We start from the raw sequence: 144,179 nt of genomic DNA on the forward strand, positions 1-144,179 counted from the left end.
AGAGTAGATTATCAGTATTCTTTCCAAGTAGACCAGATAATTAGAAAAAGAAGTGGGCGGGGGGCGGGGGGGAATCCAGCAGAAGTAAGATTTAATTTTATATGTAATCAGAAGAAATATTCTGAGTAATTCATCACTAATTCCAAGAGCCAAGAGAAATCTAGGGGAAGTCCCAGGAGACGTAATCGGCTGAAAGGCAGAGGCTGGAACATTCGCAAAACGTCCCAGTTACAAACTGTAGTGTTACAAACTGTAGCTTTAGACGTAATCAGCTGTGCAGAGGCTGGAACATTCGCAAAAGGTCACAGTTACAGATCGTAGCTTTAGACATAATCAGCTATGCAGAGGCTGGAACGTTCGCAAAACGTCCCAGTTACAAACTGTAGCTTTAGACGTTATCAGCTATGCAGAGGTTGGAACGTTCGCAAAACGTCACAGTTACAGATTGTAGCTTTTCCCCTCATGAGACCTGAATACTGTTTCATCAACAAATCTCAAAAGAATTTTCAGGAAGTCTCAACAAGAAAGCCTCGCACTTAATTTTCACCTAAACAGAGGAGTCTGGCTTTGGAAGGTTTGCTTCTTATTCTTCGGAAAGCTTTCCGGAAGTGTGCCCCTTAAACTTTCTGGGCTTCACTTCCTCTTTACGAAAAATGGGGGAACCATGCCTGTCACCAGTTCACCCCCACGGGCGCCGCAGAGTGACTGGAGTCCATCTCCTCTCAGTCCTGCGCTGTGAGAGGGCTCAGTCAGCGTCAGGGGCCAGTTGGTTCTGGGCTCCGCTTCCGTGGCCTCGGCGTGAGGCCTCCTGCACAGGACCGGGGGCAGCACTCAGCGGGACTGACCCTGGGTCAGGGTGACCAGCCTTACAGGTGCCCTCAGAGACGGGATGTGGGACGAGCCCCGGTGAGAGATGAGCGCATCCCCCGAGAGGAGGCTCTGTGGAGGGGCTGATGGGGGGCCTGCTGAGGGCGGCCTGTCATCCCGGGGGCGGCGGGCACGGACCCCCTCTGTGGCCAAGGCTGTCCCTCTGGGGGGGTCACCTGGCTTCTCGGGCCTTCGGCCCCCCAGTCTGCTGGTGGGGTGATGGCAGTGTGGACTCATGAGTCATTTGCTCAGAACAGGGCAGAAAGGGGTCTCGAGGAGAGTCCACGGAACGCCATTGGCGGGGGCGGGGGGGCTCACAGCCGCTGTTTCCCGCAGCTCTCGGTCCGAGATCCAGAGAGCAACCCGAGCAGGCCTGCAGCAGCGCCCGGGCCGGGCCTGGGTGGCGGCTCCTCCAGTTTCCGGAGTCTCGGAGGGAACAGGCTCCAGAGGATTGTGACTGGCCCACTCCAGGCCCGGCCCAGCACCCCGCTGAGTCCTGCGTCCGGCCCCTAGGAGGCAGCCGGGACAGACCGCAGCAAGCGTGGTCCAGGCCGCCATCAGGGAGAAGTGGGGGTGGAAGGGGACACGGGGCAGCCTGTGTACGTGGAATCCACACCAGCCTTGACGTCCTCCTGTTCCTATTTGGAAGCAGTCTGTTGTTCCATGTCCAGTTCTAACTGTTGCTTCCTGACCTGCAGTCAGATTCCTCAAGAAGCAAGTCAGGTGGTCTGGTATTCCCATGTCTCTCAGAATGTTCCACAGTTGATTGTGATCCACACAGTCAAAGGCTTTGGCATAGTCAATAAAGCAGAAATAGATGTTTTTCTGGAACGCTCTTGCTTTTTCCATGATCCAGCAGATGTTGGCAGTTTGATCTCTGGTAACTCCTGCTACAGGTGGGGATTGGAGAGTTGTGAACAAGGACATGCCTACTAAAGGAGGTTTCAGATATTGCTGCAGGTGCTCTGGTCGTGTCCTGAGAATGCGGGGGCGGGGGCGGGGGCGTTACTCAGGCAGCAGGGCCCGTGGCTCTGGATGCTCTGTGCGGAGAGGAGCACAGAGACAGAGCTCCGCCTGCGACCTCCAGCCCACTCCCAGGTCGGCTCCGGAGCTGCCGACCAGCCCTGGAGGAAGGGGCGGGGCCTCAGGGCTCCTGGAGTGCCAGGCAGAAGGCGTGGCCCCCTAGTAGGCCTGGAGGAAGGGGCCACCTCGGGACCTGCTGGGAGGCTCCTGGGCTCAGCACAGGCTGGGTGCTCACTGCCGAGACGTGCCTCAGGGCGCAGTGGGGCTGCCGGGGTGGGCGGGGCCCTGAGCCGGTCACTCACCACCTTCCTGCCCCTCCTCCCTCGAGGGTGTCTGGGGGGTCTCTTCCCCCAGCAACCAAGGGCAGAGCCCTTACCCGTCCCCCCACGGAGCGCACTAGAGACTTGGCACCTGGCTGGGGGGTGGTCACGTGGTGCTGTCTGCCCGCACCCTCCAAAATGCCTGTGCCGAGCAGGAGAGCCAGCGCTCAGCATGAACCTCATGGTTGGTGCAGACGGCATAGGTGCAGGGGGCTGCCCATAATGGGCGGGAGGCTTTAGATCAGGGCAGGGAGCTGCCCACCAGCTGCTTGAGCTTCCTGGGCAGCAGCGACAAACGACCACACGGACGCTCTGAACAACAGAAGCCTGTCCTCTCTCAGTCTTGGAGACCAGACATCTGAGGTCAGGGTGTCCCAGCACCGAGCTCTCTCCAGACGCTCCAGCCAAGGGTCCTTCCTGCGTCTTCCAGTTTTTTCGGCTCCAGGCATCCCAGGAGCCAACACTGTTTCAATGTGTCCCAAGTGGTTTGTGAAGTTTTATGCTGGGGATTTCTCGCTGTAAGATGCTCTTCATTCGGGGAGACCTGTCAAAGTTGACCATGATCAAATAGAGACGTTAACAGAGAACAATCAGCTTTATACCGCGTAGGAGATAGATGACATGCTTGAAATACCCAACTCAAGTGCTGAAAATCATTAACTTGGTTAGATTAATCACTTCGATGTTTGGGCCTGCAGCTCTCCACCCTCAGGCCTCTGCTCCAAGAGTGTACCTTTCACAGGAGAGATTGATTTCCTGCTTCCAAGAAGACAGACGGGAGATGGAACCCTTAGCCTCACCCTTGAATTGTGCCCTTTAACATGCTGCTGGGGACAGGAGAAGGACCGGCCCGTCTCCAGGACCTGCAGTGGTCTGTTTTCTCCTTTACACTCTCACTGGCTTCGCCCGTTTACTAGGATGCGGGTCGGACTTGTTCTTTGTGTGTTCACAATTTACTCCCTTCGGAAGCCACGTGGAGCCATCAGAGAAACTGAATTTCAGAAGATATAGCTGATCAGAAACCCAACGTTCATTATTCAGAATTGTTTATGTTTTTCCTGGAGCAAATAGTTACTGGAACCACAAAGTAAATAATAAAGCTTATTCCCTCTACACTGTAACATTTACCATGGATTCATCTGAGCTTTATTTATTTACACCCCAAGGTGAGCATCTGAAAGGCCCCTAGGTGTGGGCAGCAAACCCTTTCAGTGAGCTCCCCGAGTTAAGTGAGAAATAGGAGTATTTTCTCTGCATTGAACACACAGCAGGCTGGGTATTAGGAATTCACAGATTTTGCGACTTTTGATTCTGAGTAATATGTGTTACCGAAGCAGGTTTGCGTTCCCCATGGTGCATGTGTGCTCACGTTTGCCTCTCTGTGACCCCCATGGACTGTGGTCCCACAGGCTGCTCTGTCAGGGGGATTTCCAGGCAAGAATGCTGGAGTGGGTTGCCGTTTCCTCTTCCAGGGGGTCTTCCCAACTCAGGGAACAGGACTTAGGACGTGTTCTGTGGATCAAGGGTAAGGGGGAAGAAGTAATGAAATACAAACCTTTGGGCGTTTGGTGTTTCTCCTGGCTCAGTTCAGTTCAGTTGCTCAGTCATGTCCGATTCTTTGCGACCCCATGGATTGCAGCACGCCAGGCCTCCCTGTTCATCACCAACTCCCGGAGTCCACCCAGATCCATGTCCATCGAGTCGCTGATGCCATCCAACCATCTCATCCTCTGTCGTCCTCTTCTCCTCCCACCTTCAGTCTTTTCCAGCATCAGGGTCTTTTCCAATGAGTCAGCTCTTCGCTTCAGGTGGCCAAATGTTCAGCTCTAACTGACAATCGGCGCAGGGTTCTGCCTGAGGCTCTGCTTGTCCAAGGAACCAGAGTTGCGCATTAGGGACTGCTGCCACCGTGTGGCTACATCCAGTAAAACCACTCTGAAGCCAGGTCTCAAGGAGTCTCTCTACTCGGAAGCCTGCGGTGGTTCTGCAGCTCCGTCCTGTCAGACTCTCCGTGACCCCGTGGACTGTAGCCCGCCAGGCTCCTCTGTCCATGGGATTCTCCAGGCAAGAGTCCTGGAGGGGGTTGTCATCTCCTTCCCCAGGGGATCTTCCCGACGCAGGGGTAGAACCCAGGTCTCCTGCACTGCAGACGGATTCTTTACTGACGAAGCCACCAGGGAAGGCTGACTTTGCTCCAAAGGCCTGAGAGGCTGTAAATGGCACCTGCCCTCCAAGTAGCGTCCCTGGGAAAACCATCAAAGAAGAAGTCAAAGCAGGGCCCAGTTTCTAGAGGTACATTGTGCCCACATGACTGCCTCCTAAAACGAGGCCAATCCCAAACCCACCATGAGGGATCGCCTCATACTACTCAGAAACACCAGTATCAAAAAGATCTACTGAAACCAAGTCCCATAGAGGGCTTAGAGAAAAAGGGAATCCTCCTTCCCTCTTTGCTGGGATGTAACTGGGTACAGGAAATATGCAAAGCAGCAAAGGAATTTCTTTAAAAACAAACAAAAAACCTAAGCATAGGAGAACCTCCTGTGAAATGAAAATACCTCTGGCCATATTAATAAAGAAGAAATGTCACAGCCATCAGCAATTTCCAGCCTTCAACTGTGAATGAGGGCTCCCCAAACTGCTGCACCCCTCAGGGTGATTGCTGAGGGGCTGGGGAATGCAAGAAGCAAGGTGAGCAAGGAAACAGGATTCACCCCAGACAGCTGAGGTGCATATGAAATAGGTGAGCCCAGAGGCTTGCATCTTCCCATACACAGGATGCCGAGCTCCTTAATTTGATGTTCTGATCTTTGATATTCAGACTGCCTGCTGCCTTCGTTGCAGATTTGCAAGTAGCCTGACTTTCCCTCTTGCCTCCTTGCAGCAGTTTTCTCAGAGCTCCTGATGCTGTCTCCTGGGCTTGGAGTCCGAAACATTCCCACCAAATAAAATAATCTCTCCTTCCAGGTTGTGACTGTAAATTCTAGTCAACACTTCTGATCAGGCTATCCTACTCTCCCACTCTTGGGCTTCGATCCAGAGAAAGTCGGAATTTGAGATGACAGGCAACTCCTGTTTTGTTTTCAGGGCAGCATGACTTACCAGAGCCAAGCCATCGGAATCAAACCAATTGTCTACAAACAGAAACTGAAGTCTAAGAAGCACCCCTCTCCACCAGTCACAAAGCAGCACAGAATGGTGCCAGCGGCCACAGCATGGATGGACCCAGAGACTGGAATACTAAGGGGAGCGTGTCAGAGAGAAAAAAAAGCATAAACCATCCGGTTTATGCTAAAATAAGATGACCTTGACCGGTGGAATCTAAAAAATCATACGAACAAATTCATGTACACAAGAGGAACAGTCTCACAAACTTATGAAACCAACTTACGATTCTCAAAAAGAAAACGTTGGGGCAGAGGAAGCAATTAAGAGGTTGGAACGAACCTCTTCACTTTAACAGATATCAAATGGAGAAGCCAAAAGGACCTACTGAATGCCGCAGGAAAGGCTAGAGAGCACACTGTGACCACCTCACAGGAGAAGAGGACCCAAAAGAGACCAGGTGAGCGTGTAGGTGGAACCGAGTCCAAAACACAGCAGCAGTGACGCTGCGGCAGAAAAACATCAGCGTGAGGCCTGAGGACACGCAGGCGCCTTCTGGTTTCCTGCCCGGAAACCACTTGCAAAGGTGCGAGATGTGCACTCCCCGTTCACAAGGCTGGCAGGACAGCCCTAGGAAACACCTCCCCTCACAGCGTGTCCCAGGGCTGGTCAGCGGAAAGAAAGTCAACGTGGGCAGAACTTCAAGAGGCCAGTTTCAACAGGCAAGTTTCGATCACACCGTTCTAAACAAGTCCCATGAAAAGCTGTCAGCATCACTAAGTGTCCGAGAAATGGAAATCCAAGGCACCACGAGGTGTCACCTCACACCAGCCAGAAAGGCCATTGTCAAAAACCGCACAGACAGTGAATTGTGGAGGAGGTGTGGACAAAAGGGAGCCGGCCCCACCGAGGCTGAGGATGGAACTTGGGAAGAGCCAGGACGGACGACAGTGCGGAGGTTCCTCCAGCGTGGAAGCTGGGATGAGACGCGAGGCTTGCTAACAGCATTCACCGAAAGAAACTCCAAGGAATATACAGTTCCTAGACGGAGGAGCCTGGAGGGCTGCAGTCCGTGGGTGGAGCCTGGTGGGCTGCAGTCCATGGGGTTGCTGAGGGTCGGACATGACTGAGCGACTTCACTTTCACTTTTCACTTTCAGGCATTGGAGAAGGAAATGGCAGCCCACTCCAGTACTCTTGCCTGGAAAATCCCAGGGACGGGGGAGCCTGGTGGGCTGCTGTCTATGGGGTCGCACAGAGTTGGACACGACTGAAGTGACTTAGCAGTAGCAGTGTAAGCACAGATCCTAGGAAATTATGAGGAATATTTCAGATGGACTCACTTTGCCATCAATGGCATCAAGCACTTTTTGCAAGCACTTCTTAGAATAATAGAAAATAAACCAGAAATGAGAAAACAGGACCTAATTAATCTCAACAGCATTTTCACAGCAAAGGAAACCCTAAAGGAAAAACAAAGACAATCCTCAGAATAAGAATATTGGCAGAGATACCCACAGTGAATTGGTCTGCAGTACACACAAACAGCTCCTGGCTCCATCAAAAATAGAAACAACCTCCCCATGGTGGGGGTGAGGGGGGTGGGGGCAGGAAGGTGAAGAGCTATTGTTCTGCTGAAAGTTTTCACTTTCGTTTTAGGTTCAAAGAATTTGTTAACTAAATAAGCCACCTGTTCTATACAAATAAACAATACCAATATTTATTAGATAATTATCTAGCTGACTTTCAATAAACCAACACTAAAAGGAAAGAGAAATAAAAACAGCAGAGGACACATCACCAAACTGGATTTTGACCAACATCCAGACTCACACAGTGCAGGGGAGCCCCAGGTCACAGCGCACCTGGAGTCCCAGCTGGGAGAAGATCTCAGGTAGGAGGGCCACTCTCTGGTTGGGAGTTCAAAGGCCAAAGTTCAGGGTTCCTGCTATTAATCCTGGGATACAAACTGGGACATCTTCATCAATCTGTGAGCAAATTTCAGCTCTGGCTTCATGCTAATGCTGTTTGTTTTGTCTTGTAAAACTTGGAATGTTGTTAAGCCTGGGGCTTAGTCAGCCAGCCCTCCTCCAAGGACTCAACAATCTCAAGATTTTTTCCCTATTTTATCTATTTTAAAAGATGCTTGCTCCTTGGAAGAAAAGCTATGATCAACCTAGATAGTATATTAAAAAGCAGAGACATTACTTTGCTGACAAAGGTCCATCTAGTCAAAGCTATGGTTTTTTCCAGTAGTCATGTATGGATGTGAGAGTTGGACTATAAAGAAAGCTGAGTGCAGAAGAATTGATGCTTTTGAACTGTGGTGTTTTAGAAGAGTCTTAAGAGTCCCCTTGGACTGGAAGATCAAACCAGTCAAACCTCAAGGAAATCAGTCCTGAATGTTCATTGAAAGGACTGGTGCTGTAGCTGAAACACCAATCCTTTGGCCACCTGATGCGAAGAACTGACTCATTGGAAAAGACCCTGTTGCTGGGAAAGATTGAGGGCAGGAAGAGAAGGGGGTGACAGAGGATGAGATGGTTGGATGGCATCACCGACTCAGTGGACATGAGTTTGAGTAAGCTCCGGGAGTTGGTGATGGACAGGGAGGCCTGGCGTGCTGCAGTCCGTGGGGTCGCAAAGAGTCGAACACAACTGAGCGACTGAACTGAACTGAACTGATCTGTGGTGCTGCACAGCAGGCGATCAGGGCACACACAGTCAGGGCAGAGTCCTGGCAGTTGGAAGTAAGGCCAGAGGCCTGCTCTGCTTTATCTCTGAAGCCTAAGCAGGGCTATTTCTTTAATTTCCCTAACAAGGACAGTGTGGAGCTTCCTTAAACGATGAAAATGACTATGAAATTAGAATAATCCCTAACTCCATACACAAAAAATAAACTTCAGTTTAAACATGTGAACTAAAGGTCAGATACTATAAAATTCCTAAGGCTGAACATGCTTTGACATAAATCGTAGCAAGGTGTTTTTCATCCACCATTTACAGTAATGAAAAAAAGAAATGAAATTAGACCTAATTAACCTTAACAGCATTTGCACAGCAAAGGAAAACCTAAATAAAAGAAAAAGGCAACCCCCAGAATGCGAAAAATTATTTGCAAGTGAAGATACTGTTGCAGAAGTTGGACTGTCGAGAAATCAGGCACCACACGTGGAGGGATGGAGAACTCAGGGTTAGTAAGCTGGCTGTCCCAGATGAGCTAACACTCCGAAGCTCTGGGGCCCAAGCTCAGGGCGAGCTTCACTCTCATAGGGTCAGTGGACACAGTTACTCTCCACACAGATTGATTGTTTACCCGGTTACTGTGGGCTACAGGCAGTCGCAGAGCATGGGAGCTGCTATGGCTCACATGCAGGGGGGTTCTAAACAGAAACTTATAGAAGCAGAAAGAGAACATTCCAGACTTCTCAGAACAGTTTACAGTTCTAACTGATCGCCATGCCAGCTTGTTCCTTTCTCGGCACAGCAAGCATATCTCACAGAAGCAGAATGAGTATGAAGCTACTCCTAGCTATCCGTTTTAAGTATTCCTCTTCAATACAAGGATCTTCATTTGGAGATCAAGATTTCATCTCCAAAACATACAAAGAGCTCGAATAGCTCAATATAAAAATAATAAAACAACACAAACAACTCAATTAAAAAAATGAACCAAAGACCTAGATGGATATTTTTCTAAATAAGGCATACACATGGCCGTTAAGGTTAATTCCCAGGTGGCTCAGTTGTTAAAGAGTCTGCCTGCCAATGCAGGAGATGCAAAGGACACAGGTTCAATCCCTGGGTTGGGAAGATCTCCTGGAGTAGGGAATGGCAAGCCACTCCAGTATTCTTGCCTGGAAAATTCCAAGGACAGAGGAAACTGGTAGGCTAAAGTCCACAGGGTCGCAAAGAGTCGGATACGACTGAGCACATACAACAACAAGAAAGGCCGTTAAACGTGAGAAGAGGCTCAACACCACCAGTTATTAGAGAAAGACAAGCAAAACCGCCAACAAAATGTCGCCTCACACCAGTCGGAGGGCCATTCAAGAAGTCTCCAGTGGTGAATGCTGGAGCCGCTGTGCAGAGAAGGGGACTCTCCTCCATTGCTGCTGGGAGCTGCATGAAGGTCCCTTACAGAACTAAGCAAACTAGCACCGCGCTGCGGCTCAGCTGCTCAGCGTCCTGCTCTCTGCCGCCCCGTGGACCGCAGCACACCAGGCTTTGCTGATCTTCACCGTCTCCCAGAGTTTGCACAAACTCATGTCCATTGAGTTGATTCTGTCCAACCATCTCATCCTCTGTCATCCCCTTCTCCTCCTGCCTTCAGTCTTTCCCAGCATCAGGGTCTTTTCTAATGAGTCAGTTCTTCCCATCAGGTGGCCAAAGTATTGGAGTTTCAGCTTCAGATTCAGTGCTTCTGATGAATATTCAGGGTTGATTTCCTTTAGGATTGATTGGTTTGATCTCCTTGCAGTCCAAGGGACTCTCAAATTCTTCCCCAACACCACAGTCCACAAGCACAAGAACCATGGAACCCTGCAATCTCATGCCTGGGTGTAGATCTGAAGAATACCAAAATTTTAAAAGACACTTGCACCCCTACAGTCACAGCCACACTAGATACAATAGCAAAGACACGAAAGCAACCTAAATGTAGAAGGACGGATGAATGGGTAAAAGCAAGGGGTTCACATGCACAGTGAGACATTGCTCAGCCGTCAAGAAGGACGTAATGACGCCATTGGCAGCCACAGAGAGCACAGCAGAGGTGATCGTGCTGAGTGAAGAAGAAGGACAAGGAAAGACTGAGGTCACATGACATCACCTCTAGGAAGGACCTGAAAATGGATACAGACCAACTTCTTTTCCAGTGAGAAACAGCCTCACAGATTTAGGGAAAAAGCTTATGGTTACCAAGAAAAGAAGCTGGGGAGCAGGGAGAAATTAGCTGGCTCAGGCTAACATACATACAGCACTATTTATAAAACAGTCCACAAGGACCCGCTGTGTGGCACGAGACACCTTACTCAACACTCTGTATACCCTATACAGGAAAAGAACCCCAAACATAAACGTCAATGTACACGTGAGTATAATTGCTGTATATCTAGCTGGCCAAGTCGCTTCAATTGTTTCTGACTGACTATGACCCCACGGACTATAGCCCACTAGGCTCCTCTGTCCATGGGATTCTCTAGGCAAGAATGCTGGAGGGGGGTTGCCATGCCCTTTTCCAGGGGATCTTCCCAACCCAGGGATCGAACCTGCATCTCTTATGTTTCCTGCATTGGCAGGTGGGTTCTTTACCACTATCACTGCCTGGGAAACCCCGTAGTTGCTGTATAGCAGGGGAAAACCCCCACAACATGTGGTGGTGCTTTACTCACTAAGCAATGTCTGACTCTGTGACCCCATGGAGTGTAGCCCACCAGGTTCCTCTGTCCATGGGATTTCCCAGGCAAGAATACTGGAGTGGGTGCCCATTTCCTTCTTTATGGGGTCTTCCTATCTTGGGTTCAAACCCACACCTCCTGGCTTTGCAAACAGATTCTTTACCACTGAGCCACCAGGGTGGCCCTCAAATCATATAGATATTACAATTCACATTATATCTTTAAACAATGAGGAGATGAAAAAGCTGTGTACAGAAACTAGAAGACATCAATGAAAGAAATCAAAGACAACATAAACAGATGGAGAGATATTCCCTGTTCCTGGGTTGGAAGAATCAATATTGTGAAAATGAGTATACTATCAAATGCAATCTAGAGATTCAAGACAATGCCTATCAAATTACCAAAGACATTTTTCACAGAACTAGAACAAAAATTTTCACAATTTGTATGGAAACCCAAAAAACCCCAAATGGCCAAAGCAGTCTTAAGAAAGAAGAATGGAACTGGAGGAATCAACTCTCCTGATTTCAGAATATACTACAAAGCCACAGTCATCAATATAGTATGGCACTGGCACAAAAATAGAAATAGAGACCAATGGGACAAGCTTGAAAGCCCAGAGATTAACCCACACACCCGTGGGCACCTTATTCTTGACAAAGGAGGCAAGAGTATACAATGGGGCAAAGATAGTCTCTTCAACAAGTGCTGATGGGAAAACTGGACAGCTATGTGTAAGGAATGAAATTAGAACACTTCATAACACCATACACAAAGATCAACTCAAAATGGGTTAAAGACTTCAGTGTAAGACCAGAAACTATGAAACTCTTAGAGAAAAACATAGGCAGAACACTATGGCATAAATTACAAGATCCTCTACGGTCCACCTCCTAGAGTAACGAAAATAAAATAAACAAGTGGGACCCAATTAACCTTAAAAGCTTTTGCACAGCAAAGGAAACTAGAAACAAGGCGAAAAGACAGCCTCAGGATGGGAGAAAAGAATAGCAAATGAAACAACTGGCAAAGGAGCAAATGTCGTTTGACCTGACGGCTGCAGTCACCATCTGCCCTGCGTCTGAAGTACACCTCTTTCTCAGGAAGTGATGGGACTGGATGCCATGATCTTAGTTCTTTGAATGCTGGATTCAGAAACCTGAATGTTGGGGACCAAAGGGAGTTAAAGCATCAGTGAATAGTGAGAAGTGTCTGAGCATAGAGAGAGGTAAGGTGTAAGGGCTGAGTGAGAGGCATTGTCAGGGCATAGAGAAGGAATGACATCTTGATGTAGTGAGTGGCAGTGTCCGAACATAAAGGAAAGGCATCAGGGAACATTAGAGGCAGTCTTAGGGCACAGCAAGGACTGGCATCAGGGCCACAGTGAGGACCAGCATCAGGGCCCATTGAGGACTGGGGTCAGGGCACAGTGAGGACCGGGGTCAGGGCACAGTGAGGACCGGGGTCAGGGCACAGTGAGGACCAGAGTCAGGGCCCATTGAGGACCGGGGTCAGGGCACAGTGAGGACCGGGGTCAGGGCACAGTGAGGACCAGTGTCAGGGTACAGTGAGGACCAGTGTCAGATGCAGTGAGGACCAGCGTCAGGGCACAGTGAGGACTAGCATCAGACACAGTGAGGACCAGCATCAGACACATTGAGGACCAGAATCAGGGAACTGTGAGGACCAGAGTAGGGCTCAGTGAGGACCAGTGTCAGAAACAGTGAGGACCAGATTCAAGGCCCAGTGAGGACCAGATTCAGGGCCCAGTGAGGACTGGAGTCAGGGCACAGTGAGGACAAGAGTTAGGGTCGAGTGAGGACCAGAGTCAGACACAGTGAGGACCAGCGTCAGGTTAAGGGGAGGACCAGAGTTAGGGCACAGTGAGGACCAGAGTCAGACAGTGAGGACCAGAGTCTGGGCCCATTGAGGACCAGAGTGAGGGCACAGTGAGGACCAGCCTCAGACACAGTGAGGACCATAGTCAGGTCACAGTGAGGACCAGAGTCAGGGCCCAGTGAGGACCAGTGTCAGACACAGTGAGGACCAGTGTCAGACACAGGGGGGACCAGAGTCAGGGCCCAGTGAGGACCAGTGTCAGACACAGAGGACCAGCATCAGGGCCCAGTGAGGACCACCATCAGACACAGTGAGGACCAGAGTCAGACAGTGAGGACCAGCATCAGGGCCCAGTGAGGACCAGAGTCAGACACAGTGAGGACAAGAGTCAGACACAATGAGGACCAGTGTCAGACACAGTGAGGACCAGTGTCAGGGCACAGTGAGGACCAGCGTCAGGGCACAGTGAGGACCAGTGTCAGGGCACAGTGTGGACCAGAGTCAGCCATAGAAAGAATTAGAATCAGGACCCAGTTAGGACCAGGCTTGAGACCCAGTGAGGGCCAGAGTCAGGGCCGAGTGAGGCAAAGAGTTAAGCAGTAGTGGGTCCAGAGTCATGTCATAGAGAGGACCATGGTCAGGTCATAGAGAGGACTAGAGTCAGGACACAGTGAGGACCGGAATCGGGACCCAGTGAGGCAGTCAGGCCCAGTGACGAGCAGAGTCGCTAGGAGGCGACCGCTGTTGCCGTGGAGAGGGCCAGTGTGAGAGCTCAGTGCAGACCAGACTCAGGGCCCAGGGAAGACCAGACAGTGCGCAGTGAGAAGCCCGTGAGAGCACATCGAGAAGCAGGGTCAGGAAACAGACAGCAAAAGAGTGAGGCTGTAGTGAGCACAGAGTGATCCACAGTGAAGACATAGTGATCTGTAGTGTGCACAGGGTGATCCGTAGTGAGCACAGAGTGATCTGTAGTGTGCACAGGGTGATCCGTAGTGAGCACAGAGTGATCCATAGTGAGCACAAGGGTCAGGTGCTTGTGAGGAGTCATAACATAGTGAGGACCAAAGTCAGGCCTTTGGGGACCAGAATCAGGGCCCTGTGAGGATCTCTGTCAGTCCCCAGTGAAGAAACAGTCAGGACCCAGTGAGGTAAATAGTCAGACCAAAGTGAGGCAAAGATTCAGGCAACTGTGAGGCAAAGAGTCAGGCCATTGATCAGAAAAGGTCAGTTCAAAGAGCAGACCAAAGTTAGACCATAGAGAGGACAAGGGCCAGGCTGTAGTGAGTGCCAGGGACAGGCTTACTGAGAACCAGGGTGAGACTGTAGTGAGAATCAGTGAGGCCACCGAGAGGACCAGAGTCAGTCCGCAGTGATGAGAGTCTGGCCCTAGTGAGGATGAGGGTCTGGCCCCAGTGAGGACCAGAGTCAGGGCCCAGTGAGGAGAGGGCTCAAGGCACAGACAGGACCAGAGTCAGCACCTAGAGAAGACGAGTGTTTGGCCCTAGTGAGGATGAGAATCAGGCCTTAGTGAGGAGACGAGTGTCAGGACATAGAAAGACAACAGTCAGGCTGTAGCGAGGACCTATATCAGGGCCCAGTGAGGACTAGAGGAGTTAGACCCTAGTGAGGAAAAATAACAGCTGTGGATGTGTCTGGTGTGGAAGTAGAATCCAATGCTGTAAAGAACAGTGTTGCACAGGAACCTGGAATGATACGTCCCTGAATCGAAGTAAGTTGGAAGTGCTTAAACAGGAGATGGCAAGAGTGAACACTGACATTTTAGGAATCAGTGAACTAAGACAGACTGGAATGGGTGAATTTAACTCAGATGACCATTATATCTACTACTGTGGGCAAGACTCCCTTAGGAAAAATGGAGTAACCCTCAGTCAACAAGAGTCTGAAATGCAGTACTTGGGTCAGTCTCAAAAACAACACAATGATCTCTGTTCGTTTCCAGGGCAAACTGTTCAACAAGACTATTACTGCTGATGAATGATTTAGGAACTCCTTCATGTGAGATAAAAATGGGGAAAATATGGAGGTATATGTGCTCGCTAGCTCACGGCGATCAGAAGCTCCAGTTTGCTCCATGGTTCCAAATCATCACTGCAAATCCAAGTCTAACCTCTGCAGGGGTCATTTTGAATAGTCTTGACTCCCTCCTGCACTCTGGGGTCTCCAGCGGTATCACTCTCCGATCTCTTTTAGCTTGTTTTTTTTTTTTTTTTGTAGATTCTCTTAGCAACCAAATGTCACCAGAATCTATTACATATAATTATTTCAATGACTTATTCAATGTTCAGTGACTTAAGTGGGAACAACAGCACCCACCTGCAAATTTACCTCTTAAAATCCACCGCGTCAGAGATTTCCCTGGTTATCCAGTGGTTAAGAACCCGCCTGCCAATGCAGGGAACATGGGTTTGATCCCTGGTCCGGGAACTAAGATCCCACATACCTCGGGGCAACTAAGTCCATGAGCCAGCAGCGACAAGAGAAGCCACCACACCGAGAGGCTTGCGCAGCAGAACAAGAGAGCAGCCCCCGCCGCCACAACTAGAGAGAGCCCTTCAGCAGCAACAAAGACCCAGCTCAGCGAAAAAGAGAAGACAAAATCCCCTGCACAAAAATGTAACATGGCTGTGAGTGAGGATGCTACAACCATGAGCTGTTTAGTCCCTAAGTCATGTCTGACTCTTTGCGACCCCATGGACTGCAGCACACCAGGCCTCCCTGTCCTTCACCAACTCCTGGAGCTTGCTCAAATTCATGTCCATTGAGTCAGTGATGCCATCCAACCATCTCATCCTCTGTCACCCCCTTCTCCTCTTGCTCTCAGTTTTTCCCAGCATCAGGGTTTTCTCCAATGAATCAGCTCTTCACAACCATAGGAGATAAAGTTAAAGACAAATAAAGGTAGAAAATGATGAAAGTTCAAATTGTAAGTACTTGCTTTGGTAGGAAAACAGAAGTTGGTAAGGCTTGTAAAGAGGAACCAGGGTGAAGCTGGCTGACTTCCAGGAAACTATCTTCCCTTGGGCTCACCTGGCGGCTCAGACAGTAAAGCGTCTGCCTGCAATGTGGGAGACCCGGATTCGATTCCTGGGTCGGGAAGATCCCCTGGAGAAGGAAACGGCAATCCACTCCAGCAGTCTTGCCTGGAAAATCCCATGGACGGAGGAACCTGATAGGCTACAGTCCATGGGGTCGCAAGGAGTCGGACACAACTGAGCGACTTCACTTTCACTTTCAAACACAGCTAAAGTGCCTGGACACGCCCTGATTACACAGATAATAAACCTGCTCAGGACTGTTCTTCACTGGAACACTTTGTTCAACTGGATTGGATTTATAAGAGGAAAGGGTTAAGTGTCTCAAACTGATGGAGAACAAACAGATAAAAACCATTTAGAAGGCTCATTTGAGAATAACATTCTTCATGGATTCACTCATACATACTTTGATTTTATTTTAGTTCAGTTGTATAAATTGTAACTTTTCATAAAACTGTGGCCTAAATGCCACCAACTTTAAAGTTGGATGGGGGAGAAGAGTCTGATTTCATTTAGGCAGAGTAACCATTATCTTTCCCTGTTGTTCAACAGATGCAACACAACAGGTAGAGCTGCTGAAACAGGGTGAGCAGCAGGAGAACAACGCTAAGACATCCTTACACCTCTCAGCACTTGGTCAGGGTTTACCTGCCCTTTCTCCCTATCTTTCTGAAACGCTAGAAACTGTTCCCGGACATCTGCAACATTCCAGGAACTTCTAATAAACCTTTGTGCTATCTGGGCACAATACAAGACATGGAAATCAGTAAAAATGATGGGTCCCTTGCAATCACCCCAGGGGTCCGGGCTCAAGAGCGTCCTGGAGCAAAGGCTTCGCGGCCTCCGCGGGCCCCCGGCAGAGCGGGCAGGTGAGGGACCGGCCCAGCCACTCGTTGATGCAGTCCAGGTGATAGACGTGCTTGCAGGGCAGAGGCCGGATGGGGTCCCCGGGCACCAAGTCGGTCAGACAGACCGCGCACTCGGCGCCCTTCGTTTCGCACCCTTCGCTTCTGTACACGCCTCGAGGCAGGCTCTGGATGAGGCGGATCCTCCGACGGAAGGTCAGCGGCGCTCCCGGCCGGGCCGCCCCCGCCCGGCGCCGCTCCGGACCCCGCGGTGCCCCCGCCCCCGGGCCGTGCCCGCCTCTCCGCTCGCGGAAGGGGGCCGGAAACCGAGGGACCAGGCGGTCGTCCCGGGTGCTGGAGGTGAGGCAGTTCCCCATCTTTCAGGCCTGGGGGTGAGGTCCCTGTCCCCCGCTGACAGCCGGCTCTGCAGGACACCTCCTGGTTCCCAGGTCTGGAGAAGAAGGACTCAAGTTACTTCGGTTTCTCCTTCCGGTGTCTCTAAACTGACAGGGAGAGAACTGTCGTCTGGACTCTAGCTAGACTGACGAGCTATCAGCTCCATTCTGTTGCTGTTTTAGTGGCTGTCTTCCGACTCCTTGCAACCCCATGAACTTTAACCCCCAGGCTCCTCTGTCCTTGGAATTCTCCCGGCAAGAATACTGGAGTGGGCTGCCATGCCCTCTTCCAGGGGATCTTCCCCACCCAGGGATCAAACCAGGTTTCCCGCATTGCAGGCAGATTCTTTACCATCTGAGCCACCAGGGAAGCCCGTGAATACTGGAGCGGGTAGCCTGTCCCTCCTCCAGGGGATCTTCCCACCCAGGGACTGAACCGCGGTCTCCCGCATTGCAGGCGGATTCTTTACCGTCTGAGCCACCAGGGAGTCTTGACTGCTCGCCAGGATCCAAATCTATAGAGAAGACGACAAAGCCAGTTCTCTGCTGGGGGTCACGGTCACCACGGAGTATCTCTCTAGAAACTAAGCCCCTTTCACACGGTGAGCTCTCCTTATATGCAGTTTAACCCCATCATTGATATAACCTCATCAGGTATGGAACCCCTTGGGTCACATAATCTCATCATGCAGGTAATCCAGGGCAGCCACCTGAGTACCCACCTGGATATCAGTCAGAACAAATCTAATCGACCCCACCTCTTTAATAACGTATTTCCCCCAGGCGCGGAACATGGCAATGATACAATTACGAGAAACGGGCGTTTCCTGGAATTCTGCTCCTTCAGCCTGCCAGACAGAGTGGCCTAACTGCTTTGTGAAGTTGCGTTGTCCTGATGCAGCTAGAGACTGTTACTAGTTCTTAGCAGCAGAACCGTCCGACTCCTCATTCCCAAGACAACAGCTAAGCTACCAGCATCCTCTGGCTCTGGAGCCCCCCATGTCGTACTCTGAGTCTGAGAAAACCATCCGGGGTGGGTCTCTTCAGGACACACTTAGCTGCTGTTCCTAAGGACCAGAATATTTTCCAAGCTTCAAAACGCTGCAGAATCCTGGAATAAATTATCTAGTTGTATAACTGATCTTCCTGTAATGTCATTTTTCAACTCATTTACTTTCCAATAATATTAAAAAATTTGGCAATCATAGGACACAGGTTAAATAATAAATCAAATTACCTTTGAAGAAAAATCAAGCTAGATCTTTTCATGTTCAGTTCAGTTCAGTTGCTCAGTCGTGTCCAACCTCACTCTTTGCGACTCCATGAACCGAAGCACGCCAGGTTTCCCTGTCCATCACCAACTCCCGGAGTCCACCCAAACCCATGTCCATTGAGTCGGTGATGCTATCCAACCATCTCATCCTCTGTCGTCCCCTTCTTCTCCTGCCCTCAATCTTTCCCAGCATCAGGGTCTTTTCCAATGAGTCAGCTCTTCGCATCAGGTGGCCAAAGTATTGGAGTTTCAGCTTCAACATCTGTCCTTCCAACTGGATCTCCTTGCAGTCCAAGGGACTCTCAAGAGTCTTCTCCAACACCACAGTTCAAAAGCATCAATTCTTCGGTGCTCAGCCTTCTTCACAGTCCAGATCTCACATCCATACATGACCATAGCCTTAACTAGATGGACCTTTGTTGGCAAAGTAATGTGTCTGCTTTTTAACATGCTGTCTAGGTTGGTCATAACTTTCTTTCCAAGGAGTAAGCGTCTTTTAATTTCATGGCTGCAGTCACCATCTGCAGTGATTTTGCAGCCCAGAAAAATAAAGTCTGACACTATTTCCACTGTTTCCCCATCTATTTCCCATGAAGTGATGGGACCAGATGCCATGATCTTCGTTTTCTGAATGTTGAGCTTTAAGCCAACTTTTTCACTCTCCTCTTTCACTTTCATCAAAAGGCTCTTTAGTTCCTCTTCACTTTCTGCCATAAGGGTGGTGTCATCTGCACATCTGAAGTTATTGATATTTCTCCTGGCAATCTTGATTCCAGCTTGTGCTTCTTCCAGCCCAGTGTTTCTCATGATGTACTCTGCATAGAAGTTAAATAAGCAGGGTGACAATATCCAGCCTTGATGTACTCTTTTTCCTATTTGGGACCAGTCTGTTGTTCCATATCCAATTCTAACTGTTTCTTCCTGACCTGCATATAGGTTTCTCAAGAGGCAGCTCAGGTGGTCTGGTATTCCCATCTCTTTCAGAATTTTCCACAAATTGTTGTGATCCACATAGTCAAAGGCTTTGGCATAGTCAATAAAGCAGAAATAGATGTTTTCTCTGGAATTCTCCCGCTTTTTTGATGATCCAGCAGATGTTGGCAATTTGATCTCTGGTTCTTCCGCCTTTTCTAAAACCAGCTTGAACATCTGGAAGTTCATGGTTCACATATTGCTGAAGCCTGGCTTGGAGAATTTGAAGTATTAATTTACTAGCCTGTGAGATGAGTGCAACTGTGCAGTAGTTTGAGCATTCTTCGGCATTGCCTTTCTTTGTGAGTGGAATGAAAACTGACCTTTTCCAGTCCTGTGACCACTGCTGAGTTTTCCAAATTTGCTGGCATATTGAGTGCAGCACTTTCACAGCATCACCTTTCAGGATTTGAAATAGCTCAACTGGAATGCCATCACCTCCACTAGCGTTGTTCATAGTGATGCTTCTTAAGACCCACTTGACTTCACAGTCCAGGATGTCTGGCTCTAGGTGAGTGATCACACCATCATGATTATCTGGGTCATGAAGCTCTTTTATTGTATAGTTCTTCTGTGTATTCTTGCCACCTCTTCTTAATATCTTCTGCTTCTGTTAGATTCATACCATTTCTGTCCTTTATTGAGCCCGTCTTTGCATGAAATGTTTCCTTGGTATCTCTAATTTTCTTGAAGAGATCTTTAGTCTTTCCCATTCTATTGTTTTCTTCTATTTCTTTGCATTGAACGCTGAAGAAGGCTTTCTTATATCTCTCCTTGCTAATCTTTGGAACTCTGCATTCAGATGCTTATATCTTTCCTTGCCTCCTTTGCTTTTCACTTCTCTTCTTTTCACAGCTATTTGTAAGGCCTCCCCAGACAGCCATTTTGCTCTTTTGCATTTCTTTTCCATGGGGATGGTCTTGATCCCTGTCTCCTGTACAATGTCATGAACCTCATTCCATAGTTCATCAGGCACTCTATCTATCAGATCTCGGCCCTTAAATCTATTTCTCACTTCCACTGTATAGTCATAAGGGATTTGATTTAGGTCATACCTGAATGGGCTAGTGCTTTTCCCTACTTTATTCAATTTAAGTCTGAATTTGGCAATAAGGAGTTCATGATCTGTGCCAGTCAGCTCCTGGTCTTGTTTTTGCTGACTAGAGCTTCTCCATCTTTGGCTGCAAAGAATATAATCAATCTGATTTCGGTGTTGACCATCTGGTGATGTCTATGTGTAGAGTCTTCTCTTGTGTTGTTGGAAGAGGCTGTTTGCTATGACCAATGTGTTCTCTTTCTCTTGCCATGCTTTATTCTGTACTCCAAGGCCAAATTTGCCTGTTACTCCAGGTGTTTCTTGACTTCCTACTTTTGCATTCCAGTTCCCTATAATGAAAAGGACATCTTTTGGGGGTGTTAGTTCTAGAAGGTCTTGTAGGTCTTCATAGATCTGTTCAACTTCAGGTTCTTCAGCATTACTGGTAGGGGCATAGACTTGGATTACTGTGATATTGAATGGTTTGCCTTGGAAATGAACAGAGATCATTTTGTGGTTTTTGAGACTGCATCCAAGTACTGCATTTTGGACTCTCTTGTTGACCATGATGGCTACTCCATTTCTTCTGAGGGATTCCTGCCCGCAGTAGTAGATATCATGATCATCTGAGTTAAATTCACCCATTCCAGTCCATTTTAGTTCACTGATTCCTAGAATGTCAACGTTCACCCTTGCCATCTCTTGTTTGACCACTTCCAATTTGCCTTGATTCATGGACCTGACATTCCAGGTTCCTATGCAATATTGCTCTTTGCAGCATGGAACCTTGCTTCTATCACCAGTCACATCCTCCACAACTGGGTATTGTTTTTGTTTTGTCTCCATCCCTTCATTTTTTCTGGAGTTATTTCTCCGCTGATATCCAGTAGCATATTGGGCACCTACTGACCTGGGGAGTTCATCTTTCAGTGTCCTATCTTTTTGCCTTTTCATACTGTTCATGGGTTTCTCAAGGCAAGAATACTGAAGTGGTTTGCCATTCCGTTCTCCAGTGGACCACATTCTGTCAGACCTTTCCACCAAGACCTGTCCATCTTGGGTGGCCCTACATGGCATGGCTTAGCTTCATTGAGTTAGACAAGGCTGTGGTCCATGTGATCAGATTGGCTAGTTGTCTGTGATTGTGGTTTCAGTGTGTCTGCCCTCTGATGCCCTCATGCAACACCTACCATCTTACTTGGATTTCTCTTACCTTGGATGTGGGTATCTCTTCACGGCTGCTCCAGCAAAGTGCAGCCGCTGCTCCTTACCTTGGACGTGGGGTACCTCCTCTCGGCCATGCTTGTGTGCCGTCACGGGCGCCCGCGTTTGCTAGCTTGCTAGCGCTTTTCATTTTAGATACAGATATTTGATTCCAGGCAGATCATTTTATAAAACCCTGTAGGGTGTATTGTATTCATAGCAATCATTTCATGTCATCTGTGCTCAACAAACATGGTTTGCTTTTACGTTCCTGTGTCTTTACAGCCTGACTGAAGCTGTAGCATTCATGAGGCAAATGATGTTTTTTTCCAGAAATTAATATATAAGCCAGAAGACTCTGAACAAGGCCCGTGCCATTTAAGGAGAATTAGCCTGAAATATAGGAAGGACAGATTTTCAATTACTTTGTAGTTTAAAGGCTAGTTTAAAAGAGAAAATTTAAGGAAACAAAAATACCCTCTAGACATGATTCTGAAGGAAAACATTTGTGGAGCTGGGGAAATAACATAATAAACACATAGTAGTAAAATTAGTAAAATTTTATTTCAGCAGTTGGAAATAGGACTAAAGTTTTACAGGGCCCCGCCCCCCGCCCCCCCCCCCCCCCCGCCGCCATGGTGTCAGAACTTGGGTAAAGTGGCAGCGGTGAACAGAACTGCTGTGCCTGGGAGCTGAGGGCAGGCTGGGGGTGTGGGGGCGGGGCTGCAGGGCAGAGGTGGGGGTGCTGGCCTAGGGAGGGCAGCAGGACCGGATTCTGGGCCCCAGAGTCACGACGGGTCCAAAGGGTCTCTGTCAAAGGCACGTGGAAACCACTGGGTGAATTAATGATATAACTGCATTTGGTTTTGTGAATGAGATTGTCCCTTTGGAATGGAGTGAATGATTTCAGTTCAGTTCAGTTCAGTCACTCAGTCGTGTCCGACTCTTTGCAACCTCATGGACTGCAGCACACCAGGCTTCCCTTTCCATCACCAACTCCCTGAGCTTGCTCAAACTCATATCCATTGAGTCGGTGATGCCAGCCAACCATCTCATCCTCTGTCGCCCCCTTCTCCTCCCGCCTTCAATCTTTCCCAGCATCAGGGTCTTTTCAAATGAGTCAGCTCTTCACAGCAGGTGGCCAAATACTGGAGTTTCAGCTTCAGCATCGGTTCTCCCAATGAATATTCAGGACTGATTTCCTTTGGGATTGATCTCCTTGCAGTCCAAGGGACTCTCAAGAGTTTTTTTTCCAACACCACAGTTCAAAAACATCAATTCTTTGGTGCTCAGCTTTCTGTATAGTCCAAATCTCACATCCATATATGACCACTGGAAAAACCATAGCTTTGACTATATAACCTTTGTTGGAAGAGTAATGTCTCTGCTTTTTACTATGCTGTCTAGGTTGGTCATAGCTTTTCTTCAAAGGAGTAAGCGTCTTTTAATTTCATGGCTGCAGTCACCATCTGCAGTGATTTTGGAGCCCAGAAAAATAAACTCAGCCACTGTTTCCCCATCTATTTGCCATGAAGTGATGGGACCAGATGCCATGATCTTCATTTTCTGAATGTTGAGTTTTAAGCCAGCTTTTTCACTCCCTTTCATTTTCATCAAGAGGCTCTTCAGTTCTTCACTTCCTTCCATAAGGGTGGTGTCATCTGCATATCTGAGATTATTGATATTTCTCCCGGCAATCTTGATTCCAGCTTGTGCTTCATCCAGCCCAGCATTTTGCGTGATGTACTCTGCATATAAGTTAAATAAGCAGGGTGACAATATACAGCCTTGACATACTCCTTTCCCAATTTGGAACCAGTCTGTTGTTACATGTCCAGTTCTAACTGTTGCTTCCTGACCTGCATACAGGTTTCTCAGGAGGCAGCTCAGGTGGCCTGGTATTCCCATCTCTTGAAGAACTTTCCACAGTTTGTTGTGATCCATACAGCCTTTGATTACACCAAAGGCTTTGGTGTAGTCAATAAAGCAGAAGTAGATGTTTTTCTGGAACTCTCTTGCTCTTTTGATGATCCAACAGATGTTGGCAATTTGACGTTTGGTTCCTCTGCTTTATCTAAATCCAGCTTCAATTCTAAATCCAGCTAAATCTGGAAGTTCTTTGTTCACGTATTGTTGAAGCCTCGCTTGGAGAATTTTGAGCATTACTTTGCTGGTTTGTGAGATGAGTATAATTAATTGTGAATTAATTCAATAGAGTAGTGTTGTATTTTAAGAAACATATGACAGACAATATTAGGGAGGCAATGGATGGATGAGAAAAAGGAAAGTAGAACCGACAAAGTGATTTTTTTTCCTGATGTTACCGACCGTGAATGAGACAGTGCTAGGCATTGCTGTGGGTGCTGGGTATAAAGTGGTGGAAAAGTTGTAGTTTTTAACTTTTGATGTATTTAAAATCTAAATAAACTGCTATTAAACTACAAATTACATTAGTGTGTTAGCCTAAAGTACATTTTCAAAGAGAACTAAATTCTTCACCTGATTAGGCTTCGGGCCAGCGTAGCAGAACCTGTCTGGGGATGTGTTACCTGGAGCGCGTCAGTGCCTGGTCAGAGCAGTGCTGTGTGGCGGGGGTGACCCGGAGGGGTGGGAGTGGGGGAGCCTCCTCCCCAGGGGAGGGGTTCTGTACCAGGGCTGCTGCCCTGACCCTGGTGACTGCTGAGGCCACTGGGTGGAGGACCAGGGGGTCAGGTCCTCTTGCTGATCTCGTGGCCTGTGTCCACTCAGGCGATCAATCACACACAGGGCCCATGAAGTTCCCACCCTCACTGCAGCCCTCAATCTCCTCCCCCATCTCCCTCCTCCCCCACCCCCCAGACACAGTCCTCCCCACTCCCGCCAATCCTTCTAGAAGTTGTTCTATCTGCCTTTAGTTCTCTAGGGTTTGGGGGTTGGGGACTGCTTAGAGTTCAAGCATCCCCACACCCCGCTGTCTTCCTCGGTCTTCCCTGCCCCTCAGAGAAGTGGCCAGAGAGCCTTGTACTGACCCCACGAGGAGGGTTGGGAGGGGCTTGCAGCCTGGTTGTGTCCCATCCCCAGGAAACACAGTGTAAACAGAACCAGGATGCCTGCTCTTTAAGTGTCAGGACCACCCCCTTCACCTCGCCAGCCACAGGAACACATACAGCCCCTTCTCCACTGCATCCATTCAGTCTTCAATTAACAGCCTCCTCTGGCTGTAGGGCCCCCTGCTGTCCAAGGAAACCCCTTGGCAGGGGTTGAAGGCCAAGGCCCTTTCTCTCCCACCCAGCACCTCAGAATGTGTGGAGCTGGGACACCCCCAGGTGCCCATCTCTGCGTGATGAGAGGAGATAGAGCACAGTACCTGAGCACAAAGAGGTGGCCAGAAGCCACTTACAGGCTTGGAGCCTGGATCAGACCTCTGAGCCCACCCAACCCCCCGGCTCACCCCCGCCACACAGCACTGCTCTGACCAGGCACTGACGCGCTCCAGGTAACACATCCCGTCAGGTTCCACTACGCTGGCCCGAAGCCTAATCAGGCAAAGAATTTAGTTCTCCTTGAACTAAACCAGTAGCCCCGTTTCCCAGTCCAAGCTCGCTCTGACCCACAGCTCAGAGACGTGGGGGAGCAGGTTTGAAGAGATGAAAGCGGAAAGGGAGATCATAGTTTAATTACGTGGCAACAACAGGAGCCCAGTCAGTCAGGGAGGCAGCTAATGAGGAGCTGGGAGGTCGGGGTGCCCGAGGAGAGTGGGGCCAGGACAGTCAGAGCGAGCGGGCAGAGCATCCATGGCAGGAGCTCACTCCCAGTGGAGGCGTGGTGACATCACCACTGCAGAGGTGAAGGCAGAGCTTGGCCGGTCCAGAAGGGAAGGTCTTTATTTACGAAACAAACCATTGCCTGGCGGCACAGTAACTCTAATTCCCCACGACAACCTCCTGTGAAATACCAACGTTTCTCTGTCCCGCAAATGTGACCTCAGAGGAAGAGTCCAAATTAGCAAAATTTCACTCTGAGAGAGAGATGCCCAGGGTGTGGATCTGGGTTCTGACCCCGGGGTCTGGGTTCTCCCTTATCCTCCTCCTCACTTGTGAACGAGCACCCTCATTTACAGCGTGCCTGCAAAGGGAGACACCGTTTGGTTATTAAAGGGTGCTGCTTGAGGATGAATTGCTTTTATCTAGAATATGCCTCAGCTGCTTCAAGGCACGTGCTCAGTGTGGGTGTCATCTGGACCAAGACTTTTAAAACTAAGCATAGAACAAAACTACCTTTCCCATTTGGAGGGGCCACATGGCTATGCGAACTGGGCTTGGAGAATGAACAGAACACTGTAGAGAACTGAGGAGCTGGGACTGGGTGGGAGAATTAGGGCAAATGAAATTTTGGCCATCCTTTCCTGGATATGCTGTGCATCAGGGACTAGAAGCATCTTCCGTGTCTACTTCATGGGTAGGTCAGCTCCTCCCTTCTACCCACTGCTGCCAAGCAACATGTGGGTTTCATTAGCCAAGGAACACTCTGAAGGACAGAAAAACCAGTCTATGGGTTCCATGCTTAGAGACCTTGAGTTCCCAGTGTTTTACTGGACAGCAGATGACCATCACATCCACATGGTGAATTTGTCCTTATGTATATGGTTGTGTCACAGCAAGGAGGTATGTTGAAAGATGTGTTTTCAATTCCCAAAAGTGACCAGTTAAGACTGATCTTGCCTTAGAGAGCTCAGATGAGAAAAGCAGGAGTAAGGAGGGCTTCTTAGGAAGCATCTTCTCTTTTGGTTGGTGTGTTCTCTCCCTAAAGTGTCCTTTTTCCCCAAGGCCTGCTAATCTCTCTCCTGAATCTTGCCTCACATCTCTGCTCAGTCACTCATGGCCTCCCCTGAGCCCTCTTCCATCTCAAGGTACACTCTTTTCATAAGGAATTCTTAGTGGCCATTAACGAGCAGAATGATTTATCTGCAGATGTCCAAGTTTTCCTCTGCTTTGGGCAAGCTGGAGTTCGTTTGCTGATTCAAACTAGGGTGTATTCACATTTTGATACAGTTTGGCAAGCTTTGTTGTTGCCAAGTTGCGTCAAGACTCTTTGGGATCCCATGGACTGCAGCATGCCAGGTTTCCCTGTCCCCTCACCATCTCCTGGAGTTGGCTCAAGTTCACGTCCATTGAATCGGTTAGCTACCCCCTGCCTAAAGCTTTTCTCATCCACAACCAGGAGGTGGGCTTTTCACTCAGCTTTAAACAGGACTTTACATTCCCTTTTATGCATGTGAAAAGATGAATATGGTTTTCCTGTTTCCATGTCACTGCTGACTGAATAAAAGTTATTAATGCATTTTACTTGACATGTAAACTAACTTTCCTACTTGACCAATTTTCATGTAACTTCACATACTGTTTTATATTCTGTAGTTTTATTGTGTACACACACATACATACATGAACACATGCACTGATTTATCTTATATTTTTTATAAAATAAAATAAAATAAAACCTTTCCTTCATCCTATCTCCCTTTATTTTGGAATGCTTCCTCTATTTGATCATTATAAGGCATTTCCTGCACTTTAGTCTGGGTATTATATTGTATGACATATTTACAAATGTTACATATCCTCTTGATGAACTCAGTGTTGAATTAGTCCCTGTCTGATGTAAACATGGCTACCTCTGTTCTTATGATTTCCATTTATGTGGAGTATGTTTTCCATCCCTTCGAGCCCGTATCTGTGTCCCAGAAAAACATGGGATAAATTAATTACAAACATCTGTGTTGTTTTGCCACCTGTGAAACACAGGTACTAGACATGTTCAAATGGGCACCAAGGCCCAGGCCTTCTTGTTACCCTGGCAGAAGGAAGCTCCACCTTCCCCTCTCTGAGCCTTCTGTTTGTGTATGGGAGGGGCTGGGACTCCTGGGTCCCACTCCCAGCTGGGGCTCTGTGAATTCATGGCTGTTGACAGGGCAGCATGGGCAAGATCGGGGACCACGGCTGCTTCTGCTCTCCCTGCTTTCTGGGTGTTTCATGCATCACGAGGAGGGCAGCCCTTTTGTCATCACATGAATTACTGTGTGTCAGGCATTCCAGAAGGGGACACTCCAAATGCCTTCCATCTTTTTCATGTCCTAGTTTGTTTCCACTAGCAGTTACCTGACACTGAGTCTTCAGATGCGTGCCAAGAGTGGTGCTACGGTAAACAAGTGCACAGTGGTTACAGGTCTAGTTTCTCTCCTCTGTGGTTTACTTATTTGAAGGATAACTTATAACCGAAGGTATTTCTACACTAATTACAGGTATACTACTGGAATTTCTCTGAAATGTGATTCATCTGTTTCACAGTCACAGCTGAGGATGAAGATCCCTCCACATTCATTCCATTCAGTTTGTTCTCCCGAGTCCACTGCTAAAGGCTGTGTTACACAGGTGACATGCACATGGATTCTGTCTACTGTGAATTAACTTAGTTAATAAGGATGCATAAAGACTCTTATACATTGAAAATAAACACAGTATTTCTTCATTGTGTGAGTCCTCAAGAGTGTTTATACTTTGAAGGTGTGGGTGGTGAATCTTCATTTATTACCTTTACAGCATGAGTTCTCTCGTGTTGTCTGAGATTAAAATATTTACTGAAGGCTTTTCCACATAGGTAACATTTATATGGTTTCTCTCCAGTGTGAATTCTCTTATGCAATCTAAAGTTATAACTCCTATTGAAGGCTTTACCACATATATTGCATTCATACGGTTTCTCACCTGTGTGAGTTCTTTCATGTCGTCTAAGGACAGAGGAGTGATTGAAGGTTTTCCCACATAGGTGACATTCATATGGTTTCTCTCCAGTGTGAGTTCTTTCATGCCGCTTAAGGACAGAAGAATCAGTGAAGGCTTTCCAACACAGGTGACATTCATATGGCTTCTCTCCAGTGTGAGTCCTCTCATGTCGTCTAAGGACAGAAGACTCAGTGAAGGCTTTTCCACACAGATGGCATTCATACGGCTTCTCTCCAGTGTGAGTCCTCTCATGTTTTCTCAGGTGAGAACAGTGAGTGAAGGCCTTCCCACACAGGTGACACCCATATGGCTTCTCTCCATTGTGAGTCCTCTCATGTTGTCTAAGGTAAGAAGCTTTACTGAAAGTCTTCCCACACAGGTGGCATCCATATGGTTTCTCCCCAAAGTGAGTTCTCTCGTGTTGTCTAAGGTCAGAACAATGAACAAAGGCTTTCCCACACAGATGACATTCATTTGGTTTCTCTCTGGTGTGAATCACCTCATGTCGCCTAAGATTATAACTTTTACTGAAGGCTTTGCCACACAGATGACATCCATATAATTTCTCTCCAGTGTGAATTCTTTCATGTTTTCTAAGGTCAGAACAATGAGTGAAGGATTTTCCACAAAGATGACATCTATGTGGTTTCACTCCAGTGTGAATCATCTCATGTCGTCTAAGGTTAGAACTTTTACTGAAGGCTTTCCTACATACATGACATTCAAATGTTTTCTCTCCAGTCTGAGTATTATTGTGTTGTCTATGGGCAGAACCTTGAATAAAGGTAATCCGTCTTTGATGACATTCATATGATTTACTTCTAGAACGAATCTGCTTCTGTATATTAAAGGATGGCAAGTAACTGATGGCTTTTCCAACATCTTGGCTAATAAAGGGTTTCTTTCCCACTTGAGGTATTACATACTGAGTCAATGGTAAGATTTCAGTAAATTTTTCTCTGAAATTGTTGCATTCCAAAGGATCCTCTTGAGTGTGAGACCTCTGCTTTTTGAAATGAAATGAGAGATTGTTACAAGTTTGCCAAAGTTATTCATTCCTTCCTTTCTCTACATATAAATTCTAGGGTAATCATTCAGTGATGGACTCCAGTTAAAATTGCTTCTATATTTTTAATATTTAATAAACATGAGGTATTACTCTCTTGCAAGCATAGATTTACCTTTTGTAATATCCCAACTGCAGAGATACCTATTTAATTTTAAAGACATTATTATGTTTCAGTGTTTAGGAATATAACCCATAATTACATAACTATCTGTTTATAAGACTATAAACTGTTTATAGTTCTGACTATCGGTTAATCTTTTCTTCCTTAAAACCAGACTAACTAAAACTTTCTCCTATGGAAGTCCATGATCCCAACTTTAGTTAAATCAGGTACATATGCCAAATTTCCAACTTATTCAAGTCCCAGGTCTTCATCTGGAGGAACATGTTTATGCTTGTGAAGCTTACCACTGCACGACGTAGAGGGGCGTCCTTCTTGCAGGTATGCTGCATAGATGACATTTTCTGTTTTTTCAGATCATCTTCTCTATCTGAAATGACTAGAAAAAAATAAATTACTATAATGGTAAAAATGGTATCACTGGAAGTAAAATGTTGAAGTGACTCAATGCTCACTTGTGTCTGTTTCAAATACTGACACACAGACGGGGAAGAATGTCAAATTAGGGAATACTCTAAACAGAGAAGAAACAGATAACAACTGTCCTTCTCAGGACTGAATTATGAGGAAGATAAAATGAATATGGCAAGTTGGGGAAGAAAAGAGAAGATCCTATTCATAGAACAGGACCATGAAAAGGGATGTTTTGTGAATGTTTATTAATTCCAGTGGGTACACAAATTTCACCTTGTGTAAAGCCAAGGACAATGGCAGAAAGCCTTGTGAATAGAAAATTGATGCCTTCAACATATGATAACATCTGAAAAATGTTTCCCCATGACACTGTCTAAATTTTAAAAACAGCCTACAATGCAGGAGACCCCAGTTCGATCCCTGGGTCAGAAAGATCCCCTGAAGAAGGGATAGGCTACCCAACAGTTTTCTTGGGCTTCCCTGGTGGCTCAGACAGTAAAGAATTCACCTGCAATGTGGAAGACTTGGGTTCGATCCCTGGGTTGGGAAGATTCCCTGGAGAAGGGATCGGCTACCCACTTCAGTATTCTTGCCTGGAGAATTCCATGGACAGAGGAGCTTGGCAGGCTACAATCCATGGGGCCACCAAGAGTCAGACATGACTGATCAACTTTCACTTGATTCCTTAGGGCCTAGTCACTCACTGACCAGGCTCCTCCTCCTATTGAAGTACAGGTTCTTGGAGCTCACCTGGACTCTGACTTTGTAGGAAGCCTAACCCTTCTTTTGACAGTTGCTCTCCTTGCTCCAAATGGGAAATCCCATCTGATTTGTAAAGCTGATTACCTGTTGGTAGGAGAAAGATATGCGGATTCTGAGTTCCACGCTCATAACAGTGCATGATCACAGAGCAGACTAGTGAGGAAGAACACAATAACCTCTAAAGGTCAGAACAGAGAAGAGTATGTTGAAAACAACATGTACAGGCTTTGACTAGCAAAATGATGACTCTTCAGCTTGTTCCCAAAGACATTAAGGACCTATCACTGCTAATGCCCATGCCCAAGTTCAAAGACAGATTATGGAATCGTCAATATTTTCATTTCACAGTGCTTTAATACTATATCCCCAAAGAATCCAATACATACAACTTCCACCAGAAAAATCTAAGTTCTATGTGGAAAACAATATATCTATTATTTTTAACACTGTGATCTGATCAAACCACAGTCCTTGCTGTAAAATAAATTTTAAGAAATCAACACATTTGTTTACCCATACAAAAATAGTGAGTTCCCACCACTGCCTGAGCATCAGACTGAGTAGCAACCAAGACCCAAAGTTGTGTAAGGAAGGTTACAGTGTAGTGGGATCGACAAACTATATCTAAATAGTGACATGAGTGAAAGTCACTCAGTCATGCGGAGAAGGCACTGGCACCCCACGCCAGTACTCTTGCCTGGAAAATCCCATGGATGGAGAAGCTTGGTAGGCTGCAGTTCATGGGTTTGCTAAGAGTCGGACACGACTGAGCGACTTCACTTTTTCACTTTCATGCATTGGAAAAGGAAATGGCAACCCACTCGTGTTCTTGCATGGAGAATCCCAGGGATGGGGGAGCCTGGTGGGCTGCAGTCTATGGGGCTGCATAGAGTCAGACACGACTGAAGCGACTTAGCAGCAGCAGCAGCAGCACTCAGTCATCTCTGACTCTTTGTGACCCCATGGACTATACAGTCCATGGAATTCTCCAGGCTGATACTGGAGTGGGTAGCCTTTCCCTTCTCCAGGGATCTTCCCAACTCAGGGATCAAACCCAGGTCTCCTGCATTGCAGGTGGATTCTTTACCAGGGGAGCCACCAGGGAAGCCCCCCAAAACATAAGAACTAAAGAAAATTTTGATAAGGTAGTTGTGAGAGTTATGGTGAAGAGTCAAAGCAGAATCTGGAGTGAGAAATGGGAGTTTTCCTCCACCCCTGCTGACTGAGCACACACACACATCATTAAGGAGTAGCTGGCTAACCAACTGAGGCCAGATGACTGATGTTCTCCAGCATCACATCTCTGAACAGCTTTCTCTGGGAGGTGTCCAGGAGGGCCCACTCTTCCTGGGTGAAGTCCACAGCTACATCTTCGAAGGTCACTGATTCCTAAAACATCACAGACATCGCTTTAGACACGGCCATCTCTGCCAGGGGAGGACAGTACAGGTATAAGGCACTAAGGAAATGGCAGCTGAGTGTACAGAATCTCAAACAGTATTTTGGGTCCAATCAAATCATTCTCATTGTTGACATGAACCTCTGACTTTCAGACAAACCTACGAAGACCACACACTCTGAATACAGAAAACTTCATAAAAAGACAATGCAAGGTATGGTGTAACAAACTGTGGAGATTTCCCAATAGATTTGTAATTACAACTTCCAAATCATGCTTATAAAATTTCCACTTGAAAACTGAACAGTCTTCAATTCAATTTCAAGTAAATCTAAGACTCATCACAAGGGATGACATATCCATGATATGCCCCTTTTAAAACACGACCGTGGTTAGATTATTCCTCCACATGGCCTCAGTTTCTTCATCAGTGAAATGGTTTTTAATAACCTGTCATCAGTTCTGAAAGATCTAATGACTTAATGTGTGAAGTGCTAACTATCTAGCAGCCATTTCTTAAATATAACTTTTAGGTTTATTAGTCAGGAAACGGCAGAGAATACTGAAGCAACATCCAGAATTCTGCCTAACTGACTAGCATTCATACAGGTCTTGGGATCAGCAGGTACAACCTTTCATCTTACAAAGCTGAGGTGTTTGCTATTAAGGGTAAATGAGTCAGCAGCTCACACCACAGGTCTGAGACTTCTGCACAGAAGGACAGTCTTATCCTGACCCCTCCTATATCTGAGGTCTCCCTTTCTCAATGATCCCGGGACCTCCAAATATCAGTCATTATTGTCCCTTTTGTTTCTTTGTCTTGTCTTTCTACTCAAGTACATCCGAAGCCACCTGACTGCCCTGGCCTCTTCCATTCATGGAAAACTTCCTCAGGGTTTAAAGTAGTACTCTACTTCCTATATTCTTTCTTCTGAATCACAGCTCAAATTAAGAAAACACTACTCCTTATATACTGTTTCCAGTTATGAAATGTGAAAAAGCAGAAATTACAAAGAGGGAAAAATTTATGACTTGGGACATTGGTAATAATGAAAGTTTAGTTTTCTTTTTTAGAAGATTTTGAAAAGCACAAATATATTTTATCAAAATTTTAAGAAATTTAAATTTGAAAAAAATGTAACTTAATGACTCCTCATTGCCTTCTCCTGCATAATCCTTTGTTTTCTCTCAGCACTAGCCAGCACTCCCTTAGCACCTGTGACACTGGACTTCCCGATGCTGTCTGTGGGAACATCTGCCTCTCCCGTGGGTGTGCTGTGATGTTTTCCTCCTTACTCACCTCCACTGCCTGTATTCACCTCAATCCTAAGCTCATCACAGTTACTAAAATGGTTATAGTAACAATCTTTTTTTTTTGCCAAGTGGGCCGGGAGATGGTGATGAACAGGGAGGCCTGGCGTGCTGCGTTTCATGGGGTCGCAAAGAGTCGGACACGACTGAGCGACTGAACTGAACTGAACTGGGCCATGGGCTGCATAAAGAAAAGAAAACCTCTCATCTCTTCTTGAATACACGGCATTAATAAAGACTGGAATATCTTACTATAATGTTGGGAAGGAATGACCATTTGATGAGTCCTTGACCCAACATGACCATTCCAGAATTTTGGGGAACTTAACGAAGCTCAGATCCTTGAACAACCTCTCAAGTGCACTTAGAACATGTGTGCCAGTAGGAGAATTATGTCCATACACTGGCAATAGGGCTTCCCAGAAGGCTCAGTGGTGAAGAATCCATTTGCTAATGTGGGAGACTCGGGTTGGACCCGAGTCAGGAGGATCCCCTGGAGAAGGAAATGGCAACCCACTCCAGAATTCTTGCCTGGGAAATCCCATGGACAGAGGAGCTTGGTGGGCTACAGCCCATGGGGTTCCAAAGAGCTGGACAAAACTGAGCATATACCCCACCACCAGCACTGGCAATAGAGATTAGAAAGCAATTTCTACTGCTATTTTCAGCAGAAAGAGTAATTTCCTACCCACCTGAGATTCCATTGTAACTAGTTCAGCTGCCAACTGTCTTCTGGGTTTTCACTTACACACAGTCCAAGCAACAGGAAGCAGAGCTGAGGAAGAAGAAAAAAGTCATGAGACTCTTAGCTGTCTGCAATCTCCACATTCACTTGTCATGAAGCCCCAACCCTTCACCTGGAAGTAGCTCCCAGGACAACCAAAAGAAACATGCAGTGTGCTCCACGAGAAATATGGGTAGAGCTCTCCTAGGATCAAAAGTAAGAAGGAGTGGCTATTGTTCTTAGTAAAGAAGGCATAAAAGTGAACGTCACTCAGTCGTGTCCGACTCTTTGCGACTCCATGGACTATACAGTCCACGGAATTCTCCAGGCTAGAATACTGGAGTGGGTACCCTAGCCCTTCTCCAGCAGATCTCCCTGACCCAGGAATCAAACCAGAGTCTCCTGCATACCAGGTGGATTCTTTACCAATTGAGCTATCAGGGAAGCCCAAAGAAGGTATAAACACCTTCAGTTTAGAGTAGAATGTGGACACCACTGAGTTTGGTATGCTAATTCACTCACGAAGTGTGTGAAGTGTCCAGTTCCCTCCTAATTCCAAATCACAGGGATCAATGACTCATGCCACGTGTGTCTCCACCTTGAGTAACAACCATGAACTTCTCAGGTTTAATTATTCTTACTTTGTGCACTAGCAGTTTCTCCAGCTCCATTCCAGCCCTCTAGTACCTTGAAACATCCCTGCTTTTCTCAGCCCCTCATACACTCATCTGGAATCACTCTGTCTCTTCCAAGAATTTCCAGCAACACTAAGTTTTAGATTTCTTCTGCACTTAGTTGTGAACTAAGAGAATTAAGAATATATTTTGACAGGGTTAATTATTTTAGGTACTTATTTCATTTGGAGGAATCAATGGCACCTACTTGCAATGTGTGTGCACGCTCAGTCACGTCCAGCTGTTTGTGACTCCATGATCTGAAGCCTGCCAGGCTCCTCTGTCCATGGGATTCTCCAGGCAAGAATATTGGAGTGGGTTACCACTTCCTTATCCAGGGGACCTCCCTGACCCAGGGATTGAACCCAAATCTGTTGTGTCTTCTGCCTTGGCAGGCGGTTCTTTACTGCTGCGCCACATGGGAAGTCAAGCTCTTTTGGGGAACATACTTTCCCTAACTTTCTCCAACATCTTAGTCTACAGTCTTCAAAGTAATCTTGTCACTCTAACTCCATATCACTTACCAAGGACTTCTCAAACGATACTGCTGGAAGATCTCAAGACTCCACCCTACCTCTTTCACCTTTTTCTATTTATGTGCATTGCCAGTGTATGCCCACATATTTACACAGTTGCTTTGATTTCTTCCATTACTTTTTCTAAATTGAAAGTGACAAAACTCATGTTTGAATTCCATTTCTGAGCTTGCCTCTTTTTTTCCCCCCAAACTAACATATACTAGAAATGAAACACATCTCAGTACATCATCTCCCACTCTCCCCAAATATTACTCTTTACCTAGTCTCTAACCTTTTCAATGTCTCCACCAGACATCCAAGGGTTAACATTTTAGATGCTCTCTCAGAACATCTCAAATACAGTTCAGCACTGCTATTACTTCTACACTGTTCACTAGCATCCTTCATTTCCACTCAAATACATAAACACAACTTGCTACCCCATACTTACTTCCTTCAATCTGTTTGAGTGTCAGGTCCTCAGAGATCCCTTCATTGAATTCCTACCAAAATGAATACTTCACTTTTGGAGAACATGGTCTCCAGTACTCACCAGAACCAAATAGACGGAAAACCCAGTAAAGCCAAATACTCACTGAGGACACTGCCACAACATTCCAGAGTTCAGAGCATCTTTCTCTTTCCATAAAATGCATCATTTTGATGACTTCTCTTTTAATGCTGTTGATAATCTTATCAGTGTTTTAATCCAAAGGACAGTATCTGACTAAGTGGGTCCCAATCAAGATAAAATCAGGAAATTAGGCAGACCCTGTAGATGAAATTAAGGACAACAAATTGTATTCTTTAGTTTTTGCGTCCTCTAAAAGTCTCAAAAGCAAACTTCATGCCTTTTCTCAGACTTCAGTGTTTTATGATTTTGGTTGTTCTGGGCAGCACTGAGAATCTGCAGCCAATGAACCCTTCCTCCTCTTTAGTTTTATTTGTAAGAGGATCTGTAATCTAACAACAATATTCACAGACTGTGGACAGAAGAGTGGTGACTCTACGTAAGTGTAAATATTTATGCTGAGTAAATACCTATCCAAAGAGAATATCTTTTGTTTTCACTACCAAGCAAGAAAAAGCTCATCCAGTGTACGTCTCTTTAAGTCAGATCTAGTTGTTATCCTAATAACTGAAAAACTCTGCAATCCACAAAATTTAAGGATTTCCAGAATAAATGATTTGTTTCAGGACTGATTTTTATTGTACACAGAATTTGTTTAACTTTTTAAATTGTAAAATAAAACATACACATAACATTTATCATCTTAGCCATTTTTAAGTGTGTAGCTCAGGGTGTGAAACACACTCATAGTGTTGTGCAACCATCTTCAATACTCTTCATCTTGTAAAACTGAAACTCTGCACCCACTAAACCACCACTCCCCATTCCCCTCTCCTCCCAATGCCTGGAAACCACCATTCTACTTTCCGTCTCTAAATAGGACTTTGTTTTTTTTTGGCTGTGCCAAAATAGAAGAAGTATCCTAGAAATCAGTGCAGGTGCTTGAGTCAGAACCCAGAAAAGAGAGAAAAAAAGATGAAATTCAAAAATTGTATCAAAGAGCTGAAATTGTAATGATTTCTGGAAGATATGATTTCGAACAAAAAAATATATATATAAGAATCCATTTTAACTATCATACCTAATAATACTTTTTAAAGTAGACAAATCCAACCTTAATGTACTGAAATCAATGTTTCCTATTTAGTAACATAGTTTAAAATCTAAGTAAACACATGAAAGCCAGTCTCTATGTATAACAGCAAAATATTATGACTCTAACTTCAGATAAATTTGCAAACCCATGCAAAGAAATTTTAAAACTTTTTAAGGACATAAATGTGACATGAACAAAGTCTGCCAAACCAAATTCTTAGACTAGAGGACATGGTGACCAAAAAATCTGTGACTGCAGAAATGTGGTGCAACTCAAATTTAAAAGTCATATGCAGAATCTGAAAAATAATGTGAATATGTATGTACAACTGAACCAATTTGCTGTACATCTAAAACAAAATTGTAAATCAAGTATACCCCCCAAAAATCATATGTAATATTTCACATAAAAAATGAGGAATATCCAAACAGTTGATTTTTGTCTCAGTTTTGATTTGGGATGAGGATATAGCCAAAATAACTGTGAAAAGAAAAAAAAAAACCCTGGAGATCAGTCAAATTACATCTGAACCTATATTATTTGAAACTTTAAAATAGTTCAAATTAAATACTTGAAATGAACAATATTAAACAATATATTAGGACTAAATGAACATAATATTTTATACTATGAAACAGGTGACACCTTACAAAGGGAAAAAAAGCAAAGGCCATGATTTGGTTTCACTGTATCAACATTATCAAAGTGTCTGTGTGTAAGTAACTAAACCATAAATTAGAAAAATAAGTAGGAAAATTCATTCTGTATATACATGTGTATAAAGAATAACCTTTACTCAGTCCCTTAAATAATTAGTAAAATGGAAGTTAGGAACAAAGAGTTGTCATTTTATCCAAATCTACAATTATATACACATATTTAAAATGAATCCTGGTTAAGGTATGAGGGGACAAACAGATGAGGATTTCTTGGCAACTGTGTACTGTGTGTAGGGAGCATGGTGACAAAACCTATTACAAAATGAAATGTAATGAGCCAACCATCTCTTGGCTCAGCAAGGCAACTCCAACTTACCCAAAGAGGAGAAACACTCGGTCTCTGCAGACGAGTCAATTCTTTACAAATCCATGAGCGCCAACATCTCCCTGGGACAGGGGTGCTGTGAACAATATTAAAATCCTCTTACTGTCACACATTTTGGGTTGGTTCTGTTTTTAAACAATTACAGAATAAAATATACTGCATGACGTGGATGGAATGCCACCTTGATTTGTCATGGCTAAGTCTCTAATTACAGGCCAAATAAAAAGATTTATGTTGTTAAGCTTCAGCTACATTGTACAACCAGGCAGAACACTTTTCCCCTCTCCGCAATTTTCGTCTCGGTCTACATCGCCTCCTGTGCCTATGCAGTCCCCACTGGTGATCTTATTGACCGCATGGTGTCCAGGTCCTGTCTCTAGTCGATGTCTGGGCGTGCAGCATCGCTCATGATGACCCCCAAATGGAACCATGTCCCAAGTCCCATGTCACTGGCTGACAGTGAGATGGAATTGGTCTGGAGATAGGAGAGGCCATAGATGAGTGAGGAAACATCTTAGGCAGGACATCTGAGACTCAGATTTTAGCATGTCCTAAGAACAGCATTACAGGAAAGAGGGCAGATCAATCAACAGATACTATGAGCTTTCCCAGATAAAGCTCTGCTCCTGACCCCTCATCTTCTCCCTACTCTGGGTGTCTTGCTCAGGCCAGAAGTCACTCCTTAGTGTTGGGAATGTGCCATTCATGTCTGCAAATAACTTCTCCCCTTTCTGGCCACAACCACACATGTAGGGGAGAAATTCAACATTTGGAAAAAATGGTCCTCTGCGTCTGCTGAACTATTAGGGAACAGGGCCAATAAACTCCTACATGGGCATCAACAGCTAAGTTTCTCTGCCCCTCTATGCTGTAAAGCCCACACATCACACAGCAGATATGGGAAGGCAAGTTGGTACAACCCTCCTTTTCAAGCCAATCCTTGTGTCTTCCAGCACCTGCTGAGCACAGCATCACCAGGTAAGGATGGGAAGAGGTCTCCTCCTCTCCTGTTGCTGAGCTTCCTAGGCTCTTTTTCACTCTCTACCATCCAAAGTACATCATCCTTTCTCCTCCAAGTTCCCTTTCCTGAACCAAGTGCCACCTCCTCCTTGGAGAAATACCTCTGTTCTGTGCTTAATTTAAAAAATCTTGATCTTTCCCTACCAGTTGCCTTTTGACTGTGCAAGAATGTGTCCTGGGGCACGAGGAAAGACACATGAACAGGAAAGAGGAACCATTACTGGCCTCACAGGCATGGGGTGGTCCAGGGTCATTCTCACTCCTGCCCCTAAAGATTCCAGATCTCACTTCATTTTCCTGAGCAAGTGCAAGTTGTCTTTCATGGCTGTAATCATCTTGATTAAAACCATTTAATTTCTATTTTCCACAATAGATACCAAAATATACAATTCTATGAATATATAAAAAGTATAACATTAAGAACACTTTTAAATAATGGCATTGGGAAACACAAACATTCAGGTATGGAAATAGCTCTAAGTTAAGTACTCATCACGAACAAATGAGATCTGTGAGAACAAGTTCTAGAATCATCCAGCCTATTGTTCAATATTTGCAAAACAAACAAAAAAATAAAGGAAATTTGAAGGGAGCATATACTTAGTTGAAAACTGTAGCTCACAGACCAACACATTAAAAACTCACATACAGAAGAAAGAATGCTGTTGAACACTGGACCACTTGTTTAAACTACCTGGTACTGACTTTTAAGACAAACACCAGTAATATCCCTACCAACTGCACACCGAAATAGTGTACAAATTATTTACTAAGCACCAGAGAATACTTTTAGTACACAATAATGACAAGAAAAGGACCGAGGTCTCATGATCTGAATCTGACACAATACACTTAATTTGCAAAGTTTTAGAGGATGAGATGGTTGGATGGCATCGCCGACTCAATGGACATGAGTTTGTGTAAACTCGGGGAGTTGGTGATGGACAGGGAGGCCTGGCGTGCTGCGATTCATGGGGTTCCAAAGAGTCGGAGACGACTTAGCAACTGAACTGAACTGAACTGAACTGAATGAATTTGCAATCTATCCTTCTCTCCCCAACTGCTACTGCTGGTGAAAGTCCCCTCCTCCATTCTGTCCTTGGCCATCTCCGTATTAATCTCCTTTTTGTCTGTTTTCATGTACCATAATGCCTCTTACGGCTTCCCTGGTGGCTTAGCTGGTAAAGAATCTGCTTGCAATGCGGGAGACCTGGGTTCGATCCCTGGGTTGGGAAGATCCCCTGGAGAAGGGAAAGGTTGGTTACCCACTCCAGTACTCTGGCCTGGAGAATCCCATGGATTGTAGTCCACGGGGTCGCAAAGAGTCGGACACGACTGAGCGACTTTCACACCTCACACACAATGCTTCTTATTCAGTCACTTTCCTTTTTTTACCGGTATTTTGTCTCTCCAGTCCCACCGCACCCACCTCCCTCCCTCCTCTATCTCACTTTTCAAGTCCTCACTCTCCTTTACTCCCTCCGTCTCCCGGTTCAGTCTCGGCCTGCCCGCCTCACTCGACACCCACGGAACGGAGCAAAGGTGCTCCGCCCGGGAGGACACTGTCCCATGAGGGGCGGTACCCGCGCCGGCAGAGGATAGGGCTTGGGACAGAAGGCCACGGGGCGTCACTGGACAGGGCCAAGGCCCTCCCGCAGGGGGCTCAGGGGCCTTACGGAGGCGGTGACCGCGGAGGGGAGCCAGCGGCGGGGCCGGGCCGCTTCCGGAGAAGACGCGGGTCTGCGGATTCCCGGAGCCGCGGGAGGGCGCGGAGTCCCGGGCGGCTCCGAGAGGCACAGAGGGCGAGAGCGCACGTTGCGAGCGGGGACCTGACACAGCGTGGGTCGGGGCGGGACCCCGTGAAGAGACCGAAGGCCGGAAGGTCGGATCGGGATGGCCTCGGATCCGGAAACGGACGCGACTCGAACCCGGCAGCGGAGCTCCCGGCATCGCGAGTCTCAGGGCGCCCCGCGCCAGCGGCGCGAGGGCGGGTCTGTGGCGTCGGCAGGGACTCGGGCCCCGGCGTGAAGGAAGGGGTAGGGCGGGGCCGAGGAGCGCGAGAAGCGCCCAGGACCGCACTCCCCCGGGGGGCCGGGCGCTGCCGACCCCCGCTGCCGGGTCCGCGGGCACTTACGTAAGGGAAGCGGGGCCGTAGGGGGAGGTGGCGCCGGGGTGGGGCGGAGCCTCGGAAGGCCTCGCCCAGGATGGGCGTGTCCTGAGCGCGGAGGGCGGCTGGAGCGGCGTGGGGCGTGTCCTCCCGGTGGGCATTGTGGGCGCGGCCGGAGCTCCCCCCCGCGGCCCTCCGCCGATTCCCGCTCGGCCGGTGCCGGCTCGCACATCTCAGTCTCGGCCTTTGGCTGTGCGGGCGCTGGAGCTGCTTCCTCCTAGTTTCGGGATAAGAGTTCCGAGCAACTCCAGGTCGGAGCTGACAGTTGTGAGGCCTTTCCTAGTGAATTCTGGAATGTTTTCCTATTCAGTTCGGTTCCGTTCAGTCGCTCAGCCGTGTCCGACTCTTTGCAACCCCATGAATCGCAGCACGCCAGGCCTCCCTGTCCATCACCAACTCCCGGAGTTCACTCAGACTCGCGTCCATCGAGTCCGTGATGCCATACAGCCATCTCATCCTCTGTCGTCCCCTTCTCCTCTTGCCCCCAATCCCTCCCAGCATCAAAGTCTTTTCCAATGAGTCAACTCTTCGCATGAGGTGGCCAAAGTACTGGAGCTTCAGCTTTAGTATCATTCCTTCCAAAGCAATCCCAGGGTTGATCTCCTTCAGAATGGACAGGTTGGATCTCCTTGCAGTCCAAGGGACTCTCAAGAGTCTTCTCCAACACCACAGTTCAAAAGCATGAATTCTTCAGCGCTCTGCCTTCTTCACAGTCCAACTCTCACATCCATACATGACCACAGGAAAAACCATAGCCTTGACTAGACGGACCTTAGTTGGCAAAGTAATGTCTCTGCTTTTGAATATACTATCTAGGTTGGTCATAACTTTCCCAAGGAGTAAGTGTCTTTTAATTTCATGGCTGCAGTCACCATCTGCAGTGATTTTGGAGCCCCCCCAAAATAAAGTCTGACACTGTTTCCACTGTTTCCCCATCTATTTCCCATGAAGTGATGGGACCGGATGCCATGATCTTCGTTTTCTGAATGTTGAGCTTTAAGCCAACTTTTTCACTCTCCTCTTTCACTTCCATCAAGAGGCTTTTTAGCTCCTCTTCACCTTCTGCCATAAGGGTGGTGTCATCTGCATATCTGAGGTGATTGATATGTCTCCTGGCAATCTTGATTCCAGCTTGTGTTTCTTCCAGTCCAGCGTTTCTCATGATGTACTCTGCATAGACATTAAATAAGCAGGGTGACAATATCCAGCCTTGACCCACTCCTTTTCCTATTTGGAACCAGGAAACCTGTTGGAACCTGTTGTTCCATGTCCAGTTTAAGTGTTGCTTCCTGACCTGCATACAGATTTCTCAAGAGGCAGGTCAGGTGGTCTGGTATTCCCATCTCCTTCAGAATTTCCCACAGTTTCTTGTGATCCACACAGTCAAAGGCTTTGGCATAGTCAATAAAGCAGAAATAGATGTTTTTCTGGAACTCTCTTGCTTTTTCCATGATCCAGCAGATGTTGGCAATTTGATCTCTGGTTCTTCTGCCTTTTCTAAAACCAGCCTGAACATCAGGGAGTTCACGGTTCATGTATTGCTGAAGCCTGGCTTGGAGAATTTTGAGCATTACTTTCCTAGCATGTGAGATGAGTGCAATTGTGCGGTAGTTTGAGCATTCTTTGGCATTGCCTTTCTTTGGGATTAGAATGGGAACTGACCTTTTCCAGTCCTGTGGCCACTGCTGAGTTTTCCAAATTTGCTGGCATATTGAGTGCAGCACTTTCACAGCATCATCTTTCAGGATTTGAAACAGCTCCACTGGAATGCCATCACCTCCACTAGCGTTGTTCGTAGTGATGCTTCTTAAGACCCACTTGACTTCACATTCCAGGATGTCTGGCTCTAGATGAGTGATCACACCATCGTGATTATATGGGTCATGAAGATCTTTTTTGTACAGTTCTTCTGTGTATTCTTGCCAGCTCTTCTTAATATCTTCTGCTTCTGTTAAGTCCATATCATTTCTGTCCTTTATCGAGCCCATCTTTGCATGAAATGTTCCCTTGGTATCTCTACTTTTCTTGAAGAGATCTCTAGTCTCTCCCATTCTGTTGTTTTCCTCTATTTCTTTGCATTGATTGCTGAAGAAAGCTTTCTTATCTCTGTTTCCCTGTTACCATGTGGAAAACAGGTTAAGTTGAAATCACCTCTCGCTCCTGGAGACTCCTGTCAGAATTCAGACTCCGGCGGGGACCTGGCTGGGCCCAGCTGGGCCCTGCGGTTCCTGCCCTCCCTGTGCTGGAAATGGCCTGCACTGGTGATGGAAACCAAAAAGAACAGGGTTTCCCTTTCTGTCCCCATTCACCAGGGAGGCAGCTCGAGCCCTGAGCTCACCACCGGGGACTTCATGTCATGTCCATGACAGTGTGGACAGTCTCCTAATTCAAGTCATTGATTTATAGATATATTTTCACATTGACCTTATCTATATTCCCACGGCTATCTGAAATAATGTTCAGTTCAGTCGCTCAGTTGTGTCTGACTCTTTGCGACCCATGGACTGCAACACGCCAGGCTTCCCTGTCCATCACCAACTCCGGGAGATTTCTCAAACTGTTGTCCATTGAGTCGGTGATGCCATCCAACCATCTCATCCTCTGTCGTCCCCTTCTCCTCCTGCCTTCAATCTTTCCCAGCATCAGGGTCTTTTCCAGTGAGTCAGTTCTTGCATCAGGTGACCAAAGTATTGGAGCATCAGCTTCAACATCAGTCCTTCCAATGAATATTCAGGACTGACTTCCTTTAGGATTGGTTGGATCTCCTTGCTGTCCAAGGGACTTTCAAGAGTCTTCTCCAACACCACAGTTCAAAAATATCAATTCTTTGGCACTCAGCTTTCTTTATGGTCCAACTCTCACATCCATACATGACTGCTGGATTAAACCATAGCTTTGACTAGACGGGCCTTTGTTGGAAACATCGGAAAATAATCTTGTCAGAAAATGTTGTCAGGAAATAATGTTAGTGTTAAAGAAGAAACATCAGTGACATTTGTTAAAGCTGATAAAATAAAATTTGTAAACATAAAATTATCTGTGTTTGTTTGGGCCTTCTCCCTCCATAACGTGCCTGTGAATTCGTGTGCACATTAGCCAGAGCTCCTCAAAGATGGGACTGCCTGCTAAACCACAATATTGCTTTTTTTCCTTTTCTTCTGAAGCTAGCAATTGCTGTTATTAAGTCACTAAGTTGGAGTTTCCTGGTGGCTCAGACAGTAAAGGGTCTGCCTACAATGCGGGAGACCCAAGTTTGATCTCTGGGTCAGGAAGATCCCCTGAGAAGGAAATGGCAACCCACTCCAGTATTCTTGCCTGGAAAATCCCATGGATGGAGGAACCTGGTAGGCTACAGTCCTTGGGGTCGCAAAGAGTCGGACACGACTGAGTGACTCCACTTTCACTTTCAGTCACTAAATTATGTCCAACTGTTTGTGACCCCATGGACTGCAGCACCCCAGACTTCCTTGTCTGCCGAGGTCCAGCCTCAGCAGAGTCCAGGGATATCCTCAGGATGGACGACGTCGGCGAATGAAGAAAGATAGAGAAAGAGATAATGAAAGAATGACACGGGGTGACCAAGCTTCAGTGAGCGAGGCCCGTTTTACTTTATTTTCCTCGGGGCTTTTATACCCTGAGTTGTACATACAGCAAGGTGAAAAACGCAGAGTCAACTCAACATTCCATCAGTAATAACTTTTATCAATATCAGGTTCCTTCCTGAAAGAGTCTTATTTTTTGTACATCATCTCTGTCCCAGAGGCCTGTTGATATTTCATGACCTCTTTTTGATAAATGTTGGCCAGCCAGAATAATAATCTTCCCTTAAAGTGTTTCTTCTTAAATTCTTAGCCTGTGTCACCCTTAAAGTACAGAGTTATATTTTTATGGGCAAAGATTCAGTGGGTTACAGCAAAGAAAGAACTTATTAACTCAACGTCTAATGTTGCTAATGCTAAAGCTACTGCTTGTTATTTCTATATCTTAACTATATGCACTCCCAGGAACACAATGGATAAGGGATGTGAGAACTTGGCAGCAAGCATAGGCTCAACAATGTTGCAAGAGTCTGGATAAACCTGCCAAGTAAGCTAGAATGCTAACAGAGGGTTTGAAACACTCCATTCATGCCCAGGAGATTTATTAACTTACCAGAGAAAGGTGGTCGGGGGACAGCCCCCTGCTAATGTCAGAAGAGCTGGTGAAAGACATAAAATAGTAAGACAGACAGATTCTGGTTTGGGGGTAGATGCTCGAGCAGGTCCAGGGGGTCCGTTGAGTCCTGAGGCCTTGCTTATCAGGACTTTTCTGCATGACCTTGTCCTTCATGACCTTGTCATGGGTGGGATCTCCTCTGCTTGCTCCCGGCACTTGTCCTTCACTATCTCCCTGAGTTTGCGCAAACTCATGTTCATTGAGTCCGTGGTGCCATCCGACCATCTAGTCCTGTGATGCTTGCTTCTCCTTCTGCCCTCAATGTTTCCCAGCATCAGGGTCATCTCCAAGGACTCGGCTCTTGGAATCAGATGGCCAAAGTATTGGAGCTTTAGCTCCAGCATCAGTCCTTCCAGCGAATATTTAGGGGTGATTTAACTTGTTAAAAGAATAGTGCTCTTTTCTGGCTCTGTAGGGGCGATGGTGACTTCCGCTTGCTATGTTTGAGTTCACCTGGCTATGCATTTTGGTGAACTTTCTGTAAAACATCAGTGTATCATTTTGAGGCATGATCCTTTGTCTCAAAAATATATATGACCATGCCCTCAATTTCTAACAGGAAGAACAGGCTCAGAGCTTTCTGAGAATCTGCTTCCCAGTTTATAATCTTCAGTATGACTCCAATAAAAATTCCCTCTTTTCTTCTTAATTCTTAATTGCATTTTCCTCAACAAAGCACAGTAAGGAAGATTTTATTCTGGGGTGGGCTGTGTCAACACTGGTAGAGGAACCAGTACAGTGGGATTTCGTATTGGGAGAGAGATTGGGCAGAACAGAACGGGAAAGACCGGGAGCTGCCTGCGGCTCAGATCATGACTCCTTATTGCAAGATTCAGACTCAAATTGAAGAAAGTAGGGAAAACCACTAGACCATTCAGGTATGACCTAAATCAAATCCCTTACAATTATACAGTGGAAGTGACAAATAAATTCTAGGGATTAGATCTGATAGAGTAAGTGCCTGAAGAACTATGGATGGAGGTTTGTGACTTCGTACAGGAGGCAGGGATCAAGAACATCCCCAAGAAAAAGAAATGCAAAAAGGCGAAATGGTTATATGAGGAGGCCTTACAAATAGCTGTGAAAAGAAGAGAAGCAAAAGGCAAAGGAAAGATATACCCATTTAAATGCAGAGTTCCAAAGAATAGCAAGGAGAGATAAGGAAGCCTTCCTCAGTGATCAATGCAAAGAAATAGAGGAAAACAACAGAATGGGAAAGATTATAGATCTCTGCAAGAAAATTAGAGATACCAAGGAAACATTTCATGCAAAGGTAGGCACAATAAAGAACGGAAATGGTGTGGACCTAACAGAAGCAGAAGATATTAAGAAAAGGTGGCAAGAATATACAGAAGAACTGTACAAAAAAAGAGCTTCATGACCCAGATAATCATGATGGTGTGATCACTCATCTAGAGACAGACATCCTGGATGTGAAGTCAAGTGGGCCTTAGGAAGCATCACTATGAATAAAGCTAGTGGAGGTGGTAGAATTCCAGTTGAGCTGTTTCAAATCCTGAAAGATGATGCTGTGAAAGTGCTGCACTCAATATGCCAGCAAATTTGGAAAACTCAGCAGTGGCCACAGGACTGGAAAAGGTCAGTTCCCATTCTAATCCCAAAGAAAGGCAATGCCAAAGAATGCTCAAACTACTGCACAATTGCACTCATCTCACATGCTAGCAAAGTAATGCTCAAAATTCTCTAAGGCAGGCTTCAACAATACATGAACCAAGAACTTCCAGATGTTCAAGTTGGTTTTAGAAAAGGCAGAGGAGCCAGAAAGCAAATTGCCAACATCCACTGGATCATCAAAAAAGCAAGAGAGTTCCAGAAAAACATCTATTTCTGCTTTATTGACTATGCCAAAGCCTTTGACTGTGTGGATCACAATAAACTGTGGAAAATTCTGAAAGAGATGGGAATACCAGACCACCTGACCTGCCTCTTGAGAAATCTGTATGCAGGTCAGGAAGCAACAGTTAGAACTGGACATGGAACAACAGACTGGTTCCAAATAGGAAAAGGAGTACATCAAGGCTGTATATTGTCACCCTGCTTATTTAACGTCTATGCAGAGTACATCATGAGAAATGCTGGACTGGAAGAAACACAAGCTGAAATCAAGATTGCCAGGAGAAATATCAATAACCTCAGATATACAGGTGATACCACCCTTATGGCAGAAAGTGAGGAAGAACTAAAGAACCTCTTGATGGAAGTGAAAGAGGAGAGTGAAAAAGTTGGCTTAAAGCTCAACATTCAGAAAACGAAGATCATGGCATCTGGTCCCAATACTTCATGGCACATAGATGGAGAAACAGTGGAAACAGTGGCAGACTTTATTTCTGCGGGTTCCAGAATCACAGCAGATGGTGACTGCAGCCATGAAATTAAAAGACACTTACTCCTTGGAAGATAGTTTATGACCAACCTAGACAGCATGTTAAAAACAAGAGACATTACTTTGCCAACAAAGGTTCTTCTAGTCAAGGCTATGGTTTTTCCAGTGGTCATGTATGGATATGAGTGTTGAAGTATAAAGAAAGCTGAGCGCCAAAGAATTGATGCTTTTGAATCGTGGTGTTGGTGAAGACCCTTGAGAGTCCCTTGGACTGCAAAGAGATCCAACCAATCCTGAAGGAAATCAGTCATGAAATATTCATTGGAAGGACTGATGCTGAAGCTGAAACTCCAGTACTTTGGCCACCTGATGTGAAGAGCTGACTCATTTGAAAAGACCCCGATGCTGGGAAAGATTGAAGGTGGGAGGAGAAGGGGATGATAGAGGATGAGATGGTTGGATGGCATCACTGACTCAATGGACATGAGTTTGAGCAAGCTCTGGGCGATGGTGATGGCCAGGAACGACTGGGGTGCTGCAGTCCATGGGGTCACAAAGAGTCGGACACGACTGATTAACTGAACTATTTCCATATATGAAAATCAAAATTTCTATGTTTCCTATATGAAAATATGGGTGTATATTTCCATTTAAGAAAATCAGATTTTTGTATTTTTTGTGTGAAATATGGGTGTGTATTTCCGTATGTGGAAATCTCATTTTCTATATTTCCTTTATGAAAATAGGAGTTCAGATTTTAGTTTAGCTCTCTTGATAGTTTTTTTTTTTTCTCTCCTGCAGATTCTGTCCCTGATAGAGGCTGTTACCAATGTACATCCCCACTGACAGTGTACGTGTGTTCCCTTTCCTCCAGGCTCTTTCCTGCCTTTATTGTTTGTGAACTTGTGAGGATACCCATTCTGAATGGTGGGATTTGATTTCTAGTTGTCATTTTGTTTGGCATTCCTGCAGCGATTAGGAATGCTGACCATCATGTCCCATGAGGCTGTGTGGCATTTCACTTAAATTTCTTTTTAAAGAGTGTGAGAAAAATTACCAGTGTGCCACAGTCTCTGTAGACCGGGGCCTGGAGACTGGAGGTGATGAGAAGAGGGGCGCAGAGGACCCAAGTCTCGAGTGAAACAAGGGTGGTTTATTTGCAGAAATGCATGTTTATATATCTTCATACAAGACAGCTTTAGGCAGTAAAAAAAAAATTGAGCAAAAAGAAAACCAAGCAAATAACAATCTTCAAAGGGCCAGAAAGCATTCAATATCTTGAGTAAGAGGGGCATAACTGAATAGATTACATTAAAGTAAGGTCAGTGAAGGGAGTCACCGAAGGGTCACTGAAGGGTCACTGAAGGGTCACTGAAAGGAACCCAAGCAGGCGCCCCTTCTCATGATCTCAGTCCTGAGACTGCGTGCAGCTCTGCTGGCTCCTGTTTTGCAGGAACTGATAAGGGATCGAGTGTCCTTGAGAAACAGCACACAAAAGAAGAGCATACTGGATCCCTTAGAGTCGAATGTCCCTGATGCCAGTGACAAGTGACTTTTAGACAGTCAGGCATGTTTGGAATTTATTTCGGCAATCCCTGCCGCAGGACATTTGCCGAGGGCAGCAGTCACAGCTGTGCCCCAGGCCTTGGGAGTTAGAGGTGCCAGGAAGCACCAGTGGTCACGCTGCAGTCACAGGAAGTGTCCACAAAGAGCTGCACGTCTCCACACCTGCCTTTGGTTCCTGCAGCAAAAGGAGCCTGAGGAAAAGCTGGCTTCCTGGACTGTGAAATAGAGTGGAATGTGCCTGGGCAAACGTGAAAGGCTTCTGTCCCAGTACTTCTTCCCTCTAAAGCTTCACACCCTTAACCCCCACATTAATCCTAGTGGGGACCACGGCTCCCAGCTGAGGGGGCTAAGGTGCCTAGGACGTTACATTGTGAGCGAGGGGGCTTGAGCTGCGGATGCCAGCACCAGGAAAGATGGAAGCTTGGCGACCACTGCCTGCATGTCCTCGAGGACGTGATCCACCTCTGGACTCTGGTCCCAGAAGTACCAAGCAGACAGCAGAGGTTTCAAAAGGGCTCAATGAAGGGCACCCTGCCAGGCAGTCTGGACCCCACCCCAGGCCGGCAGTGGGCCCCAAGCCTGTTTGGGCTCCAGGGATGGGATTGCAGCCCCAGTCAGGGAGGCCAGAGGGAGTCAAGTCGGAGCTGCCTTCCTGTCCTCCCCTTCCGCACCAGGCTGGGGCTGTGTTGGAGTACCGCTGCTTTTGTCCTCGCTGTGTGGCCACCCAGCTCAGGTGCCACATGTCCATGAGGCATCTCTAGGCTTTTGTTTTTTGGGGGGAGGGGGGTGGTTTCCCGTAGAAGGTGGAGCCAGAGTGTTGTGCATCAGGCCCTTTTGGATTATCTAATCTCAGACACAGTTTTCTGTGTGTACAAGGAAGCGAGGAAGGAAGGGGGGATAACCCTTGTGCTTAATTTCTTAGAGATACAGGTATCTGTGTATATGAGAAAGGTAGACAAGCAGGGAGGCAGGAGGGACCCAAGTGTGTAATCCTTGTAAATGGCAATCTACTCCAGTATTCTTGCCTGAAGGATCTCACGGACAGAGGGGCCTGGCAGGTCCATGGGGTCGCAAGAGTCGGACATGACTTAGTGACGATAAACTACAGATACAGGTTTCTCTGTCTATGTTAGTCCCAAACTCCTAATTTATTCCCAGCCGGTCACTGTGTTTAATTTTCTTTTCATGGATCCTTTTGTTTGACTTTGAAATCTGAGTCTCTGGTTGAGTTGCACATTCATTCTTTTGCATCTCTCTCTCTCTCTTTTTAAAAAATATTGCCTGGAAAGGCCCTGATATATCATTGCTCCCTCTGTCTGACTGAACCCCCTTAGTGCCTGATTGTTTGAAGTCCATCCCTGTGGCTCCCAGCGTCATAGGTTCTTAATTTTGGTGTCGGTTTTTCGTGGCTGTGTAACTCTCTGTCATGTATATGCCCCACAACCTGTTTTGCAATTCATCTGTCAGAATTTCTGCTAGTTCTCTGTCTCAGCTGTTGAGACTAGTGCTGCAGTACTCGTCTGGGTTCATGTACCTTTTATTGATAATGCTTTTGGGATATAAACTCAGCTGTGGGAATGTCAGTTTCTAGGCTTAGCCTCCCTTGAGAGATTTTTTCAAACATTTGGAGACTGTTGACTTCCTGATTGTTGATTCTTTGGAGCAATTTCCTCCCATGCTGGCCACACGTCATTTTCTGAGGGCAGCTGGCATGAATGGAACCCCAGGCCACGTGAATTGAGGTGCCTGTTAGCAACGGTGCCCATGTTGTGATTGCAGAAATTGTCCACAGGCAGCAGCAGTTTTTCATGCCCACCTTAGGTCCCTGGGAGCAAGCGGAGCCTTAGGACAAGTTGGCTTCCTGGGCTATGAAATAGAGTGGAATGTGCCTGAATAGGCAGGAAAGGGCTTGAGTCTCACTACTTCTTCCCCCTAAAGCATCTCACTAACAGCCTGTCCAAACTAATCCCTTCAGGGTTGACGGTACACTGCTAAGGGTGCTTAGGTGCTCAGAGGCTGCACTCTCAGGAAGGAGGCTTAAGCTGGGATCCCCAGCTCCAGGAGAGGTTGAGGCTAGCTGAATTTTGACTTGAAATTCCTCAGGGCCTTGATGCTACGCGGGACACTTGTCCCAGCCAGAAGTAGCACACAGTAGGCCTTTAAATAGCGTTCAACGAGGGACACCCTGGTAGGCTGTCTCGACGCCACCCCAGTTCGACAGTGGGACCCAAGCCTGCTCAGCCTCTAGGGATGGGGCCGCACTCTGAGTCAGGGAGGTTGGACATAGAACAGTAGGCCCTGCTTTCCTTCCCTCTTGTTTAGCATCTCACCAATACTCCCTGCAGCATAGTCCATTTGCCAGACTGATATTATTGTCACCAGACCACTGCCGAATCCAGGCATTAAGTCGTCGGTGGGGCACCCTATGGTTTTGGCACGGGTGCTTTTTGCCTTTGAAGGTGGAGCAGAGTGTTGAGCATCAGATCCTCATGCCTTTTCTACCTCAGACACACTTTTCTGTGCTAGAAAGCAGGATGAGAGGAGAAAATTTTTAAGGATCATGTCTTAGGACTACAGATTTCTGTGCATTTGTGGATGGAAGGAAGGAAGGAAGGAAGGAGGAGGATAGTCCATGTGGATTATTTATTAAAGGCACAGATTCATTGTTGCTTTAGGTACTTATGCCCTAATTCATCCAGACCCTTCACTTGATTTATTTTTTTCCCGATACCATTTGTTTGGTTTTGAATTCTGAGAGTCTCTCTTGGGTGGTCGATTTGTTGACTTGTCTGTCTGCTCTCATTTGACCTAGGTGAGACCTCGTATACCGGGATCTTCCTCTGCCTGATGACTTCCCTGCGCCTGTGACCCCTCAGAGTCCATACTTGTGTCTCACAGTGTTATGATTCCCTAATTTCAGTGTCTGTTTTTTATGAGTAAAAAGACAGTCTGCCAGATACATGTACCACATCTTGTTTAAGCTTTAATCTCTCACTGGGGACTTTGCAGATGTGTGTCTCGGCTACTGGAAGGAAGCAGTGCTGGAGGTGTATGATGGGGTGCCCATGCCTTTTGGTCGGTAGTGTTCTCAGGATATAGGCAAGGTGAGGGGATGTCAGACCCTAGGCTTAGCCCGACGTGATGGCTTTTCCCAAGCATTCACAGACTGTCCATTCTCGTGCCTGCTACCGATGTATATTCCCACTGGCAGTCTAGGGGACTCTTTCCTCTAGACCTTCTCCTGCATTTATTGCCTGTAGACTTGGGACGCCGGCATTGTGAGTGTCGGGATTTGATTTCCCCTTCTCCGTTTCATTGGCATTCCAGCAGCAATTAGGGACGCCGAGCATCTTGTTTGGTGGGGCAGCTTTGGTGTGATTATACCTTCTTTTTTTTCCCTTAAATGGTGGGAGGACAATTTACCTTTGGCAGTCGGCTTCCTGAAAATCGGCTGTGTTTGGAATTTATTTCTCTGGAATCAGCCGCAGGACATTGCCTGAGGGCAACTGTCATTAAGGGAACCCCAGACCTTGTGAATTGCCTGTTAGCAAGGGTGATCATGTTGTAGTTACAGAGAATGTCCTCAAGGCGGCAGCACTCTTCATGCACACTTTTGGTTCCTGGGGGCAACCGGAGCCTTAGGGGCAGCTGGCTTCCTGAGCTTAAAAAGAGTGGGATATCCTGAGGGGACAGCCGAGGGCTCAATCTCGCTAGTTTTACCCACCATATAAGCGAAAGTGAAAGTCGCCCAGTCGTGTCCGACTCTTTGCGACCCCATGGACTATACGGTCCATGGAATTCTCCAGGCCAGAACACTGGAGTGGGTGGTCTTTCCCTTCTCCAGGTGATTTTCCCAACCCAGGGATCGAACCCAGGTCTCCCGCATTGCCGGCGGATTCTTTACCAGCTGAGCCACATCTCACAAACAGCCGGTCCAGACTAATCCCTTCAGGGTCCACAGTACACTGCGGAGGGCGCTAAGGTGCTCGGAGGCTGTGCTCTCAGGAAGGAGGCGTGTGCTGGGATTCCAAGCACCAGGAGAGGTTGAGGCTAGCTGAATTTTGCCTTGATATTTCTCAGGTCCTTGATGCCATGGGAAACTCATGTCCCAGCCAGACGTAGCACTCACTAGACCTTTAAAAAGTGTTCAACGTAGGTCACCCTGCCAGGCTGTGTCAACCCCACCCCTGTTCAACAGTGGGATCCCAGCCTGTTCACCCTCCACGGATAGGATAGCATCCCAAGCCAGGGAGGTTGGACCTAATGCAGTCGACCCTGCTTTTCTTTAATATCTTGCCAATACTCCCTGCAGCACAGAATCCCATTTGCTATACTATGGTTATTGTATAACCAAAGAACCATATAACCATAGAACAACCACCTGACTCAGGTCTTAAGTCATCTATGGAGTATTTCATAGGTTTTTTGGGACTTTTTGCCTTAGGAGGTCGAGCAGGGTGGTGAGCATCAAGTCGCCGTGCATTTTCTACCTCAGAAACACTTTTCTGTGAATAGAAAGCAGGAAGATAGGAGATAATTATTGTGGATTGTCTCTTAGAGCTACAGATTTCTAAGTCTATCTGGATGAAAGGAAGGAAAGAGGAAGATAATGCATGTGCATGGTTTATTACAGGTACAGATTTGTCGTTGCTTTAGGTACTTCCCCCTTAATTTTTCCAGGCCTTTCGCCTTATTTATTTATTCTGAAATGGTTTGACTTTGGATTCTCAGAGTCTCTGGGATGTGAATTTGTTGATTTTTACATCTGTGCTCATTTGACCTAGTGAAAAAAAAGTGAAAGTCACTCAGTCATGTCCAATTCTTTGCAACCCATGGACTACACAGTCCATGGAACTCTCCAGGCCAGAATACTGGAGTGGGTAGCCTTTCCCTTCTCCAGGGGATCTTCCCAACCCAGGAATTGAACCCAGGTCTCCTGCGTTACAGGCAGATTCTTTACCAGCTGAGCCACAAGGGAAGTCCAAGAATAGTGGAGTGGGCAGCTTATCCCTTCTCCAGCAGATCTTCCTGACCCAGGAATCGAACTGGGGTCTCCTGCACTGCAGGCAGATTCTTTACCAACTGAGCTATGAGGGAGGCCCTCATGGATGAGACCTCATATATCAGGATTTTCCTCTGCCTGACTGACTTCACTTCACCTATCAGCCTTCAAGGTACATCCCAGGGTCTCCTAGTCTGGTAGTTCCCTAACTTCGGTGTCTGTTTCTGTGAATGAGAAATAGTCTGCCGGATATATGTGCCACACCCTGTTTAAGCTTTAATCCCTTGTTGGGGGTCTTTGCAGGCTGTGTGTCTTGGCTCCTAGAAGGAAAAGTGCTGGAGGTCTGCTGGGGTGCGTGTGCCTTTTGATTGATGGTGTTCTCAGGATATAGTCCAATGGGCAGGAGTGTCGGGCCCTAGGCTTAGCCTGATTTGACAATTGTTTTCAGGCATTCGGAGACTGTCCTTCCAATGTGTGTTCCCACTGACAGCCTAGGGGGAATCTTTTCCCTCCAGATTCTCTCCCACATTCATTGCTTTAGACTGGTGATGTTGACAAATGTGAGTGTTGTGATTTGATTTCCCATTGTCCTTTTGATTGGTGTTCATGCAGTAATTAAGAGATTCTGAGCGTATTGTTTTGTGGTGGAGGTTTGGGTATGTTTATTCTTTTTTTTTTTTTCCTTTAAAGCATGTGAGGACCATTTACCTATGGCAGTTGGCTTTCTATAAGTCAACTGTGTTTGGAATTCATTTCTCTGGTGCCTGCTGCAAGTGTTGCAGAATTTGGACCATTGAGAAACCAAGCACCACACTCAGAGAGCTGGAGAACTCAGGTTTATTATGCTAGTGGGTCCACAGGAGTTAACACTTCCAGCTCTGAGCCAGCAACAACGGGGTTACAAAGTTTTTATGGGCAGTGCATGACACCAGACTTTAGTGGGCAGTGCTGACTATTAATAGGCTAGTTTAAACTAGGGGTTTCCAACATGCTGCGGATCAGCTGTTAGGACACCGCAGGGGGGATGCCTGACCTTTATACAAATTTGGTTAAGCAGGATTACAGGGGCTGGGTAATTGACAAGGGTGAGTGAGCTAAGTTTCAGCTCCTAGCATTGTTGCAAGTTTCCATTTCCTGTCCCCTCCCCCCAAACTATGTAATTTATGTAACTTTGCAAGGAGCAAGCTGACTTACAGAAGCAGACCCAGCATGAAGTTATTTCTACCGGGGTTTAAGTTTTAAATTTTCCTCTACAATCCCCCCTCTTGATGTCCCTCAAATCCTATAAGGCATCAACCTCTTGATCTTCTTGGCTCAGGGACTGATAACCTTTCAGGGCTAGGAGGTGTGTGGTGGCCCTTCTGTCTGCGATGGCCTCAGCTAGGCTGGAAATTGTCCTCACAAATAATGGCAAGAGGCAAAGTAAGAGGAGGTGCCGGGAGCCAGCGTGAGGAATTCCACCTGTGACAACGTCATGCGGCAAGAGCTCTGATGGCAAGGCTAATCAGACCTCGCGTTTTCCCCCTGGAATTTCCTGAGCATCCACCCCCTCCAAAAATAAGAATCTGCCTGCTTTTCCACTCTTCTGACATTCTCTGGAAAAAGTCAATTCAGGGCTTTAGTCTTCTGCATTTGAAAGAGTGTTTCAATCCAAAAACCCCTCTGATGCTTTCTGGCCTGCCTGCAGGACTCGTTCAGCTGCGCGTGTGATTGTTTGAGGCCTCCTGACCGCAGGAGGCACGGGAAGCTTAAAACATCCTAGGAATGTCGGGGCTTCCGAGGAGTCAAAGTCACTAGAATAGGGCTGATTAAAGGTTTCATTTGTTGAGCCAATACTTGCTGCTAAATTTTCATATCCTTTATTTTTAGATATAGCTGGTATGTAGAAAAACAAATAGTAGATCTGGTATTAGCAACATTGGATCTTTGAGTTAAGTACCTTCTTTGTTATAACCCACTGCGCCTTTGTTCTATAGAGTGTTATGCACTGAGCCCGTATCTCCGAACCGACCGAGAGAGCAAGTCCACCACAGTAATGCAAAGGCAAGAAGGGAGTTTATTTCTAGCGCGCTAGGGCCCAAGCCTCATCCGACGCAGCGGAATCCGACAAGAGCCCCGAACAAAGGAGTATGGCGGCTTATATACAGGCAGTTCTTTGTCTCCGTTACAGGAGTAGCTGGCGTTACATGATTGGCCAGGCAGGATGAACGCATGTCCTGTCTCTTTCTGGTAAACATGACTCAGGTCCTAGAGCCCGTCGTTTGGTCCCTAACATTCCCCCCGTCCTTAGATCATATAGCGGAATCTTCCTCTCGGTCCTGAGACACAGTTTGATATTGTTGCTGAAGCACAAACAGCTGTACTGTATTTATGCGTTCCTTTACAAAGGCTACAAGTCTATTGATAATACATGGGCCAAAGGTAAGCATCAGTAGAAGTATTAGCAGGGGTCCCAGCAAGGTGGAGATTAGGGTGGGCAACCAAGGGGATTGTTGAAACCAAGACTCAAACCATTCTTGTTGAGCCTCACATTCTCGTTTACGTTGGACTAGTCCCTCTCTTACTTTGGCCATAGATTCTCTAACTATTCCTGTGTGATCAGCATAAAAACAACACTCTTCTCCTAGGGCAGCACAGAGTCCCCCCTGTTGCAGAAAGAGCAGATCTAATCCTCTTCTGTTTTGCAGAGCTACTTCAGATAGGGAAGTTAAAGACGATTCTAAATGACTAATAGATTGCTCTATACGGGTGATGTCCTCATCTATGGCCGCTCTCAGGGAGTTAAATCCTTGGCTTTGCAGGGACAAAGCTGTTATTCCTGTTCCGGCCCCGGCTATTCCAAGACCGAACATAGTTGCTATGGTTATGGCAGTAAGAGGTTCCCTCTTGACTTTGTAAGTTCTTTCTTGAGGATTTAGGGTCAATTTTTGGGCCCAGTAACCATATATTGTTTCCTCTGGTCGGTACAGAATTTTTGGCACGACTGCTACCATAACACAGAATTCTTCTTTGGGATCAAAGATTGAGCTGTGTAAGCATGGAGTCAGCCCCGTGTGTGAACAGACCCACCATCCTCCCATCCGTGGTATTAGCCACCTGGCTATGGGCAAGTCCGTAGGCTCAACGACATGCGCACACAGTGGAGACCTCTCTGATAATACCTTGCCCGTACATAACCCTTTTCCCCATACCTCTCTCATTGTGAGGCCTACTTTTCGGTCTCCCCATCGACATTGGGCAGGGTCGGTGCCGCTGGCCAGGTCGTAAGAGGCGTTGAGGCCTACTGCCTCGTAGTGAGGGGGAATTGAGTTGTAACATAACCAACAGGATTTAGTTGCCTCAGGATGGGTTTGATTTAAGGTAGCATAAGCTGCCTTTACTAATTTCCATAGTGGATCTGTATGTCCGAGTTTAGGGGGCCCGCCTCTGGGTCTGTTGTTGGTCCCTGGGATGTAGGTAGGGAGGTTGTCGGGTAGAGAGTTGCATGGACCTGTTCAACGGGGTTTGGACCAATACTATACATTTGTACCGGTTCTAAAACTTGACTCACAACAATGATCCCATTATAATACTCCTGGTATGGGAACCTGTCAGTTCTGGTCTGAAGCCCCCATGATATCCCGTTGACCCAGGCCTTTCTTTTTTCGCTTTGTCAATGTTAAACCTTATTTTTACCTGGGCAAAGTTATGATCCTTTTCCCAATCGGAGTACGGAGGTACGGGTCCTACAAATGAGAAGTTAAGCAAGTCCCGATTTCCTACATCCCACCGTCTATACCCTGGAGTCTCCGACCCATGATTGGAAGTTACGCAGTCCCAAGATTTACAATAAGAGTCCTGTACCTCCCCCCACCCCCCCCAGCTCTTCCAGTTATGCCTGGGTGCACCTGGACATGCCCAGAATGCATGATTCTGGAGCTTGCCCCTCTTCCAGGGTACATTTACCACCGGCTTAAGGTCAAAGTATAAGTCTGGCCACCAAGTATTTGGTGGATGTATTGTGGTGGTGGAGTTAAGCATCTCACATGTTAGTCCATTTTGCAGTTTCCAGGTGATTCTGACGGATTGGTGCGGGTTCACGCTGGCAGCTTCGGAGCAGAGTAACATGGTCATCCATAAGATGGTCCAGACGAGTTGCCTTGGTCCTGTCGACGACGCCGGAGCTTCAGCCTCAGGGGGTTGCACGGGTGCAGAGACGCTTCCCCCTTTTTTTTAGCGTCTTCCTGCTCTGCTGAAGTAGCTGGGTGTACGTGGTTGCAATGCACCCAAGGCCCGATACCGTCAACCTTTAGGGCAGTTGGGGTGGTAAGAAGAACAACATAAGGACCCTTCCATTTGGGTTCTAGTGCTTTGGTTTGGTGCCTTTTGACCCATACCCAATCTCCTGGGCCAGTGTCATGTGAGGGAATAGTTTCCTTATTTTGACCCACATGTATTCTCCGGAGCAGTTTCCAGACACGAGAGTGCACCTTGCTTAAGGCCATCAAGGCCTCTTGGAATTGTCCCAGCGTGGGAGGCGGTAGTTTCTTCCCTTCAAATATTGGACATACAGGGGGAGGTCTCCCATACAGAATTTCAGATGGGGTCAGATTAAGTTGATAAGGAGTATTACGCGCACAGAAGAGGGAGAAGGGAAGGAGGGTCACCCAGTCCCCGCCAGTCTCTATAGCCAATTTAGTTAAAGTTTCTTTTAGGGTCCTATTCATTCTTTCTACTTGCCCTGAGCTCTGTGGACTGTATTCACAGTGTAACTTTCATTTAGTCCCCAGGGCTAGGGCAAGGCTCTGAACTATTTGACTCACAAAAGCAGGTCCATTATCAGAGCCGATGGTCACCGGCAGGCCAAACCTGGGAACTATTTCTTCTAAAATCTTTTTTGCCACTATCATCGTGGTTTTTCCCTTTGTAGGAAAAGCCTCCACCCACCCTGAGAAGGTATCCACCAACACTAACAAGTACCGGTAACCATACTTGCCTGGCCTTACCTCGGTGAAATCTATTTCCCAGTGTTGCCCTGGTCCTTTTCCCCGATACCTCAGTCCTGCATGGTGTCCTTTCCCTGGCCTCATCTGTTGACACGCCTTACAAGCATGCACTATGTTCTTTACAGTTGTCTGGTGCCGGGAAAACCGCAGGCGCGCAGTTTGAAAGAGCATCAGAGTCTTCTTTTCTCCCAGATGAGTAGACAAGTGCACATGCTCACATAGTTGCCGTCCCAACTGAGCAGGGAGTATCAGTAGCCGTCTGAGTCTCGGTACCATCTATCTTCACCTTTTTGAAGGTTGGTGTGTTCTTGGATCCAAGCAAGGTCTGTGGATGAATACTCAGGGGTTGGGGGCAGAGTTCCCATACCTGGAGGTGGAAGTCCGATCGCCAGCACAGGGGTGATGAAATCTTCATCAGCTACTTTTCGAGCTGCCAGGTCTGCGGCACGATTCCCTCGTGCCGTGGGGCTGTCACCCTTCTGATGTCCAGGTACGTGTACTATTGACACAGCCCGAGGCATCTGTACAGCCTCTAAAAGTCTACGGATTTCAGGCAAATTTTTACTTTCTTTTCCTTCAGCTGTCAAAAACCCCCGTTCCTGATACATCGGGCCCTGGATGTGTACCGTGCCAAAAGCATAGTGACTGTCAGTGAAAATAGTTGTTCTTTTTCCTTCGGCTCTCTCTAATGCTTGAATCAGGGCAATTAACTCTGCTTTTTGTGCTGAGGTATCCGGGGGAAGGGCCTCTGCCCATATCGTCTGTCCAGAGTCATCTACTACTGCGGCTCCCGCCCGTCTCTGTCCATCTTTCACATAACTGCTGCCATCTGTGAACCATTTTAGCTCATTGTTATCCAGTGGAGTATCAGTTAAGTCCTTTCGTATTGCTGTTACCCCAGCTAGTATCTCATCACAATCATGGAGGGGGCTATTTTCCTCCGGATTGGGCAAAAGAGTGGCCGGATTTAGAGTGCAGGGTGTTTGGAAATGAATCCGTGGGGTGTCAAGTAGCAAGGCCTGGTAGTGCGTCAAGCGGGCATTAGAAATCCATTTACCTGGGGGTTGCTTTAAAACTCTCTCTATGGCATGAGGAGTGTAGACCAAGAGTCTCTGTCCATAAGTCAGTTTATCAGCATGGTGGACTAACAGCACGGTGGCCGTGATGATACAGAGGCAAGGTGGCCATCCGGCTGCCACTGGGTCCAGTCTCTTGGAAAGGTAAGCTATGGGACGCTTCCACGGTCCCCATCTCTGTGTTAGCACCCCTTTTCCTATCCCCCGCTTTTCATCTACAAATAATTGGAAAGGCTTAGATGGATCAGGGAGGGCAAGGGCAGGAGCTTCCAGCAAGGCTTGCCTGAGCTCTTGGAAGCCCTCTTTCATTGGCTCAGTCCATTTCCAGTCCTTGTTTTCTTTGGTCCCTTCATATAGGGGCCTGGCCTTTTCTGCAAACCCCAAGATCCATAACCAGCAATATCCCACAGTTCCCAGAAATTCTCACACTTGTCTAGGGTTAGCCGGCTCAGGAATCTGGAGGATGGTTTTTTTTATAGCCTGTGTTAGCCACCTCTGGCCCTGTTTTATCTTATAACCGAGGTATGTAACCTCTTGCTTGGCAATCTGGGCCTTTTTGGCACTGGCCCTGTAACCTAAAGTCCCCAAGGTTTGGAGAAGGTCACCTGTTGCCTCTTGGCACTCTTTCTCTGTAGCCGCTGCCAGCATAAGGTCATCAACATATTGTAATAAAACAATGGTAGGGTGTTCAACCCGATACTCATGGAGGTCTTCGTCCAGGACCTCATTAAATAACGTGGGCGAGTTTTTGAAACCCTGTGGTAAGCGAGTCCATGTCAGCTGCACAGGGGTCTGACCACCGTCTTCCTGCCATTCGAAGGCAAAGATCTCTTGGCTTGCGGGGGCAAGAGGCAAACTGAAAAAGGCATCTTTTAAATCTAAAACAGTATACCAAATGTAGTTTGGAGGCAAGTTGCTTAGCAATGTATAAGGGTTAGGAACCGTAGGATGAATATCACTCACCCGTTTGTTGACTTCTCGTAGATCTTGAACTGGTCTAAAATCAGTTCCCCCAGGCTTTTTCACAGGCAACAGGGGAGTGTTCCATGGGGACCAGCACTTTCTCAAGACCCCAGCGTCTATGAGGCGTTGTATGTGAGGAGTAATTCCTTGTCGAGCCTCTTGACTCATGGGATACTGCCGTACCCTCACTGGGGAAGCACTGGCTTTCAGTTCCACAATGATAGGGGGCCTCTGTTTGGCTAGTCCCATTCCTGCTGTATCAGCCCAGGCCTGAGGGTATCTTTGAACCCATGGTTGTACTTTGGGGCTTATTGTCGCTGGGGCCTCTGGCAAGTAGAGTCTGTATTCATCTTTTAATGCCAGAGACAAGACCTGAAGAGGATGCCTGGTCCCATCTAGAACCGGCACTTGTCCGTGGTCGAAATGAATTTGGGCATTCACTTTAGACAGTAAATCCCTTCCCAACAAGGGCGCTGGACACTCAGGTATCACCAGAAAAGAATGGGTCACCTGGTGGGCCCCCAAGTTCACATGCCATTTTGTAGTCCATCCATATCATTTAGTCCCGGTTGCTCCCTGCACCCAGCTACTTTTCTTAGACATGGGTCCATCTTTTTGGTTTAAGACTGAGTATTGGGCTCCCGTGTCCACCATGAAGCCAACCGGTTTCCCCTCCACATTTATAGTTACCCAGGACTCGGGGAGGGGCTTCGAACCCTGACCCCCCTAGTCGCTATCCTCACCCGCGTAGAGGATATGTCTGTCTGGAGAGGAGTCTCGTTCTTGGGGTTCTTGGGCCCCTCTTTTAGATTTTTCTTGGGGCATTTATCTTTCCAATGTCCAAACTCTTTACAAAACGCACATTGGTTTTTCTCAAGCTTACGCCTTGTCATTTTTTCTTCAGTTTTTGAGTCCAATTTTTTCCCTTTTTGGAACCTTTGTTTTCAACCCCAGCAAAAAATATCTGGGCCAGCTCTTTTTGGTTTTTACAGTTTTCTTCAGCTCTAAATTCTCTTTCTTCTCTTCTAATGTGGTCCTCTCTCTCTTCTGGGGTCTCTCTATGATTAAAAACTCTCTCGGCTGCCCTCACTAGCTCTTGCAAGGATTGTTCATTTAACCTCTCTATCTTTTGTAACTTTTTTCTAATATCGGGGGCTACTTGACTTACAAATGCTAACATAACTGCCGCTTGTGACTCATCTGCCTGTGGGTCCATAGGGGTATACTGTCTAAAAGCTTCCATTATCCTTTCAAGGAAGGCTGCTGGGCTCTCATTCGGTTCCTGCCTCACTGAATTTATTTTGGCCAAATTAGCTGGCTTCCTGGCGGCTGCTCTAAGGCCGGCCATAAGAGTCTGACGGTACACTCGGAGACGCTCCCTACCTTCAGCGCGTTCGAATTCCCAGTTGGGTCGCACCAAGGGGAATCCCTCCTCAATGAGGTTAGGGTGTATTGTGGGCCTCCCATCCACCCCTGGCACATTCTTCCGAGCTTCTGACAGGATCCGCTCACGCTCCTCTGTAGTGAAAAGCACCTGTAACAGTTGCTGACTATCATCCCAAGTGGGATTGTGAGTAAAAAGGATAGACTCTAAAAGATCAATAAGACCCTGTGGTTTTTCAGAGAAGGAGGGAGTCTGGGTTTTCCAATTGTACAAACCACTAGTGGAGAAGGGCCAATGCTGATATGCCCGCTCTCCACCCTCTCTGGCTGGCCCCGCCTGGACCGGAAACGCGTGAACAGTGGAGGAGGGGACTTCCAGGTCTTCTTCTGCTACACTGGCCATTTCCCTTGTTCTTCCCCGAGTTCCCTGGGCGGGGCCCCCTTCTCTGGGAGGAGCTGAAGGCTCGGTTCTCCTCCTGGCTTCTCCCGATGAAACCTGTGGAACCTGTGGAAGCAAGGGCGGATGTGGATCCGCATACGGGGGTGGGAACAATTCGGTCTCCAGATCTATCAGATTAGGATACAGAGAAGATTCCTGGAAGACCGGCTTTGGTCGATTCTTGTCCTTTTTTCCTTCTTTTTCTTTGGAAGCCTTCATGACTAGCACCTGTGGGCTTGGCAAGGTTGGAGTTGGGGAAGAGGGACGGGGAGGTTTAGGAGGTTTAGGAGGAGCGAGAACAAAGGGTTTAAGCCATTCTGGCGGGTTTCTCACTAGATCCTGCCAGACCAGAATGTAGGGAGTCTGATCTGGGTGCCCGGAAGGACTAGGAGTAAGCACCCTCTCTTTAACTGCCTGGATAATTTGGGGATTGAAGGTTGCCTCTTGTGGCCATCCGACGTCAAAGGTGGGCCACTCGGTGGAACAGAAAGTCACCAGTTTGCTCTTCTTCACCAGTAACGAAAGATTCTGAGCTCTAGACTTGAAATCAGAGAAGTGGTTAATCATAAGAGATAAAGGAGTAGAAGTTGTTTGTCTCACGATCACAGAAAAGTACACTGGGAGCCAAAAGAGCACACAAAGAGCAGCGCAGACACCACGAATAGACAAACAGATAACAAACACAAGGTGGCCACCGACAATGCACTCAGTCTTACCTGCAGGATGTTCACAGGGCCAGCCGCCTCCCCAGCACGATACCGGGCCCCAGCCTTACACTGGACTTGCCTCTGCACTTTACACCCAGATGCCTCCCCAGTACGATACTGGGCCCCCGACTTAATCTGGGCTTCTGCAACGTTAGCACCGGTGCTCAGAGCTCTTATCTCCTAACGAGGTTACTCCCTTCTACCAGGAGAGTTGTCCTCCCCGGCGGGACGGAGATCCCGGACGAGCCCCCAAATGTTATGCACCGAGCCTGTATCTCCGAACCGACTGAGAGAGCAAGTCCACCACAGTAATGCAAAGGCAAGAAGGGAGTTTATTTCTAGCGCGCTAGGGCCCAAGTCTTATCCGGCACAGCGGAATCCGACAAGAGCCCCGAACAAAGGAGTATGGCGGCTTATACACAGGCAGTTCTTTGTCTCAGTTACAGGAGTAGCTGACGTTACATGATTGGCCAGGCAGGGTGAGCGCATGTCCTGTCTCTTTCTGGTAAACATGACTCAGGTCCTAGAGCCCATCGTTTGGTCCCTAACATAGAGATGTAACTTTAATGCTTTAAGGAGATGCAGATTAAAGAAAAACACTTCAGGGGAAATGAAATTAACATTCATTAAGAAAGAGAGCCAAAAAAGTGTTAACAAGCCTCCTGGCCAGAAGATAATGTAAATCACCTGAGACCTTTTGTATACAAAAAATATGCAGAAAGAGTCTGAGCTACATAATTTTGTATTACCCATTGATCTCTATGTATAATTAAAAGTATAAAAGGCCTTAAAGGACAATAGAAGGAGAGCCAGTCGCTGGACTGGTTTCCCCCGTGTCTCCTCTTTACTCTAATTTCAAGCTGATCCCTTGGAACGTGGAGGCTCACTATGTCTACTTACTTGTCCCGGCTTTTAAGATCTGTAAGAGAGAGAGCCCAAGGCGGGGCACTCTCCGATATTCAAACGGGCGCCGCGGCCTAACGTAGATGGTGCAAGCTCCTTGTCTGGAACTTCATTGATTTTCTGCGTAATCCAAGCTATTCAGCCCTCTTCCTCCACTTAATTCTCCTACTACACTATTGTTTCTTAATCTAATCTTATATTAATAAATAAACAAGTCTTTCCACACCAACGCTGTCCACCCTTCTAATTCCCTGGATCCACTGGGGCTGGACCCCAGCAAGGAGGCAAGTCCCAAGGAGGAGTAGGACTATTTCCACTACAGTTTTGAATTCTCCTAGATAAGAAGTAAATAAGTAAAGTCGCTCAGTCGTGTCCAACTCTTTGTGACCCCATGGACTGTAGCCTACCAGGCTCCTCCCTCCATGGGATTCTCCAGGCAAGAGTACTGGAGTGGGTTGCCATTTCCTTCTCCAGGGGATCTTCTCAACCCAGGGATCGAACCTGGGTCTCCCGCATTCCAGGCAGATGCTTTAACCTCTGAGCCACCAGGGAAGCAAACCATCCCCTAAATAGCTCTCCGGGATTCCATCCCTTCCAAGTCTGGACTGGGACATGAGCTATGTTAGTCATCTTTCTGGTTATTTCTTCTATAACCTTGCCATTATCATCTATCTGTAGGCAACGGTTGCTAAGATTGAACTTTCCTCAGATGCCCCCTTCTGCAGCCAGTAAGTAATCCAGGGCCAGGCAATTTTGATAAATAGCATCACACATTCTGGTTTGTTGTTCTGCCAATAAATTAAGATCCCTGGCCATTTCATTAGTAATGATTTCAATCACTGCCTGGAGCTGGATAATTCTGTTGAGCATGTAAATTGGGGTTTGTTAGCCCTAAGACCTATCTTCTGCACATGTAGCTAGCCTGTAGTATTGGATTATGCATTCAGGAGATCACTCATCATCTTTCCAGCCTCCAGTCTGTAGAGACCTGCGCTTTTTGGTAGGGCCTCTGTCTTTATAAAGTGGGACTCCCAATGATTCACCTTAGGCTAGGGAGAGTAGGAAAAAGGAAGGACAGATAGTCCCCAATACGCATGCTCCTGGCCTGTTGGCTGGCAAAACTGAATATGCGTTAGTCCCACAAATCCAATATGATCCTTCTGGAGCAGGCCAATGGCCTTCAGTGGACACGTCATCCCGTCGTAAATGGAGGACGCTTGCTAGAGGGTGGGGATTAGGTTCTGTATAGTTTGAGCTTCCCCACCAACCAGAAGTATGAATATTATAATCTTATAATATTTTTGGCCAAGACAAGTGAGTTTTCCTACTGAAACATTGAATAATGGGCTCCACCATGCCAGACAGTTTTTGTAGACTAAAGAAGTCTCTAAATGCCAAATTCTGATCCTGGTCTTCTTGAATTCCCCTGAGTTGTTGAAGGGTCTCTAGTGATCTAATTCTTTAGCTTCCCAGGGCCATTGGTCTCCCGTGTTAGTTCCCCCACACACATAGCAAGAAGTAGCTATGGTCTCTGCCAGGGCGAAAGACAGTTTTAGTTTTGGCTGGAACAGGAGGAGGACCACTTCAGTCTTTCCCTAAAAAGAATGGAAGAGCCTGTGTGTGGAAACCCAGAGAGGAACAGAAATGCTCTGGAAAATCAATACAGTCCCCAAGTCAGGACCCCTCCCATTAACACAGATGCTGATGTGGTGACTCTTTTCCCATCTTGAGTCCCCAGGGTTGAAGACAGTGAAATTGACTGGGTTACACATCCCCAGCCTACATTTGGGATCAACAGTTCCCTTTTGGAGGAGTGTTACTTTGTCCTTATTCTCCCAGGTCACCTCTATATTTTCCCAGGTTGCTCATCTGACACAGGCCCAGGTCAATCTGTGAAGAAAGGGGCCTTCATGACAGCCGATATTATGGGGTACTGGGTCACAGATGTATTTGTCATTGAACGTTTATTCCTGTTCCCATGACAAGCCTCCACAGTTCAGAGTACTGGGGTTACTGGGGTTTTCATGAGGAGCACTCTCATCAAAGTGCACCAGCACTGGGCTTTCTAAATCCATAATCTGTGTCAGGCTCACCCAGAGCCTCCGTCTGAGTGGTGAACCTCTAACCATGGGCTTTCTAAATTTGTAATTTGTGCCTGGTTCATCCGGAGCCCTCCTTCTAAGTGGTGAACCTCTAACCAGTCTTTACTGGGAGGGGAACTGGGGTCAAAACTGATGTACTGGCATTATTGTTGACAAATAGAATAGGTTGTTTTGTTATGTACACACGTTTCGACCTCTCCTTGGCAAGAGTAGTGAGTATGGTAAAGCAAGGTCCAAGCGACCCTCTGACCTGATCTAGCCATGCGAATGCATGAAATACATGTGGGGTCTGTTTTACTTTCTAATACACCTCAGCTCAGCAGGACATAAACCGCTATTGCCCAAAACATCTGATTCTACTGAACAATCCCAGTGCGTTTAGGTAGGCTGTAGCCAGGATGCTCTTGTGTCTGACCCACAGAAAGCATCAAGGCTGGTTGAGTAATCAGTCGCCATTCAGCAGGGTGTGGCCATAACTTAACTCTCTGATGTCTCTAGTCGAAAAAAGGGGAGTGTCTGACTGGGGAGTGATTACAAGAGGTCCCTAATAAGGATGATGAGATAGCAGACAGCTGATAGCAGCTGCGGAGCCAAATTCCAGTCCTGGGGAGTGGCTGAAGATAGCCCTATAGCAAAGAGCATGGCAGTAATGCTAATCAGGGAAAGGGGCCGGGGTGACAACGGAAGCCCATTTATGTCCCAATAACTGGATTCTCAAGCTTCCACCATGTGTCGACCGACCAGCTGCTGGGATGTGGCTGGAGCAGGGCTGAAGAATCCTCCAGCTTCTCCCATGCTTTGACTGGTCAGCTCCCAGAGTGACTAGAGCAGGCCTCAGTGTCCTTCGTGGGTGAGGGCTGTCACTTTTGGATCTGGACCTTGAGTGTGTTCTTAGGGTTTCGAACTGCTTTCCAGATGTCCTTGTCGAGGGGAGCCACTGCTATCTTGACTCTGGTGTGGTTAATCCAGGGGGTGACACCTGTAACTTTAACAGCGGTAGGGGTTGCAAGGACGACCTTATGGGGGCCTGTCCAAACTGGCTGAAGTGGCTCCTTTTTCCAATCTTTAACCCATACTTCATCTCCTGGCTGATAGGGATGAACCCAGTTGCCCGAAGGAATGAGAGTCCTTTTGAAGGTTTCTTGGGTTATACTTCTCCCAGGGCCTGGAGGCATTGGGGCATCTCCAGGTCAGCTAGTTGTTGGTGAAGCTTGGTCTCCCGTATAAGATCTCAAAGGGAGAATAGCCTGAGACCTCGGGGTGCATCAGACTTGGAGAAAGGCTAGGAGTAGCATGCCGGCCCCAGGTCTCCTGACAGAGCTTAGCTAACGTAGTCTTGAGGATCCGATTCATGTGCTCAACTTGCTCAGAGCTTTGTGGCCTGTAAGCAGTGTGGAGCTTCCATTTGACTCCCAGTGTCTTGGACAAAGTCTGGATTATTTCTGACGCAATGCCTGGCCCTTGTCAGACCCTATGGAGACAGGCAGCCCATATCTCAGGATCGTGTCTCTTAGCAGGGCCTTGGCCACCTCTCGTTCAGTGCGTGTGCGGCAGGCTTCAGCCCCTCCTGAGCAGGTGCAGACTACCACAAGGAAATGCTTATGGCCCCTGTAGGGCTTGGCTTCAGTGAAGTCCACTCCCAGACCTTCACAGGCAGTGTCCCAGCTGTCTGCACCCCTGGGCTGGGTCTTGCTCCTTGGCTGGCGTTGTTTTGTGCACAAGTCACTCACCTAGCACTGATCTGGGCGCAGGGTTGGGAGCTTAGGAACAAAATAGTAACGGCTCGGTAAGCTTTCCAGCGCAGTTTCCCCTAAGTGAGTTGTCTCATGGTGCTGTTCACCAGTTGGACTGCTGTGTTGCTGGGGACAAGGAGTCTTTGGTCTGGAAGCTTCCACCAGCCCTTTTTTCCTTTTGTTCCTCCCTCATCTAAAGCCCATTGGTCTTCTTCCTTGGTACATCTCGGGGATGGAGGCAATTCTGATGCCAAGAGGACCTTAGAGATTGGCTCAGGGCCCACTGTGGGACTCAGTTGGGTTGCCACCCCCTTCGCTGCCTGGTTGGCAAACTGATTGCGTCTGCTGACTGGATCGGCTTCTCTTTGATGGCCTTTGTGGTGGATGACTGCCGTTTTGGAAGGCTTCTCTTTGATGGCCTTTGTGGTGGATGACTGCCGTTTTGGAAGGCTTCTCTTTGATGGCCTTTGCAATGGATGACTGCCATTTTGGAAGGCTTCCAGACTGGCACTAGCAGCTGAAGGATTTCTGCTTTGTTTTTGCTCTCCTTTCCCCCTGCTCTCAGTAGTCCCCTATCTTTATAAATGGCTCCGTGATCATGTAAAGTAGCAAAGGCATACCTTGAGTCAGTGTAGATGTTAATTCACTTTCCTTTGGCGTCCCTTAGCACCTGGCTGAGTGCCCACAGCTCAGCCTGTTGTGCTGACCACCCTTGTGTAACCATCTCATCTGTTGCCGTTATTGCATAGCCTGCCTTGCATTGTACATCCTGGATGAAACTGCTCCAGTTCTGGGCTCTGGAAGGGCGTGTGCATCAGGTCTGGCCTGCTTGAATAACTTTCATTTTTGGCCTAGAATCTGGGTGTCGTTCATGGCTGGTGGCAGCAACCTTTCATCTTCGGAGCCTGTCTAGCATTTTTCAGGACAAGGTAAGGACACCTGGGGCTCTAGTTCTTTGCTCTCTCGGCAAACATGTTTCCTGCTGTGCTTCACTAACTCCACTATGTGCCTGTGGTCGTGACTGATTCAAAGGGGTGCACGTGTGAAACGAGAGCTGTGTCCTAATCTGAGGTTCCGTGGTGACCTCATAGGGCTTATGGAAGATACCTACAGTGGGGGCTTATACTGACCCGCTAATGTCGAGAGGCACCCAGAGTCTCCTCTGGGGGAGTGGCCAGAGGTGGACGGAGCATGCAGTCTGAACTCTCCTTTCTCTGTCAAAACTCTCTGGTCTCTTTGACCATTTCATAACTTCCTGGAAATTAGGACTACTAACCTAATCTGTCGGATCATAGACTTTCAAGAGACTTGTGTTCTATGCTGTTACTGTGTACTGTTACTTGGATCCCAAACTTGGATTGGTAGTCAGGAAGTGCCTAACCTTTCTAGGAGTCAAAAGTTACAACAGAAGCATATTCAGAAGCTAGGTGGAGCTCTAGTTTCAAGAGCATCTCTCAGGTTAAATGTTACTCAGATAGGAAGTACAGCTGGCTTCTTCCTTTGGTAATGCTACGTCTTAATGGACCAGAGTAGGCTCACCAGCGGCTTTTGTTCAAACTCCTTAGATATTCTTTCTGCGGAATCTGTGGGAATGAACTGGAAGAACTGGCCCTAATAACTCGAGGAAAAAAATAACTTTTTGCTCACTGGCCAGCCCTGCACCATCTCTTTTGCTATCACTTGTACTGGTGTGGTGATGCTTGGAAGGACCGTCTTGGTTTTATGTTTGTCCCTTTATGAGTTACCAGTCTTACTGTGGTCAGGAATATACTCAGGAATATACTCAGGGCTGTGCACAGGCACCCAGGAGACGTATGTTTCCCCTAGTGGTCTTAACTTGGGAGGCGCTCTGGAGGATTATTCTGATGGCACTTCAGGTGGCATCAGAGGCAGGCAGAGGTTTTCACGCTGAGGAACGGGACATCAGTCTGGGATGCCATTAGGTCTGCCCCTGATGCATCTCCACCCCACGCTGATGGTAGGATGGGGAGGGGCGGAAGTGGGATGCCTGTGTCGGTAAGAGGCAGGTTAACTCCTGCCAGGGAAGGAGGCTTAGGTAGAAGCTAGATGTCTCCACCCCTATCTAGAACAGGGAAGGATGCCTCAGTAGAAAAATGGCACTGGTTGCTGTTTTTCTCTCTTACAGATGGGAGCTAACAATTCCAGCCTCACTCCTTTGAACTGTATCCTGAAAAACTGGGATAGATCTGATCCCCAGAGCTGAAAGCAGACACGCCTGATCTTCCTATGTGGTCCTGCATGGCCACGGTATCCCCTGGAGGACAGCAAGCTGTGCTGGTTAGAGGGTCACTTAAGTGTAATCTGTTTCACAATTAGACAGGTTCTGTAGAGAACAAGGGAAATGGGCAGAAGTAGCAAATTGCCTTTTCTTTTTCTCTGTGAGACATGACATAGGTTTCTAAGGGTGTAGATTTGGGTATGAAACCTTCCGCTGCCTCCTGTCCTCCTACTTTACCCCCATACCTGGGGCTCCAAACTAAACAAACTGAAAGTCAGGGAACCCCTCCAGAAAGGGTTACCTTGGTCTCAGTAGAAACTCAAACCAAACTTTAAGTTGCCTTGGTCTCAATAAAAATCCAAATTGAGATTCAAACTGCCCAAACGACCCCTGTCTCAATATGACCTCAGACTACTCTGGTTTCAATAGAAACTCAGACAATCGAAGTAAGAGACACTTAGACAGCTAAAACTAAGGGTGAAATACAGGATGAGACGGAGGACAGGAGACAAAGAGACAAAGGAAAACAGGCTTCTCCAATCTCTCCCTGGGATCATATGCGAAGGGCATCCAGAGAGGCTGAGGAACAGCCACACAAGCTGTTGCCTCTTCATGAAGCGCCCATGGGGAGAAATGATCAATTTATGAGAGTTAGTGAGCCCTTTTCTTATCAAGAAATGCAAAGAATCAAGGAGGACCTGAGAGACTATTTGGAGGACCCAGAAAAATATATTAGAGCCTTTAAGGGTGTTACTCTGCTTTATGACCTTACTTGGAAGAATGTGATGTATATCCTGGGGTAGACACTAACCCCTGAATCAAAACCTTGAGTTTTGGGGAAAACTGTTGCCTATGGAGATGAATGGCTTGGTGATGAGTCAGTAGGGAAGAGGGAGGAGGAGAGAGCAGCCCTCCCCACTGGGAATCAGGTGGTGCCAACTATAGAACCAGACTGGGACTATAACACAGCTAAAGGAAGATGGGATCAGAGTCATTTTGTCAGATGTGTTCTGGAAGGACCTGGGCGAGTGCCTGCTAAGACTTTAAACTATGCCAAACTGGCAAACACAGAACAGGAGGAGAAGGAAGCTCCTGGTAAATTCCTAGATAGACTGAGGGAAGCCCTTTGCAGATTCACTGAGATTGGTCCTACAACTGAAGATTGGAGAGTGATCTTAAAAGATCAATTTCTCACTCAGTTGGCTCCAGATAGCTACTAAAACAGGTGTATGGACCACATCAGTCTTTAGCTAATCTGTTGCAGCTGTCTCAGACAGTCTATTATAGCAGGGGATATGAGAAGAAAGAAAGGGAGAGGAAGACTGAGGAACAGGCAGAAGCCCTTGTGATGGCTGCCAGAACTGTTCTTAAACAGCCAGAGAAAAATGCCCAGAGGGACCCAGGGAAAAGGGGCGGGCTTGCCATTACTGTGGACAGGAGGGGCACCTCAAGCGAAATAGCCCTCAGGCATCTAGGCCTCCCGGCTCCATGTCCGGTCTGCATGGGACCACATGAGAGGGGAGACTGTCTGCAGAGGCGTAGGTCCCAGGGGTCTGACTCTCAAGACAATCAGGACTGAAGGTGCCCGGGGGTCCCCACACAAGCTCCTGTCCTAATTACACCTGAGGAACCTCGGGTATTAATAACTGTGGGGGGCCAACCCACCGATTTCCTTTTGGACACTGGGGCAACTTTATTTTTGCTTCCTGAAGCCCCTGGCCCACGCTCTCCCCAGTCCTCTTCCATGATGGGACTGTGTGGACAACCCAAACCGCATTATTTCAGTCGCCTTCTAAGCTGCAACTGCGACTCTGTGGTTTTTCACACGAGTTTCTGGTCCTGCCAGAGTCTCCCTCACCCCTTCTGGGGAGGGACATGCTGAAAAAGGCCCATGCCTCTGTTTTCATGAACATGGAGCCCTTCATTTCTCCCCCATTAATTTAACAAAATAGAAATCCTAGCGTGTGGCCTGACGGAAAAACTGTGGGTTGAGCACAAAATACTATTCCTGTAGTTATCAAGCTCAAAGACTCGCACCTATTTCCACATCAAAAGCAGTATCCACTGAAACTCGAGGTTGAGGAAAGGTTAAAATCCATCAATGAGAATTTAAAGGAGCAGGGGCTATTAATTCCCTGTAACAGTCCAGGCAACACTCCTATTTAGGTTGTAAAGAAGTCAAATGATAAATTAAGACTAGTTCAAGATTTATGAATAATAAATGAGGCTGTAATTCATTTACACCCAGTGGTGACTAACTCTATTGTCTGAAATTCCTGAATAAGCCAAATATTTTTCAGTAATTGATTTAAAGGAAATGAAAGTGAAAGTCACTCAGTGGTGTCCGAATCTTTGCAACCTATACAGTCCATGGAATTCTGCAGGCCAGAATACTGGAGTGGGTAGCCTTTCCCTTCTCCAGGGGATCTTCCCAACCCAGGGATCGAACCCAGGTCTCCCACATTGAAGGGAGATTCTTTACCAGCTGAGCTACAAGAGAAGCCCAAGAATACAAGAGTGGGTAGCCTATCCCTTCTCCAGGGGATCTTCCTGACCCAGGAACTGAACTGGGAGCTCCTGCATTGCAGGTGGATTCTTTACCAACTGAGCTATGAAGGAAGCCCAATTGATTTAAAAGACACCCTCTGGCTCAGAGGTTAAAGCCTCTGCCTCCAATGTGGGAGACCTGGGTTTGATCCCTGGGTAGGGAAGATCCCCTGGAGAAGGAAATGGTAAATCACTCCAGTATTCTTGCCTGGAGAATCCTATGGACAGAGAAGCCTGGTGGGCTGTAGTCCACGGGGTCGCAAAGAGTCGGACACGACTGAGTGACTTCCCTTTCACTTTCTATTCTATACTGTTGGAGGAGGAAAGCCAATTTTTATTTGCCTTTGAAGACCCCACCCAGCCAGCTTTGCCCCAGGGATTTTGTAACAACCCCCACCTATTTGGGCAAAGTTTGTCATGGGATCTACAAAAATATCTGAGGTTATTGATATTTCTCCCGGCAATCTTGATTTCAGCTTGTGTTTCTTCCAGTCCAGCGTTTCTCATGATGTACTCTGCATAGAAGTTAAATAAGCAGGGTGACAATATACAACCTTGACGTACTCCTTTTCCTATTTGGAACCAGTCTGTTGTTCCATGTCCAGTTCTAACTGTTGCTTCCTGACCTGCATATAGGTTTCTCAAGAGGCAGCTCAGGTGGTCTGGTATTCCCATCTCTTTCAGAATTTTCCAGTTTATTGGGATCCGCACAGTCAAAGGCTTTGGCATAGTCAATGAAGCAGAAATAGATGTTTTTCTGGAACTCTCTCGCTTTTTCCATGATCCAGCGGATGTTGGCAATTTGATCTCTGGTTCCTCTGCCTTTTCTAAAACCAGCTTGAACATCAGGAAGTTCGTGGTTCATGTATTGCTGAAGCCTGGCTTGGAGAATTTTGAGCATTACCTTACTAGCATGTGAGATGAGTGCAATTGTGCAGTAGTTTCAGCATTCTTTGGCATTGCCTTTCTTTGGGATTGGAATGAAAACTGACCTTTTCCAGTCCTGTGGCCACTGCTGAGTTTTCCAAATTTGCTGGCATATTGAGTGCAGCACTTTCACAGCATCATCTTTCAGGATTTGAAACAGCTCCACTGGAATGCCATCACCTCCACTAGCTTTGTTCGTAGCGATGCTTTCTAAGGCCCACTTGACTTCACATTCCAGGATGTCTGGCTCTAGATGAGTGATCACACCATCGTGATTATCTGGGTTGTGAAGATCTTTTTTGTACAGTTCTTCTGTGTATTCTCGCCACCTCTTCTTAATATCTTCTGCTTCCGTTAGATCCCTACCATTTCTGTCCTTGATCGAGCCCATCTTTGCATGAAATGTTCCCTTGGTATCTCTAATTTTCTTGAAGAGGTCTCTAGTCTTCACCATTCTGTTGTTTTCCTCTATTTCTTTGCATTGATCACTGAAGAAGGCTTTCTTATCTCTTCATGCTATTCTTTGGAACTCTGCATTCAGATGCTTATATCTTTCCTTTTCTCCTTTGCTTTTCGCCTCTCTTCTTTTCACAGCTATTTGTAAGGCCTCCCCAGATAGCCATTTTGCTTTTTTGCATTTCTTTTCCATGGGGATGGTCTTGATCCCTGTCTCTTGTAAAATGTCATGAACCTCATTCCATAGTTCATCAGGCACTCTATCTATCAGATCTCGGCCCTTAAATCTATTTCTCACCTCCACTGTATAATCATAAGGGATTTGATTTAGGTCATCCCTGAATGGTCTAGAGGTTTTCCCTACTTTCTTCAATTTGAGTCTGAATTTGGCAATAAGGAGTTCATGATCTGAGCCACAGTCAGCTCCTGGTCTTGTTTTTGTTGACTGTATAGAGCTTCTCCATCTTTGGCTGCAAAGAATATTATCAATCTGATTTCAGTGTTGACCAAAGTGGATGGTATATGTTAGATGCAAAGATTATGACTCCACAAGCTCAGCAATGGAAAGTAATCAAGGGTTTATATGAGACTACCCACTATGGATGTGAAGCTCTCTGGAAATTACTATAAAGATTGTGGGTAAAGGAGTGGAAGTGGTGGTGGCCCAGATTACCAAGTCATGTGCCCCATGTTTACAAAGTGCCCCTAGGACAATGCCACCCCCTCCTCCATGAGTCAGACCCATTCAATGCTGAGGAAACGACATGGAGAACTGGCCAATCGGTTTTACTCAGATGCCCAAGACTAGAGGATACAAATATTTATTGGTAAAGGAAGACACATTCACTGGATGGGTGAAGACTTTCCCCATTTGGAAAGGAAAGGTGTTAGGAGTAACAAATAACTTGATTAAAGAGATAACCCCACCTTTCAGTTTACCTCAGTATATACAAAATGATAATGAACCTCTTCCAGATTTAGGAATTATTTTGGGAAAATGGTTTGGGTTCCCAAGATCATGGCTGAAATTCTGGAACAGGAACTGAGGCCTCTGTGTGTGTGTGCTTGTATGTGTCTATATGTGTGTTATATATGTATGATATTGCCAAAAATAATTCATAAAAGAGCTCTATTTGACTTAAAGGAGATTAAATACTCATATAAATACTCAAAAATATAAAATAATTAGGCCAGAATGAATTTCAGCCTCATGTTAGCTGAAAAATATTCACGGCAAACTGGTATCTGGTATTAAAAGTGGTTTAAGATTTTTGGTGTGATTAATACAGGCAAAGTGTAACACATGATTAGGCCGAGAGGAGCTACTCCATGTTCAAGGTCAGGAGGGGCGGCGGTGAGGAGATACCCTTCATCCAGGGTAAGGAGCAGTGGTTGTGCTTTGCTGGGGCAGTCATGAAGAGATACCCCACGTCCAGGGTAAGAGAAATCCAAGTGAGATGGTAGGTGTTGTGAGAGGGGATCAGAGGGCAGCCACACTGAAACCATAATCCCAGATGACTAGTCAATCTAATCACATGGACCATAGCCTTGTCTAACTCAGTGAAACTAAGCCATGCCCTGCGGGGCCACCCAAGACGGGCGGGTCATGGTGGAGAGGTCAGACAGAATGTGGTCCACTGGAGAAGAGAATGGCAAGCCACTTCAGGATTCTTACCTTGAGAACCCCATGAACAGTATGAAAAGGCAAAAAGACAGGACACTGAAAGAGAAACTCCCCAGGTCGGTAGGTGCCCAATATGCTTCTGGAGATCAATGGAGAAATAACTCCAGAAAGAATGAAGGGATGGAGCCAAAGCAAAAACAATACCCAGTTGTGGATGTGACTGGTGATAGAAGCAAGGTCCAATGCTGTAAAGAGCAATATTGCATAGGAACCTGGAATGTCAGGTCCATGAATCAAGGCAAATTGAAAGTGGTCAAACAGGAGATGGAAAGAGTGAACGTCAACATTCTATGAATCAGCCTACTAAAATGGACTGGAATGGGTGAATTTAACTCAGATGACCATTATATCTACTACTGCGGGCAGAAATCCCTTAGGAGAAATGGAGTAGCCATCATGGTCAACAAAAGAGTCTGAAATGCAGTACTTGGATGCAGTCTCAAAAACGACAGAATGATCTCTGTTCGTCTCCAAGGCAAACCATTCAATATCACAGTAATCAAGTCTATACCTCAACCAGTAATGCTGTAGAAGCTGAAGTTGAACGATTTTTATGAAGACCTACAAGACTTTTTAGAACTAACACCCCAAAAAGATGTCCTTTTCATTATAGGGGACTGGAAAAGTAGGAAGTCAAGAAACACCTGGAGTAACAGACAGATTTGGCCTTGGAATATGGAATGATGCAGGGGAAAGGCTAATAGAGTTTTGCCAAGAGAATGCACTGGTCATAGCAAACACCCTCTTCCAACAACACAAGAGAAGACTCTACACATGGATATCACCAGATGGTCAACACTGAAATCAGAGTGATTATATTCTTTGCAGCCAAAGATGGAGAAGCTCTATACAGTCAACAAAAACGAGACCAGGAGCTGACTGTGGCTCAGATCATGAGCTCCTTATTACCAGATTCAGACTCAAATTGAAGAAAGTAGGGAAAACCTCTAGACCATTCAGATACGACTTAAATCAAACCCTTTATGATTATACAGTGGAAGTGAGAAATAGATTTAAGGGCCTAAATCTGATAGATAGAGTGCCTGATGAACTATGGAATGAGGTTCATGACATTGTACAGGAGACAGGAATCAAGACCATTCCCATGGAAAAGAAATGCAAAAAAGCAAAATGGCTGTCTGGGAGGCCTTACAAATAGCTGTGAAAAGAAGAGAGGCAAAAAGCAAAGGAAAAAAGGAAAGATATAAGCATCTGAATGCAGAGTTCCAAAGAATAGCATGAAGAGATAAGAAAGCCTTCTTCAGTGATCAATGCAAAGAAATAGAGGAAAACAACAGAATGGTGAAGACTAGAGATCTCTTCAAGAAAATTAGAGATACCAAGGGAACATTTCATGCAAAGATGGGCTCGATCAAGGACAGAAATGGTATGGGCCTAACGGAAGCAGAAGATATTAAGAAGAGGTGGCGAGAATACACAGAAGAACTGTACAAAAAAGATCTTCACAACCCAGATAATCATGATGGTGTGATCACTCATCTAGAGCCAGACATCCTGGAATATGAAGTCAAGTGGGCCTTAGAAAGCATCACTACGAACAAAGCTAGTGGAAGTGATGGCATTCTAGTTGAACTACTTCAAATCCTAAAAGATGATGCTGTGAAAGTGCTGCACTCAATATGCCAGCAAATTTGGAAAACTCAGCAGTGGCCACAGGACTGGAAAAGGTCAGTTTTCATTCCAATCCCAAAGAAAGGCAATGCCAAAGAATGCTGAAACTACTGCACAATTGCACTCATCTCACATTCTAGTAAAGTAATGCTCAAAATTCTCCAAGCCAGGCTTCAGCAATACCTGAACCATGAACTTTCAAATGTTCAAGCTGGTTTTAGAAAAGGCAGAGGAACCAGAGATCAAATTGCCAACATCTGCTGGATCATAGAAAAAGCGAGAGAGTTCCAGAAAAACATCTATTTCTGCTTTATTGACTATGCCAAAGCCTTCGATTGTGTGGATCTCAATAAACTGTGGAAAATTCTGAAAGAGATGGGAATACCAGACCACCTGAGCTGCCTCTCGAGAAACCTATATGCAGGTCAGGAAGCAACAGTTAGAACTGGACATGGAACAACAGACTGGTTCCAAATAGGAAAAGGAGTACGTCAAAGCTGTACATCGTCACCCTGCTTATTTAACGTCTATGCAGAGTACATCATGAGAAACGCTGGACTGGAAGAAGCACAAGCTGGAATCAAGATTGCCGGGAGAAATATCAATAACCTCAGATATGCAGATGACACCACCCTTATGGCAGAAAGTGAAGAGGAACTAAAAAGCCTCTTGATGAAAGTGAAGGAGGATAGTGAAAAAGTTGGCTTAAAGCTCAACATTCAGACAACGAAGATCATGGAATCTGGTCCCATCACTTCATGGGAAATTAAAAGACACTTATTCCTTTGGTGGAAAGTTGTGACCAACCTAGATGCTAAGTCGCTTCAGTAGTGTCCGACTCTGTGCGACCCCATAGATGGCAGCCCACCAGGCTCTGCCATCACTGGGATTCTCCAGGCAAGAACACTGGAGTGGGTTGCCATTTCCTTCTCCAGACCAACCTAGATAGCATATTAAAAAGCAGGGACATTACTTTGCCAAAAGGTCTGTCTAGTCAAGTCTATGGTTTTTCCTGTGGTCATGTATGGATGTGAGAGTTGGACTGTGAAGAAAGCTAAGCACCGAAGAATTGATGCTTTTGAACTATGGTGTTGGAGAAGACTCTTGAGAGTCTCTTGGACTGCAAGGAGATCCAACCAGTCTATTCTAAAGTAGATCAGTCCTGAGTGTTCTTTGGAAGGACTGAAGCTAAAGCTGAAACTCCAGTACTTTGAGATTTGGCCACCTCATGCAAAGAGTTGACTCATTGGAAAAGACCCCGATGCTGGGAGGGATTGGGGACAGAAGGAGAAGGGGACAACAGAGGATGAGATGGCTGGATGGCATCACCAACTCACCGACTCAATGGACGTGAGTCTGAGTGAACTCAGGGAGTTGGTGATGGACAGGGAGGCCTGGTGTGCTGCAATTCATGGGGTCACCAAGAATCGAACACGACTGAGTGACTGACCTGAACTGCACTGAACTGAAGGTTGGATTTAATTTAGGTGGGTAAATGAATTTTGTTAGAAGTGGGCTAAGACAAGACTGAGTTTGATTTCTCCAAATTATTCTTGAAATGCCGCTTTTGAGAGACAGGTTTAGATGAGTTTCCTGTAAGTGATTTACATTTGCTTTTGAGATCTTTAGGGAAAAAAATCTTTAGGTTAGGGAGTAAATACTGTCTCACAGTGACTTATGATCCTATCTGACTAAAAACTAACTTTGGGATGTTTTAGAGGGCTCTTGAGGTAACTCAAAGATAAATATTTAACTAGGGTTGTTTGGCATGTTATGTTAAATGTGATCTTTTGCAACTCTGCTTATTGTAACCAGACTTCATTGTACACTGTAATCTGATGTTTGAGCATGCCTTTTGTGTCTTTTGTCACTTATAGATATTTCTGTACACTGTTGCTGGTACAAAAATCGCCTCATCATCAAGAAGATATAGGAAGGCTAAGGAGCCAGTTACAACAGTTCTACATCAAGATGATGGCTGTGCATGGATTTCAGCCCATGCCTAAACAAGGAGCTGCCCTGCCCCTGCCCTAAATTGGGTATCCAGAGACTTTTACTCACTGATAGGTAGGGTCGATGCCCCTACTCAGCCTCAAAGCAATCACAGAAGATGGACCTTCGCCCTCTGCTTCCCATAAGCATATGGGAGTAAAATCTCTGAGGGGGGAATGTTACAGGAGGGAAAGGGGCAGGGCACAACTTTTGAAAAAATGACATAGCCCAAGGACACAACATAAGCTGACTCGAATTAAATGGGACCAAGATGGCAGAGTAGAGCTTGATCTTCAGTCAGCAAGTGAGACGACACACCCAGAGGTGCCATGGCAGTTCCGAGGCTCTTTCCACAGACCCCGGAGTGGGCGTTGGGCCAAATCCTGGGACTATCCTCCCCTTCCCAAACATGTGCTTCCCCGGTGGCTCAGCTGGTGAAGAGCCCGCCTGCAGTGCAGGAGACCTGGGTTCAATCCCTGGGTTGGGAAGATCCCCTGGAGGAGGGAAAGGCTGTCCACTCCAGTATTCTGGCCTGGAGAATTCCATGGACTATATAGTCCATGGGGTTGCAAAGAGTCGGACACAACTGAGCGACTTTCACTTTCACTTTCCCAAAAATAGTTGGAATAATCCTCCCACTCATTGGCATATGAAATTACCCAGCCTATAAAATCTAACCACTCCACATTTCAAGGCTACACTCTCCCTCTGTGATGGCCCAAACTCTGTGGAGTGTGTTTCTTTCTCAATCTGAATAAATCCGTTTCTTACCTATCTCTTTGTCTCTCATTGAATTCTTTCTGGGATGAGACATCAAGAACCTGAGTTTATTAGGCCCTGAAACCAGGTACTGTGAGTTTTTGCTGGGTTCTTGAGTCCCAGCCTTGTGGGTTCAGGCCCAAACAGGGTTTTGGGTGGGTTTGAGTCCCAGCACATGGGTTCAAGTCCCAATCTGTGGTGAACGGTTTCATAGCTAGCCATCAGCTATTTTTGTTTTTAAGGTGAAATATACTTGAAGTACATTGCTATATTTGATTTGCATATACAACATAGTAATTCAACGTTTTTATGGACTATACTCCATTTAAGGGTATTGCAAAGTGAGACTGCTAATTGCTCAGTTTTGTACAACATTGTGCAACCCCGTGGACCGAAGCCCACCAAGCTCCTTTGTCCATGGAATTCTCCAGGCAGGAATGCTGGAGTGGATTGACATTCCCTTCTCCAGGAATAACGGCTCTATTTCCCTCTACTGTATACTATGTCCTTGTAGATTATTTATTTTATACATAGTGTTTTTTGTCTCTTAATTCTCTGCCCCTGCCTTGCTCCTCCACCTCCCACTCCCCACTGGTAATCATTAGTTCTCTTAATCTGTGAGTCTTTCTGTTGCATAGATAAATTCACTTTGTCATATTTTAGATTCCAGTATAAGTGGAATCATATTGTATTTGTCTCTGTCCTCCTGACTTCACTTACTAATATAATCTAAGTTCATGTTGCAGAAAGTGACATTATTTTAATCTTTTTATGTTGTGTATATCAAAATATGGGTAAGTATATTCATAGAGGAAAATAGAAATTCCTGTATTTCATAAAGGAAAATATAGGAGCATAGTTCATATATGAAAATAATAGAATTTGATATATTTCATATATGAAAATACAGGTATATAATTCACATGTGAAAATACAATTTTCTATATTTCATATATGAAAATATAGGTGCCTATTTCAAATACGGAAATAGAATATTCAGTATCTCCTATATGAAAATATTGATACATATTTCATATATGAAATTAGGGTTTTCTGTTTCATTTGTGAAAATATGGGTGCATATTTCATATATGAAGATACATTTTCTATAGATATAGAGGTGTGCATTTCACATATTAAGTAGAATTTTCTATTTCATATCTGAATATATATGTATGGATATATATTCATATTTTCATTTATGGAAGGAAAAAGATAACCCTGCTGGATTATCTATTACAGATACAGATTTTTAAGCATATGTCAGCACCACCTTTCTTTTTTTTTTTTTCCTGCGTCAGACATAGACTAGCGATTCAATTCTTACATGATAGTATACATGATAGAATGCCATTCTCCCAAATCATCCCACCCTCTCCCTCTCCCTCTGAGTCCGAAAGTCCGTTATACACAGCTGCATCTTTTTTCCTGTCTTGCATACAGGGTCGTCATTGCCATCTTTTCAGCACCACCTTTCAAATTCCTTGTTAGTGCCACTGTTGTTATGTGGAGCCCTTTGTGTTTGAATTCTCTCTTTGTGCTGTAAAGTATTTCCTTTGCATCTCTTTTTTATTATTTATTTATTTTATTTTCTCTTTTTAAAATTTATCTAGAAAGGATATCATATGCTCTTGTCTCCTGCTGACTGGCTGATTTCCCTTCACGTGTGATCCTTCAAGGTCCATCCTTGTGGCTACCAGTGACATAGTTTTATAATTTCATTTTTTTTTTTTGGCTGAGTAATAATCCATTGTATATGTCTATTACATCTTGTTGAAGCGTTCATCTGTCGGTGGAGATTTTGCCGGTTCTGTCTAGTCTATTGTAAGAAACAGGGCAGTGCATGTTGGGGTGATGTGTCGTTTTGAATGACGGTTTTCTTGGGATATAGTCACAGGTGTGGGCATGTTAGATTTTGTGTTTAGCTCTCTTGACGGATTTTTTCCCTGGCATACGGAGACTGTACAGAGGCGGCTGCCAGCGAATATCCCCACTGACCGTGTAGGGGTGTTCCCTGTCCTTCAGGCTCGCGGCTATGTTTGCTGCTTGTGAACTTGTGAGGACGGCCATTCTCACAGATGGGATGTGATTTCTCCTGGTCGTTTTGAAGGCATTTCTGCAGGAATTAGGGATGCTGTGCATCTCGTTCTGCAGCGGTAGTTTCAGTTTTTGGTTTTTTTTTTAAGAGTGTGAGGAAAATACACAAGTGGCAAGTGGCTTTTAGATTGTGTTTGGAATTTATTTCGTAATGCCTGCCCCAGGACATTTCCTGAGGGCAGCTGTCATTGACAGATACCCAGGACTTGTGAATAATGGCTCAGATGGTAAAGCGGCAGTCTACAAGGAGAAGGGAATGGCAAGCCACTTCAGTATTCTTGCCTTGAGAACCCCATGAACAGTATGAAAAGGCAAAATGACAGGATATCAAAAGAGGAACTCCCCAGGTCATTAGGTGCCCAATATGCTACTGGAGATCAGTGGAGAAATAACTCCAGAAAGAATGAAGGGATGGAGCCAAAGCAAAAACAATACCCAGTTGTGGATGTGACTGGTGATAGAAGCAAGATCCGATGCTGTAAAGAGCAATATTGCATAGGAACCTGGAATATCAGGTCCATGAATCAAGGTACATTGGAAGTGGTGAAACAAGAGATGGCAAGGGTGAACGTCAACATTCTAGGAATCAGCGAACTAAAATGGACTGGAATGGGTGAATTTAACTCAGATGACCATTATATCTACCACTGTGGGCAGGAATCCCTCAGAAGAAATGGAGTAGCCATCATGGTCAACAAAAGAGTCTGAAATGCAGTACTTGGATGCAATCTCAAAAACGACAGAATGATCTCTGTTCATCTCCAAGGCAAACAATTCAATATCACAGTTATCCAAGTCTATGCCCCAACCAGTAAAGCTGAAGAGGCTGAAGTTGAACGATTTTATGAACACCTACAAGACCTTTTAGAACTAACACCCCAAAAAGATGTCCTTTTCATTATAGGGGACTGGAATGCTAAAGTAGGAAGTCAAGAAACACCTGGAATACCATGAAAATTTGGTCTTGGAATGCAGAATGAAGCAGGGCAAAACTAATAGAGTTTTGCCAAGAAAATGCACTGGTCATAGCAAACACCCTCTTCCAACAACACAAGAGAAGACTCTACACATGGACATCACCAGATGGTCAACACCGAAAGCAGATTGATTATATTCTTTGCAGCCAAAGATGGAGAAGCTCTATACAGTCAACAAAAACGAGACCAGGAGCTGACTGTGGCTCAGATCATGAACTCCTTATTGCCAAATTCAGACTTAAATTGAAGAAAGTAGGGAAAACCTCTAGACCATTCAGGTATGACCTAAATCAAATCCCTTATGATTATACAGTGGAAGTGAGAAATAGATTTAAGGGCCTAGATCTGATAGATACAGTGCCTGATGAACTATGGAATGAGGTTCATGACACTGTACAGGAGACAGGGATCAAGACCATTCCCATGGAAAAGAAATGCAAAAAAGCAAAATGGCTGTCTGGGAGGCCTTACAAATAGCTGTGAAAAGAAGAGAGGCAAAAAGCAAAGGAAAGATATCCTGGAAAGATATAAGCATCTGAATGCAGAGTTCCAAGAATAGCAAGAAGAGATAAGAAAGCCTTCTTCAGCGATCAATGCAAAGAAATAGAAGAAAACAACAGAATGGTGAAGACTAGAGATCTCTTCAAGAAAATTAGAGATACCAAGGGAACATTTCATGCAAAGATGGGCTCGATCAAGGACAGAAATGGTATGGACCTAACGGAAGCGAAGATATTAGGAAGAGGTGGCAAGAATACACAGAAGAACTGTACAAAAAAGATCTTCACGACCCAGATAATCATGATGATGTGATCACTAATCTAGAGCCAGACATCTTGGAATGTGAAGTCAAGTGGGCCTTGGAAAGCATCACTATGAACAAAGCTAGTGGAGGTGATGGCATTCCAGTGGAGCTGTTTCAAATCCTGAAAGATGATGCTGTGAAAGTGCTGCACTCAATATGCCAGCAAATTTGGAAAACTCAGCAGTAGCCACAGGACTGGAAAAGGTCAGTTTTCATTCCAATCCCAAAGAAAGACAATGCCAAAGAATGCTCAAACTACCGCACAATTGCACTCATCTCACATGCTAGTAAAGTAATGCTCAAAATTCTCCAAGCCAGGCTTCAACAATATATGAACCGTGAATTCCCTGATGTCCAAGCTGGTTTTAGAAAAGGCAGAGGAACCAGAGATCCAATTGCCAATATCTGCTGGATCATGGAAAAAGCAAGAGAGTTCCAGAAAAACATCTATTTCTGCTTTATTGACTATGCCAAAGCCTTTGACTATGTGGATCACAATAAGCTATGGAAAATTCTGAGAGAGATGGGAATACCAGACCACCTAACTTGCCTCTTGAGAAATCTGTATGCAGGTCAAGAAGCAACAGTTAGAACTGGACATGGAACAACAGACTGGTTCCAAATAGGAAAAGGAGTACATCAAGGCTGTATATTGTCACCCTGCTTATTTAACTTCTATGCAGAGTACATCATGAGAAACGCTGGACTGGAAGAAACACAAGCTGGAATCAAGATGGCCGGGAGAAATATCAATCACCTCAGATATGCAGATGACACCACGCTTATGGTAGAAAGTGAAGAGGAGCTAAAAAGCCTCTTGATGAAAGTGAAAGAGGAGAGTGAAAAAGGTGACTTAAAGCTCAACATTCAGAAAACGAAGATCATGGCATCCGGTCCCATCACTTCATGGGAAATAGATGGGGAAACAGTGGAAATAGTGTCAGACTCTATTTTTTGGGGGCTCCAAAATCACTGCAGATGGTGACTGCAGCCATGAAATTAAAAGACACTTACTCCTTGGAAGAAAAGTTTTGACCAACCTAGATAGCATATTCAAAAGCAGAGGCATTACTTTGCCGACTAAGGTCCGTCTAGTCAAGGCTATAGTTTTTCCTGTGGTCATGTATGGATGTGAGAGTTGTACTGTGAAAAAGGCTGAGCGCCGAAGAATTGATGCTTTTGAACTGTGGTGTTGGAGAAGACTCTTGAGGGTCCCTTGAACTGCAAGGAGATCCAACCAGTCCATTCTGAAGGAGATCAGCCCTGGGTGTTCTTTGGAAGGAATGATGCTAAAGTTGAAACTCCAGTACTTTTGCCACCTCATGGGAAGAGTTGACTCATTGGAAAAGACTCTGATGCTGGGAGGGATTGGGGGCAGGAGGAGAAGGGGACGACCCAGGATGAGATGGCTGGATGGCATCACGGACTCGATGGACGTGAGTCTGAGTGAACTCCGGGAGATAGTGATGGACAGGGAGGCCTGGCGTGCTGCGATTCATGGGGTCGCAGAGAGTCGGACACGACTGAGCGACTGAACTGAACTGAACTGAACAATGAGGGAGACCTGGGTTCGATCCCTGGGTAGGGAAGATCCCCTGGAGAAGGAAATGGCTACCCACTCCAGTACTCTTGCTTGGAAAATCCCATGGACGGAGGAACCTGGTAGGCTTCGGTCCACGGAGTCTCAAAGAGTAGAACGCGTCTGAGCAGCTTCACTTCACTTCAGTAAGCTGTGGTGGTTAAGTTGTAGTTACAGGAAACGTCCACAGGCGGCAGCACTTTTTCACGCCCACCTTTTGTTCCTGGGGTCAACCAGAGCCTTAGGGTAAGTTGAGCAAACAGGGAAGGGCTTGCGTTTCACTGTGGTTTTCCATACTTTCTTCATTTTTAGTCTGTCTTGCAATAAGGAGTTCGTGAGCTGAGCCACAGTCAGCTTCCTGTCATGTTTTTGCTGACTGTATAGAGCTTCTCCAATTTTGGCTGCAAAAATTATAATCAATCTGATTTTGGTTTTGACCATCTGGTGATGTCCATGTGTATAGGAGCAACCAGATCCATACGGAAAGTCCTGTTCCTGGATTGTCAACTAAAGTGGAAAGTGCCAGAAGAAACGCCCAGGGTTTGTGTCCCATTCCTTACTCCTTCCTTACCCCTATGCCCTGGACAAATCTCAGTTCTTGCAAAAGCACTCTGCAGAGGCTGGTGTCATCCGTAGGTGTGGTGACCCAAAGAAGGAGGCTGGAGGTGGGAACCCAGCCCAGAGCACATGGAGACCAGTGGACTTTTCAAATCTCTTAGCTTGTCCTTTGGGTGCAACAGGCTTGCACTTTTTTACTTCAGAAGGACCCACTTGCATCTGGAGGCTGTGGGTCCGTGCAGAGGGGAATGGGCAATTCAGGTCCCAAAGGAGGTTTTGTTGGCTGGTGCATCCTCCCCAGCTCCATCAGGCCAAGTCAAGTCCATCTGTGGGACCCAGGCTTGCCCAGGCTCCAGGTTACAATGGCCTGAGGGAAGTAGAGTCAGGATTTCCTTTTTAAAAAATTTTTATTTTATATTGGTGTAGAGATGACTTGGATTTCCCTGGTAGCTCAGCTGGTAAAGAATCTGCCTGCAATGCGGGAGATATGGGTTCAGTCCCTGGGTTGGGAACATCCCCTGGGGGAGGGCATGGCAGCCCACTGCAGTATTTTCGCCTGGAGAACCCCATGGACAGAGGGGCCTCGGGGCCTACAGTCCCTGGGTCACAAAGAGTCGGACACGACTGAGCAACTAGGCACAGCACAGCACAGAGGTGACTTACAGCGTGGTCTGGCACGTGTGTTGTTTTCCTGTTTAGGAGTGTACAGCAACGTGATTCACTTATGCATGAACGTATGTTGTTCAGTCACCCGGTTGTGTCTGACTCTTTGCAACCCCAGTGACTGAAGCACGCCAGGCCTCCCTGTCCCTCACCATCTCCCAAAGTTTGCTCAAGTTCATGTCCATTGCACCAGTATATGTGCTCTTTTCCAGGTTATCTTCCCATGTAATTTATTATACAGCATTGAGTCGGGGTCCTCATCCTACAGTGGGTTCTTGATTATTTCCTAAAGAGTAGTGTGTATATGTTCATATCCACCTGCTTATTTCTCGCCGCCTATGATCTTTCCCTTTTAGTGACCGTAAAGTGCTTTTCCTGTGAAGCCATTTCTGTTTGCTAAAGAAGTTTGCCTGTATCCTTTTTCAGAATCTACCTCTAAGTGATATCCTATGATATTTGTCTTTCCTTGTCTCACTTAACTTCACTCAGTATGATCACCTCTATTCCCTTCTTGTTGCTGGGGCGTGACGCATGTCGTCCTCTCGTGGCTGAGTGATATCCTCTGTGTGTATGTGCCCCGCCTTGGTTACCCGTTCATCTGCCCTCGTCCACTTAGCCTGCTTCCACACCTCGGCTACTGTACAGTGTGTTGCCCTGAACTTTGGGGTGCAGCTGTCTTTTATTATTATTTTTTAATTTATTTTTAATTGAAGTTTTAAAAATAAATAAAATTTACTGTTAACAGCAACAACAATAATTAAGCTGGTGAGCATCTTTTCATGTCCTTCATGCCCACCTCTATGTCTTCTTTGGGGAAACGTTCCTTTAAATGTTTCGCCCCTATTTGATTGGGTTGTTTGTTTGTTACAAGGTGTATGGGCTGTTTGCATGTTTCAGAAATGAATTCCTCAGGGGTGTTTCTGTTCACAAATATTAGTTTCATTCTGGGGTTTCTCTTTTTGTTATTTTTATGGTTTCCTCTGCTGTGCCAATGCTTTTAAGTTGAGTTAGGTCCCATTTGTTTATTTTTATTTGTCATTATTCTAAGAGGTGGATCCAAAAGGTCTTCCTATGATTTATGTCAGAGCATGTCCTTCCTATATTTTACTCAAGCATTTCATAGTATCCACCCTTATATTTAGATATTTACATTATTTGGGCTTTATTTTTGTGTATGATGTTAGGGAGTATTCTAGTCTCATTCTCACTTTCATTGTTTAAGGAGCCCCCACACTGTCCTCCATAGAGGCTGTTACCAATTTACATTCCCACCAACAGCGCAGGAGAGTTCCTTTCCACCACACCCTCTCCTGGATTTATTGTTTGTTGACTTTTGGACAACAACCATAGTTAATGGTGTGAGGAAATATTTCATTGTAGTTCGCTTTGTATTTCTCTAATATTTAGCAATGTTGACATATTTTCATGTTTTTTTTTTTAACAGAGTAAGTAAAACTTAGCTCTTGAGATTTGCTTCTTGAACGTGTCTGTTTTGAATTCATTTTTGATAACATACCCCAGGACATATCTTGAAAGCAGCTGCTTTTTCTTGACTGCCCTGCAGGCCTCGTAAATATTAATCGGCCATAAGCACAGGTTTTACATTTTCTTTTAGCGAATGAAGCCACAAGGTGGCAGCATTTATCATGGCACCTTTTTTTATCTTTAAATATGATTTTTATTTTATATTAAAGTAGAATTGATTTGCAGTGTTGTGTTTGTTTTAGATGTACAAGACATCGATTCAGCTGTTCAGAAATGAGCGACTTTTCGGGTTCTTTTCCTGAACAGAATATCAGAGTGTGTCGGAGTGTATTCTGTAGTGTTCCCTGCTATTCAGTAGGGCCTTTCTTTTTGACAATATATTTGACGTATATTAGTTTGTATATGTTAATCCAAACCTTGTAATATATCCCTCCCGACCAAGTTTCCTTTTTAATATTCATACCTTTGTTTTCTAAATCTGTTAGACTCTTTAAAAAATAGTTCATTGGTATGAATTAATAGATTCCACCTGTAAGTAATCTCTTATGGTGCTTGTCTTTCTCTGTCTTCACTTGCTGTGATAATCTCTCCATCTGTCCATGTTACTGAAAATGGCATTAGTTATTTTTTCTAGCTGGAGCGTATCCCTTGGTATGTTTATCCCTTATAGTCTGCATTTTTCTGCTGGTGGACACTTTGGTGGAGTCTCTGTCTTGGCGGTTGTGAACAGTGCTGCCGTGAAAGTCAGAGTGGGCAAGCTCCACATTTTAATGCTCATCAGACCCAGCCCTAGGGCTGGCATTGTCTGATCACAGCGTAGCTCTCTGCTTAGATTTTAAAAAACCTCTGTGCTGCTCTCCATGGTGGCTGCACCACAGTGAGGAGGATTCCCTTTCTTCCACACACTTATTCTTTGTAGAATGATTCCAGCACTTATTCTTGGTAGGTTTTTGTTGACAATGGGCATTCTGCTCAGTGGAAGGGATACTTCATTGTAATTTTTATCAGCATTTTAAAGTAATTAGTGAAGTCATTCAGTCGTGTCCAACTCTTTGCGACCTCATGGACTGTAGCCTACCAGGCTCCTCCATCCATGGAATTTCCCAGGCAAGAATATTGGCATGGGTTGACATTTCTTTCTCCATGGAATCTTCCTGACCCAGGGATCAAACCTGGGTCTCCTGCATTGCAGCAGACACTTTACTGTCTGAGCTGCCAGGGAAGCCTTATAAAAAATAATTAGCGATGTTGAGTATTTTTCCATGTGGTTATATTTTAGTCAGTGTGAGTACAATTCACCTCTTGAATCTGGCTTCTTGAAAGGCAGTCCTGTTTAGAAACCTTGTCCGGGATTTTACCCCAGGGCACTTCTTCAGGGCTAGTATCATTTAGAGCCCTACAGACCTTGTGAATATTAAGAGCCCTTTGGCACTGGTTTTAAGGTGTATATATTAATCTGAAGCAGCTAAGTACTCCCTGCTCCCTGCTCTCTTTCTTTTGGTAATCCTAAATTTCTTTTCCAAGTGTGTGAGGCCATTTCTCTTCTGTAAAGAAGTTCATTTGTACCAACTTTTCGCTTTAGCCAGCAGTGATAGCATGTGATGCTCCTCTCCCTCGGCTCCCTTCACTTGCTCTGCTCATCTCCACTTTCTCCCTTGCGGCTGGACGTGCATTCTTTCACCCTTCTTTATGACTGAGTGATACTGCCTTGTGTATATGTGCCCCTTTCTCTTTATCCATTCATCTGGGCTTCTACACTTAGGTTGCTACCATGTCTTAGCTATTGTACGCATGGAACTGATGGGTGTCATTTCAGGGGAGCTCTGAAGAGCTCTGGTACCATAGTCCTTTATATTAGCCTGGAGAATAATTCAGCAAGAGCAAAGTGGCAGAGAGGAAGTAATTTATTAAACTAGGATGTTTGCGAGGTTTACAAGCAGGCAGGTGAGAAATACTGCCCCCTGAGAACTTAACTAGGCTACAGTTTATAATCAAAGGAAAAGTGGGCAGGGGAGGAAGACCTTCTTTGTTTTTCTTGAGAAGATGGCACATTGCCATCTCAGTTCCTTCACCAAATAGGGCGGGAAGTTTACTTGTCCCTCCGTATATGGTCAAGAAGGCTGAGCACTGAAGAGTTGAGGCTCTTGAACTGTGGTGTTGGAGAAGACTCTTGAAAGTCCCTTGGACTGCAAGGAGATCCAACCAGTCCATCCTAAAGGAGATCAGTCCTGAATATTCATTGGAAAGACTGATGCTGAAGCTGAAACTCCAATACTTTGGCCACGTGATGCCAAATACTCACTCATTGCAAAAGACCCTGATGCTGGTGAGAGGGTAACAGGCAGGAAGGCCAGGGGTCTCCAAACGGAGGAAATAGGCTGCAAGTGTCTGACATTTTTATCTCTCTTAAGTGGCAGGAGGAAACAAACTATTTTTTTCCCCTTCTCTATACGCTCAGAGGTTAAAGCCTCTGCCTCTGATACGGGAGAGCTGGGTTCGATCCCTGGGTCAGGAAGATCCCCTGGAGAAGGAAATGGCAACCCACTCCAGTATTCTTGCCTGGAGAATCTCATGGACAGAGGAGCCTGGTAGGCTACAGTCCATGGGGTCGCAAAGAGTTGGACACGACTGAGCGAATTAACTTAACTTAACTTATACAAAGTTAAAAGGTTTCTCTTAAAATACCGTGTTTCCATAATGACACCTGGTTTCACCTGAAGTCAACTATTCTCAAACCTTAAGTTATAACCAATGCATTTTTCTTGTGGAAATGTTAGTCTTAAGCTATGTTTATGTTCTATGCGTTTACCCCAGACTCTGTCTTCAAGTCAGTTCTGCCTAATGGCTCAGAACCTACTTGACAAACCAGTATGTTATACTCAGATATTGTTCCCCTAAGCTATGTAAATGAAACTATTTGTATGGTAATCTGCCCTTCTACAAGATTCAAGTCAATCTTTTTATGGCCCGGGATGAATCGCCTGGTGCCAAGATTATCCCAAAATGCATCTTATGGATGAGGGGCCTGGTGCCATTCTGAGTTTTAAGACATTCCTTTCTTTCAATAACAGACTGCTAGTGACTATATAACATCCAGCTGAAGACTAGCACTCTTTCTGCCCCCTTCTGATTCCTATGTCAGAAGCTTTCTCTATATCCTTTATCCTTTAATAAAACTTTATTACACAAAAGCTCTGAGCGATCAAGCCTCGTTTCTGGCCCTGGATTGAATTCTTCTCCTCCAGAGGCCAAGAATCCTGGCGTCTTTTTGTTCAGCAGCAACCTTTTACTGGGGAAGATTGAAGGCGGGAGAAGAAGGGGACGACCGAGGATGAGATGGTTGGATGGCATCACCAGCTCATGCTGGGAAAGATTGAAGGCGGGAGAAGGGGACGACAGAGGATGAGATGGAAACATATTTTCAGGTCTCAGTATAAGGAGGGTTTTCATTTTGAAAATCCACCTTCCCATAAGTGATTTTTGTGTGTGTGAGTGCGCAGCGCCTCTTTTGGGGGTCGTTAATTTATCGAGCTCCCTGGGAAGGATGTGGGTCTCATGCTACATTATTTTATTGTTTGGGGGGCATCTCCCATGCTTCTGTTGCAAGGTTTTGTTGCTCAGCAAGCCTGGTTTCTTGAGTAATCATTAACTTAAAGGAGTTTCCCATATTTTTTCACTGATAATCCTTCAGTGGGATTAACTATTTAACCGACTCTTTTGTCCATTCTGCCCCTCAGCGCTGTCATGGCTACTGGGGAGCAGCTGTCTTTTAAAATCCTGCTTACCTCCCGATCTACGCCCAGGTATGGGGTTGCAGGGTCATTTGATGCTTCTATGTTTAGTTTTTAAAAGAACCTCCCTACTGTTCCCCATAGCAAATGTACCAATTTACATTCCCACCACACTGGGAGGGTTCGCTTCTTCCAACACCCCCTGCGGCATTTATTGCTTTAAGTTTTTTGAGATGGCCATTCTGACTGGGGTCAGGTGATACCTCGTTCAGCTTTTGATTTGCCTTTCTCTAAGAGAGGCACTTTCTTTGCCACTTCCCACGTGGCTCAGTGGTAAAGAACACACCAGCCAATGCAGGAGAGGCTGGTTCAGCACTGGGTCAGGAGATTCCCTCAAGGAAATGGCAACTCACTCCAGTATTCTTGCCTGGAAAATCCCATGGAGAGAGGAGCCTGGCGGGCTACAGTCCATGAGGTGGTAAAGAGTTGTGAAAGCTTTGGGCAGTGAGCTGTGAACAGATCCGGTATTTGTGACCTTCTGAGGAGAGGATTTTGATCTGGGGCCAGAGATGAGGTTGATCACTCAGAGCTTTTGTGTAGCAAAGTTTTATTAAAGTGTAAAAGGGATAGAGAAAGCTTCTGATAGAGACATCAGAAGGGGACAGAAAGATTGTCTCCTTGCTGATTTTTTAGCAAGCCATGTCATACTTGTTAGCAAGCTGCTAATCATAGATAAAAGAAACACCTCAAGGCTGAGGGTTGCACAAGGCTCCTCTCCTAATAAGCGTTTTGATATAGCATCAGCACAAAACAATTGACACGAGTCTTGAAGAAAGGCAGATTCCCAAGCAAGTACATGGTGTCATTGATGTAGCTTAGGAAAAGCATTTCCCTGAGTAGGATGTATTGTTTTTCTGAGCCGTTAGCAGCACAAAGTTAGTTTCAGGCAGAACCAAATGTCATGGCAACACAGGATTAAAGGAGCCTCCTGTAATCTTGTAAAGAGAAACAAAAAATGCCTGCCACTTGCAGTTTATTTCCTTTTGGGGACCCTGACCTCCCTGAGGCCTACCTAATTCTCTCAGTGGGAAAAGATTTGGTGACCAAGGAACCAACAACAAAGAATTAGTGATGCTGAGCACTTTCTCATGTGCTTATGGCACCTGTATGCCTTCTTTGGAGAAATGTCCATTTAGACCTTTGGCCCATTTTAAAAACTGGGTTCTTTGTTTATTGAGCTATATGAGCTGTTTGTAAGTTTTGCAGACCAATTCCCTATGGATATCTTCATTTGCAAAAATTTTTTCCTATTCTGAGAGTTGTCATTTTCTTTCGTTTATAATTTCCTTTGCTGCGAAAATACTTTTAAAGTTTGTTAGGTTCCATTTGTTTATTTTTTATGATTGTGAGAGGTGGGTCAAAAAAGAACTTGCTACAATTTATGTCAGGCATGTTCTGCCTATATTTTCCTCCTTTCCCAGTATCTGTCCTTCCATTTTGACCTTTAATGTATCCAGGGTTTGCTTTTGCACACGGTGTTAGGAAGCATCGTAATTTCACCCTCGTATCCATAGTTTAAGGAGCCTCCACACTGTCTTCCAGAGCGGCTCTTCCTGGTTTACATTCTCAGCATCAGTGGGGGAGGGTTCCCTTCTTAGCAGCTGAGTAGTTTTCTATTCTAAACTTGTACCACTTAGTCTTCATTTTTCAATCAATGGACATTTTGATGATTCTACATCTTGTCTGTTGCAAATAGGGCTGCCCTGAAAATAGGGTTGCACGTGACATTTCCAGTTACGATTTCTCCAGAACTAATGGAGGGGTATGATTGCTGGATCATATGGTAATTCTCTGTTTAGTTTTTAAAGAACCTTCATATACTTATCAGTAGTGGCTACACATTTACATCCCAACCAGTGGTGTTGGAGGGTTCCCATTAACCCATGACTGCGGCAGTGTTTCTTGTTAGTAGATTTTTTTGATGATGCCATTCTGACTGGTATGAGGTGATAACTCACTGTAGTTTTGATTTGCATTTCTTTTATAAATAGTGATGTGGAGAATATTTTCATGTGTTTTGTATTTTACACACTGTGAGTACCATTCACCTCTTCAAATTGGCTTCTTGAAAGTTGGCTCTGGCTTGAATTTTTCCTGATGTTTTATCCCAGGAGGTTTCATGACAATAGCCGTGTGACTGTCGAGAGCCCGTCAGCATCATTTCTAAGTTGCTGTTATGAGAAATGGCCATGAGACTGAAGCATTTCTTCAGGCAGATCACTTTCTTTTTTTGTGATTTAATTTATATTTTATACTGTAGTAGAGTTGATTCCCTGGAGAAGGGAATGGCAAACCAGTCCAGTATTCTTGCCTTGAGAACCCCATGAACAGAATGAAAAGGCAAAAAGATAAGACACTGACAGAGGAACTCCCCAGATCGGTAGGTGCCCAATATGCTGCTGGAGATCAGTGGAGAAATAGCTCCAGAAAGAATGAAGGGATGGAGCCAAAGCAAAAACAACACCCAGCTGTGGATGTGACTGGTGATGGAAGCAAGGTCCGATGCTGTAAAGAGCAATATCGCACGGGAACCTGGAATGTCAGGTCCATGAATCAAGGCAAATTGGAAGTGATCAAAGAGGAGACGGCAAGAGTGAACGTCAACAGTTTAGGAATCAGCGAACTAAAATGGACTTTAACTCAGATGACCATGATATCTACTACTGTGGGCAAGAATCCCTTAGAAGAAATGGAGTAGCCAGCATGGTCAACAAAAAAATCCGAAATGCAGTACTTGGATGCAGTCTTAAAAATGACAGAATGATCTCTGTTCATCTCCAAGGCAAACCATTCAATATCATGGTAATCCAAGTCTATGCCCCAGCCAGTAATGCTGAAAAAGCTGAAGTTGAACGGTTCTATGATGACTTACAAGACCTTCTAGAATTAACACCCCCCAAAGATGTCCTTTTTGTTATAGGGGACTGGAATGCAAAAGTAGGAAGTCAAGAAACACCTGGAGTAACAGGCAAATTTGGCCTTGGAGTACAGAATGAAGCAGGGCAAAGACTAACAGAGTTTTGCCAAGAAAATGCACTGGTCATAGCAAACACCCTCTTCCAACAACACAAGAGAAGACTCTACACATGGACGTCACCAGATGGTCAACAATGAAATCAGATGGATTATACTCTGATGAACAGTGGAGACTGTGGCAGACTTTAATTTTTGGCGGCTCCAAGGGCTTCCCTGGTGGCGCAGAGGGTAAAGCGTCTGCCTGGAATGCAGGAGACCCGGGTTCGATCCCTGGGTTGGGAAGATCCCCTGGAGAAGGAAATGGCAACCCCCTCCAGTACTCTTGCCTGGAGAATCCCATGGACTGAGGAGCCTGGTGGGCTGCAGTCCACGGGGTCACAAAGAGTTGGACACGACTGAGTGACTTTAGTTACTAAAATCACTACAGATGGTGACTGTAGCCATGAGATAAAAAGACTCTTATTCCTTGGAAGGAAAGTTATGACCAACCTAGACAGCATATTAAAAAGCAGAGACATTACTTTGCCAACAAAGGTCCGTCTAGTCAAAGCTATGGTTTTTCCAGTGGTCATGTATGGATGTGAGAGTTGGACTATAAAGAAAGCTGAGCACCGAAAAATTGATGCTTTTGAACTGTGATCTTGGAGAAGACTCTTGAGAGCCCCTTGGACAGAAAGGAGATCCAACCAGTCCATCCTAAAGGAAATCAGTCCTGAATATTCATTGGAAGGACTGATATTGAAGCTGAAATTCCAATACTTTGGTCACCTGATGCAAAGAGCTAACTCATTTGAAAAGACCCTGATGCTGGGAAATATTGAGGGCAGGAGGAAAAGGGGACAACAGAGGATGAAATGGTTGGATGCCATCACCGATTCAATCGACATGAGTTTGAGTAAACTCCAGGAGTTGGTGATGGACAGGGAGACCTGGTGTGCTGCAGTCCATGGGGTCACAAAGAGTCGGACACAGCTAGCAACTGAACAGAAACATGGGGACAGGACCTTAAACAAGCACACTGCCACCATGAGGGACAATTAAATAAATCGCACTCCCACACACTGGCAGCTGTGCAGCTGAGTGCAGAGAGGGAGCCTGTTGGTGTGTGAGGTGAGCGGTGAGTACCAGTTGGTAACCAGGGGGAGCGGCAGTATAACTTTGTGGTTTGAATCTGCAGCAGCTTTCAATCCATTACAAGGGTTTGCTCACCTCATCACCGGCACAGGCTCAAGGGGTGGCTGTCAGAGTCCCCATGTCCCAGGGGCCGAAGCTGAGGTGCAGAGGGGCTGTGTGCTGGAACACCTTCTGGTGTGGGACACAGAGGAGTGATGCCAGGACCACGTCTGGGCCGAGCAGTGTCGACTGATCATTTTCACTCTGCAAGCTTCCCTTCTGGGCTTCCCTGGTCACTCAGCTGGTAAAAGAATCCACCTGAAATGCAGGAGACCCTGGTTCGATCCCTGGGTCGGGAAGATCCCCTGGAGAAGAGATAGGCTACCCACTCCAGGATTCTTGGGCTTCCCTGGTGGCTCAGACAGTAAAGACTCTGCCTGCAATGCAGGAGACCTGGGTTCAATGCCTTGGTTGGGAAGATGCCCTGGAGGAGGACATGGCAACCCACTCCAGTATTACAATCTCAAATGGCAGAAGCAAGCTACCGAAAACAAGAATCAAACCCTTTTTGGTGGCTGCCTGTCACCCTCTCTGTCTAGAGCCCTGACGACTTCTCTGCCCCAGAGGGAACCTAGTCCTGGGAGAGCACAGGGCAGGGCAGGACAGGGCATCACCACAGGTGCTTCTGTGGCCTCACCAGGGCCCCTGCCTGTCCTGTGGGCTTCACCTGGGACCTGAGAGGGCAGTGGGCTGACTAAGAGCAGGCGGGGGGTCCAGCCTAATAGTGCCAGGGCCAGCCTTGCCATGCTCACCACGTGACCCCCTAGTGGTAGCTGGCACACAGCACCTTCAGGCTCTTGGGAGCAAAGTGCAGCTCTGCTGGTGGGCCTGCCCTCCTCCTCCCACTCCTTTCTGACTGTGTGATGTGATGCTGGAGGCACAGCAGCCCCTGGGTGCCAGGAAGGCACGACTCACGCCAAGGAAGACACGAGGCGCTGAGCAGGAGACAAGCAGCTCCCTTCCGGGTGTTGTCCCTGGGCCTCCTGGCAGGTGGGGGGCCTTTTGTCCCTGGATTGTGTTACCTCGAGTGACCTTAAACTATTCCTGTTGATTCTTCCAAGTGTGTAGCCCAAAGCGTTCTGCTGAGGGAGTTGAGATCACACAGGTGAAGCATGAGGCAGCACATAGGGAGCTCAGGGTCGTGGAGCTGACAGTCCTTCCTGGGCAGCCTCGACCCTGAGCAGCGACGAGAGCCTTGCCCCTCGTGGTCCCAGGGAGAAGGAAGCTGGTCTGCTTGCCGTCTGGTCCGAGTCGATAGTGGGAGGTGCCTGCCTACCCTGACCACTGAGTGGCCCAGGTGGGCCTGTCCTCTCAGGCTCCACTGAGCCCCTGCTCCACACCTGTCTGGAGAGTCCTTCCAGGCCGCCGTGACGGGAATCTGTGGTGAGAACTCAGCAGAAAGGGTGTGAGGGCAGCTGGGACCTTCCTTCATTGAGGACGCGACGTGGCCAGGTACGCTGAAGCGATGCAGCTGGCGAGCCCGTTTCAGACGGTGGTGCGTGCTGAGAAGGACACAGGGCATGGTGTGGGGTGGGCAGTGTGGAGGCTGGCGGGCGGCGAGTCCAGAGAGGTGCCTTCTCGGAGGAGGCGGGAGGCTCCAGCAGAGCCGGCCGGTGGCTGAGCAGGACGCGGTCGGGGCTCGGCCACGGGAGGGGTGCGTCTGGCCTCTGGCGGAGTTTCTGCTCCCCGAGGACTGGGGTTATTGTCTGTCTCCTCACGGCTCTCCTGAGCCTGGAACACGGCCTGGCCAGAGGTGGGTGCTAAGCAAATATCTGAATGAGCGGGAGGTCTGAGTGTGGAGATGCACAGGACAGGCGGCGGCAGGCTGCAGAGCCGGGGTTAAGTAGATTAGGAGGCAGAGACGGGAGAGAGGCACACAGGGTTTCTAGGTCTGGACTCCCAGCCCCACTGGGCTCAGCTCCACCCAAGCCCGTCTGTTCCCCGGACACTCTGTTTTTTACGGTCAATTCCCGCTGGCCTCCACTCGCCTGCGTGTCCTGTCCTGCGCGACTTAAAGCGCAGCTCAGAGTCTGCTCCCACCACCTGTGCCTGAAGCCTCTTTACGCTCGAGCTGGGGGATCCCGAGGGCGCCCCTGAGACAGGGCCCCTTCCTTGCGCGGGGACGGCTGCGCCTTGTCTGTGCTGTGGACTCTGCTCTCTGCAGGTGTCCAGGGCTGGAGTGTTTATGGGTCGGTGTGTCCCCGCTGATTCCAGCAATCCGCCAGGCTGAGTCCTGCTGGCCTGCATCGTGACACTGCCATTTACTGTTGACACTGGGGCCACCCTAGCGCACAGCTCACAACCCGTCCCCTGGTCTCTGCTGGACCTCGCAGTTGGGCCAGGAGCCAGGTGGTTGGTGCTGTTGGTGCCTGTGGGCATGGCTGCCATCACAAGCCTTCACCTTGGGGCTCAGCAGCTGAGCCACCAGGATGTGTGCAGGATGCGCTGCAGACCGCACAGGGGGTCAGCGCTGGGCCTCAGCCAGAGAGTGGAGGCACCGCACGTGGAGGCCTGCCCTCCATTAGAACACTGCCCGGCCTCCTGGGCTCTGTTTTGTCTGACCTTCGAGGAATGGGCTGAGCTGCTGTGCTCGTCCTGGCCCACCATGCTCCAGAGCTGCCCTCACAGACCTCCCTGCATTGGGATCTGACCAGTACATTCCTGGTCCCAGCACCAAGCCAGGGCGTCCCGGGGCCCCTTCAGTTAAGGGGTCAGGGGAAGCAGAGCCACTTCGTCTTGAGCTGGAGGAGGAGTCGTCTGGGTCGAGTTCTCATTTCCTCCAGTGACACACGTGGCTTACAGCTCCCAGGGCTCGCAGCCAGCCTGCGGGCCGCTGTGGGACCCCGTCTCCTGTCGGCTCCTCTTCTGACTGGTTGGTCCGTGTTCTGACTGCTCAGGACTCCGTGCTCCTGGGTTGAGTATCTGTTGTAATTGGGTAGGGTCTGTTCTTTTTTTTCTAATCAGTATTTTTGTTTTTTTAAGTATAGTTGGTTTACAATGTGTTAATTTCTGCTGCATAGCTCAGGGATACACTTATATGTGTATATACATTCTTTTTTAAAAATACTCTTTTATAGTTTATCATTGGATACTGAATATTCTTCTCTGCTATGCAGCAAGACCTTATTTATCCAGTCTACTTATAAAAGCTACCTCTGCTGACCCGAGCCTCGCACTCCACCCCTCCAACACCCCCTCCTCCTCGGAGAGCCCCAGGCTGTCCTCTCCGCCCCGGGTCTGTTTCTGTTTCATGTGTGCGTGCTCAGGTGCTCAGCCGTGTCTGACTCTTTGTGACCCCGTGGACTGTAGCCCATCAGGCTCTTCTGTCCATGGGATTCTCCAGGCAAGAATTCACTGCTGGGTGAGTGCAGGCTCGTGGCTGGTCTGGCCTGCCGCAGGCCCCTCAGAGGCTGAGGCTGGGTGAGTGCAGGCTCGTGGCTGGTCTGGCCTGCCGCAGGCCCCTCAGAGGCTGAGGCTGGGTGAGTGCAGGCTCGTGGCTGGTCTGGCCTGCCGCAGGCCCCTCAGAGGCTGAGGCTGGGTGAGTGCAGGCTCGTGGCTGGTTCGGTCTGTCACAGACCTCTCAGAGGCCGTCTGCTGGGTGAGTGCAGGCTCGTGGCTGGTCTGGCCTGCCGCAGGCCCCTCAGAGGCTGTCTGCTGGGTGAGTGTGGGCTCGTGGGCACTTGCTGCACAGTCTCTGTGGGGCTGTCGAGAGGCACTGTGTGGCTGCGCCAGCTGGGGGCCACTTACTCCACTCTTGCTGTCCCCAAGCTAGGTCTGGGGAAGGCTAACCCCAGTGCGAGGCTACTTTCAGACTTCCACTCATGTCCCAGGAACTAGTCTTCCAGCCTAAGCAGGTCACTCCTGTGTTAGTGCTCACAGCTCACACCCTACAGAGAGTGGGCCGGATCTGGGACACATGTCCTCTGCTGCTAAAGTGACATCAGACTGTGCTCCCAGGGATGGACCACAAGGGGTGATGGGAGAACGTCTGCCCTACCTGCTTGGAGGCACTGTGCCCCCCAGCCCCTGCCTTCTCCCCACTCAGGGATGGAATGTGGCAGAGAGCAGGAGGGGGAATCTGGGTCCCCAGTGAGGCCCACTCTGATGCTGGGCCTGGGTTGGGCTTGGAGGATGTGACCGAGAGTTTGCTGGACAGTGTAGGTTTCAGGGCTACATAGCGACTAAGTGCAGAGCATGGTGGCTGAGCTGATGGCTGTGGATCCTGCAGGCTGAACGCTGAACCCTGAACATTGGAAGACTGTCTGCAGTCACAGGACGTGCTTGCTCTCTCTGCTGAGATGATTTCAGTGGGGACCCAGGTTCCCCCTCCTTCTCTCCAAAAGCCATCACACTGAAGCCACTTCTCATGGTGAACCCTGAGGAAACTCAGGAAGGAAAAGGATACCTGCTTTCCAGCAGCCATCAGATTGCAGCCACTCCCCACTGTGAGCCCTGAGGAAACTCTACCTTCCCTCTAGAAGCCATCAGGCTGCAGCCACTTCTCCTGGTGAGCCCTGAAGAAACTTGGGAAGGAGAATACCTGCTCTTTAGCAGCCATCAGACTGCAGCCACTCCCCACGATGATCCCTGAGGAGACATGGGAAGGAGGACAGGATACTGGCTCCAGATGGTGAGGTGTGTATCAAAGGGGATGATAACAGTGAGATGGTTGGTGCATCTTCCCACACACAGGAAAGTGCTAAATTCCTTAACTTTGGATGCTGCCTCTTGGTTTTGAAATCCTAAAAGATTCTTACTGAATAAGACATAACTCTCAACACCTAGATTGTAAATATTTTTATGTCTACACATATGAAGTAGAGACTTTCCAAAGAGCAACAAAAGATAAATCTCACATTCAGAACACTGGCACCAGTGGTGGGCTCTCCCCAAAAGAGGCAGCTGCTGGAGCAGTTAGAACAATCAGGCTCCCCTTTTCCATAAGACTGTGGAATGGATGCCGAGAGTGCAGAACTGTTACAGGGAAGAGCAAAATCTGGCTCCGTGTTGAATGCTTCACTTTAACCTTTGCTTCCTGTTGGTTTGTTTGCTACAGGGATACTGTCCATACATAGAGGCCTGCCTCAGGAAACCCTGCCCCTCTGCCTTTGTCCAGGACCTGTCCACCTGCGGGTGGCTACAGGAAGGGAGCAAGTAACACGTCTCTTCCTGAGGCTGGCCATTCCAGGAGATATTTGCCAGATTAATGGCCTTGTCACTTGATTTCCTCACCTCCCAGCTCGGTGTTCTATAAAAGACACTGGCATCCAGACCCTGACGAGATGGTCTCTTCGAGTTACTAGTCTGCTGTCTTCTCAGTCTGCCAGCTTTCCAAGTGAAGCCGTATTCCTTGCCTCAGCACCTCGCCTCTGATTTATTGGCCTGTTGTGAGGCAAGCAGAGTGAGCTTGGACTTGGTAACAATCCCACATGCCTTGCAGCCAAAAAATCAAAACATAAAATGGAAGCAATATTGTAACCAATTCAATAAAGACTCTGAAAATGGACCATATCAGAAAGATCGGAAACCAAAAACCAAAACGAACTCAGTGGTTGTCTGAAATATTTAAAAAGGAGTTAGTGCCCCTCTTGCCCATACCCCTGAAGCCACACTGGGCAGTTAGGCCCTGTCCACTCAGAACACCCTCTCCGGACCCCAGGAGGAGGTACTCTGCCCCCAGTGCCCACCTGGGTCTCAGGAGGTAGAAGAGACACAACCTAGGGGGTCTCTTCTCTAGTCCAGGGGAGCGTCACACCAGCCACCGTGTCTCCCTGCCCATAATAAATAGGGAGGGTAGTTGGCACCTGGGCGAGTGATGTTTGGGCACCTGGACAGCCTCGTCCTTGTGAGAGTTGATGGTAGTTGGCACCTGCGTGAGTGATGTTTGGGCACCTGGACAGCCTCGTCCTTGTGAGAGTTGATGGTAGTTGGCGCCTGGGCGAGTGATGTTTGGGCACCTGGACAGCCTCGTCCTTGTGAGAGTTGATGGTAGTTGGCACCTGGGCGAGTGATGTTTGGGCACCTGGACAGCCTCATCCTTGTGAGAGTCGATGGTAGTTGGCACCTGCGTGAGTGATGTTTGGGCACCTGGACAGCCTCGTCCCTGTGATTTGATGTGAAGACAGCACAGAAGGAGAACCAGCCAAGAAGGATCCAGTCAGAATAAAGGCCTCTTCACAGGGACCCTGTGAGACCCAAGCACGCACTCTGCCCACCCTGCTCCAGCTTTTGGGAACTGGCCTTTGTCATGCTCTGGGCAGGAGGTGGAGAGGACAACCTGGGCCTCTCTTCAACCTCCTGAGACCCAGGTGGGCACTGGGGGCAGCAGCACCTCCACCTGGAGTCCAAAGAGGGTCTCCTGGATGCACAGGGCCTAACCGTTCAGTGCGGCCGGTCCTTGTCCACAGTGCACTGACCTGCTGCAGGGTCTCGGGTCCCTGGCATCCAGCTCACCCATCGCCAAACCCAGCTTGGTGTCTTGGGAGCCCCTCACTGGCAGGTACCCAGGAGGTGAAAGCTGCATGCCCAGCGAGAGGGAGGAGAAGCCAGTGGGGCAGGGGTCCAGCATGGAGGTTCCAAGGCCCCTCTGCTCCCCAAGAACACCCAGCCCCGCCTGCCGTGGCCTTTCTCCTCTTCAGTATGTGTCTTTGTGGCTGATGTTGCCAAACACCTTCCTCTGAAAGAGAAAGCTCCATGGCCGTGGAAGGGGTGGAGGTGAGGAGGCGCTGTAACCCTAATCCCAGGAAGCTTCAGGACTAACTTCCCTGAGCCCTGAACATACTGCCTGTTACATCTGTACCAACGGAGGCCAAGACCCGGACAGATTCTCTGTGGAAACACTTTCCATGTCCAAGAAGAGGACCAACTGAGGCCAAGATCTGGGCAGGTTCTCTGTGGAAACACGTTTTGTTTCCAACAAGAGCACCAACTGAGGCTGAGATCCAGGCAGATTCTCTGTGGAAACACTTTTCTGTCCAACAAGAGAGGGTTATGTTAACCTACAGTCGAGCCCCGAGATGTGGGAAATGCTGTAGCTGTGGAAACTGCAGGGAAGGCGTTTGAGAGGCTTCTTCCTGGGCGGCTCTCCTGAGGCCTCTGGAGTTACTGGACCCAGAGGGGGAGCACTCTCTCCTCACTGCAGGCCAGACGGTGCCCCCAACCTCACAGCCCCGCTCCCCCACCTCCCTAAGCTCAACAGAAACCCCAGGTCACGAGGCCAAAGCGCAGTCTTCTTGGTGAGCAGAGCAGAGGCTGGTGGGAATGGGGGTGGAGGCTGAAAGTTTTCGTAGAAGAAAAACACACGTGTGTTCCCGTGTGTGGTGGCCATATGCTGCAGTAATTGGTGTTCCCTACACATTTATGGGTGGGTTTTAGTTTCTGTATTTTCTAAATGTCTTTTTTTCTTCTTAAACAGCTGCATATTACGAGAAAATTTTTGCAATCAACCACGAGAACTAGCAAAATAAGATCTTTGTTTTTTTTTTCTTTCGCTAAAATGTTGCCGTTTTCTATGGTGACAGAATATCCATTTAATTGGCTGCGCTGGGTCTTAGCTGTGGCAGGCAGGGTCTTCAGTTGCGGCATGTGGGATCTAGTGCCCTGACCAGGGATTGAACCTGGCCCCCCTGTGTTGGGAGCTCAGAGTCTTAGCCTCTGGAACAGCAGGGAATGCTGCAACCTCCTACTTAAAAAAGCTTATTTATTTACTTTTGGCTATGCTGGGTCTTCCTGCTGTGCGGGCTTTTCTCTGGCTGCAGGGCGTGGGGGCTGCTCTCTCGCTTCTGTGCGGAACTTCTCACCATGCTGGCTGCTCCGGCTGGAAGCACAGGCTCCAGGCACTTTTCTCTGGTTGCAGGGCATTTCTGTGCGGAACTTCCCGCTGTGCTGGCTGCTCCGGCTGGAAGCACAGGCTCAGGCACTTGGGCTGCAGTAGCTGTGCACGGGCTTAGTTGCTCCACGGCACATGGGGTCTTCCCAGATCAGGGATTGAACCCGTGTCTCCTGCATTGGCAGGTGGATTCCTAACCGCAGCACCACCAAGGAAGTCATTCCCCTTCCCACTTCCTGCCAACATCCCACTTTAAAAAAAGACTAAAAATAATCTGTTTAGTACGTTTTCAGGAGTCTGAGCTCTGAGGTCAGCGTCTGTGGTGTCATTCTCCCAAAGGCATCTTGGCTTCAGATACTGCTTGGGCTCGTGAGTCTGGCGGGTCTGACGGCTGAAGACAGGCTTGGCCTCTGGAGCTCTGCCCTCACCGACTCACCCAGGGTCCAGAGCCCCGGCAGCCAAGCAGAGCCGCGTGCCGGCGGGGCTGGTACAGCCGTGGGGCCGCTGCAGTCAGGGTGGAGCGTGAGGCGGAGGCAGCTGGCTGTCCGTCCCCGCGACTGCTGCACTCCTGTGTGCCCGTGCAGGGTGGTCACGGTGTCAGGTGAGGCCTGGCCACCATCGTGGGAACAGGATGGGACCTCAGACAGCTCACATCCCCACTCCCCATCCCCCAGCTCAGCTTCAGATCGTTGCTTGTGGCTGCTGGCAGCTCCCTGGGCTGGGAGGCTGTGTAAAGCACCAGCCCCGTTGCTCAAGGTCAGCTGAGACCCCCAGCTCTGGGGTCACACACCATCTCTGCCGCCGTGTAGGTCGTCCCACTTCTGTGAGGGAGGGCCTGTGTGGGGCTGCGGGTGATGGGGAATTTGGGGGTGTTGTGGGCTGGCCCATGAGTCAGCTTTTTGAGGGGAGAGAGGGGAGGGAGAAGCTTTGACCTGCTCAGCCTTCCAGGGGATTCCAGGCCCAGCTCTGGTGGGAGGTACAGGTGAGGAGCCCCTGCAAGTTTCTGGGTCCCCACCGTTTTTCAGGTGAAGCCCCTCTGCCTGAACCAGCCCTAACTCTCCCTCCCGTGGCCCCTGCCTCAAGCCACAGAAGATGGGGAGTTCATGTGGCTTCCCTTCCTGTAGGGAAACCAAGCCACAGACAAACGTGTTCCTTTAAGAAAGCGTGAAAGAAAGCAGAAGATAACAGTGGGTGGTCATTACTGACACGGTTCATGTAGAGACGCTTTGGAAGCCTGGCACAGGAGGGAACTGAGGGCCGTTGCCCCCAGCCCTGGAGCTGGCACCCTCCGCCCCCCCCATCCCATGGCCCACTCTCCCCTTGGTGTCTTCTGGTGAGCGGGCGGACTTCAGCCTCCTGAACCCCTTCTGGAAGGATCAGGATAGGGCAGAGGGCATCCACAGAGGGGAGGGTGTGGCCGGCTCTTACGAACGCCGTTGCCTCCGCTGGGTCGGAGCTCAGTTCTGGGTCGAAGCAAGCGTGGCTTCCTGGTTCGGTCCCCACCTTCACTCACCAGGGGAGGACTTTGTGTCCACCTTGTCCCCACGTGCAGCCTGGTCATCCTGGGACCCGTGCTGTGCGCATCTGCTCTGCTCACAGCTCACCCCGTGGTCCATCAGACTTCACTCATAAAAGGGAAGTGTATGGATGAAGTATTCCCTAGTTAAGAATTTCAAGGTCACAGCAGCATTGAGCAGAGCACGTGGGCACAGGTATGAGGCCGTGCATAGAGAAGCTGTGGCGTGGGCTTCGAGGACCCTCCATGTGGGGGTGGGATGGGGGCCGGACAGGGGTTTCCTGCACACACGGCTCCAGGTTTTGTTCTCGGCAGGGTGGACGACTGTCGGAGTCTCTCGGACGACTGGAGTGGCTCTGGGGCTGCCCAGCTCAGCAGGAACGGCAGTGGTGGGAAAGGAGGTCGCCCTCCCTTAGCACCCCTGAACTCACACCCCCTCATCAGGGCAGCCGAGTGCCTAAACGGCCCCTTCCCTGTCTAGCTCTGAAGACCTGGATGGTGTGGGGGCTGAAGGACACACAGGAAACAAAATTCTGTAAAGCAATTATCCTTCTATTAAAAAATAAAAAAAGATCGAAGAAAAAAACACAGAGACCAGCAAAGGCGGGGCTTGCATTCTCAGCCAGCCTCTGCCAAATTCTGCCTGTGCTTACGCGTCAGACCAAGATGCTGGTGCTCCCACCCTGTATCACAGATGAGAATCGAGACACAGACAGGTTGAGCATCTTGCCCCAGGTCACACAGCTGCTGAGTGCAGGGCTGAGAACTGGACCCCTGTGGTCGAATCTGGAGTCCAGATGCTGTGATGACCCTGAGGGAGCGGCAAAGACCAGATGGCCCACGCTGAGCCAGGCACACACATGCACACACACTCATGTGCACGAGGCCTTCACTCTGAGGCTACAGACGTCAGAGGAAGACAGAGGGCAGCCAGGAGAGGCCAAAGGAGAGTCGAGGTCTATGAGGAGGAGAGGCCACACTTCCCAGGAGGCCGGGGGATTCTCTTCCCTGGTGAGTCTGTCTCAAACCCTAGATTCCTCTCCCTGGACCCAGGAACAGACTGTCCAGTGACCTAACTGAGTTGGCTCCAGAATTATGCCTTCCCAGGGCTTCAGCTACCACTGGACCCCACTGCTGTCAGTAATAAGGGGGAAATGAGTACATAGTCTGGGCTTCAGATTTGTTTGGAGACAAAGTTTATTAGGAGTACAAAAAACCACGAGGGCAGCTGGCAGGAATATCTCCAGAACACTTGAGAAACCCTCTGCTGTTTTCCTACCTCCTCTCCTGTCATGAAAGTGGAAGGTCTATCTAATCAAGTAATTCTGTGCTGATAACACTCTTTCTTTAAAATATTTATTTATGTATTTATTTATTCAGCTGCGCTGTGTCTTAGTTGCAGCATGTGGGAGCTAGTTCCCCAGTCAGGTACTGAACATGGGTCTCTGCATTGGAGTCTTGGCCCCGGGACCACCTGGGAAGTCTCTCCTCATACTGTTGGGGACTGTAACGGGTCACAGGCCTCCTCTGAGGCCCCCTTAGAGCTGAGGCATGGGGTGGCTGCAGTAATCCTCCTGTGGCTAAAACGTGGTTTGTTGATCATGATTCATTCACACTCCCTGCACACATAGGGCTTCTCCCATGTGTGTCCTCTGGTGTCTGATGAGATGTGACTTAACACTGAAGCTTCGCCCACACTCCCTGCAAACATAGGGCTTCTCCCCTGTGTGTGTCCTCTGGTGTGTGATGAGATTTGACTTAACACTGAAGCTTTGCCCACACTCCCTGCAAACATAGGGCTTCTCCCCTGTGTGTGTCCTCTGGTGTCTGATGAGGACTGACTTCTGACTGAAGCTTCGCCCACACTCCCTGCAAACATAGGGCTTCTCCCCTGTGTGTGTCCTCTGGTGTCTGATGAGATTTGACTTATCACTGAAGCTTCGCCCACACTCCCTGCAAACGTAGGGCTTCTCCCCTGTGTGTGTCCTCTGGTTTGTGATGAGACTTGACCTATCCTTGGATCCTTGCCCACACTCTGTGTACTTGACTTTTATAATCCCTGAGACCCCTGCCCCCATGAGTAATTTGCCCGTGTCCTCTGGATTCAGTTTCTGGCTTGTGCTGGGCTCTTCTGTGATTCTCTCATGCACCCGAGAAGCCCTCATTTGTCCTCTGGGTGAGTAGGAGGAGGCCCTTGAAATCCTCTTCAGCCTTATGCTTTTCAGCAAAGGTTGGGGCCTGTCCTTGGCCCCGTGACCCTCAGGTTTGTCACTTGGGCTGTGTGGATCGGAATATCGCTGCTGCTGATTTTGATTGCCTGGGCAGGGATCCTCTGGTTGGAGGTGGTCTCTTGCAGATGGTCTCAGGAGGGTCTGAGAGGGGTGACTGCGTTGGATGTGTTGGCTGAGGAATTTCTGACTGGAGAAGGCCAGAGAGCAGAAGGCACATGGGTGGATCTCGGGCTTCGGTTCTGCTGAGAGAGGAAGCTTTTGGTCAGGTGGCTGGTTTGCCGTGGTGAGGCCCGCCCCACTAATCATCTTAGTGTGGGCAGTGCACGGTTTGTCTCCCATCAGGTGCGTCTCTACAGTCCACTTTCCATTCCATTCTTATTCTCTGCATCTACAGAAATCCAGGAGGCTTGTGTCAAGGGCCTTTTCTACATATCACCCAGACTAGGGACCTTCCAGCAGCCGCAGAGGCAGCATCTCTCCTGATAGAGGTGGATCTGCAGGAGCCTTTCCCTGTGTGTAAGCATCTGAAAAGTCATGTCACAGTGGCCACAGGAATTTTACCCTACTGAGAGATAAGACTTGATGACTCAGGGGGAATCCTCCTGAGCGGCTCCCTGGGAGGGAAAGGGTCTATTAAGTCAGGGGCACCTGGCCTGGAGCTCTCTGCATATGGGCAGCAGCACAGGGGGTGGTTAGAGCAGGTGCGAGTGAAGCTGACTCTGCGGCTCCTGGCTCACAGAGCGGGCTCCGTGCCGGTCTCTGCGGGAGGTGGGCTCAGGCTGGACGAGGCCGGGCGGCCCCGGGCCCACCAACTGCCGGCCTCTGGCTCCTGCTGCCCCCACTGGCTCACAGATTGCTCCTCTCTGTTTCCCACAAATCATAAATAGAGGCATGTCCTTTCTCAAGCCTCACCAGTATTCATACCTCACTTATTTCACTCAGTCTTAGTCCATTTAACATGCACTAGGAAGCCCTGTTTAAAAATACATCTCCAGCCAGACTCCTCACACCCTCACTCGCGAGCATCTTCAGCCAGCCCACTCTCCCCTCATGTCTGGCAGTGAACTGACCTCTGAGGGGACTCCCCACTGCTGTCTCTTCCCAAAAATGAACCAAAGCATCGTCTTAGCACAGAGAACATGCCGCTTGCTGCTGAAAGCTGCACGGTTGTTCTGTGTCATCCAGGAAGAGCCCTGGGGTCTGCACATGGACACGGGCCCTGAGGCGTCCCTGTCCCGTCCAGCCTCCTTCCTCTCCCTCTATGCGTCCTCCTGTGACCGCGGGCATGGCCTCTCTTCCCGGGCCTGGGACTGCGGCACTGGCTGCTCCCCTGCCTGGAATCCTTTCCCACAGGTGTTATCTCTGCAGAGACCCTGCCCACCACCCTGCGCCGCACCCCACCCTCTGCTCACGCTGATTGGAGGTGCTTTCCCTGCACTGGTTGTCCTCAGAGCACCAGCCCCCATCTGGTGTGAAGCCCATGCTGCCCCAGGGCAGTGGGTCTGTCTGTTTCGGTGCATGGAGCCCTGTCTGGCACAGAGTGTGAACTCACATGACAACAAACTGAAACAGTAACTGAATGCAAATCGCTGCACATGTATCGCTTAGAAATGGGAGGAAATGAGGAAGAAACAGGTAAGGGGAGAGAGCTGGTAGGCACTAGAAAACTTGCTTTTTGCTTCTAAGCCTTTCAGCAGAAGGTGATGTTACATATTTTTTGCATGAAATATTAAAAATTAGAACTAACATTTTTAATATAAAAAACTTTTCCTAACAGTCATATGAAATGAATCAAAGTCTGAGGCATTTTAATTGCAACCCAACTGACTTTGGACTGGATTGTACTCTGCTTCGGAGTCGGACCAGGGAGGCTCCCCAGGATGGAGTGGGGTGTTGGAAGAGGGGTGGCGCTCACCTCTCCCGGCCGCGAGCTCGCTCTTCCTGCTGCTGTCCTGCTTGATGCCGAGGTCCTGGCCATACTCGTCCCCGTACCAGACCAGCAGCTCACAGCCTGGCCTGACCACCTGGCAGGTTCGGTAGAAGATCTGCCCTTGATACTGCAAGGCCACCAGGTTCTGCTCCTCATCATCCCGGGCACAGTTCACATACCTGGGGTCGAGGCCGGGAAAGGGAAAGAAACCTCAGGTGATGAGTCCCCTCCACTGTCGGGCCACGCCCAGCTCCTTGCCTTCAGGCCCTGAGGCCGCCATGGCTTCCACCGCCCCTCATAGGGACCTTCTGTTCACACCTTCGGCCAGGCCATGTGAATTCCCATTTCCAGATCCTGTTTCCAGTCCTCTTCCTGGCTGGAATGCTTTTCTCTGCTTTCCTAATTAGCCACTTTATAGAGCCCAGTTCCAGACTCGTCTCCACCTGGACTGTCTGTGGGGCTGGTGACCTCCAGCTCCTCTAAACTCTGAATTAAGTTCTCTTTCATTCCACAGGACTTGGTGCTCCTCTGCTAGCATGCAGCCCTCAGCACTCACCCCAGCCTGCCTTCTCTCCTGAGGCTTTCCTCCAATCTCCCCACGTGTATCCAGGGTCATATTCACTTGCCCTCCCCCTCGCATGGAAACTTGGAGAGTGCTCTGACATAGCTTAAGACCCAGAAGAGTGATAGTTTATTCACTTTCTTCCTGCCCTGATGAAAGGCGCGGCCCTCAGAGAACGGCCCTGCTCACGGCCATCCTGCCCCCCATTCCTTCCGAGGCCTCAGGGCCCACTTCTCACTGGAACCGAGCCTGGGGAGGTTGTTGCCCACATGGACTCAAGGTCTCCTGTGTTAGGTTATCCTTGCGCTGTGCAGTTTCTCAAAGATAGAGAAATTATCTGTTCCTAAAATCAACTGGCTAGTGGCTGTCTGCAGTTGTTCTCCAAAAGGACATGGGATGTGTGATCTGCTTCAGTAATGAAGTTCACTGTCTAAACTGGAACACAAAATGCTTGGCAAGTGTCAGTTAAGTGAGTTAGAGTGTCCCTGGTGAATCTAGACCCCTCAAGTTGTTTTCAAGTCCCCCAGTTTTGTTCAGCATCTAGACTTGTATTTTGAGGGCACAATATAGGCTATATTTTTATTTCCTTCAAATGTCTTCTGAAATGAAAGACCATGATACGGAGGCAAAAGAGGAAAGAAGATGTGAAAGCTATTGAGGGAGACAGGTTGAGAAGGAAAGGGGTGGGGGCTTGAGGGAAGAGCGGCATCTACAAACTGCAGACTCACTGCGTGCACCTCATCCAGTCGGCCAAGGACGTGTCCTTTCCATCCACATACTGGTAGCAGTTTCTCCCTTTGGTGATCTGAGTGTCAGAAAAGAGATACAAGCTTTCCTCTCTCTTTTAGTTTTTTTGGTAGGAAGTAATAGAAGAACTATTTCCCTCTGCAGTCATTGGCGCTCTTCAGCCTGCATGGATTCAACTGCCAGTTGGACCAAATGGTAAGCTGCTTAATCATCATTCCAAGTCTGAGTCTCCTGGTTCACTGAAGGCAAGGGCTCCACAAAGGAGGAGTCACCTCTGTGTGTGTACACTGTGGTCCCACCTCTCCTCTGACCTTTAGAGAGAGGTCCTGTGTGCCTGGACCAGTGTCTCCCACCTCTCCTCTGACCTTTAGACAGAGGTCCTGTGTGTGTATACACTGTGGTCCCACCTCTCCTCTGACCTTTAGACAGAGGTCCTGTGTGTGTATACACTGTGGTCCCACCTCTCCTCTGACCTTTAGACAGAGGTCCTGTGAGCCTGGACCAGTGTCTCCCACCTCTCCTCTGACCTTTAGAGAGAGGTCCTGTGTGCCTGGACCAGTGTCTCCCACCTCTCCTCTGACCTTTAGATGGAAGTCCTGTGTTCATGCCCAGTTCACGCAGTACACAGGACTGCCCGTGTCATTGCCGACCATGTCATCACCATCTGCATCCTTGCATGTAGACATGAAGTACCCCCCACCACACACAAGCAATTCGAGGCCAGAGAACAGGGAAACAGGGGTGTTTCTCACCAGCCAGGAGTATCCACTGTTGGCGGCCTCTTCATCGTCTGTGATCTGGCCCTCATAGGGGCCAAAGTGCAGGCCCAGTGGCAGATCGGATGCCTCATTCCACACTCCAAGCCCAGCCTCAGGGATGCCCGACAGTCTGATACTTAACCCAGGGGGCAGAGTGAGGGCTGAGCGGTTGGCATGCCCCTTTTCCACTGCACAGTCCTTTACAAAGGTTGGGGGCCCGTGGGCAGCACAGCTGTCGATGAAGAAGTTCTGACACTCCTCACAATCTGGAGGTGAGAGCAACAGGGATGAGGGGAGGTATAGTGATGTTGCTGGTCGTAAAGACCTTCAGAAAGAACTGGGGCACTCACAGCATGTGGCCTCAATCCTGTACCCCAAGTCCTAGAGGAAGGGGATATTTGGGGGACCAAATGGTGAGGTGAGGTTATTGGACCAAGGCCTCGTAGCCCCTTCTCCGCGAGTGGGCCAGCAGGGGCACTCACAGAGGTAGTCGTCATCCTGCGGCTCGCTGACCTCTTGGTACACATGGCCCTTTCTTTCTCGTAGACTGTACCTCTTCACTCCAGTCTCCGTTCTTTTGCGTTCTAAGATGGAGAACAGAAGCTAAGCAAGGCTGGTAGGATTTGGAGAGTTAGTAGTCCCTGTTTTATTGGAAAGTGTGAGATCTCCTACCTGTTCATTTATACACTTTGTTAAAAGTTGTTTACATGTATTTTTAAAACTTTTACTTTTGTAATTTTATGTTTTAATGTTACATATTTATGCATCTTAGTTCCCCGATCAGGAATGGAACCTGCACCCCCTGCAGTGGAAGCAGGAGTCTTAACCACTTAACCACCGGAAGTCCCTTTTCTATACTTTGTTTCTTCCCCCTTTAACTCCTAGTTCAGGAGACTGAGGCTCCTCATTGACCACAGATGCCCAGTTCAGTGTTAGCTTCCTGCACTTTTCGTTAGTAGGTTTAACTTCCCACCTTCTTACTTAGGAAATAGTTCACTGACACATGTACTCAGAAAACATACGTTGAGGGCACATGACATGTAAGGCATTGAGCAGAGGTCTGGGCATAAACACTAACAAGGCATGGTCCCTGTCATCACAGCTGGATTTACTGAACTACTTATAGCTCAAAACAGTGTCAGCACTTTTGCATTTAATGTAAAGCTTTCAAACACTGTATGAGTTATGTATCCTTATCTTCACTTTACAGATGAGCAATCAAGACCTCAGAAAATGTATAAGATTTTCCCAAGGCCCCATTGCTAACTTCATGTCTCAGATTGGTCCAGCTTAAACCCAAGCCTACCCAAAATTCACGCCACACACCTAGTCCATACTTACTAGCTTTTCTACAAGGATTAGAGGAACTAATTAGAGGAACTCCCCAAATTTTCTCTTACCGACTTTTTGCCTGGGGTGCTGTCCAGGGATCCTTGCTTTTCTGGGAGGGGGCACCGGTTTCTGAGCCTGCTTGGAGCCACTTGTCTTCAGCAATTTTGCTGCTCCCGGCAATTCCTTCAAACTAGATTCCATACTTAATGGTGCCCTGGACATTGCCTTCCACACGAGTAAAAGACAACATGCATTTCTTCAGTTCTTTAGGACTTTATGAAGTGTTTTCACATGCACGACTTTAGCTAATACTTTGACAATCGGAAACATCTGGTGGAGGAGGCGTCTGAACACTGGAGTGTAAAATAAGGACCTAAGTGGGTAGTGAATCAAAACTAGAATTCATATCTTAAGGTTCTTTCCCTTCAACTTTCTGCATAAAAGGGAGAGCAAGGCAAGAAGAATAGCTGGAGGTCAGGGAAAGAAGAGGGTAAGGGCTCATAGGAAAATCCGGGAGGTTTTCTATTAAGTAGTGGCCCTTTGATGGATGAGGAAGTATGGAAAATTACAGAGGGGACAAAACACATCTGGAAGATAAGGTGACAAAGCAGTGAGATCGAGAAGAGAAAAGATGATCAGAGAAACACATTTAGACAATAAAGAAAATGAGCTGAAAGTTGCAGGTTGCCATGTCCTCTTAGAGACAATGTTTAGAATTAAAGTAGCTGGCCTCATCAATTCTGCTTGAACAAGGCTGTATGACTAGCTGGTTCTCCTCAGTTTTCTGATACATAAATTGGTATACATGCTCATTCTTAATGTTACAGTGGACATGAAATTTAATAACATTTCAACAAATCGTGATGTGAACTATTTAATACAGTATGAATGTGAGTATATATCCCTGCCATCAATTAATCCTTTCAACTGTCTCTATATTTGAAGTCTAGCTCACAGATACTGTCTTCAGCATTCTTTGACCTTCTTACTCCTAGATGAATGTTTAAATGTGGTGTCACTCATTCACAAAACATTCAGGGGGCCCTCAGGGGCTTTAAGCTGGGCCTGGACTTCTGAGAATTAATGGGTATGGGCTAGGCTCTCAAAGCTCACAACACAGGGCAGGCTAAACAAATGATTCCAAACATGAGAGTTGCCCAATCAGAGATCAGGGGAAGGACTTGTTACTTCCTCCTGCAAGAATGAGCATTTGAAATGATGCCCAGATGAGTTTCTACTCAAAAGCGGGTAATCTATGTGAAGTCTTTCAGTTATTTTCTCATTTGTTGCTTTTCAGTCATAAACCCGAGGCTTGTCAGGGTTGCGAGTTGCTTCCTCTTATTGGACTGGGAGGCTTTGAAGTAGGGATCCTGTCACCTTCATCATCCTGGACCGTCCACTCTACAAAGTGTCCAACATGTCCTTAAGCTTCTTCATCCTGGACTGTCCACTCTACAAACTGCCCAGCATGTCCTTAAGCTTCCCTTAGTCAGATAACTTAGCATATCCCTCCCTAGCACAGCACAAAAGAACTGAGGTTGAAAACATCTCTCAGATGAATGATATAAAGATGTATGAATAAACTTCATAGAACTATGGGAATTTTAGTCATTTTGTAAGGAGTTTAGAAAAAGTGCTTTGGATTAGATTGCACTATCAGTGATACTGTGATCTCAGGCATATAATTAATCATTTTTTTACCTCAGTTTTGTGATCTATAATGGTGATAGCTATATACCTACTGATAGGTACGGTAGGATTGTTTTAAGGTTTAAGTAAGTTTATTCACATAAAATGCTTAAAGTCTGAGATATTGTGAAAATAATGTAACAACAGAACAGCCTACTGTTGTTGCTGTTCTTACTAAGTATAAAGACGGTGATGCTATCAGACACTGTGCTAAAGACTCAGGACAGGCAGGCAGCAGTCTCCAGGATTATAAAGATGGTGATGCTATCAGACACTGTGCGAAAGACTCAGGACAGGCAGGCAGCAGTCTCCAGCACCTCTGTGCTTTCTCCTGTTCTCACCTGTGACTGGATCCATGAGAAGGATATTTTGGCAACAGGATCTGGGAAATACTCACCTTTTGGTGTTTATTGTGCTTCACTCTGAAGGCCATCGAAGAAGGTTTACCTAAAAAATGATGGGAATCAGTGTTTTGGTTGGTAAATGTTTCCAAACTCTGGGCATTCCAATTAAGGACACATAATTCTGAGCCAGAGAGTGACAAGGACAAGGATTACCAAAGGAGGAATGGAAAATGATTTCTGTGTCATCAACTCCTATGCTTCCACTGGGAGCATTACATAATTTTCTTAAAATAAAAAAAAAAAAAGAAACTTCATCTGTGCCTCATCTGATGTCCATAAAGTATCTAATAAATTTACTAGCCTTTCATGGCAAAAATACTCAAAAAAGTAGAAATAGAAGGAAGTGACTGCAATATAATAAAGGTCATATATAAAAAGTCTACCTCTAACATCATAGTCATCAGTGAAAAGCTGAAAACTTCTCTAAGATCTAGAAAAAAAGGCAAGGATACCCATTTTCAACATTTCTATTCACCATAATGTTAGAAGTCCTAGCCAGGGCATTAGGTTAGAAAAGGAAACATAAGGCTTCTATTTGGAAAGAAAGTAAAATTATGTCTGTTCACAGAGGACATTATTTTATGTACAGAAAACTCTTTAAAATTACACACACACACACAAAACCTACACAGAAAGTTGCATGGTACAAAATCAACATTCAAATATCTTTCCATGTATGAACGATGACCATTCCAAAAAAAAAACAAGAAAACAATCCTATTTATTTTTCATTTTTAAAAAACTATAGTCAAGATCTAAATTTAAGTTAAAAAAATATTTATTTTTATTTATTTATTTGTGCCAGGTCTTTGTTGCAGCATGTGGGATCTAGTTCCCTGACCAGGGACTGAACCCAAGTTGTCTGCATTGGGAGTGTGGAGGCTTAGCCTCTGGACCACCAGAGAAGTCCCAGTAATGTTATTTGTAATAGCATCAAAAAGAACGAAATAACTGGGAGTAAACTTAAAGAGATGAAAGACTTCTACATTGAAAACTACAAGGTATTGCTGAAAGGACTCTGACACAAGTAAATAGAAAGGTGTCTCATGCTTATGGATTTGGAGACTTAATATTATTAAGCTGTTCATACTACCCAAAGCAATTTAAAGATTCAATGCAATTCCTATTAAAATCCCAATGGATTTTTTTCTGCTGTAGAAAATCCATCCTACACTATATACCAAATCTCAGAGGACCCCAAATAGGCAAAACAATCTTAGAAAGAACAGCAAAGCTGGAGGCCTCTGATTTCAGAACATATTACAAAGGTACAGGAACCAAAAGAGTATAGTTTTGGCATAAAGTGTGTGCTTAGTTGCTCAGTCGTACCGACTCTGTGACCTTTTGGACTGTAGCCCACCAGGCTCCTCTGTCCAGGGGATTTCTCAGGCAAGAATACTGGATGGGGTTGCCATTTTCTTCTCCAGGGGCTCTTCTTAACCTATGGATTGAACCTGCATCTCCTGTGTCTCCTGCACTGAAGGCAGATTCTTCACTTGCTGAGCCACTGAGGAAGCCTGTTGGCATAAAGACAGACATGTCAATCAATGGAACAGAACAGACAACCAGAAATTAACAGAAATACATTCTTGGATACACGGTCTAATGATCTCCATCAAGGGTGTCAAGACAATGGGGAAAGTTTAATCCCTATAACGAATGGTGCTGGGGAAACAGGATATCCACATGCAAAATAACGAAGATCTTACATCATGAAGGAAAACAAACTCAGAATGGATTCAAGACCTAAATGCAAGAGTTGACAAGACTCTTAGAGGAAAACAAGGGTGAAGCTTCATGACACTGAATCAGCAATGATTTCTTAGATCTGGTACCAAGTGCACAAGTATTAGTAACAAAGTGAAAATACACAAATGAGATTACATTAATCTTAAAGTCTCTGTGCAGCAAAGGACACAGTGAATGGAGTGAAAAGGCCACCTATGGGAGTGTAGATAACATTTGTAAAATATGTATCTGATAAGGGGTTAATAAGCATACACCAATATGAAGCCTATGTATAAGCCAGGAAGAGAACCTGATTGACCACGATGGCACCCTGCTATCAAACTTCCATGCTTCAGCATTGTAAGAAAACAAATTTCTGTGGTTTAAGGCATGTGCTCTGTTTTGTTACGGCAGTCTGAGCTGACTAACACAGCAGGAGAAGGAATTCAATAGACATTTCTCCAAAGACACACAAATGGCCAACAAATATATGAAAAGATGCTCAACATTACTAATCAATAAGGAAATACAAACTGAAACCTTCTGTGATGGGCAATATGAATCAGAAGACAACAGCAGGTTTGGTAAGGATATGGAGAAATTGGAACCCTTATACACGATTGTTGGAAATGTAAAATGTCGCAACCTTCATAGAAAACAGTATGGAGTTTCTTCAGAAAATTAGAACTGCTGTATGATCTAGCAATCCAACCCAAGAGTCTATTTCCAAAAAAACTGAAAGGAAGATCTTGAATAAATAGTGTGCACATCTATGGCCATTGCAGCATTATTCCCAGTTGGCGAGATGTGGAAGCAATCTAAATGTTCATTGGTGGATAAACAGATAAAGATTATATATAAGAAATATCTTATATCTGTTATGTACACAGGCACACACTGGAATGTTTTTAAGCCTTAAAAAAGAATTCTGTCATATGCCACATCAGGGATGGGCCTTGATGATATGCTGAGTGAAATGAACCAATCCAAAAAAGACAAATATTGCCTGATTCCACTTCTATGAGTTATCTAAATTAATCAAACCCATGGAAACAGAAAATATAATCGTGGTTGCCAAGGGCTATGAGGAGGAAGGATTGGAGAATCGTTCCTCAGTGGGTTAGGGCTTCAATCACGCAAGATGGAAAAGTTCTACAGATTTGTTGTACAGCAATGTGTATATATATCCCTGGTGGCTCAGCAGTAAAGATTCCGCCTGCAATGCAGGAGATGCAACAGATGCAGGTTCGATCCCTGGGTTGGGAAGATCACCTGAAGCAGGAAATGGCAACCCACTCCAGTATTCTTGCCTGGAGAATCCCCTGGACAGAGGAGCCTGGTGGGCTACAGTCCATGGGGTCGCCAAGAGTCAGACACGATGGAGCAATTAACACTATGGCCACTAACACTAATGTGTACATAGTTAGCAAGAGAGTTCCACACACTCAGAGATTCTTAAGGTAAGTAAAGATGTGCAGAGGCATGGTGGACCGTGGCGGATGTATTCCCTATGAAGAATCTCTCTTCTTGTCAAAACCTTTGCAGACAACCAGATGTTTGATTTTCATGTCCCTTTCACTGGTTTTAATAACCTAAGGGAACAGAGGGACTTCCCTGGTGGCACAGTGGATGAGAATCTGCCTGCTGATGCAGAGGACACAGGTTCGATCGCTGTTCCAGGAAGATCCCACTTTCTGTGGGGCCACTAAGCCTGTGTGTCACAAACTACTGAGCCTGCATGTGCTCTGCAATGAGAAGCCACTCACTGCAACCAGAGAATGCCCATGCGCAGCCACGAAGACCCAGTGCAGCCAAAACTAAATAAATAATTTTAAAAAATCTCAGAGAACAGAAATCCATAGATGGAGAATCATAGAACTATCTAAATTGTTTGCTCCAGTCTAGGAAGATTAACTCTTCTAAACTATCTGAGCAGCAGAAGAGGAAGTGAGCTGCTCACTTCTATTTTATAATGAGTGTACTTCATTTTATTTACCTGATGCTGTCTCTGGTCAGTGAAATGTGGGAAAGATCAGGGAGAATAAATAGTTCTCTCAAACCCTTTCCCAGAATTAAAACAAAGAATTAATTTCACCTTAGAGTAAGAAGATCATGTATAGTTGTTTTATATACCTACAGAAATAATGTATCTTGACATAATATGTTAATCATTTCCTCTTCTAAGAGATTTAATCCAACAACCAATTATGAGATTAGTATTAAATCTCTTTGGTGAATTTATTTCTAAGGTTTCTTTAACTGCCTTTCATTAAGAATGTTTAGCAAAAATAATTCTTTTTAAAAAGAATGATAAATTTTAAACATAAAACTTTTGAGAATTACACTGGAAAACCTATACATTCATCTTCATTCAGGCTTATGTCAATATTCAGCCACAACCACTTTGGAATGCTGAAAATTATGTTTTATTTGCTAATGGCTGAGATATAGTTGAGACCTAAGCCCAGACTGGTTTCAGGAAGACACCTCTAAATCCTGCTGGCCCCTCACCTTGCTGCCTTGGTGTCCATTCTTCATCAGAATCCTCAGTGTCATCTACCTGGAGTTTGATGACCTGCCTGCGGTGATGCATGAAAGCTGGTCGAGTGGCTCTGAAACCTGGAAAGAAGCTAAATATTTGTTCAAAGAAGGAGGAATAAAGCACAGAAGCAATGGAAAGTGTCACAAAATCAGGGAAATCAGTAGGATGGGCTGGGAGAATCTAAACAAGGCAAGAGATGAGCTCTGCACTGCAGGGTCAACCTCCCTCTGGTACAAAACAATAAACATTTCCTCCAGGTTAGTCTCCACACAAAAGGGAACTGTAAGCAAATGAAGCCACCTATGAGAGGGCTAAGTGAACACTGAGGGTGAAGACCTGTTTCATGTTTCCCAGGCTCACAGGCACCCAGCACTTCCTGTTACCTATAGCAATCAGCGCTTCGTAGTTCCTTTTCACATTCCTATATCGAATTTTTTCCCATTCTCCCATCTCTTCCCATTCTTCCTTGGAGAAGTATACAGAGATGTCTTTGAAAGCATCTTTCGCCTAAGGAAAATAATAGATTTCATCAGCGATTTACTAATATAAGTCAGACCTTAGAACTGGGTCTTCTCCTCCACCTTTTGTGCAGGGAGTAGCCTGAAGCTACTGGATGGTCTCTGTGAGACAGGGATGAAGACTTTCCTTCCCGACTGTGTCCTGCTTAACTAAACAAACACTGAGCATTTTCCTAATTCTCCCTGGACACAAAGCAGTTGACAATGCTAGTGTCCCGTTTTGTCCCACTCCACCCCACCATCTCAGACAGGACCAGGCATTCCCATCCTGTGTATGGTCACAGAGAAGTTCACTCAGCTAACCAGGCAAGCAGTCTGTGGTCCTTCGGGGACCAGCGCCATGTCCTTCCTATAGAGCTGGCTTAGAGCCCAGCTTTGCTGCCTCTGCCTCTCACCGTGGGCTTCCACTCTGTTCTCCCAGCATCTCCCTCAGTGCTCTCCTCTGGAGACCTGTTCGGCCTCATGGCCATTGGAGCGCACAAGGCCAAGGTACCTGTGGAAGAAGAAGGTACTGAGATGGCCCAGACCACTGTCCAGAGCCTGGTCTGTCTTCCTTGGGTGGAGTGTCCAGGGCAGGAAGGTGAGGGGAAAGTCGGGGTGAGGGTATTGGTGGGATGGACAGATCCAAACTAGCTATGACAGACAAGCCTAATGTGAACTAGATTTGGTTTCTTTGGTTCCCCTGCAATTCAGCCCCTGTGAGGAAAGGCACTGGGAGGGACATGTCTGTGGGTGATGGAGGGATTCCTGAGGAGACCTGGAAGCCCCTAACTGCTGGACTGGGGTCAGGCTGAAATCAGGACTCTGTTCCAGCACAGGAGAGGGAATATTTCTCCAAGAAGGATTTTGAAGATCTCTGCCTGGGGACTCAGAAAAATCTGGGCATAACGTGGTTCTATGTCTGAAGGATAGGCCGCTTGGCTTGAGGAGATCTGGGTCACATGGGCTGAAGGAACTGGGGTCTTCAGACAAAGGGGACTGGGGATCTTTTGGCTGATGTAGAATGTGCAGGGTGAGAGAACTTGGGATCTTTGAGGCTGAGGAAATTAGGGGTTTCTTATTAAGGCGCTTTAGGTCTGAGACAGGCAGGACAGTTGGGGTCTTGAGGATGAAGAGTTTTAAGAGCTCCCAGGCTGAGGTATTCAGGGTCTCTGAGGTTAAGGAAACTTGGTCTCCCTGTGGGTGCTATTTTTAGGGTGCCTCAGGCTGAGGGGAACTGGGGTTACTCTGGGTATTTGAAGATCGCAGCACTAGGGGATTCAGTGTTTCTGTGGTTGAAAGGACTTGTAGTCCCTGAAGCTGACGAGATGCAAGCTTCCTTCAGATTAGGACTCAGGTTCCTCAAAGCTGACGGGATTTCGGGCCTCCCACCTTGGAATTTGAAGCCATCAGGCTAAGGGTTTATGAGGGTTGCGCAGGGTGCGTTCCCATCAGTCTCCCCGCTGTCCTGCGGCGCTGCCCAACCCGGCCTGGGGCCTGCTAGCACCACAGCGACGTCCAGTCCTCTTGCGCTGAGGTGAAGTGAAGGGCGAGCAGCCGGCCTGTACCCTGTCAGGCACGAGCGACCAATCGGCGTTGTGACCGAGGCAGTCTGGCCAATAGGCACCGGTAGGGTGCGGAGCGTGATGGAGGCCCCGCCCCACTGCTCAGGGATTGGCTACTCTGGGGGCGTGTCTGTCAGGAAGCCTCCAGCGCGCAGGTGCATCTTGGCCGTTTTCTTTGCTTGTTTTCAGGCATGGCCTCTTAGGCCTGGATCCTCAAGTGGGAAGGTTGTCCTCAGGCTTGATGTTTCCTTCCAGTGCCCTCAACTGGAATCTCGGCTCCACCAGACTAGTCGTGCTCCTGGACTTTCTCCTAGGCCCACCTGTGCCCTACCTTGTCAAATCCAGTTTTGGCAAGAACTCTATATGATGAGTACTGCATTATTCAGGGGAAAACGGTGTCATTAAATTCTGATGAGACACAGGATAAACAACATATGGTCAAAGATTTAAACGCAAGGCATGGACTAAGTATGTTAGAAAAAACTTGGAGGACTTTAAACCTCAAAGTAGCAGTGGCACTGATGAGTCATCTGTATATCTAATGTAGGGATTAAAAGCCTTCAGAAATGAGGCATGAATGAAACCTCAAAGCCTTGCAAGTATTTTCTGTAAAATGAGGCATCGAACTGGAGGACAAAGGAGCCACAGAGCTGAGTTTACTTGACACCTACTGGCTTCACAAGATAAAACAGGGACACTGTTTCTGGCCCTTAGCTAGATGTGTTCATAGAAAAATAACGTGATTTCCATGTACTGGAAGCAAGACAACTGACTGCAGAATTAGTATCAAGTGGTGGTTGGGAGTCTGGGCGGAGAAATGGTACCAGGAAAGCAAGTTTACCTCTTGGTGGGTGTTGAGCCAGAAGATACAACCCAGCCAAAGCTCATGGGAAGAAAAAGCGTATTACTTGCAGAACTATGGAGAACACCATGGAGCTTTCCAGAGCAGTAGCTCTCTAAACCACAAAGTTGGGGAAGCTTTAATCTCTGGGTGCAGACATGTTCAGGCTCTCATGGAGGCTCAGATGGTAAACAATCTGCCCATAGCAGAAGACCTGGGTTCAATCCCTAAGTGAGGAAGATCCTCAGAGGAGGGCATGGAAGCCCACTCCAGTTTTCTTTCCTGGAGAATCCCATGGACAGAGGAGCCTGGTGGTCCATGGAGTTGCGAAGAGTCAGACATCAGACATGAGTGAGTGACTAACAGATTAACTTTACAGGCATGTTCATTAAGGGTCTTGGGCTGTGGCAGACTCCAAGCTTCCGTTGATTGAAGTGTTTAGGGTCAGAACCAGTCACCATCAGCATCCCTTACATTCCAGCTGGTCGCATTCTTTCCGCTCATCAGTTCAGTTCAGTCGCTCAGTCGTGTCTGACTCTGTGATCCCATGGACTGCAATATGCCAGCCTTCTCTGTCCATCACTAACTCCCAGAGCTTGCTCAACTCATGTCCATTGAATCAGTGATGCCATCAACCATCTCATCCTCTGTCATCCCCTTCGTCTCCCGCCTTCAGTCTTTCCCAGCATCAGGGTCTTTTCAAATGAGTCAGTTCTTCACATCAGGTGGCCAAAGTATTGGAGCTTCAGCTTCAGAATCAGTCCTTCCAATGAATATTCAGGACTGATTTCCTCTAGGACTGACTGGTTGGTTCTCCTTGCAGTCCAAGGGACTCTCAAGAGTCTTCTCCAACACCACAGTCCAAACGCATCAGTTCTTCAGTGCTCAGCTTCTTTCATGGCCCAACTCTCACAACCATACATGACTACTGGAAAAACCACAGCTTTGACTAGATGGACCTTTGTTGGCAAAGTAACGTCTCTGCTTTTTAAATATGCTGTCTAGGTTGGTCATAACTTTCCTTCCAAGTAGCAAGCGTCTTTGAATTTCATGGCTGCAGTCACCATCTGCAGTGATTTTGGAGCCCAAGAAAATAAAGTCTGTTACTGTTTGAATTGTTTCCCCATCCATGAAGTGATGGAACCGAATGCCATGATCTTTGTTTTCTGAATGTTGAGCTTTAAGTCAGCTTTTTCACTCTCCTCTTTCATTTTCATCGAGAGTCTCTTAGGTCTGCTTCACTTTCTGCCATAAGGGTGGTGTCATCTCCATATCTGAGGTTATTGATATTTCTCCCGGCAATCTTGATTCCAGCTTGTGCTTCATTCAGCCTGGCATTTCCCATGATGTACTCTGCACATAAGTTATGTAAACATGGTGACAATATACAGCCTTGATGTACTCCTTTCTCAATTTAGAACCAGTCTGTTGTTCCATGTCTAGTTACAACTGTTGCTTCTTGACCTTCATGCAGATTTCTCAGGAGGCAGGTTAGGTGGTCTGTTATTCCCATCTTTTGGGAATTTTCCAACAGTTCGTTGTGATTCACACAGTCAAAGGCTTTGGCGTGGTCAATAAAGCAGAAGTAGATGTTTTTTTCTGGGCTCTCTTGCTTATTCTATGACCCAGTCGATGTTGGCAATTTGATCTCTGGTTCCTCTGCCTTTTCTGAATCCAGCTTGAACATCTGGAAGTTCTTGGTTCACGTATGTTGAAACCTCACTTGGAGAATTTTGAGCATTACTTTGCTAGCATGTGAGATGAGCACAATTGTGCAATAGTTTGAACATTCTTTGGCAGTGCTTTTCTTTGGGATTGGAATGAAAACTGACCTTTTCCAGTCCTGTAGCCACTGCTGAGTTTTCCAAATTTGCTGGCATACTGAGTGCAGCATTTTAAGAGCATCATCTTTTAGGACTTGAAACAGCTCAGTTGGAATTCCATCACCTCCACTTGCTTTGTTCGTAGTAATGCTTCCTAAGGCCCATTTGACATCACATTCCAGGATGTCTGGCTCTAGGTGAGTGAAAACACCATCGTGGTTATCTGGGTCATTAAGATCTCTTTTGTATAGTTCTGTGTATTCTTGCCACCTCTTAATATCTATTGCTTCTGAAATGGTCCATACCTTTTCTGTCCTTCATCGAGCCCATCTTTGCATGAAATGTTCCATTGGTATCTCTAATTTTCTTAAAGAGATCTCTATTCTTTCTCATTCTTTTTTTCCCTCTATTTTTTTTCTCACTGTTCACTTAAGAGGTTTTTCTTATATCTCCTTGCTATTTTTTGGAACCTTGCGTTCAGATGGGTATATCTTTTTCCTTTTCTCATTTGCATTTAGCTTGTCTTCTTTTCTCAGCTGTTTGTAAGTCCTCCTCAGACAACCCTTTTGCCTTTCTGTATTTCATTTTGGTGGATGGTTTTGATCATGGCCTCATGTACAATGTTAGGAACCTCCATCCATAGTTCTTCAGGCACTTTGTTTATCAGATCTAATCCCTTGAATCTATTTGTCATTTCCACTGTATAATCATAAGGGATTTGATTTATGTCATACCTGAATGGCAGGTATGACATACTTTCTTCAATTGAAGTCTGAATTTTGCAATAAGGACGTCATGATATGAGCCACAGTCAGCTCCTGGTCTTGTTTCTGCTGACTATATACAGATTCTCCATCTTTGGCTACAAAGAACATAATCATCTGATTTTGGTATTGACCTTCTTGTGATATCCATGTGTAGAGTTTTCTTTTGGGTTGTTGGGAGATTGTGTTTGCTATGACTAGTGCATTTTCTTTGCAAAACTCTGTTAACCTTTGCCCTGCTTCATTTTGTACTCCAAGGCCAAACTTGCCAGTTACTCCAGGTATCTCTTGACTTCCTACTTAAAAAAAAAATTAATTTATTTTAACTGGAGGTGGATTACTTTACAATATTGTGGTGGTTTTTGCCATACTTTGACATGAGTCAGCCATGGGTGTACATGTGTCCCCCTGTCCCAAAGCCCCCTCCCACTTCCCTCCCCATCCCATCCCTCTGGGTTGTCCCAGTACATCAGCTTTGAGTGCCCTGTTTCATGCGTCTAACGTGGACTGCTCATCTGTTTCACATACGGTAATATACATGTTTCAGTGCTATTCTGTCATGTCATCCCACCCTCGTCTTCTCCCACAGAGTCCAAAAGTCTGTTCTTTACATCTGTGTCTCTTTTGCTCTTGTCTATAGGGTCGTCGTTACTATGTTTCTAAATTCCATATATATGTGTTAATGTGTATTGGTGTTTTTCTTTCTGACTTACTTCACTCTGAATGACAGGCTCCAGTTTCATCCACCTCATTGGAACTGACTCAAATGTGTTCTTTTTCATAGCTGAGTAATATTCCATTGTGTATATGTATTACAACTTTCTTATCCATTCGTCTGCCTATGGACATCTAGGTTGCTTCCATGTCCTATGTATTGTAAACAGTGTTGTAATGAACATTGGGGTATGGGTGTCTCTTTCAATTCTGGTTTCCTTGGTGTGTATGCCCAGCAGTGAGATTGCTGGGTCATATGGCAGTTCTATTTCCAGTTTTTTAAGGAATTTCCACACTGTTCTCCATAGTGGCTGTACTAGTTTACATTCCCACCAACAGTATAAGAGAGTTCCCTTTACTCCACACCATCTCCAGCATTTATTGTTTGTAGACTTTTAGAAGGCAGCCATTCTGACTGGCATGAGATAGTACATCATGGTGGTTTTGATTTGCATTTCTCTGATAATGAGTCATGTTGAGCATCTTTTCATGTGTTTGTTAGCTATCTGTATGTTTTCTTTGGGAAAATGTCTGTTTAGTTCTTTGGCCCATTTTTTGATTGGATCATTTATTTTTCTGGTATTGAGCTTCATGAGCTGCTTGTATATTTTAGAGATTGATTCTTTGTCAGTTGTTTCATTTGCTATTATTTTCTCCCATTCTGTCTTTTCACCTTGCTTATAGTTTCCTTCGTTGTGCAAAAGCTCTTAAGTTTAATTAGGTCCTGTTTGTTTATTTTTGCTTTTATTTCCATTACTCTGGGAGGTGGGTCATAGAGGATCTTGCTGTGATTTATATCAGAGAGTGTTCTGCCTGTTTTCCTCTAGGAGTTTTATAATTTCTGGTCTTAAATTTAGATCTTTAATCCATTTTGAGTTTACTTTTGTGTATGGTCTTAGAAAGTGTTCGTTTCATTCTTTTACAGGTAGTTGACCAGTTTTCCCAGCACCACTTGTTAAAGAGATTGTCTTTTCTCCATTGTATATTTTTGCCTCCTTTGTCAAAGATAAGGTGTGCATAGGTGCGTGGATTCATCTCTGGGCTTTTTACTTTGTTCTGTTGATCTACATTTGTCTTTGTGCCAGTACCATACTGTCCTGATGCCTGTAGCTTTGTAGTATAGTCTGATTGACTTCCTGCTTTTGCATTCCAGTTCCCTATGATGAAAAGCACGTCTTTTTTTTTTGGTATTAGTTCTAGAAGGTCTTGTATGTCCTCATAGAACCATTCAACTTCAGCTTCTTTGGGATTAGTGGTTGGGGCATAGACTTGGATTACTGTGATATTGAATGGTTTGCCTTGGAGACAAAGAGAGATCATTCTGTCATTTTTGACACTGCACCCAAATATTGCATTTTGGACTGTTGTTGACTATGAAGGCTACTCCATTTTTTCTAAGGGATTCTTGCCCATAGCAGTAGATGTAATGGTCATCTGAATTAAATTCTCCCACTCCAGTCCATTTTAGTTCACTGATTCCTAAAATGTCAATGTTCACTCTTGCCATGTCCTATTGGACCACATCCAATATCCCTAACATTCCAAGTTCCTATGCAATATTGTTCTTTATTGCAACAGACTTTACTTCCATCACCAGTCACATCCACAACTGGGTACTATTTTCACTTTTGCTCCATCTCTTCATTCTTTCTGGAGTTATTTCTCCACTCTTCTCCAGTAGCATAATTGGTCACTGACTGACCTGGGGAGTTCATCTCTCAGTGTCATATCTTTTTGGCTTTTCATACTGTTCATGGGGTTCTCAAGGCAAGAATACTGAAGTGGTTTTCCAATACTGAAGTGGTCCCTTCTCCAGTGGACCGTGTGTTGTCAGAATTCTCCACCATGAGCTGTTCATCTTAGGAGGCCCTACACAGCATGGCTCATTGTTTCATTGAGTTCAACAAGGCTGTATTCCTGTGATCAGTTTGGCTAGTTTTCTGTGATTGTGGTTTTCATTCTGTCTGCCCTCTTATGAATAAGGATAAGAGGGTTATGGAAGCTTCCTGATGGGAGACAATGACTGTGGGGAAAACTGGGTCTTGTTCTGATGGGTGGGGCCATGCTCAGTAATCTTTAATTTTCTACTGATGGGGGAGGCTGTGTTCCCTCCCTGTTGTTTTGCCTGAGGCCAAAGTGTTGACCTACACTTCCACCAGAGACTCCTGGACTCTCACAGGGAAGTCTAACTCAGCCACTTGCAGGGAGACTGCTCCTTTTTCCTGGCTCCTGGTGCACACAGGTTTTGTGTGTGCACAAAAGCCAAGAGCCAACAGCCAAGAGCCTGTTTCTCAAGTTCTGTGGAAGTTTTGTAATGAAATACCACTGGCCTCCAACATCTAATTTCCTGGAGGTTCTCAGTCCCTTTGTCAGATCCCCAGGTTGGGAAATCTATTATGGATGCTAGAACTTTCTTAACAGTGTGAGAATTTCTTTGGTATAATTGTTCTGCAGTTTGTGGGTCATCTGCTCGGTGTCTCTGTGATGGGTCTAATGGCAACTTCCTCCAAGAGGGCTTATGCCACATGCTGTGTGACCCAGGTCTGCTGCAGCCAGAGCCCCTGTCCATGTGGCAGCCCACTGCTGACCCTTGCCTCTGCAAGAGACACTCAAACACTTAAAGGCAGGTCTGGTCAGTCTCTGTGGGGCCTCTGTGTCCTGGTGCACACAAGGTTTATTTGAGCCCTCCAAGGGTCTCTGGCGGGCATGGGGTTTGATTCTAAATGCAATTTTGCCCCTCCTACCATCTTATTGGTGCATCTCCTTTGCCCTTGGACGTGGGGTATCTTTTTTTGGTGGGATCCCACATTCTCCTGTAGATGGTTGTTTCACAGAGAGTTGCAATTTTGGAGTTCTTGCAGGAGAAGATGACCACATGTCCTTCTACTCAGCCATCTTTCCCCTTATAAGTCATCACAGAATGTTGAGTGTAGTTGCCTGTGCTATACAGTGGGTCCTTGTTGATTATCTACTGTACCTTAATTTTTAAAAATGTTGATTTTCCTTGTTTATTTTATGTATCTGGTTTTGGCTGAACTGTCCTGCTGTGCATGGGTTTCCTCTGGTTGCAGTGAGTGGGGCTACTCTTCCTTGTGCTGGGAGGGCTTCTCCTTGCAGTGTCTTCTCTTGTTGTGGAGCACAGGCCTCAGGGTGCACGGGCTTCTTTGGTTGCAGCACATGGGCTCAGCAGTGGTGGCTCCCAGGCTCTCAAGCACAGGCTCAATAGTTGACCGACACGCCCTCACACTGCAACCAGGAGAAGCCCACATTCTCCTCAACTAAAGGAAAGTCCACGCAGCAGCAAAGACCCAGTGCAGCCAAAAATAGATAATAAATAAATAAATAAAATGATAAAATAACAACAGCAATACACCCCACAAAAATCAGAGCTGGTATCAGGTAGCGGGTAATTAGGTCTGTTCATCTCTGGTTCATTGCACTGCTGCTTTCTTTCTGAAATGCAAAAAGAAGGAAGACTGCAAGGGGTGGTCTGTGGGAAAGGCAAGCACCAGGGTGTGAGTAGCATGGGGTTAGCGGAGAATAGGTGCAGGATGTAGCTCACACAGAGTTAGGGGCAGAAAAGCAGACTTAGTTACTGGGTACAGATTAGGGGCAGTGAAGGAAAACCTAGGAGGGAGCCGGCCTGCTCACTGTTCTCTTTATCTTCTTTGTTTTCAGGAAAGAAAAGAAAACCATTTCTCTCTTTTCTTTTTCACTGCAACACTGATAGAAGCAACTTAGATGAGAAGGGGTGGCCTTCAGGAGCCCAGCCTCATTCTCCAGTTCCTGTATAAAAGCAGTGAGTTTGAGACATCACCAGGAGAAAAGCAGACATTTAATAACTTGTATACCTCTTGCATGGAGAAGGCAATGTCACCCCACTCCAGCACTCTTGCCTGGAAAATCCCATGGATGGAGGAGCCTGATGGGCTGCAGTCCATGGGGTCGCACAGAGTCAGACACAACTGAGCGACTTCACTTTCACTTTTCACTTTCATGCATTGGAGAAGGAAATGGCAACCCACTCCAGTGTTCTTGCCTGGAGATTCCCAGGGACGGGGGAGCCTAATGGGCTGCCGTCTATGGGGTCGCACAGAGTTGGACACGACTGAAGCACCTTAGCAGCAGCAGCAGCAGCAACATACCTCCTGTATATAGGGGTACTGTCCAGGAAACCCCTGAAGTCACTCCCTGAAATGTCCAAAGCCATCACCTCAAGTACGATCTTTAGAGAAAAATAAAAGAAAGACCTTGGGGAAAGGGGGAAGCCTGTTGTGACAGGTTATCATGCAAACATAGTAAAGAAATGTATGATTGTTGCAGATTTAAGTCAGGACCTCTCCACTGATGAGAATTACTTGAGAGTTACTCATCATCTACTTCTAGTGCAGAGAGGGATAGCCCTTAAATATGTAGAGTTCTCTGTTGTAAATGTCCTTCATAAAAAGGCAATTGCTACTTAGTTTTATGAGATTTCTGTTTTTTCTTTTTTAAAAGTTAGACTGAAATAATCCTTATGCCAGAGAGGCATATTTTGGGGTGGCATATTCTACTCATCTTATCACGGGTGTACCCCACTTTGCTTATGCTTCCATGTATTGAAGGATATCCTGATTTTCTTTTCAATTTTTTAGCTATTATGAATAGTGCTGCTGTGCATAATTGCATCCTTGTTTGAATTTGGGATAAATTTTCAAAGCAGTTGACAACACTGAACACATGATTGTTTGGCCTGGTGTTTTGGCTTTGGAAAACGCTGCCCAGCTGTGTTATAAAGTGGCCATCCATACACCCCACCAGCAGTGAGGGAGATTTCTTGTTCCTCATCCCCCAGCAGTGGATATTGTCATGTATATGGAGTTTAGTAGTCCTAAGAAGTGTGGTGTGATACTTCATGATTTTCACTCAATGTTCCCTTCAGTTCAGTTCAGTTGCTCAGTCATGTCTGACTCTTTGTGACCCCATGCACTGCAGCAGGCCAGGCTTCCCTTTCCATCACCAACTCCCAGAGCATGCTCAACTCATGTCCATCGAATCACTGATGCCATCCAACCATCTCATCCTCTGTCATCCCCTTATCCTCCCGCCTTCAATCTTTCCCAACATCAGGGTCTTTTCAAATGAGCCAGCTCTTCACATCAGGAGGCCAAAGATTTGGAGCTTCAGCTTCAGCATCAATCCTTCCAATGACTATTCAGGACTGATTTCCTTTAGGAATGACTGGTTGGATCTCCTCGCAGTCCAAGGGACTCTCAAGAGTCATCTCCAACACCACAGTTCAAAAGCATCAATTCTTTGGCAGTCAGCTTTCTTTATGGCCCAGCTCTCACATCCATACATGACTACTGGTAAAACTATAGCTTTGACTACATGGAGCTTTGTTGGCAAAGTAATGTCTCTGATTTTTAATATACTGTCTATGTTGGTCATAGCTTTTCTCCCAAGGAACAAACGTCTTTTAATTTCATGGCTGCAGTCACCATCTGCAGTGATTTTGGAGCCCAAGAAAATAAAGTCTCTCACTGTTTCCAATGTTTCCCCATCTATTTGCCATGAAGTGATGGGACTGGATGCCATGATCTTAGTCTTTTGAATGTTGACTTTTAAGCCTACTTTTTCACTCTCCTTTTTCACTTTCATCAAGAGGCTCTTCAGTTCCTCTTCACTTTCTGCTATAAGGGTGGTGTCATCTGCGTCTCTGTTTATTGATATTTCTCCCGGCAATCTTGATTCCAGCTTGTGCTTCATCCAGCCCAGCATTTCTTGCAATGTACTCTGAATGTAAGGTAGATAAGCAGGGTGGCACTAAACAGTCTTGATATACTTCTTTCCAAATTTGGAATCAGTCCAGTGATGCATGTCCGGTTCTAACTGTTGCTTCTTGAGCGGGATAAAGTTTTGCAGGAGGGAGATAAGATGGTCTCATATTCCCATCTGCTTAAGAATTTTCCACAGTTTGTTGTGATTCACACAGTCAAAGGCTTTAGCATAGTCAATGAAGCAGAAGTAGACGTTTTTCTGGAATTCTTTTGCTTTTTTATAATCCAGTGGATGTTGGCAATTTGATCTCTGGTACCTCTGCCTTTTCTAAATCCAGCTTGAACATCTGGAAGTTCTTGGTTCATGGACTGTTGAAGCCTCACTTGGAGAATTTCGAGCATTACTTTGCTAGCATGTGAAATCAGTGCAGCTGTGTGGTAGTTTGAACATCCTTTGGCATTGCCATTTTTTGGGACTGGAATGAAAACTGAGCTTTTCCAGTCCTGTGGCCACTGCTGAGTTTTCCAAATTTCCTGGGATATTGGGTGCAGCACTTTAACAGCATCATCTTTCAGGATTTCCAATAGCTCAGCTGGAATTCCATCACCTCCTCTAGCTTTGTTCATAGAGATGCTTCCTGAGGCCCAGTTGACTTCACACTCTAGGCTGTCTGGCTCTAGGCGAGTGATCACACCATCGTGGTTATCTGGGTCATTAAGATCTTTTTTGTATAGTTCTGTGTATTCTTGCCACCTCTTCTTAATATCTTCTGCTTCCGTTAGGTCCATACCATTTCTTTCCTTTATTGAGCCCATCTTTGCGTGAAATGTTCCCTTGGTATCTCTAATTCTTTACACATATTTGAGTATTTTAACTGGGATAGGTGGAGAATGTTCAGGAGCAGCTAGCCCAGGGATCAGGCAGCATTTACTTCAAGATGCCTCTGCGTGGTCCCCCAGCTTCTCACTGAGGACCCTCCTTGTGGGAGTGGGGGTGGGGGGTTAGGAGGGTAGAGGAGGGGGTTGGAAGTGTGGAGGAGGGGGTCAGGAGTGTGGAGGAGGCGTGGGAAAGTGGAAGGGCCGCTGTCTGCACTTAAGTCCCCACCCCCGACCATCTTCAAAATTGCTCATTGGTGTAGCAACCATCCTAATTGGGTTTTCACCTGTGTAACTGGTGGGTTATTACTGAGCAATGTGAACAGTGACATTAAATGTCCTCAGTCAGGACTAGATACTTACTACACCACGTGAACAGGTGTAAGAACTTGGGGAGGCATGTGTAGCCAGTACCCCTAGGGACAGGGTTCAGACTTGACCCCTCAACATTTAAGGGTCCAGCCACTGCTTTAGCATTTCTGAGGGCCCAGTGCTAACTCTAAGGGTTCTGTAATCCAGCGTCCATCCTCCTTTAGTGAGACCCACACTTCTAGGACCCTACAGAGCAGGGCCTGTGTGAGTTCTCTGTGGCTTCTCTAACAAACTACCACATGTTGGGTGATTTAAAACAACAGGAGTTCATCCTCCCCCAGTCCTGGAGACCAGACACCTAAGACCAAGGTGGCACAGGGCTGAGGTCCCTCCAGAGGTTCCAGGATGGGGGTCCTTCCTGCCTTCTCCAGCCTTGGGGCTCCAGGGTCCTGGGGCTTGGGGCCCCTCCCTCCCACCTCTGCCTCCATCTTCACGGGGCTTCTCACCCGCATCCTCTTCCATCTCCTATAAGGAATCCAGCCTTGGGGCTCCAGGGGTCCCGGGATTGGGGCCCCTCCCTCCCACCTCTGCCTCCATCTCCACAGGGCTTCTCGTGTGTGTCCCCTTTCATCTCTTATAAGGACTCCAGCTTTGGGGCTCCAGGGGTCCCAGGGCTTGGGGCCCCTCCCTCCCACCTCTGCCTCCATCTCCACGGGGCTTCTCATCCACGTCCTCTTCTATCTCCTATAAGGCTCTGTCAGTTGGACTGAAGGTCACCCCCACCCTGGATGCTCTGACCTTGAGACCCTAACTCCATCTGCAAAGACCCTTTTCCCAGAGGCGGCCCTGTCCCTGTGTTCTGGGCTGACACATCTTTGGGGGCCACCATTCACCCCATTATCTGTATATAAAATAACTTTTATTTTAGGAGATCACCACAGGCCTATATGGATGGTCACAGACAGCGGCCACACACGTGGGGTCTGGAGAATGAGGATCCTGGAGTCACCTGGAACGGATCAGGCCTGGCTTCATCGGGTGAGGGGAATCACAGGGAGGAGCCGGACATGGTCAAAAAGACCATGTTGTGTGGGATGTGAGACACACTGTGAGGGCAGGGAGCTTTGTCAGGGCCTGATGGAGGGTTTAGGCTTGGGCCAAGGCTGAGGGTGTAGAAGGAATTAGTGTGGGGGTTGGCCATATGCCCTGGAGAAGGAGCTGACAGTCCCTGGGGCACAAGGAGCTTGGAACCTGGGAGGCTTCTGTGTTACTGAACCAAGTCCACACACCTGAGTGCAGTAAAGCCAGTCGCCTGACACCAGGTGCAGTAAAGGAAAGGGCAGCATTAATTGTAAAGGCACCAGTACGTGGAGACAGGGAGCTCGTGCTCTACACCCTGAAATCCCTGAAGGGCTTCAGGAAAGCAGTTTTACGGGCCACATGAGGGAGGGGGTTGGTCACAGAATATGTGATTCGCTGGTGCACGGTTCTCTGGTTGGTGAGGTAACAGGCGGCTAACCTCACAAATCCTCAGGCACTGGGCACTCTGAGGGTGACGTGTTCATGCTCATCAAGTAGTTAACTTCTTCCACTCAGTGGGGCTTTCAGCAGCGGCAAACACCTCCCTGAGTGTGCCTCAGCTACTGTCATCTCCATACTTCAGAGAGGGGCTACGGTAGAGGATACGGGATGGGGTCTCTCCTGGGAGGCCCCTAGGCTCCTGCTCGGTTTCACCAGGTGTCTGGGCTCAGCAGCTGGAGAAGTTGGGGCTGCCTCCTGGGCGTGGGGAGCAGCAGGACCGCAGTCCTCAAGGGGCCTGTTAGTCCCCAGGATGAGATGGGGAGGCCATGGATGGACAGATGCACTTGGCCTGGAAGAGGGCTGCAGGCTGGAAATGTCATTGGAATCATCGCAGGGAGGAAGGGGAAAGACCAGAAATGGGCAGGTGGGTTATAGCACCTACATGTAGGTGATGGTGGTCCTGTTGGACACAACTCAGAGCTGTAAGGAGTGGTGGTCAGGGGCCCAGCTCCGTCCTCTTGTTCTCTGCTTGTCTGTAACTTCCCACTCCTGCATTGAGGAGCCGGGCCCCCACCGTTTGCATCTGTCAGCTCTTTTCACCTGCGTGCAGGTGATGGTGGTCCTGTTGGACACAACTCAGAGCCGTAAGGAGTGGTGGTCAGGGGCCCAGCTCCATCCTCTTGTTCTCTGCTTATCTGTGACTTCCCACTCCTGAAGCGAGAAGCCAGGCCCCCACCATTTGCATCTGTCAGCTCTTTTCTCCTCTTCAGATTACGTGTACAGTGGTCTCAGAATTGCTAGCTACTGTGCTCTGGAAAGATCTCTGTAAAATGAAGCCCAGTGTTTATGTGCAGGCCATTTGCCTTTTGTGTATCTATTCATTCATTTCCAAAGTCAACACATTTTGCCCCATCTCCTACAGTGAGATATCCTTTCAGTGCATTTCTAACGTGGTTAGGTTTTGTTGCATTGTGTATTCTGTCCTGCGGCTCTCCTACACTCTAAATAACTATACTTGAATAGATTGTTTGATCCCTTGGGCTGTACAAATCGATGAGTGTAGACAAATGCCTAGTGACAGGTGTCCATCCTGAGGCATCACAGGGAACGCTTCAGCCCCCTTCAGCAGATGACCTGCTTATCATCTGTGTAGCTTTGCTTTTCCTAGAATGTCATAGATGAGGTCATACTCCAGACTGCGTTCTTTCACTGAGTGATATGCACGTGAGAGTCAACCGTGCTTCTCGAGGTTTGGTGGTTCATTCCTTACTACTGATGAGTAATACTCCATTGCATGTGTATGGGAGAAAAAACAATTTTCACTCTGCTCTTCCATAATAAGAGACAAATTACCAGGAGAAAAAACAGAAGCATAAATTCTTTATGCTTCCCTAGTGGCTTTGTGGTAAAGAATCTGCCTGTAATACAGGAGACTTGGGTTGGATCCCTGGGTTGGGAAGATCCCCTGGAGAAGGAAATGGCAACCCACTCCAGTATTCTTGCCTGAGGAATCCCATGGACTGAGGAACCTGGCTGGCTACAGTCCATGGGATCGCAAAGAGGCGAACATGACTTAGTGACTAAAACAACAAACAGCTTCTGTATACAGGGGAGCTACCAAAGAAACCTGAGTCACTCCCTGAAATGCCCAAAGTCATCACCTTAAATGCTGTCTTCAGCTAAAAGCAAGACCCTGAAGAATGGGAGAAGCCTATTATGGAAGGTAATTAAACAAAACAGGGTAAAGAAGGGTATGATTGTTTATAGATTTAAGTCGGGACCTCTCCATTGATAAGTTACTTGAGTTTTAATTATCCTTTTATTTCTGGTGCAAACAGGGACAACTCTTAAATGCAGAGATTTCTCTGTTGTAAATGTCCATCACAAAATGGCAATTGCTACTTAGTTTACTGAGTCCTTTTTTTTTTTTTCATGGAAGTGGACTTAAGCAATCCTCACAGCAGAGAGGCATATTTTTGGGGGGGCCTGCTCTACTTGCTTTGACATGGATATACCCCAATTTGATTATGCATTCATCTATTGAGGGAAATGGCAACCCACTCCAGTGTTCTTGCCTGGAGAATCCCAGGGACGGGGGAACCTGTTGGGCTGCCGTCTATGGGGTCGCACAGAGTCGGGCACGACTGAAGCGACTTACCATTGAAGGATACCCTGATTACTTCAAGCTTTTAACTATTGTGGATAGGGCTGCTGTGCCTACGTTCATCGTTGTTTGCCTTTGGGCATGGATTTTTCAAAGCAGTTTCCTAAATACTGGAAGTATGATTGTTGGATTCCAAGGTGAGGTGTGTTTAGCTTTGGAGAAAACTGCCCAGCTGTGTTACAAGGTGGCTGTGCGTGCGTCCTACCAGCAGTGAGGGAGCGTCCCTGCTATTCCTCATCCTCCAGCAGTTGGTATTGTCATATATTTAGGGCTGAGCAGCCCTAATATGTGTAGTGTGGTAGCTTGTGACTTTAATGTGTAATTCCCTAATGGTGTATGATGTTGACCGTGTTTCTGTTTTGTATTATCTGTGTAACTTTTTTTGGCTGGGTGTCTGTTCAGATCTTTACTTTCTGTTTATAGGGTTGTTCAAGAGGTCTTTGTCTATTTTGTGTCCAAATCCTGTATCAAATATGAATTTTGCAAATATTTTCTCCCAGTTTGTGGCTTGTATTTTGATTTTCGGAATGAGGTCTTTCAGACTAGACATCTTTATTTCTATAAAGTCCACAGCATTTTTCTTTTGTGGGCTGACAGCTTGTGTGTTGACGCTCAGAGCTCATGATCTACAGGCCAAACCCAGGGGCATGTGGATTTCCTATGCTTATGTCCACAGTTTTGGTAGTTTCAAAATTTAAATGTCTGTTAATAAATTTGAGTGTATTGGGTGACTACATTTCATTCTATACAGTTTCAAGTTAATTATTCCTTAACTATTTTGGAGAAGTTTTGGATATTGGCAATATTTCAGTTTGAATTTCCGTAGTTTAATGGACCTAGCAGAACTGCCCTGAGGGGCGGAGTCTCCACCGAGCTGTGCCTGCTCCAGTGAGGGAGGCTTGAGCTGCAGTTCCCATTGGCTGGCAGGGAGCGAGAGCCCGCCTCCCCGACCCACCCCCACCCCAGGCGGAATTCCCGCTCCGCCGGAGCGCGGGGCTGCCTGCGGCTGCTGCCGGGAGTCCGGTCTCATCAGCTGGTTTTCAGCTCTGGGACGCTGTGAGGTTCAGTTCAGGCTGACGGGAGTCTGGTCTCCTCAGGACCCGTTGGGGCTTCAGCTTTGGGACGTTGTGGGACTCAGTTCAGGAAGACAAGGAGTCTGGTCTCCTCAGGACCTGCTCAGGTTTTGGCCTCGGGACGTTGTGGGGTTCACTTCAGGCTGACAGGAGATGGGTCTCCTCAGGACCCATTGGTGTTTCGGCTTTGGGACATTGTGGGGTTAGTTCAGGCTGAATGGGTGTCCTTCTAAAGCACCGGGAATAAACGTGATGCCCCAGGAAGCTGTGTCACAGGCACTCTGTTTTGCGTCCCCCGTGCCTGGAACTGGGGCCGTGCAGGCTCCAGTTAGAGATGCGTGTAGGCATGTGGTCCTTGGAGTTATTCAGAGCAACTAAACGGAAAAACGATCTAAGTGACTCCCGACATTGACAGTGCGGTTGTGAAGGGTAAAGGCTTGAGCCGCATTGGAGGACCGGAATACGGAAAGTGTGTGCTAGCTTCCTGCACTCGCGTTCCAGAACACTTCCAGAAGGACCGAGGGGCTCTCCGAGGCCCTTACTAGGAGACCAGAGTCCGTGGCCGTCCCCGCGCAGCTGTCTCCTGACCGTCGCGCAGGGTACCTTTCCATGGCGAGTTCCACTGTTTACAATGGGCGGTGGAGCAGCCCCTCTGAGAGGCTGGACCACAGTGGGAGCTGCTGAGCAGCTCAGGTCCTGGGGAGGCTCCTGTGAGCCACACGTCTCAGGGGGAGGAGTCAGGAGACACAGCAGCCCAGAAGGGCGAGGGCCAAGGAAAGGGCCTTTAAAAAGCTAAGTTCCAGCTTCCCAGGAACCAGGTGTTTCCACTTTAGGTGGTGAGTCTGTCTGTCAGATGTCTGTCCTGGCGCTTGCACACGGGCTCCTGGAAGCCCCGGGCGGCTGCATGTGGCCCAGGGGCCCCGTGTGCCCGGCTGTCACCGCACAGTGACGCTGCCCACGGATCCACACTGGACCAGTCAGCGAGGACCCTCCTCCAGGCCCAGAGAGCGGGCTGAGAAGCAAGAGGACTGGAATGGGGTGGGGGCCCTGCTGTGCCCTTTATCTTCCCAGTTCTGGCTTTCTTTGCACTTAGATCCTCAGGACCTGCTGGTGCTTCAGCTTTCGTCAGCCTATGGCGTCCCTGCCACCAGCAAAGAGTGCATTTTTTCCATGCATTTCTAAGTCACTTAGACTCTGCTGCATTCTGTTTCATCTGTAACTCTCATATCCTAAATAACTAAATTTGAAGATTATGATTTACTAATTGAGGTCTAAAGATCTGTGGGTTTATACAAATGCACAGTGGTAGACATTCATCTGCAATGTCAGTTCAGTCTCTCAGTTGTGTCTGATTCTTTTCTTTTTAAATATAAATTTATTTATTTTAATTGGAGGTTAATTACTTTACAATATTGTATTGGTTTTGCCATACATCAACATGAATCCACCACAGGTATACACACGTTCCCCATCCTGAATCCCCCTCCCTCTTCCCTCCCTGTACCATCCCTCTGGGTCATCTGAGTGCACCAGCCCCAAGCATCCAGTATCATGCATTGCACCTGGACTGGCAATTCGTTTCATGCATGATATTAAACATGTTTCAATGCCATTCTCCCAAATCATCCCACCCTCGCCCTCTCCCACAGAGTCCAAAAGACTGTTCTATACATCTGTGTCTCTTTTGCTGTCCCGCATACCATCGAGGGTCATCGTTACCATCTTTCTGTGACCCCATGGACTGCAGCCTGCCAAGCTTCCCTGTCCATCACCAACTCTCGGAGCTTACTCAAACTCACATCCATCGAGTCAGTGATGCCATCCAACCATTTCATTTGTAATGTATCAGATGGAATATTGAACCTCCTAGCTCATAATCTTTTCTAAGTCTGTTTTGCCTTTTTCAGAATGTCGTATAAATGGGGTCACTAGTGTGTAGACTGGATTCTTTCACTTAGCAATATACATGTAAGATTCATCCATGGTTTCTTCTTGGTTTGATGGTTCATTCTGTTATATTTCCGAATACTATTCCATTGCATGTGTATTGGAGGAAAAACAATGTTCCCTTTATATTTCTGTTTTCCTCATTGAGACTTTCCCCCGCAATGAAAGGAAGATTAACTGGAGGAAAACAGAAGCTTATTACCGTGCATACCCCCTAGATGCTTGTAAGGTACCTAGGAAAACCTGAAATGGCCCAAGCCTATAACTTATGTGCTATCTTTAGCTAAGAACAAAAGAAAGATATGGGGGAGGGGGCGGTGGAATGATTTGGGAGGTTTGGAGGCAAAGCACAGTAAACAAGGGTCTGGATATTATGCAGATTTACATTCAGGCCATCTCCATGGACTAGCTTCTCTGAAGACTTAGTTATCCTTCCATTCTGGTACACAGGTGGAGACAGCCTTACAAGTGGAGATTTCCCTAATAAGTGTAAATTTAATTCCTAAAAGGGCACTTTCAAACATTCTCTTGGATCTGCTGTTTTTTAAATGTCAGTCTAGAATTATGCTGATGTCAAAAAGACACAACTTGGGGTGACATATTCTGCTCCCCTTGATGTATATATGCCCTAATTTGCTTATTAATTCATTTACAGAAGAATATTCTGCTGTCTTTCAGGTTTTAACCAATTTTTAATCAAGAAGAAAGCTACTGTGCATTATTTTATGCTAGTTATTGTTTGAATACAGGTTTTCAGAGCTGTTGTCTAAATACAAGAGGTGTAGTATTGCATCCTAGATGATGAGTCTGTTTAGCTTTGGAAAAAACTTTCAGACTGTCTTCCAAAGGTGGCTGCATGCATCCCACCAGGATCTTGAGTATGATTTTTTATGGTTGTTTACTCTCACGGTACCCTCTGTGGCCAGGTGTCTGTTTCAGTCGTTACTAATTATTAACGGGTTTGTTTGCTGTAGTGTTCTTGGTATAATTTGAGTACAAATTCTTTATCAGATATGCATTGTTTTAGAAAAATTATTAATGTTCGCTGTGCTGGGTCTGCGTTGTGTGGGCTTTTGTCTAGTTGTGCCGAGCAGGGGCCGCACTAGTTGTGGTGTGGGCTTCTCACTGGTGGCGCCTGTTGTTGTGGGTCTTTGTTGTGTGGCTTTTGTCTAGTTGTGGCTAGCAGGGGCTGCACTAGTTGTGGTGTGGGCTTCTCACTGGTGGCTCCTGTTGTTGCGGGTCTTTGTCGTGTGGCTTTTGTCTAGTTGTGGCGAGCAGGGGCTACACTAGTTGTGGTGTGGGCTTCTCACGGGTGGCTCCTGTTGTTGTGGGACACAGGCTCTGCGGCTCATGGGCTCAGCAGTTGCAGCTTCCGGGATCTAGAGCACAGGCTCAGTGGTTGTGGTGCGTGGGCTTAGCTGCTCCACAGCATGGACAGGGATCACCCTGTGTCCCCTGCATTGGCAGGAAGATTCTCTAATACTCAGCCACCAGGGAAGCCCTCAGCTGTGGTTTAGATTCTGGTTTCCCACACCCGTATCCTGTGAGAGAGGCCAACATCGAGAGGCCTGGGAGCTGGGGGTGCTCAGCCGTGGTTTAGACTCTGGTTTCCACACCCATATCTGGTGAGAGAGGCCAGGACCAAGAGGCCTGGTTCCCACACCTGTATCTGGGGAGAGAGCCCAGGACCAAGAGGCCTGGGAGCTGAGGGTGCTCAGCCACAGTTCTGGCTGTGCCATCGAAAGCTTCGGGGCCTTTGGTGAGCGCCTCAACTTTCTTGGACTGTTTCCTCTTTTCAAAAGTGCTCTGCTGTTGGACTGTAGCCCGCCAGGCTCCTCTGTGCATGGGATTGCCCAGACAAGAATACTGGAGTGGGTGCCATTTCCTTCTGCACAGATACACATTTGGAAGATATTTTCTCCTGGTTTGTGGTTTTGATGCAGGAAGTGGGGACCCCTTCCATGGCATGAGAGCAGGCTCTTGTCTGACACTTGGAAATGAATTGTCTGAGGAGATGTGTGCTGTGAAAGCAAGAGATTTTATTAGGAAGGGCTGCCTGGGTGGAGGGCGGGAGGGTGAGGGAAGCTGAGAGAACTGCTCTGCCCCGTGGCTCGCAGTCTCAGGTTTTACGGGCATTGGGTTAGTTTCTGGTCTGTCTCTGGCCAGTCTTTCTGATTTGGGGTCCTTCCTGGTGGCATATGTATCACTCATCCAAGGTGGATTCTGGCAAGGAGGATCCTGGGAGGTTGGTAAGACCTACGGATTGGAGTCTCCTATCTCCTTTGACCTCTCCTGATTTCTTCTGGTTGGTGGTAGCTTGTTAGTTACTTGTTCTTACCCAGGACCTCCTGTTGTAAGATGACTCCTGCAAGTGGTTTCTCTCGTGCCTGGCAAGGACGGGCAGGTGGTCTTGGTTAGTGGTTCCCCTAACACTTTGTCCTTTGGTTTTCTTGAGTAAGGGAGTGAATGTATACATTTTTAAAAGTCAGTGTTTTAATTAACTTATTGAAAACATTTTGTCTATTGGCTTTTTTGTTGTGTTTTGGAATTCATCACCAGACTCAAGGCCATGTAGATTTTTTATTGTTTTCTAAAATGTTTATAGTTTTTAATTGAAATGTGGTGTCAGTTGCAAAGTTTGTGTTTATGTTCCTTTTATTCCATATGGTTTTTAATCAGTTGTTCCCTGGACGTGTGTTGAGCAGGGTCTTGGAGATTTTGGGCTCCATTTCAGTCTGGGCTTCCAGTCTGAGTGCTCACAGCAGAGCTGCTTCTGGGTGAGCCCTCTGAGGTCTGTGAGCGCGGGGCTGCCCGCTCTTCTCTGGCGGCCGGCAGGGGGCGCCAACCCCACCTCTGACCCGCGGGCGCAGGACCTTTTGCCTTCAGACCGGGCTCGGTGACCAGCTGGCGGGAGCTTTGTCTCCTCACGGCCCTCAGGGCTCGGCCTCCTGGATAACCGGGCTGCGTCCAGGCTGAGAGGAGCGCGGTTGCCAGTGGTGTTCTTCCGTGTAGGTGGCCAGTTTTCCTGCCACTGTTTCTTGAAAGGACTGTCCTTTCCTCTTCACACGTTCGTGGCTTGATTTTCATGAACTGTCCGCATACACGTGGCTTTATTCCTGGGCTCCCTGTTCTCTCCTCGAGCCCCTGTGCCTGTGTTTGTGCCAGGTCCTCACTGCTGTGGTCACTGCAGCTCCGTGATGTAGTTTGAAGTCAGAGAGGAAGATGCCTCCAGGTTCATTCTTCTTTCTCAGAGTCTTTCTGGCTGTTCTGGGTCCTTAGTTGTTGCAGAATATTATTAGGTATATTCTATGAATATTTCATGAAAAATGCTTTTGGATATTATATTTTGATTGCAGTGCATTTGCTGATGGCTTTTGTTGGAATGAACATTTTAATAACTCATTCTTCCAATGCATGAGCATGGAATATTTTCCTGTTTATTTGTGTTTTCTTTGGTTTCTTTGTCAGTGCTTTCTAGTTTTCTGACTACTGGTCTTTTATGTCCTTGGTTAAGTTTTTTCTTAATTTTTGTTTCTGACTGTTATTAGTGTATAGAAACACAACTGATTTTTGTATATTGATTCAGATTGTAAATTGTGGTATTTTATGATTGTAAATGGATCCCAAATTATTCAACTTTACTGAATGTATTCTAGCAACTTTTTGTGAAGTTATGTGGGAAATTTTATTTGTAAATCTTGGCCGCTATAAGAAAGTTTCAAGCCTGTCTGATCTGATTTTCTTTTGTGGTATTGGCATGGTTTTTTGGAAAAATAATTTACTTTTCAGTAATTTTAAATGTGCGGGAAACGCTTAATAATGGTAAAAAAAACATACTCACATTTGCTACATCACCTAAAATACTCCATGCGTTTTATCCAAAATTGGTGCATTCTCCTGTGGAACCAGCACATAATCTCCAAAATCAGGAAATCATATAGTTTCTACATAATAATGTAATCCACAGCCCCACTTCCATTTTCAGCAATTGTCCAGTTGTATGAATATATCTTTTTTCCCATCCTCATACATTTTTTTTTAGACTGTTACTGAGTTTTCTTGACTTCCTACTTTTGCATTCCAGTCCCCTATAATGAAAAGGACATCTTTTTTGAGTGTTAGTTTTAAAAGGTCTTGTAGGTCTTCGTAAAACCGTTTAACTTCAGCTTCTTCAGCGTTACTGGTTGGGGCATAGACTTGGATAACTGATATTGAATGGTTTGCCTTGGAAACGAACAGAGATCATTCTGTCGTTTTTGAGATTGCATCCAAATTCTGTATTTTGGACTCTTTTGTTGACCATGATGGCTAC

At 46.8% G+C, this 144,179-nt stretch overlaps 2 protein-coding genes across 2 annotated transcripts; both read right to left on the reverse strand.

The window, feature by feature from the left end:
- Positions 1-16,401: 16,401 nt before the first annotated feature.
- On the reverse strand, positions 16,402-16,833 carry LOC128053418 (RING finger protein 11-like). Its single transcript, XM_052645939.1, has one exon. It carries the CDS (start codon positions 16,831-16,833, stop codon positions 16,402-16,404), a length of 432 nt encoding a protein of 143 aa, XP_052501899.1.
- Positions 16,834-27,821: 10,988 nt separating this feature from the next.
- LOC128053429 (histone-lysine N-methyltransferase PRDM9-like) lies at positions 27,822-120,993 on the reverse strand. Its single transcript, XM_052645949.1, has 11 exons — positions 120,925-120,993; positions 120,395-120,518; positions 119,981-120,088; positions 115,735-115,784; positions 113,717-113,873; positions 112,799-112,900; positions 112,311-112,582; positions 111,549-111,616; positions 110,235-110,428; positions 107,723-108,558; positions 27,822-28,577 (listed from the first exon to the last, which is right to left on the reverse strand). Exons 1-11 carry the CDS (start codon positions 120,991-120,993, stop codon positions 27,855-27,857), a joined length of 2,703 nt encoding a protein of 900 aa, XP_052501909.1. The 3' UTR covers positions 27,822-27,854.
- Positions 120,994-144,179: the final 23,186 nt, after the last annotated feature.

Source organism: Budorcas taxicolor, chromosome 1 (assembly GCF_023091745.1).
Source record: "Budorcas taxicolor isolate Tak-1 chromosome 1, Takin1.1, whole genome shotgun sequence".
Classification (NCBI taxonomy): Eukaryota; Metazoa; Chordata; class Mammalia; order Artiodactyla; family Bovidae; genus Budorcas; species Budorcas taxicolor.

Coding starts and splice junctions, on each gene's coding strand:
- LOC128053418 (XM_052645939.1), bottom strand. CDS start 16,833: ATGGGGAACTGCCTCACCTCCAGCACCCGGGACGACCGCCTGGTCCCT.
- LOC128053429 (XM_052645949.1), bottom strand. CDS start 120,993: ATGAGGCCGAACAGGTCTCCAGAGGAGAGCACTGAGGGAGATGCTGGG. Junction 120,089..120,394: donor CGAAGCGCTGATTGCTATAG/GTAACAGGAAGT, acceptor GCTTCTTTCCAG/GTTTCAGAGCCACTCGACCA. Junction 113,874..115,734: donor AGCACAATAAACACCAAAAG/GTGAGTATTTCC, acceptor CTCGTGTGGAAG/GCAATGTCCAGGGCACCATT.